The following is a 144,179-nucleotide window of genomic DNA, read 5'->3' on the forward strand; positions in this document are numbered from 1 at the left end:
TGTGAAGAGCATTCAGCAACCTGTTCTGCCACCCTGTGACATCATCACCAGGGGACTCCTCCCTCCATCCTTACCTGCCTCCACTAGACTATAAAAGATCTCAGTTTCCGTGGCAGCATCACTTAGCTACATCACACCCGCCACACACACAGAGAGAGAGAGAGAAGGGAGTGGTCATACACAGGGCCATCAACAGGAAGAAAACAGAACACAAAGAACCTAGGACAAAGTGCTGGACTGAATCCTCTGTTCATTCTTTGTGCTGAATTCTGGAATCTCAGGAGGTTCTAGAATTTCTTAATTTAGTCATATCCTCATTTCTCCAGGTAGATCAGGTGTATAAGAGAGACGCCCCCAGGAAGCCAGGATGTCGATGGGCATGGAGATTGTGGGCATCGCCCTGGGAGTCATAGGATTCATCCTGGGCATCGTGGTCTGTGCTTTGCCCTTGTGGAAGGTTACAGCCTTCATCGGAGCCAACATCATTACAGCCCAGACCATCTGGGAAGGGTTATGGATGAACTGTGTGACCCAGAGCACGGGACAGATGCAGTGTAAGATCTATGACTCCATGCTGGCCTTACCTCAGGACCTTCAGGCTGCCAGAGCCATGACTGTCATCGCCATTGTCCTGGGGATTCTAGGGGTGATGGTCTCCATCGTCGGAGCCAAGTGCACCAACTGCATCGATGACGAATCCTCCAAAGCTAAAGTCATGATCATCTCCGGAATCTTCTTCATCCTGGCCGGTATCCTCGTCCTCATCCCTGTCTCCTGGTCGGCCAACACCATCATCCGAGACTTCTACAACCCCCTTTTGGTCGAGGCCCAGAGGAGGGAGCTGGGAGCCTCACTCTATATCGGCTGGGGGTCGGCGGCCCTGCTCCTTATTGGAGGAGCCATGCTGTGCTGCTCCTGCCCCCCCAGGGAGGAGAAGAGGTACAAGCCCCCCCGCATGGCCTACTCCGCCCCTCGCAGCGTGAGTGGGGGCGCAGCGGGATACGACAAGAAAGACTACGTCTGAGAGGGTCTATTTCACCTGCATGATTGAACGGAGGGGAGAAAAGATAGAGGGCGAGAAGAAGAGTGATAGAGGAGTAGACAGACAGACAGATAGATAGATAGATAGATAGATAGATAGATAGATAGACAGACAGACAGACAGACAGACAGACAGACAGACAGACAGACAGACAGACAGACAGACAGACAGACAGACAGACAGACAGACAGACAGACAGACAGACAGACAGACAGACAGACAGACAGACAGACAGACAGACAGACAGACAGACAGACAGACAGACAGACAGACAGACAGACAGACAGACAGACAGACAGACAGACAGACAGACAGACAGACAGACAGACAGACAGACAGACAGACAGACAGACAGACAGACAGACAGACAGACAGACAGACAGATAGATAGATAGATAGATAGATAGATAGATAGATAGATAGATAGATAGATAGATAGATAGATAGATAGACAGATAGATAGATAGATAGATAGATAGATAGATAGATAGATAGATAGATAGATAGATAGATAGATAGATAGATAGTTTGCTATCTGACAGGAAAAACTAGGAGACAACTCCTACTGAAAAGACTCCGATATGAAGGGATGTGTGTTTTAATGTTACTGCTTAGCTTTTCCGCCGCTTGGGTGTCTCTGTTCAGCGTCATTGTTCAGCTTCATATAGGCTTGTGTGAAGTTTGGTCGAGGCCGTCAGACCCAGATGCTGTACATACAATCCCAAAGGGGTAGGTTGACTACTGGTAATGACTGGTTTTATGAAATAGTTTCAATTCTAGATTTTATTCACTCATTTCAAACTTCAGACGATAAACCAAAGCCCTTTTGTTTCAGCAAACTGTACAGTTGAAGGGTCTTGGTTTTCAAGTACTTGGGAGAACTGCTTCAGTTACACAGCATGCGGGCTCATATTTCTACTGCAGTATGGAGGTCCCTATTGCGTGTGTAGTTTACTGTTGGCGAGGTGGGATTTTCTTTCACTGAAACGTTCAGTTAAAAGTTTCACTGTGTCTCATTAACACAGACCAGGAAGGACCAGCACTGTTTTTACGTAGATTAGGCAATGAGTTTCAGTATGTGTGTGTGTGTGTGTGTGTGTGTGTGTGTGTGTGTGTGTGTGTGTGTGTGTGTGTGTGTGTGTGTGTGTGTGTGTGTGTGTGTGTGTGTGTGTGTGTGTGTGTGCATCTTTTGCATGTATTTGGTTGTGAGAGATTCTGCCTCAGGTCATGATATCATAGATTCCTTCCTTTTCACAGTTCCACTCTATTTAGGCATTTCTCTGTGTGCGTTTGTGTGTGGTGAAATAATATTTGTTTAGTAAAAAAATAAATACAAATAATTAATAGCTTTTAAATGCTGAAAATGCTTTTTGTCAGATTTTTGTCTTGTAAATAGTAAGTCATGTGTAGTGTCATTTGTAAAAGAATGAGACTATGTATAGACTAATTATAGTTAGGAGAGTGATGGTAAAGCAGGACCATTGTCTGAGGTGACGTATGGAGTCAGTCAGTCTCCTGTTTAACAAAGCAACTGTAAGAACTGTTTGGTGAGCAGGGAGTAGTACTGTGTGTGTGTGTGTGTGTGTGTGTGTGTGTGTGTGTGTGTGTGTGTGTGTGTGTGTGTGTGTGTGTGTGTGTGTGTGTGTGTGTGTGTGTGTGTGTGTGTGTGTGTGTGTGTGTGTGTGTGGATTTGTACATAAAGGGTGAGAGACTACCTAATAAAAGGCATGTGTGTCTAAGGTCTTCATTTTCAACTGCAGGCAAGCAGTCAGGTTTACCTAGAAACGCCCATATAACCACAATGGACAGCTTCAGTTGTTTATTTGAAAGAAGTCAGCCATTTTAGTTTTTTATGTAAAATACAATGACTAGTTGCAATACTTATTGTTTGATGGAATGTGTATCTTGTAAATTGTCTTTATATACGTATATGTTAAGACAACAATGCTTGAATGATGTCGTGTTTTACAATGGTCTGCTTGTCTCTGCATGTTCAGCTGTCCTTTACTATGCTTCAATAAATGTGAAAATGTATTCCCTGTTGTCCCTTTGCAGTTTTTTTCCTTCATGGTAAATACCTCCAACCTCTAGCTCTTCCTGGTAGAGGTAACTATCTATACTTAGTCTATACATAGTCTTATTCCTTCACAGGCAGGTAGCCTTGTGGGTAGGAGCGTTGGGCTAGTAATGGATCGAATCCCTGAGCTGACAAGGTAAAAATCTGTCGTTCTGCCCCTGAACAAGGCAGTTAACCCACTATTCCTAAGCCCTCATTGTAAATAAAAATGTGTTCTTAACTGACTTGCCTAGTTAAATAAAGGTTAAATAAAAAAATATATATATATAATGTGGAAGACACATTACAGTTGTACAACTGAAATGTGTCTTCTGCATGTTTCTCTCTCTACTAACACTATGGGGAAGTGATACTGCTTGTTCAGAGTCTCTGTATTGTGTTTCTATGATTATTTGTCAGTAGAACTTCCCCTGGTACTGCTGATGGCACAACACCTGAATAAACAGTTCCCAAATTAACATATTAACACAACTGAAAACACTGATCTGATAATGTTACGGTGAGAGGAAAAATGAGTTGGGTTGCATCTGAAATGACACCCTATCCCTTGCATACAGGTTAACTGCCAAAATAAAGGAAAGGCCAACATAAAGTGTCTTCGTAGGGCGTTGGGCACTATTAAGCCGTCAGAAAAGCTGCAATGTGCCTTGGCATTGATTCTACAAGTGTCTGGATTTCTATTGCAGGAATGCAATACCACTCTTCCACTACCAGAGTGCAAAGAAACTTGGCGTGATCATGTCATTCTCTACAAACATCAAAGCAGTGACTCCCTCGTGCAGGTTCAAACTCCGTAAAGTACGACTTTTCCTCACACAGGGAGCGGCAAGGTCCTAATCCAGGCACTTGACATCTCCCGTCTGGACTACTGTTGGCTGGGCTCCCCGCTTGTGCCATCGAACCCCTGTAACTCACTCAGAACGCCGCAGCCCGTCTGGTGTTCAACCTTCCCAAGTTCTCCCATGTCACCCCGCTCCTCCGCACACTCCACTGGCTTCTAGTCATAGCTCACATCCACTACAAGACCATAGTGCTTACCTAATGGAGCAGTAAGACGAACTGCCCCTCCCCACCTTCAGGCTATGCTCAAATCCTACATCCCAACCCAAGCACTCAGTTCTGCCAGCTCCGGTCTCCTGGCCGTCCCGCCCCTACGGGAAGTCAGCTCCCGCTCTTTTCCAACTAGCACTTTGGCTGATAACTTCTTTATTGAGGAGAAATGTACTTACTATGACTTTGATATGTTGTTATCCCACCTAGCTATCTGAAGATGAATGCACTGTAAGTAGCTCTGGATGAGAGCTAAATGACCCCACTTGGAAGCTAGCATTAGCTAGCATTGGCATTCTCAGACATTGACTGGGAGGGTTAGCTAGTTAGCTTTGTAGCACCACAGATAGCAAATATCCTAATGTTTCCATAAAGATGTTGCCACCGTATCTGTCTTTTGTCATTGATCTTTGTCATTGATCTACGTTGACATTTTTTAAAATAATTTCCTTCAACATAGAATAAAAAAAAAAATTGCATTAACGCTGGCAAAGACTTAATACAAATGCTTTAGCAATGTCATTGTATTTCCAGGCACTACAGTGTCATTTAGACTAAACAGTCGTAAGTGTCTGTCCAAAATGAATGGGTTTATCACGACTTTTGGGCACCACTATTGTGTCGATGGTAGAGAGCGGCTCGAGAACGTTCATAAGAATGGCATGACACGACCGAGTGATGGATGTACGAGTGCAACCTATGAGTACAACACATTTCTGAGAATGTCATTTCTGGGAATTCTTCAAAGCTGCTGGGGTGTTCTTATCAATGTCCATTATTTGGGCCATACAATTCATTAAACTATAACCTCCTCTGTCACATTTCCTAAAGGCCCTAGACTGGTCAATAAGGACACCATAAAGCCTTGGTTATAACGATGTCAATTCAAACAAGGCAGAGCAGAGAGCTCACTTCATCATTGAACATGACATTTCTAATCTCCTAAAAAAGATGGGCTTACTCTATCTCACCTCGACCCACCCTAGCACCCAGTGTGTCAGAAATAATCAATATTCTAAGTAAGCATTATCAGTCCTAACACCCACCCAAGCATATTGTGATTTTGTGAGTCTTTCTCACTAAAACACCTACATGTACAACCACACACAGCCCCGAGCGCTGCCCTACCAGTACAGCTTTTGGATTTTCAAATCCAAACAATGTCAAGTCTTAACCCCCCAGGAAAGAAAATATATATTTGAGAGAGCCAATCAAAGCTCAGCCCCTTTCTGCACAAATACTGCATCGGACTCCTGTCCAGACCAGTGTGTCACAGTTCTCCCTCACTGTACACCACCTGTCACGACAGCTTGCATGCACACACACGCACACACACACACACACACACAAACATACACACAAACACACACACACAAACATACACACACACACAAACATACACACATACACACATACACACTTAGTGAGGTCTACTTCTTGCCCTCCACTCTAACTTCTTGCCCTCCACTCTAATCATCAAATTGTAACAGCTTGAGTTTCCTTGGTCCTAGTTACCTGATGTCTGCAGCCGTCCTCACTACTGTTACCATGGGAACATTGCTCCAGGGAAGCAACACACCCATGTCTCACCTAAAGAGACAGGAAGGGAGATTCTGCTCTCTCAACTGGTGTTAGAGAACACAAGGATTCACACTAGTTGTAATTAATGTCAACCGATGCATTTCAAATTCAAACTCCATACAGATGCTCTGTACCTTCACATTGCATTCATTACCTTTAATTTTACTGTAACCTCAAACTGGCTTGTGTACATTTAAAAAATAATAATAATAATAGGATTATACAAATGCTCTCGTCATCACAATCCTCAAGCAGCTGACTTTAAACAGTTGGAATATGAGGCTGACATTCAGACAGGCGGACAGACGGACAGACAGACCATGTCAGCCCGATCCTGATTTTCTGGTCTGTCCAACCCAAACATTTTGTTTTTCTATTGTTATATTTACAGGGAACTAACAGTGAGGTATGACAGGAGGACAGCAGGAGGAGGAAGAAGAGATGGAGTGTTTGTAAATGATGGGAAACTGAATTATGGCTGGCCGGCAACATTGCCATGTGGCTGATTTTCACACAATCTGAAGAACAGAGAGCAAAGTCCAACAGGCATCTGAGAGGGACGCCTATTTAATCATCCTCAAGGATCCCCATCCACAGCAGGTTATTAAAGATGCTTTAACCCCTATAGAGGAAATATTGGTTGTTTGCGTGAGAGAGATAATAACTCCCATTGGATTATCTGATCCTGACAACTCAACTGACTCCGCTAGCAGGCTGTAAATATCTGGACTATATGAGATGATCATCAGGTGTGGTTGAAGGGCATAGCAGTGTTACAAACTCTACGTCCCAAATAGCACCCTATTCCCTTCACAGTGGCGATAGGGGGCAGACACACACACACACACAACCCTGGATGTACCATTGGACAAGATAACAGATGTTTGAAAGAAAACTCAGGGACTCCCTCTCTCACGGACGGTTTTATGGACAAGGGATTTCGAGATGACTGTTAATCTACTCCTGGTTTTACTTAATCTTCGTAAAACCGATCCACAGTTTCAAGCAAAATGTCAACCCTGGTCAGGGTTTTTTGGCCTTTTGGTGTTAAACGGTGGGCCATGTTGTTTCTGCATCACTTTAGGGAAGACTCTACAATGTTACATTATGACGTCCTCTAGAATAGATGAAGGGCCTTGGCATCACACACAATTTGGACTACATTTCAGGGTTGGGGTCATTTCAGGGTTGGGGTCATTTCAGGGTTGGAGTCATTTCATAGTAATTTGTTGTTTGAAAAGTCTCATTTAATAATTGAAAAAATAACATCTACTTTCAGTGACTTAAACTGAAACATATAAACTATTTATTCAAAAAACTATTTATTGAATTGACCCCAACACTGCTGTAAATGTGCTGTAATGTGCTCCAAACTTATCTAGCTAGGATGGACGCTATGCTTCCCCTGTCCTTCAGAACGCGTGGCCTGGTGTGACCCTATGTAAATACTATGGCCTCAAAGTGAGCAGAGCCTCATCCCACCCCCACAGTTACACTGACGCATTGCCTCGTCCCATCTCCGCAGTGCCCCATCCCACCTCCACAGTCAGACTGACACAGTGCCCCATCCCACCTCCACAGTCAGACTGACGCAGTGCCCCATCCCACCTCCACAGTCAGACTGACGCAGTGCCCCATCCCACCTCCACAGTAACAGTGCCCCATCCCACCTCCACAGTAACAGTGCCCCATCCCACCTCCACAGTAACAGTAACAGTGCCCCATCCCACCTCCACAGTAACAGTGATGCAGTGCCCCATCCCACCTCCACAGTGACACTATGCCCCCTCTCACCTCCACAGTAACAGTGACACAGTGCCCCATCCCACCTCCACAGTAACAGTGACACAGTGCCACATCTCCACATGTTTCATGCTGACTACCATCATTCCTGTTCCCAAAAACACTAAGACATCCTGCCACAATGACTACCGCCCTGTAGCACTCACATCAGTAATAATGAAGTGCTTTAAAAGGCTAGTCATGGCACACATCATCTCCATCATCCAAATTACATACTGCCCCAACAGATCCACTGCTAACGCAAACTCAATAACATTCCACTCTGCCCTCACCCACCTAGAAAAGAGGAATACCTATGTGAAATGCTGTTCATCGAAAACAGCTCAGCGTTTAACACCATAGTGCTCTCCAAGCTCGTCACCAACTCAGGACCCTGGGACTGAACACCCCCCTCTGCAACTGGATCCTAGACTCCCTGCCAGGGCAACCGCAGGTGGTAAGAGTAGGCAACAACACCTCCGCCACGCTGACCCGCAACACGGGGGGCCCATGGGGCTTAGCCCCATCCTGTACTCCCTGTTTCCCCACGACTCTGTGGCCACGCACGACTCCAATTCCGTCATCAAATTGGCTGACGAAACGACGGTGGTCGGTCTGATCACCAACAATGATGAGAGAGCCTACAGGGAGGAGGTCAGAGACCTGGTAGTGTGGTGCTAGAACAACAACCTCTCCCACAACGTCAGCAAAACCAAGGAGTTGATCGTGGACTTCAGGAAACGGGGCGGGTGCACATCGACAGTGGAGAGTGACCCTCTCTTAGCTTAACATGGTCCCCCCACACCAGCACAGTCGTGAAGAAGGCCTCTTCTTCCTCAGAAATGATTTGTCATGGCACCTAAGATCCCTAGAAACTTTTACATCTGCGCCATGGAGAGCATGGCGCAGATGGTTGCATCACCGTCTGATATGGCAAATGCACCGCCCTCGACCACAGGGCCCTTTATCCTGCTATGGGTCACTATTATTCCTGTTCAAATGTATTCTCAGTTTATTAGGTACCCCACCTCGTTCACAATAATGGCTCGCTCCTACAGAGAGTGAGTCATGTGGCCGTGGCTTGCTATATAAAGCAGGCAGACAGGCATCGAGGCATTCAGTTACTGTTTGATTGAACGTTAGAATGGGCAAAACAGGTGTCCTAAGTGACTTTGAGCGTGGTATGATCGTCGGCGCCAGGCGCACTGGTTCCAGTGTCTCCGAAACGGACGGCATCCTGGGCTTTTCACACACGACAGTGTCTAGGGTTTACAGAGAACGGTGTGACAAACAAAAAAACATCCAGTCAGCGGCAGCCTTCTGGGTGAAAACAGCTCCTTGATGAGAGGTGGAAGGACAATGGCAAGAATCGTGCAAGCTAAAAGGCGGGCCACAAACAGGAAAATAATGGCGCAGTACAACAGTGGTGTGCAGAACAGCATCACGGAACACACAACTCATCGGTCCTGGTCAAGGATGGGCTATTGCAGCAGACGACCACACCGGGTTCCTCTCCTATCAGCTAAAAACAAGAAGAAGCGGCTATTGAGAAATGGAAAATCTGTTCCTGTTGCATCATGCTGATGCCAGAGTCAGGATTTGGCGTTTATGTGACAAAATAAGCTAGTATAGTGTAGGGAATCATTGTATCGTCTAAACCGCTGTGAAATATATTTTCCATAACCAAACATATTGTTGTTTCAGCTGTTTGAAGCTGGTGTTCAATACCGAAAGTAAAAGACACACAAACAAAATGTGAAGCATAGAAATAGAGCACATAGAACAGATCTTGGCTGGGACTGAATGTGTTCTGTCAGTGTGTGAAGATACATAGCACACTCTGCAAACACAGAGCGAGAGAGATAAGGAGAGGAAGCGAATGAGAGAGAGGCGGGGGGAGAGAGAGTTGAACAAGAGTTTCGGTTGGATCGCTTCCCCTCCTCCTCCCGTTGGGCCTCTGTGTCATGTCATCACCATGGTGACGGCATGCATCGCCTGCTCTATCTTGGTAAACATGCCTCTCATAGCAATGGACCAGTAAAAGAGAGACTTAGCTCAGACTTCTCTAAACTGATGGTGTTTTTCTCTTTGTTGGTTTCAGCTCGTCGTAGATCAGACAATGGCAGCAGAGGTCACAGAGAGAACACACGGCACACAAAACCTGATCCTAAATCAACTTTAATGATCCTCAGATGAGGGGCAGGGAGGAAGAAGGGACATGCATGCATCATCTCACTACTAGAGCATGTTGTTTTAGCCTCATCCCCAGCTCAACTGTTAACGCATGTAGAAAGAGTGCCCGCTGGTGGACGAGATTAGTCTTGTTTAGGGCCTAGGCTATACTACAACTGATGATGGTAGATAGGCCTACTACATACTGTAGTTCTGCCTGGCCTGCCTCTCACAAACTGTAGCTTCAATTGTTTAAATTGTTTTTATTTTTTATTTAACCTTTATCTAACCAGGCAAGTCAGTTAAGAACAAATTCTTATTTACAACGACTGCTAACCCTGGCCAAACTAGGAGGACGCTGGGACAATCGTGCGCCGCCCTATGGGACTCCCAATCACGACCGGTTGTGATACAGCCTGGATTGGAACCAGGTTGCCTGTAGTGACGCCTCAAGCACTGAGATGCAGTGCCTAAGACTGCCGCGCCACTCTGGAGCCCAATGATCTATTCAATGATCTCAGCCACTGTTGGCTGAGATCATTGAATAGATCAGTGCGTTCAGAAAGTATTCATACCCCTTGACTTTTTCCATATTTTGTTGTGTTACAGCCTGAATTCTAAACGGATTAAATATATGTTTTTTCCTCACCCATCTACACACAATACCCCAATAATGGCAAAGTCAAAACATGTTTTTAGAAATGTTTGCAAATGTATTGAAAATGAAATACAGAAATAACTCATTTAAATTCAGTACCAGCCAACTACTCATTCCAGGATTTGTCTTTATTTTTACTATTTTCTACATTGTAGAATAATAGTGAAGACATCAAAACTATCAAATAACACATATGGAATCATGTACAATAGAAAATAGTACAAATAAAGAAAAACCCTTGAATGAGTAGGTGTCCAAACTTTTGACTGGTACTGTAAGTATTCACATCCCTGAGTCAGTACTTTGTAGAAACGCCTTTGCAGGTGATTACAGCTTTGAGACGTCTTGGGTATGTCTGTATCAGCTTTGAACATTTGGATTTGGGGATTTTCTCCCATTCTTCCTTGCAGATTTTCTCATGCTCTGTTAAATTAGATGGGGAGCAGTGGTGAACAGCAATCTTCAAGTCTTTCCACAAATGTTCAATGAGATTAACGTCTGGGCTTTGGTTGGGCCACTCAAGGACTTTCACATTCTTGTTCTGAAGCCATTCCAGCATTGCTTTGGCTGTATGTTTGGGGTCATTGTCCTGTTGAAATGTAAATCTTCAACCCAGTCTAAGGTAGTTTACACCTTGAACTAGGTTCTAATGTAGGATTTGCTTGTATTTGTCTCCATTCATTGTTTTGTCTATCCTTACCAGTCTCCCAGTCCCTGCACTGAAAAGCATCCATTTAGCATGATGCTGCCACCCCCATGCTTCACGGTGTTAGATGGGTGATGAGCTGTGTCTGTTTTTTTTCCAGACTTAAGTGCTTTGCCTTCAGGTCAAATAGTTAAATTTGTCTCATCAGACCACAGAACCTTGGCCTTATTATCTCAGAGTCTTTCACATGCCTTTTTGCAAACTCCAGGCGTGCCGTCATGTGCCTTTTTCTCAGGAGTAGCTGGCCTGGCCACTCTCCCATAAAGCCCAAATTGGTGAAGAGCTGTAGAGACTGGCAGGGTCTCCAATCTCAGCCAAAGACCCCTGTAGTTCTACCAGAGAGGTCGTTGAGTTCTTGGGCACCTCCCTGACCAAGATCCTTCTTGCCCGGTTGCTCAGTTTGGTCTGACGGCCAGCTGTAGGCAGTTCCATATTTTTTCAATTTCCCAATTATGGAGACCACTATGCTCTTGGACACAGTCAACACAACAACAAACAATTATACCCTTCCCCAGATATATGCCTCATCAAAATTCTATCTTGCCATTATATGGACAGTTCCTTGGACTTCATGGTATAGCTTCTGCTTTGACATGCAGTTCTTCTATGATATAATGGTGGTCCGCAAATGAACGTTAAAGGTGCATGACTCCACCTACTGTGCTGGACTGTATGGTAAATCATGGGTTACAACATTAGCTCCACATTTCTAAATCCTCCCACCTAACTCAGTACTTCTGAGGAAATAAAAAAGAGCCCTACTAACATCTAATAGACCCTCCCCCAACCCCAAAATCTTTTCCAAACACCCCCAACCCCAAGTACCTAACATTTCAATCTTTCCTCTCAACATACTTAAAACAATATAAAATATGTTCCACCATTTCCTTGAACATACACTCTAGACAAAAACCTTTCACATGGTAGCCAACCAGATGTAATGAAAAGTTCAATGTACAATTTCCTAGGAGCAATCGATCAAACACCACCTCTTCCTTCCTCATCTGACCTTTGAATCTTGGTCCACTAACCTTTCTTTGGACGGCATATAAATGCTCAGATTCCCATCTCTTCTGCCACACATCTGTCAAAATGGCTCTGATCTTACATTTGGCCTCACCTCTACCCAGTGGAACATTAATATCAAATAAATCTTAGCTCTTTTGGCTAACTGGTCCACATTTTCATTCCCTTCCACACATTAATGGGCTGGGACCCAGCAGAATCTCACTACTACACTCAGTCTCTCAATTCTCCATAATAACTTGAATAGCTCCAATAGCAGGTGACTCATATTAGATTTACCAGATGATAAACTATTCAATACAGACAGAGAATCTGAGCATACTATAATTCTAACAGGTTGTACGTCCTCTACCCACTGAAGGGCAACTATTATCACCAACAGTTCAACTGAGTATACTGACAGTTCATCTGTTAGTGTTCTACATATCTGCACATCAAATTCAGGAACATAAACAAACGCCTGCTCCTGTGCGCCCACTATCTTGGTAAAAAATGCATAAAACCTTCTACCAATGTAATTGCCAACCAGTTTCCCTATATCACGGACTACTGACCAATGTTTCCTTTTCTCTACCAAGGTTAGATCAACAACAGGATCTGGGAGTAACCATGCAGAAACATCCCCTACCACCACAGTAGGGCTAACCTCCAATTCTCCCATACCACGCTCATCAGCAAGCTTTCCAACCAAAACCACTACCTTGTCTACTAGTATATTCCCAACAGTCATCTAGAACAGTTGCAGCAGGAAGGTCAACCTCAAAGACTTTCATCCTACCCCAATAAGCTAATGACAATTTGTATATATCCAAGGCATCTTACCTGCCTCCACTAGTACATTTTTTATTTATTTAATTAGGCAAGTCAGTTAAGAACAAATTCTTATTTACAATGACGGCCAAAGCTGGGCCAATTGTGCTCCGCTCTATGGGTCGCCCAATCACGGCCGGATAGTGATACAGCTTGGATTCGAACCAATATCCTTTTTGAATTCAGGCTGTAATGTGACAAAATGTGGAATAAATCAAGGGGTATGAATGTTTTTTTGTTTTTTTTGTCAATCGTTTTCATTAGCTGCTTTTGCAGAGGAAATGTGTGCATTGCAATGACTGTGATATATGGTTGTTTTAACTTGTATCTACTTCAGTTTAATGTAAGTCGCACGACGCTAGTAGATGAGATTGACAAAAATGAAAATGTAATTTATGTGTTGTTTGATTGATTGATTCGTTGTTATGATCTGGCGCCATCTGCTCGTCAACATGTGTTACGTGCTGACAACTGAACGTTCACGTCAGCCCAGACCTGCGTTTTGCGTCATGACGAAAGCGTCAGTTTAGGCCAATTCAGCTCCTCCCACACTTAGTTTCCACTAGATAACACAGACACAAAGTCAACCTGGGCTGTGTCGTAAAAGTGTATGACATTTTTTTGTTGTTCTTAACTGACTTGCCTAGTTAAATAAATAAAAAATGTAAATCAATGTGCCTTACTAGTGGAGGCAGGTAAGATGCCTTGGATATATAACTAATGTTATTAGCTTATTGGGGTAGTAGGAAAGTCTTTGAGGTTGACCATCTCGCTGCTAATTTAAGGGTAGTATTAAGATGTGGTTAATGTTAGGGTTACATTTTAAGAAGTGAAAATTGTAATTTAAAAAAATGGGCGGGGTTTATGACTTTGTGGCTGTGGTAACTAGTGACGACTCATTCTCTTCTAATGTCAGTCAGAGAATGATTTGCAGATCTGCAGAATAGAAAGCGTATGTTGTCGGTCAGCCTGGAAGAAAATTCAACGAGCCTACCTTGTCATGAGTGTTTTCTGTCGCTTACTCTCGAGAGGACTTCTCTGCGGACGGGCAACATGTCGGTTTGTAACCGGACAGCAGGATTTCAGCGGTGGCGTGCTGCGGATGACTCGGGCGGTTGGCTCGACCAGGTAACGTTAAATGCCCTCTACTTGCTACAGTCCAGGCAATAAATTGACAGCGAGTTCACATTCTAGCTAGCTATCTTCTTTAGCTACGTAATTTTCATGTAAATGCACCGAATAACAACATTATAGGATAAATTGGTTATCATCGATCTTTATTTGTGTATGTTTGTGTTATTTAGGGGTAGCTAGGGTATTTTATTTAGATGGATAGCTAATGGTAGTTAGCTAACTAACGTTAGCAGTACACTTGGTTGTGGACTAAATTAATATATTTCTACATTTTCTGTTGTATGACAAGCAATGTGTGCCCATCCGATGTTGCTTGCATTTATTGTATTGTGTGTTGTCAAATCTAAAGCCCAATATTTTACTAGCATTTTATCTAGCTAGCTAACCAGCTAGGCCAGCATTCCAACAATGACCCCGGCCCTACTCAGTGTTTGTTTAACTGTCCTAGGTTAGCAATGTAACGTTATGGTAAATCAGTTACATCGTTGAATGAGAATATCATGTTGACACAGTCAGTTACTTGTTTTGTTTACTACATTTCTAAGCCGAATTCATTACCAAGGATACGTTAACAATTCATTAACGTCATTGTCTCTTTCCTCTGTTGCACCCCTGTGAAGATAGTTATTTTGTTATCAAATACACGACATGACCGAAAGTATGTGGACATCTGCTCGTCGAACATCTCATTCCAAAATCATGGGCATTAATATGAAGTTGGTCCCTCCCTTTGCTGCTATAATAGCCTCCACTCTTCTGGGAAGGCTTTCTACTAGATGTTTGGGACTTTCTTCCATTCAGCCACAAAAGTATTAGAGGTAGGACACCGACGTTGCTCGCAGTCAGCATTCCAATTCATCCCTAAGTTGTTCGATGGGGTTGAGGTCAGAGCTCTGTGCAGGCCAATCAAGTTCTTCCACACTGATCTTGACAAACCATTTCTGTATGGACCTCGCTTTGTGCGCAGGAGCATTGTCATGCTAAAACAGGAAAGGGCCATCCCCAAACTGTTGCCACAAAGTTGAAGCACACAATCGTCTAGAATATCATTGTGTGCTGTAGCGTTAAGATTTCCCTTCACTGGAACTAAGGGGCTTAGTCCGAATCATGAAATACAGCCCAAGTCCATTATTCCTCCTCCGCCAAACTTTACAGTTGGCTCTATGTATTGGGGCAGGTAGCGTTCTCCTGACAACCGCCAAACTCAGATTCATACATCGGCCTGCCAGATAATGAAGTGTGATTTGTCACATGAAATGCTTACTTACAAGCCAACAGTGCAGTTCAAGAAGAGTTAAGAAAATATTTACCAAATAAACTAAAGTAAAAATAATAAAGAGTAACACAATAAAATAACAACAATGAGGCTTTATACAGGGGGTAACGAGTCAATGTGCAGGGGTACAGGTTAGTCGAGGTAATTTGTACATTAAGCCAGAGAACGCGTTTCCACTGCTCCAGAGTCCAATGGCGGCGAGCTTTACACCACTCCAACCGACGCTTGGCATTGTGTATGGTTATCTTAGGCTTCTGTGCAGCTGCTCGGTCATGGAAACCCATTTGATGAAGCTCCCGAAGAACAGTTATTGTGCTGCATTGCTTCCAGAGGCAGTTTGGAACTTGGTAGTGAGTGTTGCAGCCGAGGACAGACGAGCTATGCGCTTCAGGACTAGACAGTCCTGTTCTGTGAGCTTGTGTGGCCTACCACTTCGCAGCTGAGTCATTGTTGCTCCTAGACAGTTCCACTTCACAATAACAGCGCTTAGTTGACCAGGGCAGAAATTTGACGAACTGACTTGTTGGAAAGGTGGCATCCTATGACAGTGCCACATTGATAGTCTTTGAGCTCTTCAGTAAATTAATTATACTGCAAATATTTCTCTATGTAGATTGCATGGCTGTGTGCTCGATTTTATACACCTGTCAGCAACTGGTATTGCTGAAATAGCCGAATCCACACATTTTGAAAGCATTTACATACACAAAAAAAGTATGTTAACTCTAACAATGTGTTATTCTATTGTCTGTTGCAGCCCTGTGAACCTAACCTATGACGTGTTTGACGGCACAGGGGACGGCACCCCCCTGGTGTTCCTCCATGGGCTGTTTGGCAGCAAGTCCAACTTCCACTCTATAGCCAAGTCCCTGGTGCAGAGGACAGGCCGAAAGGTAACGCATAGTCTCACAAGGCAGACAACAGTTTCAAAAATATTACATGGGCGGCAGGTAGCCTGGTGGTTAAGAGCGTTGTGCAGGTAACTGAAAGGATGCTAGTTCGAATCCCAGAGACTAGGTGTAAAATTTGGACAATGTGCTGTTGAGCAAGGCACTTAACTCTTATTGCTCCTCTATGTAAATGTACAATTATTTACCACAAAGAGCAACGCATGTTAATATTAAAGACTGTAAATCCGGGATGGCTAACACGTGAGGTGGGGGAATACACTAGGCTGTGTATGCCTTGGTCTCAACATATCTTTCTCTCTAAACAACCGGGTAAATAATCAATTCTATATACAAAATTCTGATTTATCTGAAGCCATGCTGATAAGGCTCAGTTATTCTCTCACATACAGCCAGTTATGCACAACTCGGGTCTTCGAGGGTGGCTGTTTTATTCATGCTTTCTATTTGTTGAGGGTTGTGAAACCAGATATGTGTTACAATCAGTGACCGTAATGCAGTTAAGTGCCAGTGAGAAATGAATACCAGCAGGATTATGGCCTGTACCCTCCTCCCACCCTACTCTCCCTCTCCTCCCACCCTACTCTCCCTCTCCTCTCATCCTACTCTCCCTCTCCTCTCACCCTACTCTCCCTCTCCTCTCACCCTACTCTCCCTCTCCTCTCACCCTAATCTCCCCCTACGCCCACCCTACTCTCCCTCTCCTCTCACCCCAATGAATCCCTACTGTTCTTCCTTTCAATGAGTGATCACGAAGGACTGAACTGTAGTCTTCTATCTAGCCTATAGCCCTGTGCCTTCCCTCCTCTCCACCCCTCCATCTCCCTCCTCTCCACCCCTCCCTAGTGTCCTAACTGTCCTTTGTCCAGTCAGGTGCTGACGGTCGACGCCCGTAACCACGGTACCAGCACACACAGCACCGATCTGACCTATGAGGCGATGACCAATGACTTGACGCACTTGCTCGCCCAGCTGCACATCGGGAAGTGCGTCCTGATTGGCCACAGCATGGGGGGCAAGGTCGCCATGACTACAGCCCTGTCGCAGGTGAACAAACGAACGACCCCGGAACATCAATATGAATCCTTACTACACTGTGGTCTCTGTGCCGCTTGAAGCTGCACTAATTACATTAGAAACCTGCAATGATTACTGCTACACTGTACCATGGGAAAGTGACTGACCATCTCGCCTTCCTTACAGTCCCAATACTTCTTTTGAATGCACTTTTAGATTATATCATCAAATTCACGAAAACGCAGTCATTTCGGATATGCAGTGCATTCGGAAAGTATTCAGACCCCTTTTTTTACGTTACAGCCTTATTCCTCATCAATCTACACACGGTACCTCATACTGACAAAGCTAAACTACATTTGCAAACATTTCTAAAAATATATTTTTTCTATGCAAAAAAAAATGAAATACACATTTACATAAATATTCAGGAGCTTTACTCAGTTCGCTGAAGCAACTTTGGCAGCGATTTAAAGTCTTGAGTCTTCTTGGGCATGACACTACAAGCTTGGCGCACCTGTATTTGGAGAGTTTCTCCCGTTCTTCTCTGCACATCCTCTCAAGCTCTGTCAGGTTGGATGGGGAGAGTCGCTACACAACTATTTTCAGGGCTCTCCAGAGATGTTCGATCGGGTTCAAATCCGGGCTCTGGCTGGGCCACACAAGGACATTCAGAGACTTGTTCCGAAGCCACTCCTGCATTCTCTTAGAAGATGACCTTTCTGAGGTCCTGAGCACTTTGGAGCAGGTTTCATCAAGGATCTCTTTGTACTTTGCTCCGTTCATCTTTCCCTCGATCCTGACTAGTCTCCCAGTCCCTGCCGCTGAAAAACAACTTCACAGCATGATGCTGCCACCACCGTGCTTCACCATGGGGATGGTGCCACGTTTCCTCCAGACGTGATGCTTGGCATTCAGGCTAAAGAGTTACATTTTGGTTTCATCAGACCAGAGAATCTTGTTTCTCGTGGTCAGAGTCCTTTAGGTGCCTTTTGGCAAACTCCAAGCAGCCTGTCATGTGCCTTTTACTGAAGAGTGGCTTCCGTCTGGCCACTCTACCATAAAGGCTTGATTGGTTGAGTGCTGCAGAGATGTTTGTCCTTCTGGAAGTTTCTCCCATCTCCACGGAGGAATTCTGGAGCTCTGTCAGTGATCATCAGGTTTTTGGTCACCTCCCTGACGAAGGCCCTTCTCCCCTGATTGCTCAGTTTGGCCGGGCAGCCAGCACTAGGAAGAGTCTTGGTGATTCAAAACTTCTTCCATTTAAGAATTATGGAGGCCACTGTTTTCTTGGGAACCTTCAATGCTGCAGAAATGTTTTGGTACCCTTCCCCAGATCTGTCTCGGAGCTCTATGGACAATTCCTTCAACCTCATGGCTTGGTTTTTGCACTGTCAACAGTGGGACTTTTATATAGACAGGTGTGTACCTTTCTAAATCATATCCAATCAATTGAATCAAGTTGTAGATGTATATCTCAAGGATGATCAATGGAAACAGGATGCACCTGAAATCAATTTTGAGTCTCATAGCAATGGGTCTAAATACTTATGTAAATAAGGTATTTCTGTTTGATTTAAGTTTGCAAAAATGTCTAAACCTGTTTTCGTTTTGTCATTATGGGGTGTTGATTGTGGAAACACGATCAATTTTAGAGTAAGGCTGTAACGTAACAATGTTGGGAAAAAGTCTGTATGAATACTCTCAATTCACTGTATACGGTATATAATGATATTCACATTTGTGGGTTAATTTACTTCTACACTACGCCTCTTAAGAAGATTTTAGAAACTGAAGTGGTCACACTTTTTTTCAGTTCTCATTTCCTCTGCTCTTCTACCTCTGTTCTCTCCCTCCTTCTACCTGTCTCTTCATCGCTCTACCCCTCCCGTCAATCACCCCCTTCTCCTTCCTTTCCTCATATCTCACCGGTAGCCTGGCCTGGTGGAGAGGTTGGTGGTGGTGGACATCAGTCCAGCCCAGACCACCACCCGTACCAACTTCCACTCCTACATCCAGGCCATGAAGGATGTGAAGATCTCTAGCGACATCCCTCGCTCGACAGCCCGCCGCATGGCCGAGGACCAGCTACGCAAACTGGTCAAGGTTAGGGCAAGCTCCTCACTGGCTATCACTACTGTTATTACCACCAGGGTTCACACTACTGTTATTAACATCAGAGCTGTGTTCGAATATCCATACTGTATACTACATACTTAATGACTATATACGATTAGTTCATTTTAGTATACTGTAAACTTATCCTTTCAGTTGAGCGTACTAGCGCTACGCCTATCTACCTGATGTTGATTGTTGCTATGAAACCTCTTGCTAGCTTGTCTAGCTAGTAATATATTACTCTAACATCTTATGACTTTGGGTGTGTTTGAATTAACAATCTGGAGTGCCAGCGTGCGCTCTGGGCGTTTGTAATTTCAGAGAGTTTTGTTCTCTGAGCGTTCAGAGCGCACACTGGACACTCTGGCCGAGGAGTAGGGTTGATCCCAGCTTTCTGGCACAATCAGACTCGAGTGCTCTGAAATCGGAGTAGATAGTCGGAGTGAATTTACGAATGCACTGAATTAACAATGTCCATTGAACGCACAACAGCTATCCCGCTTAGCGAAGAATGACGTGAATAATTAAGTCAATAAATGTTGGATAGTTAGCATGTTGTTAATATACTTGCAAGTTCGACGTTTTAGTAGCCAACTAACATTAGGTAGCAAGCTAACATATGGTACATACTGCTGTAATATGTTATGCGGTCTGTAAAGGACAGTGTAGCTAACAAATTGTCAGTCAACATAACTTTTCAAATACATTCCAAGTTATTACTTTTCTAAATTGCTCAACATTTTCTTAACATTTGTTGTAATTGGTTAAAGCAATGAATTTGTATCCGCTCTCATTAAACTTGGGCCGCATATTTTCCGCCATTTTCTTCAAATCTGAAAAGGTTTGTGAAGCCACGGCCATTTTCGGAAGAATTGCATTATGCGCCCTAAAAGCACGGAAATAGTGTCCACTGCTTGTATACTTAGTATTTTGGCGAATGTAGTACGACATCCGGGAACTTTTGGCATAGTTACTACATCCATACTATGACCAATAAGCATAGTACATACAGTTGAAGTCGGAAGTTTACATACACTTAGGTTGGAGTCATTAAAACAAATTTTCAACCACTCCACAATTTGTCTTGTTAACAAACTATAGTTTTGGCAAGTCAGTTAGGACATCTACTTTGTGCACGACAGTCATTTTTCCAATAATTGTTTACAAACAGATTATTTCACTTATAATTCACTATATCACAATTCCAGTGGGTCAGAAGTTTACATACGCTAAGTTGACTGTGCCTTTAAACAGCTGGGAAAATTCCAGAAAATGATGTCATGGCTTTAGAAGCTTCTGATAGGCTATTTGAGTCATTTGGAGGTGTACCTGTGGATGTATATCAAGGCTTACCTTCAAACTCAGTGCCTCTTTGCTTGACATCGTGGGAAAATCAAGTCAGACCTCAGAAGAAAAATTGTAGACCTCCACATGTCTGGTTCATCCTTGGGAGCAATTTCCAAACGGCTGAAGGTACCACGTTCATCTGTACAAACAACAGTATGCAAGTATAAACACCATGGGACCACAGCCGCCATACCGCTCAGGAAGGAGACACGTTCTGTATCCTAGAGATGAATGTATTTTGGTGCGAAAAGTGCAAATCAATCACAGAACAACAGCAAAGGACCTTGTGAAGATGCTGGAGGAAACGGGTACAAAAGTATCTATATCAACATTAAAACGAGTCCTATATCGACATCACCTGAAAGGCAGCTCATCAAGGAAGAAGCCATTGCTCCAAAACCACCATTAAAAAAGCCAGACCACTGTTTGCAACTGCACATGGGGACAAAGACTGTACTTTTGGAGAAATGTCCTCTGGTCTGATGAAACAAAAGTGGAACTGTTTGGCCATAATGACCATCGTTATGTTTGGAGAAGAAAGGGGGAGGCTTGCAAGCTGAAGAACACCATCCCAACGCTGAAGTACGGGGGTGGCAGCATCATGTTGTGGAGGTGCTTTGCTGCAGGAGGGACTGGTGCACTTCACAAAATAGATGCCTTCATGAGGAAGGAGAATTATGTGGATATATTGAAGCAGCATCTCAAGACATCAGTCAGGAAGTTAAAGCTTGGTCGCAAATGGGTCTTCCAAATGGACAATGACCTCAAGCCTACTTCCCAAATTGTAGCAAAATGGCTTAAGGACAACAAAGTCAAGGTACTGGAGTGGCCATCACAAATCCCTAAACTCAATCCCATAGAAAATTTGTGGGCAGAACTGAAAAAGTGTGCGAGCAAGGTCTACAAACCTGACTCGGTTAGACCAGCTCTGTCAGGAGGAATGGAAGGCTACCCGACACGCTTGACCCAATTTAAACAATTTAAAGGCAATGCTACCAAATACAAATTGAGTGTATGTAAACTTCTGACCCACTGGGAATCTAATGAAAGAAATAAAAGCTGAAATAAATCACACTCTCTGCTATTATTCTGACATTTCACATTCTTAAAATAAAGTGATGATCCTAACTGACCTAAAATATGGAATTTTTTACTAGGATTAAATGTCAGGAATTGTGAAACTGAGTTTAAATGTATTTGGCTAAGGTGTATGTAAACTTCTGACTTCAACTGTGTGACAGTAGAGGGAACACCATGTGTTATGAAATGTAGTGTCTGGTAATATTTTAAGTTGTGTGTGTGTATATAACTACCTTTATGTTAATGGGACCCATAAGGCAGCAGCTAATAGGGATCCTTAATAAATACAAGTACTACTGTTAATACCACCCAGGGTTCACACTACCTGTCACTATCATCTCACTACAACTGTAGCAACCCAATTGTCTGACAGCTGAAAGGCTATGTAATTGAACATACAACTACTGTAATGAAGTAGTGAATGTAAAACATACCATTTTATTGCCCAAATGCAATTCCAGTAAATTATGCAAATTAACCTATAGACCGATCAGCATGACCAGTTAAATCGGTTAGCTGCCAAAAATAAATGAATGCATTGTGAAACCAAATGGATATAAAGCGGTCTTCAATTGGTTGTTGACTAATCCCCATCTAAAGGGCTTTGGAATTGAGTAAAAAGCATTATTATATACTGTAATTGCAGCCCATTGAAATGCCTTTTCTTTTGAAACCAAAGAGAAGGCATTTGGAGGACATACCCGGTGATAGTTTGTTTTAGTAATGGTGTTGTTCCTTCCTGTGTTCAGGAGCGCTCAGTGCGCCAGTTCCTGCTGACCAACCTGGTGGAGCAGAACGGACACTATGCCTGGAGAGTCAATCTGGACGCCATTGCCGCACACCTTGATGACATCATGAGCTTCCCTACCTTCGAAACCACATACGAGGGCCCCACCCTCTTCCTGGGCGGAGCCAGTTCTGCCTACATCAGGTATAAGATGTCATACAGTTTAATAGCTGTCATTGGTGTAAGACTGCTTTGTAATATTTCTATGATTTGGTTTGGTGTCTTCTGTTTCCCTACTTTGACTCTTCTCTCTTCCATCTTGTCTCTCTCTCACTTTCTCCCTCTTCTCTCTCGCTCTGCTCTCTCCCTCCTCGCTCTGCTCTCTCCCTCCTCGCTCTGCTCTCTCCCTCCTCGCTCTGCTCTCTCCCTCCTCGCTCTGCTCTCGCCCTCCTCGCTCTGCTCTCGCCCTCCTCGCTCTGCTCTCGCCCTCCTCGCTCTGCTCTCGCCCTCCTCGCTCTGCTCTCGCCCTCCTTTCTCGCCCTATTCTCTCTCGCTCTGCTCTCTCCCTCCTTTCTCGCCCTCCTCTCTCTCGCTCTGCTCGCTCCCTCCTTTCTCGCCCTCCTCTCTCTCGCTCTGCTCGCTCCCTCCTTGCTCTGCTCGCTTGCTCTGCTCGCTCCCTCCTCGCTCTGCTCTGCTCTCTCTCTCCCCCTCTCAGTTCTGAGGACTATCCAGAGATCCAGCGGTTGTTCCCATGTGCAGACATCCAGTACATCCCAGACGCCAGCCACTGGATCCACGCAGACAAACCCCTGGACTTCATCAGCTCCATCAGCTCCTTCCTGCAGCCCTAACCTACCCTGCTCCAACCCTCTCCACCACCTAATTACTAATCCTACCCTGCTCCAACCCTCTCCACCACCTAATTACTAATCCTACCCTGCTCCAACCCTCTCCACCACCTAATTACTAATCCTATCCTGCTCCAACCCTCTCCACCCACCACCACCTAATTACTAATCCTACCCTGCTCCAACCCTCTCCACCACCTAATTACTGATCCTACCCTGCTCCAACCCTCTCCACCACCTAATTACTAATCCTACCCTGCTCCAACCCTCTCCACCACCTAATTACTAATCCTACCCTGCTCCAACCCTCTCCACCACCTAATTACTAATCCTATCCTGCTCCAACCCTCTCCACCCACCACCACCTAATTACTAATCCTACCCTGCTCCAACCCTCTCCACCACCTAATTACTAATCCTACCCTGCTCCAACCCTCTCCACCACCTAATTACTAATCCTACCCTGCTCCAACCCTCTCCACCACCTAATTACTAATCCTACCCTGCTCCAACACTCTCCACCACCTAATTACTAATCCTATCCTGCTCCAACCCTCTCCACCCACCACCACCTAATTACTAATCCTACACTAATCCAACCCTCTCCACCCACCACCACCTAATTACTAATCCTACCCTGTTCCAGCCCTCTCCACCCTCCACCACCTAATTACTAATCCTACCCTGCTCCAACCCTCTCCACCCACCACCACCTAATTACTAATCCTACCCTGCTCCAGCCCTCTCCACCCTCCACCACCTAATTACTAATCCTACCCTGTTCCAGCCCTCTCCACCCTCCACCACCTAATTACAGGACAACCGCTGGCCTTTAACATTATTCACACTAATACGGCACAGCACAAAGCCACTGTTATCCAATGGCGGAAAAGAACACGCTCCAAAGGGCTCTGAGGGTGTCGGTCACTGCTGTTGCCTGCACTCGTCAAAGTTCAAATAATTGTTTGACCTTTCCAACGTATGTGCGTGGTGTTCTCGCTCTGAGCAAAACGCCTTGTGCGAATAATGTGAAAGGCCTGTTAGGCTCCGCCCACTCACACTGGGGTCCACCTCTTAAAACAGCCAATAGGTAGAGCTTCAAACCAGAGGAGGCACAGCCATCTTAGTAGACAATGCTAATATTGCTAACCCTGGACCAAACTCACTCTTTCTTTCCATGCTGTTTATCTTGCGCTTAAAGGAGCTGTATGGAAAATGCCCTTAATTTATCTATAGTAATAGTGGACTGACAGTGTTTCATCATATTTTGTTCCCCAAAAAAGGTTATTGGGCTCACAAAAAATGTGCATTCTAATGGTGCAGCCTTCTTATTGGTCAATAAAAGACGGACCATCTCATGTGAAATTGACAACGAGTTACATATAGCTCCTTTAACCGCCATGTTGTAATCAAGGATTTGTGTAAATCCTGTATTACCGTACTTACTAGATATGTAAATATTAAGAAAAGTAGGTAGTTGGGTAGTAAGAGGTTGAGATTATATTTAAAGTAGATAGATTGACAGTTTGTTTTTAAATGAGGGAGTGTTTTTAGGTATGAGTTACTAATCCAAAGATCCTCTCGTCATTGTTGCACAGTACCATTCTACTCTAATCAGGTTGATGTAAATCAGCATTGAAGAAAGGCTTTGAGCCAGGTCTTATATAGTCTAGTCTGGACATGTTCTGTATGCATGTGGCTACGTCTCAAATGGCACCCTGTATCCCATATAGTGCACTAGTTCGGAAACTGCTGTGCCATTTCCTGGTTGCAAAAATTCTAATAGCTTGCCTAATTTCAGTTTGTGACAAACAGGAAAGTATAGTGTGGAGAATCATTGTACCATCTAAACTACTGTGAAATAATCCATAACCTAAAATATTGTATTTCTTAGCTGTTTGAAACTGGTGTTCAAATCTGAAAGTAAAAGATGCAAAAATGTAACTTAATCACGGGAAGCATAGAAATAGCGCACACAGAACAGATCTAACACTTCTTAGACTTGCTTTCAATAAGAATGACAGATCTATAACTTAAATGTTTAAGTGAATTTGGTCAGATTGCCCAAAAATGTACATATTGCAGCTTTAAAAGCAGTGCACTATGTATTGAATAGGGTGTCATAACAGCCTTAATATAGTGCACTATGTAGTCCAGGGATGTCAAACTCATTCCACTGAGTGCCTAGTGTCTGCAGGTTAAGACCTAGACAACCAGGTGAGTTCCTTACTAATTTATGACCTTAATTCATCAATCAAGTACAAGGGAGGAGTGGCCCTCCGTGGAACGAGTTTGACACGTGACGTAGTGCAACAAGGAAATAGGGTGTCTAATTTGAGACAATGCCTGAGATGCATCGCAGTTCTAACCCTACAGTATGGGGAATATGGTGTGATCTCTAAAGCAGCCAGACTGTGTCTCTGGGATGGGTAGTCTAGAGGGGTGATTCAGCAGGGAGCTTGGCAGAACAGAAATATAATCTCGTTCTAGTTCTGTGGTTGGAACCCTGGTTCATAATACTGGCCGAGAAGTGAAGCCTGGCCTAAAGACGAGCCAAGCGGAGAGAATGTAAAGCACAGCTAAAGCATTATTTACAAAGCATCTCGGAGTAGGAGTACTGATCTAGGATCAGTGTGCCCCTGTTTTTGCCTGATGACTCAAATTGAATTATTCCGCTGCTCTTATCGTTCGCTACATACTTCAGTCTGACTGACATCATTAACCAGGCATGTTTCCATCCAACCTTTTTTTGAATGCGATTTATAGTAAGCGTCGGATAAAAAAAAATGCCACGATAGCCTTGATGGAAAAAGCTAATTTGTCAGTGAACTTTCCAAATGTAGACTAAACAAAATACGCTAGACACGGTGGGATCTTTTTGTCGTAAAATGTATGATGCGAGAACTGGGGGTCCTTCCATTGCGACTCGGGAAAGCATGCAGTTTATTAGGCTTCATATGAAATAAGTTATGAGGAACTTCACATGGTGGTGAAAGTGCAAGGGGATGAGCTTGATGCTGCTTTCCAATAAATATTGAGGGTCTTATTCTAGTGACATGATGATCGATGTTTGGCTGCCATTTGAAAAATAAAAATGATCTTTCTCTTTAGTCCATAATAATTGAATCATTCAGAACCGGTCGATTTTCAAAGCATTCCTAGTCGATCACCAAACATTTCTGTAGAAAATCCAACGTTAAAGGCTGTGATAAAGGCTTGCTCTCCTTTTAAATCCATGTAGCGCTGTTGGCGAGAGGTGCACTTGATTTGAGAAGCCCTGCGCACCGGGTAAGCAAAGTTTCCATTTTGAACCATTTCAGTTGTCTGAAAAGTTAAACTGGGAGATCTGTGGCTAAATCGAGTGCGCCTACTTGGGTGGCCAATCTGATATATCAAATCACAGTGCCTAAGGAGCTTCCACGACCCCAGGCCATAGCAAAGTTTGATACCAGCCCAACTTAGATGTAATAACTTGTAAAACCATGGCCACAGAGAGACTGTCAAAGAAAACAGCAAAGAGCTGCTCTTTTTAGGAGCGAGTATATGTTAAAAATATGTATTCAACACTATGCTCCGCTCCGTGCTACACCAACTGATCTATTTTGTAATCAAATCTCAAGTTTTTAAAAATTATAAATTATAAATATATTAGGCCTACTGCACAAACCTCAGTCTTACAGGACTGCTTTTATTGGGTTAATGTTACATTTATAATAATAATAATCCAGAGCGGTATCTCGTGTTGCATTTTGACTGCGAAAGTGATCTTGACTCCAAGGTTGGTGACCACTGATCTGAGCTGTTGACTAAAGCACACAAGCCAATACCAGAGTGGCCACATTCGCTATATAACGCAAAAAAAAATTTTGTGACAAAACCATCAGTAGGCCTGGAGTTGAAAGTGCCATAGAAACCCATTTAACTTTTTTATTGGGTACATGTGAATCCGCAAAAGGTATTTTTATGTGGACTACGTCATCACGCACAGCCTTTTATCCACAAGTCCATTTGATGGAAACTCATCTCTGCAGATTTTTTAAATATTCATGTGAAAATCTGTCGCCAATTGGATGGAAACCTAGCTATTGAAGTCGTTTGCGGTGATGTCAAAGACGGGTGTTGTAATCAGCGATTGGCTTATCTCTAACTAATCAAACCTCTGCTTTAACCGTGTGTGTTCTGGCTTTGGCCCAACCCATCTGTTTCTGGGACCAATCAGAACGGTTAGAATGTTTTTTCTGTTCTAGAATTTTAAATTTAGACTCATTGCGATGAAGCAATTTACACCCGTGGGTGTGGTGTAACGTTTGGCTGGAGCAAGGTGCTTGGGTAGCCAGGCAACCCCTGGGGGGGGGGGGGAGTGTATGTATGTGTGTATATACATATCCTACATCAGCACTCCTAATCCTACAATGCTTTATGAATACGGGCCCTAATTATTTTATATTAGAAGTCTGGACTAAAGACAGGACCTCTCAAGCAGAGGGAATGTAAAGTACAACTGCAGCACTGAACCATAGATTAGGGTGCTGATCTAGGATCAGTTTTTCCTTTTTAGATCATAGTGAATAACGTATGAACAAAGGGTGAACCTGATCCTAGATGAGCACTCATGAATAAGTGCTCTGGTTCTGTCTGAACTGACGTGGATTTAGCACCTGATGTCAGTGAAGGAACATCTACGGCTCCCCAGAGAGATCGGGGCTGTTGTGTTGCTGTGTGCAATCGCTTTTATACATGGTGTGTTTTGTGTGCGGTATGTTACTAAGCCTGTGGGAATTAGCCAGAAAGGAGAACAAAGTGGTAAAATGATTGTTACCGAATGGAATAAAACATTAAGTGAAAGCACACAGTGTAGCCTAGTGTTAAAGCTGTGTTTTTGTTTGTTGGTATCTTACCCTCAGCTGGGGGAAAAAGGTGTTTCAATTGATGCAAACGCTTTAGTAAATCTGACCCTTAGTCTTTGGAATTAATTTCAGTATTTTTTTTGTCGTACTACTAGATTACATGTAGTGTAACACGTTTGACCTTTTTTATAGTGTGATGTCATTCAGATGGCTAAATAGCTATCTTTCTATGCCATTTTAAGCGCTAATAAAGCTATATCTTTCCAGGTACTGTATTATCTCCTGTATCTCCCAGGTTAGACTCTACAGCAGAGGGGGTCCTACTCTGGTCCTGGGGAATCTACTGGACCTGCAGGGTTTTGTTCCAGCCCTACACTAACACACTCTGGAGATCCCTAGGACGGTGGGTCCTGACTCCCCACACTAACACCCTTATTCAACTAATCAAGTTCCAGACAGAAGACCATGAATAGTTGATTACTTGAAACTGGTGTGTTTAGTGCAGGGTTAGAACAAAAGCCTTCACTCTCTCGGACTGGAGTTGGAAAACCCAATGCTCTACACTACACTCTGGGTAATATTCTCTACTCTTCTGTGTTGTGAGTGGCCATTTTGTAAAAAATTAACTGTGTACTCTGTTTGTGATAATCTACTAGCGTCTGTTTCAATGGTCATTTATTCAAGTATATGAATCACTTTGACTCTGTAGACAAAGGCTGCATTTACACAGGCAGCCCAATTCTGATATGTCGTTTGACCAATCAGATGTTTCGCAAATAATTGGGCAAAAGATCAGAATTGGTCTGCCATGTTTTAGTGTTCATGGGTATGTCAGATATGCTGCAAAAATCTAACTCATATTGTCCTTAATCTTATCAGATTTCCTCTACTGTGGTCGGGTTTGTTCTTCAGTGAAATGTTTTGGTGCTTGTGTGTCTGGGGAAAAGTACAATCAGTGATACTGCAGCTCAGTCTGTCTGTGTGTTTGTGCCTCTGAGGCTTTTTTTTGTTTGTTTTCATCTCCTTTTTCATCTCTGTAAAATGTGTAACAAGTTTCCGCAGTTATCCAGCAGCTCTGAGACTGGTCTCCGTGTTGCCAGTTATATTTTATCACAGTAACTCATAGCCCCAAAAGGGTCCTAGTGTGTTTATAATTTTTGTAGTTGAAAGTATTTTGATCAGTTGAAAGTTAAACAAAAAGTGTACTCCATTGGATGCCAGGTTTGAATAACTAAAGATATCAGAATGGTTCGTGTTGAACTAGCTTAACCATGTTTTAACTAAAATAGATTGTAATTGAGTAGCTAGGCAATCCCGTACCAATCATACTCAGACCCCATGGTTCATATTGGCTTTCTGTTGGTCAAGAATGTGTCTAGGGGAAAGATTTACAGATATTGAACCTGGGTTGATGGGGTTTGCACTTTTGGGACTATTCCATTAACACTGTACAAGCTCAATCAAGCGCACACCTAAAGTATTTGAAATAAAAACCAATACTAATTGAACCAATTTTAACCCAGGTATGAGGTGAAATGTTTAATTTATTTATGTTCATGTTGAAATTGACAAACCGTAATTTAGTCTATTTTACTATGAGCATGCCTTTTCATCCTCTCGTTCAGTTGTCGATAGGCCTATGCATTTTAACTTTGCCACAGTAATGTTCATTCAATGTCAAGAAATGTTATGTAGTTGTGAGATACATTGGGTGAATAATTGAGAAATATTTAATGATGTATTACTGATGTATATTAAAATTGAAGGAAATAAAAACAAATGTCTTGTCTCATACCAGTTAGTCTGCACTTGGTAAATATTATGGGTTAAGGAGAATGGGAAGTTGTGATATCCTTGGGACATTGTGGCTGTTTTATCCCTCATTTTTAGCTGTGTACTTGTCTCCTCGACTAGAATAAGTAGCACGCTCAGCATTTGGAAGGACGTTTCAATTGCTTTAATCAAAGACACGCGTTATAGTTAAATTAATGATTACAGTTGGAGAGACTCTACAACCCAAATGTACTATGAATGTTTTCCTCAAGTAGAGAATTATTCTCATTGTGAATGTGTGTAATCCATGTATCTCTCCCAGTAGGAACCAACAGTTTGAAAAATGTATAAAGTAGCAATGATTTGTCCCTCTCATGTTGTATTATAAGTCTATGGTATGAAACCCCTCGAGTCTGCTGCTGCTACTTGACGACCGCGACACCGGTGACGCCTGCGCTGCATCCTGGTCACCATGACGACCCGTCTTCCCCCTCTTCAGCCTGTCCCTCCAGGTAACAGGGGTGCGTTGTAGGGCCGGCGAGGGGGCAGGGGTGGAGGCTGGCTTCTGGTGTGGGGGTTCTTTAGTTCTCCTCAGCAGCCCCAGACGGGAGGGTTTCCTCTGGGCTTGTTCTGCTGCCTGCTGGCTCTGGAGTTGCTGCTGCAGGATCCTCTGGATGTCGTCCTGACACGGAAATACATTTGACATATTTATTGACTAATGGTAAAAAACAGACTATTGATGGATTATTTCTCATTATGGCAGTTGTATTTATGTTTATCTTTTACCTTTGATAAAACCTACGTCATCAAGATATGTGTGCACCAAAGGTTCAACATTCACACTTTGCTTCCAGTTCTGTCAAACCATCTACGCATACATACATTTGATAAATCCAACGTACCATTGGAAATGAATGCACTTCCGGTGTACGAAAATACAATGAGGCTATCGGTGTGATCGAGGCCTTAGACACCAAACTTGGTACACATTCTGACCAGTGATGTAATGGTAAAAAAATAAATGTGTGTTAACTCACTAATGCTCAGTGACTTTCAACATGGCACCGTCATAGGATGCCACCTTTCAGTTCATCAAATTTCTGCCCTGCTAGAGCTGCCCCGGTCAACTGTAAGTGCTGTTATTGTGAAGTGGAAACTTCTAGGAGCAACAACAGATCGGCCAACCAAGCTCACAGAACGGGACTGCTGAAGTGTGTAAAAATTGTCTGTCCTCACGCGCTTCTTAACACACGCTCACTTAACCCGGAAGCCAGCTGCACCAATGTGTAAAACACCTTTCAAATTACGACAGAAGTCAGCCTGCAGACACCCGGCCCGCCACAAGGAGTCACTAGAGTGCGACGAGTCAAGTAAAGCCCCCAGGCCTAATCGCCCAACATCAAAGCCTGACCTCACTAATGCTCTTGTGGCTGAATGGAAGCAAGTCCCCGCTGCAATGATCCGAAGACTGGAGGCGGTCATACCAGTAGAGGGGGGACCATCTCTATATTAATGCCCATGATTTTGGAATGAGATGTTCGACGAGCAGGTGTCCACATACTTTTGGTCACTTTAGTGTATGTCATGTCATATTGCACCATTAGAGGAAGTTGGTCCCTCACCACCAGATGGCCCCAGGCTCTATTACTCCCTTATCATGCTAGGATACCAGCTGGTGACATGTACCGGCTGGATGCATTATACCGTGTGTGTCAACCCATGGGTAATTTGCCATTGTCCCTCATTAGTGAGAGCTTGTTTTCCACCGTAACCTAACCCCAGCTGAGCCCATACGTTGCTACTGTATGTCTCAGACATATCCATTTTTCCGACTCGCTCTCTCTTTCTCTCCTCCCACCATCTTTTAATACCTTCCAGGCCTCTAGTTCCAGTGAGAGCTCCAGTCGTTTCTGCACAGCCTCCAACAGCTGGTTGTTCAGTAACATCATCTCTGTCTTACTGCGGAGAAGCTCCGCCTCCATGGCCTTCTTCCTGTTCAACAGGAAGGGGAAAAAAAACTAAACAAAACATCAATGTGTCATTTTTCTACAGGAACAATGCAGTTCCCTCTTAGAGGAGACATTGACACTTATCTTTGCTGTGAATGTGTATGTGTGTGTGTGTGTACACGCACTTGTCCATGGCATCGTCTCTGTCCCGTAGTGCCTGTTGTAGAACAGCACTGTCATCCATACCATTCCCTTTTTTAACCCAGAACTGGGAATCCTGGGGAAAACAAAACAAGAGAGAGTGGTTGGGAGAAAAAAAGGCAGGTTTGTTTTATTTATATTCACACAGTTATGGAATACATTGACATAAAAGGGTGTTTCTTACTATTGATGACATCAGTTCTTCTGCTAGTTGGAATAAAATCTTTGCTGATGTATTCTGACCTTCCGTGTATGTGGTGATGCATTACGCCTGGGAGTCATGTGGTGATGCATTACGCCTGGGAGTCATGTGGTGATGCATTACGCCTGGGAGTCATGTGGTGATGCATTACGCCTGGGAGTCATGTGGTGATGCATTACGCCTGGGAGTCACGTGGTGATGCATTACGCCTGGGAGTCATGTGGTGATGCCTGGGAGTCATGTGGTGATGCCTGGGAGTCATGTGGTGATGCCTGGGAGTCATGTGGTGATGCCTGGGAGTCATGTGGTGATGCCTGGGAGTCATGTGGTGATGCAATACGCCTGGGTGTCATGTGGTGATGCAATACGCCTGAGAGTCATGTGGTGATGCAATACGCCTGGGAGTCATGTGATGATGCAATACGCCTGGGAGTCATGTGGTGATGCATTACGCCTGGGAGTCAAATCAAATCAAATGTATTTATATATAGCCCTTCGTACATCAGCTGATATCTCAAAGTGCTGTACAGAAACCCAGCCTAAAACCCCAAACAGCAAGCAATGCAGGTGTAGAAGCACGGTGGCTAGGAAAAACTCCCTAGAAAGGCCAAAACCTAGGAAGAAACGTAGAGAGGAACCAGGCTATGTGGGGTGGCCAGTCCTCTTCTGGCTGTGCCGGGTGGAGATTATAACAGAACATGGCCAAGATGTTCAAATGTTCATAAATGACCAGCATGGTCCAATAATAATAATGTGAGTCATGTGGTGATGCATTATGCCTGGGAGTTATTTAAATGCCACAGAGTAATTAAAATTCCATTGAAACGAGGTTGAGCTAACTGAACCCATCAGGTCACATACCTGAACTGAACTAGTCGGGGCTCACCTGAGGGGCGGTGTCTAAACTCACCTGACATGAACTGTTAGCCTCTGAGCTACTGTTGGATAGGCACAGATTTACTCATCTTTGTATTCTATGGGTTTGCCTGTGGGGGTGGGATCTAAGCTCACCTAAGAGGTGTGAGTGCAAGCCTGGGTCACATTCACTTAAAACTGAGGTACTAAATGCATCCTTGAGGACCCTGGCCTAACTTGTGCTGTGTGGCTGAGAGCTAGTTTAGGTTCACCTGTGCTGTGTGGCTGAGAGCTAGTTTGCGTGCGACGTTCTGCAGCAGGACCAGCGCTGTATCCAGACTGTTCTCCTGAACAGATGGTTCTACTGTGCTGGACTCTGCTTCTGTCAGAGGAAGCAACAACCTCAGAACGGACTGAACCTCCTCTGTAACCTAGAGAGAGAAACAGTCAAGGCATTCATGCAGAAGAACAGCTCCTGACTTTTATAACTTCTTGTTTGTTAAGATCACAATGAAAATGTGCTACAAAATATAAGTAATCAAATTATACAACTGAAGATCGAGGACAAGATTGACAGAGTGAGTCAGATTTTTTTTTAAATCTTAATCGTGCTAGCTAGCTAAATCCAAATTTGTCAGTTAGTTTACTAGGAAGTTAATCCCTGGAATTTGGGGAATTTTTCTTAAATTCACTTATCCTTGGCAATAAATGGAGCATCAGAATTGGCAAGAAATTATTTAACCAGGGGCCTGGCCTTTGCCAGGGTTGCAATCTCAGCCCTGCGCGCTTGGCCACTATTCTAGAAAAATCCTCAGCCCCGTTGTTGGTCTCCACAATACAGAGGTTAAATGCCTGCTCTTCGCAGATGACCTGTGCCTGCTGAAACCCACAGCACATCACCTAGAGCAGTAATGCCAGACCTGGGCCTTGGCAGTAAATCCCCAAAACACTAAAACAATGATTTTCCAGAGAAGATCTCGATTGGTACAAAATATACAGAGTACTGCACACACAACAATTACTTAGGTTTCAAAATAAGCTCAACTGGACACCTAAATGAGTCAGTGAATGAATTGAGAGAGAAAGCACTAAAAAACGAATCCAAATAGAAATACCTCGTCTAGTTTGGCTAAAACTAATTGAAAGTATCATTGAATCAATTGTACTTTATGGCAGCGAGGTGTGGAGTCCACTTGCAAAACAAGATTTCACTCAATGGGGCAAACACCTACAGTACATGTCCAGAGGAAAACTACAACAATGCATGCAGGGCAGAATTAGGCCAATATCCACTAATAATAACTCAAAAAAGAGCAATGAAGTTTTGAAAACATCTAAAATATAGTGACCCCTTCAAATAATTTACCAAGCCCTGCAATTGCCAGAAAATATTTCCCTCATCCAGCTGGTCCTGGGGCTGAGTTCACAAATCGGTTCTACTAATACACTGAAGCCTCAGGACCAGAACATCCAATCAATCAGAATAAACCAAATGACACAGTCAAAACAAAAACTACATTACCTATTGGGAAAAACAAGCACAAAGCAAAATCCTGTGCTATCTGGCTCTAAATTGACAGTACACCATTGAAAACTATTTGACCACGGTTACTGATTAAAACCTTAGAAAAACTTTGAAAAAGTACAGGATCAGTGAGCACAGCCTCCCTATAGAGGAAAGGCTGTGCAACCACTTGTACCACAGCAGAACCCGAGGCAGAGCTTTATTTCCTGAGGGAGGGGGTGAGAGAAGGATGGATGGAGGGAGGGAGGGGAAAGAGTTCAACATAAACACAGACTTCTAAAGGTGACGTGCTTCACAGAAACAGAAACGATTCACTCCTGTTAGTCTACTTCCAGAGCCTCCGTTCAAGCCCTGTGGTCATGTGATTCTTGTTATTCAGCCTTTATACATCAACACTGATCTTGTTTCTGTATGTTTCAACAATTGCATGACCTTTGAAATTACCTGTCAAATTTATGGTTATGCTTGACTGTATTTGAAGTGTGTGTGTGTTACCTTCTCCCTGTGTTGGATCCATCCCGGTTCGTCTCTGTCCTCCTGTAGTTTGTCCACCTGAGCCTTCAGCCTCAGACTGCGTCTCACTGACAGCGCCACCTCCCGACGCACTTCCTTCAACTACACACAAGCACATTTGTAAAGAAGCACGTATAACAAATTCCTACAGGTGTTGCTGAATTTCCTCTTCCTTTCAACTAGACACACACCACCAGTGTTACATGCAAAACACACACACACACACACACACACCACCAGTGTTACATGCATAACACACACACACCACCAGTGTTACATGCATAACACACACACACACCACCTGAGGCACTACCTTTAACCATGCGCACACACACACAACCTTCAGCTAAGAATAAATGGTGTCATGAAAAACTCAGGCACAGTGGTAAACGGTGCTAATCCAGATTCCTGGAAGACGAGACACAGCAGAGACAAATCCTGTTGTACTGGATAGGCATGCGAAAGCTCATATTACACACGCACACAGATACACCAGGCCCCTAACTGATAAGAGCCCAACGAGCGACAACAATGCTCCCTTCAGCCACAAATCAAACCTGTCTCTATGAGCTGATAACATTCTATAGCAGAGTATGACACACTTGTACTGAACGAGGTGAAAGATCTGTTCTGGTCCAAGATCTTTGAAAACCATAACAAGTACTGCGTCAAATTATATTCAATATACTTTCTTGGCCGCACAGCACACACATTTTATTTTTGTCCGTCCTCACTCTCTCACCGTGTCGGACACTGGTCCTAATGTTCTGCGTCTGCCGAGCTGTTGTCCACTCCTGATGAGGTCCGGTAAGGTTCGGTCTACGTAGCTCCGTCTGAAAGGGCTTTTATCCTCACTGACCTCATCAGAACCATCTCCCTCACTGACCATGGTCAAAACACCTGGATCGCCACTCTCTATGGCCAAACTCTCCTTGACCACGGTCAGCTCACCAGAACCATCAGGACCAGCATCTTCTGCGGTCAAAGATTGCATCAAGCAGGTATTGGTCATGGTCAACAGATCATGACAGTTGTCCCCCTCTTCGGTCAGCGAAGTCAACCTTTCTGTGACCACATCCTCCTTCTCTGGGTCATCCTCTGGTTCGGTCGTGGTCGAGCTTGAATCATCCTGTGTTTGTATTTCATCTCTCAGTATTGTAGACCTTGTGGTTGAACTGCCACTGACAATGCCAGCCAGCTGGTGTCCATCTTCCAGGGTGTGCAGGGAGTAGCAGAGTTGTTCCATGGCAGTCAACTGTGGTCTCAGTCTCTCGTTCAGGATGGAGAAAGGCACAGGGTCTCCCATGGCATAATAGAGGGGTCACAAACACCAAACCGACAACAGGAGAGTTCGAGAGAAAGAATTGAAGAGAGGAGCTCACAATCTCACTGGGACAAAAACAATGACTGGCAGTGAGAAGAGTCTATGACAGTGAGAGAAAAAGAGAGAGCGAGAAGGGGAGGGAACAAAACACAGAGAATGTCTACCAACTCGTTTTTCCTGAACTTTGAGTAACCAGAATAGGACCAACATAACTTGTGTGATGTCATTGAGTGATGTCAGAGGAGGCTGCACCCTCACCTTTTTTTCCCTTGAACTTCTATTGCTACGGTGATGGTAGCCTGGATACGGACACGTCAACATGTCAGGGATTCAGAGAAATGGACCTTTGATGTCCTTACACAATCAGAGACAGATTACAGACATGACGTACGATACCTATCTGTTTATACTGCCCTGTCATCATATAACAACGCCAAGCTACACAGGCACCTTTTCAGAAGGGATGAGGAGCAAGTGTGTAAGAGAGATAAGAGGCAAGACATGGAAGGGAAAGTACAAAAGAGAGAGGTCGTTCCACCAATTCGGTGCCTTTTGAGAAGTGTTACTTGGTAAAAAAATATATATACAGTACCAGTAAAATGTTTGGACAAACCTACTCATTCAAGGGTTTTTCTTTATTTTTACTATTTTCTACATTGTAGAATAATGAACTCAAGGAGTCATGTAGTAACTACAAAAAAAGTGTTAAACAAATCAAATCAAAATATTTTAGATTCTTCAAAGTAGCCACCCTTTGCCTTAATGACAGCTTTTCACTCTCTTGGCATTCTCTCAACCAGCTTCACCTGGAATGCTTTTCCAACAGTCTTGAAGGAGTTCCCACATATGCTGAGCACTTGGCTGCTTTTACATCACCCTGCGGTCCAACTCATCCCAAACCACCTCAATTGGGTTGAGGTCGGGTGATTGTACAGGCCAGGTCCTCTGATGCAGCACTCGGTCACTCTTCTTCTTGGTCAAATAGCCCTTACACAGCCTGGATGTGTGTTGGGTCATTTTCCTGTTGAAAAACAAATGATAGTGGGACTAAGATCAAACCAGATGGGACGGCGTAGCGCTGCAGAATGATGTGGGAGCCATGCTGGTTAAGCATGCCTTGAATTCTAAATAAATCCCTGACAGTGTCACCAGCAAAGCACCCCCACACCTCCTCCTCCATGATTCACAGTGGGGACCACACATGCAGAGATCATCCGTTCACCTACTCTGCATCTCACAAAGACACAGAGGTTGGAACTAAAAATCTAAAATGTTGACTTATCAGACCAAAGGACAGATTTCCACCATTCTTATGTCCAATTGCTTGTGTTTCTTGACCCAAGCAAGTCTTCTTATTGGTGTCCCTTAGTAATGGTTTCTTTGTAGCAATCTTACCATGAAGGCCTGATTCCCACAGTCTCCTCTTGAACAATTGATGCTGAGATGTCAGAATTTATTTGAGCTGCAATTTCTGAGGCTGGTAACTATAATGAACTTATCCTGTGCAGGAGAGGTAAATCTGGGGCTTCCTTTCCTGTGGCGGTCCTCATGAGAGCCAGTTTCATCATAGCGCTCTATGGTTTTTCCGACTGCACTTGAAGAAACTGTCAAAGTTCTTGAAATTTTGCAGATTGACTGACCTTTGTGTCTTAAAATAATGGACTGTCATTTCCCTTTGCTTATTTGAGCTGTTCTTGCCATAATATGGACTTTTACCAAATAGGGCTATCTTCTGTATACCCCCAACCCATACCTTGTCACAACACAACTGATTGGCTAAAACGCATTAAGAAGGAAAGAAATTCCAGAAATGAACTTAACAAGGCACACCTGTTAATTGAAATGCATTCCAGCTGACTACCTCATGAAGCTGGTTTAGAGAATGCCAAGCATGTGCAAAGCTGTCAAGGCAAATGGTGGCTATTTGAAGAATCTCAAATCTAAAATATTTTGATTTGTTTTAACACTTTTTTGGTTACTACATGATTCCATATGTGTTATTTCATAGTTTTGATGTCTTCACGATTATACAATGTAGAACATTGTAGAAAAAATAAAAAAAACCTTGAATTAAATTTTGTCCAAACTATTGTATGTACTGGATATATAACTTGATTTCACATCATTTTAATTTTAACATTTGTCATAAAGAGCACTTGTTCAGCTTCATAAAAAAACATGTTTTCCCATCTCATGAGGTTAAAGAGCGACTGCCCCTAAAAAACAACTTCTCGTTTTGAAAACAGCCTGTGACATATGAGTCAGAAACATTTATTATAGTGTTCAAATTTACTACAAAGTGTAAATAGGATAATTTGGGTCATAAAGTCTCGTCCAAAATGAAGATTTGTGAGATAAGAAAAAAAAATGTACGTCACGGAATTTAGGGTACCTTTAACAGTGTTCCTCTGTTTGGGTTTATTTCAATCCTGCCCACATGCACACAGCGCTCAAGTAATGGTCAATTTGGTTTGAAAAAAGGAACATTGGCTATCTAACTGGGAGTCGCGTGAGTGAAAACATCCGAAGCTCATCAAAGGTAAACAATTTAATTTGATTGCTTTTCTTGTTTCCGTGACCAAGTTACCTGCTGCTAGCTGGACAAAATGCTATGCTAGGCTATCGATAAACTTACACAAATGCTTGTCTAGCTTTGGCTGTAAAGCATATTTTGAAAATCTGGGTGATTAACAAAAGGCTAAGCTGTGTCTCAATATATTTCACTTGTGATTTTCATGAATAGGAATATTTTCTAGGAATATTTATGTCCGTTGCGTTATGCTAATTAGTGTCAGTCGGTGATTACGCTCCCTCATGCGGGATGGGGAGTCACTAGAGGTTTAATGACCAAGACTAAAAGCTAGGCCAAATCAGGAAATTCAAATCAGCCCCCTTAACCCTCGAGTCAGTTTTCGCGGCCCTACGGAAATCAAATTAACATAATTAAAATTCCCCGTATAAAGCTAAAGGTATATGTTTTCTTGCATTGGCGGAGTCTAAATTCAACGCAATGGTGGCGGAGCTAAAGTGGTGATTGTCAGAACATGATACATCCAGAAAATGTGTCTTCCCACGAAAATGTCTAATGTCCGAACAGTTTGACATAGAACATATTAAAAGATGACTCATGTACATGTCGGTGATTTTGCTCTACAACCCCCACAACAGTCACTTATTAAGTGCCAAAGAAAGTAACGATTTAATCTTAAAATAAACCACATTCACAAAAAGCATTTCTAGCCTGTCTATCTATAAATAGGTAACAGGTTGGCGTGTTATGCTTGACCCTCTAAGTTTACCACAAAACACCAGAATATTGCCAAAAAGAGTAGAACCAGCTCACCTGCTTTTACCCACTGGCCTCTATTTTTGGCTGGCGTTAAACCAGTGCAATTGTCAATCGCACGCTCGTTTGCTTATTCAATCTGTTAAAGCAAGTTCTCTATTTTAGCGCCATGATTGGTAATTTACCTGTCTTACATGTGACCCACCATCTCTTTTCGGGTTTATATCCCAAAATTAGATTTTTATTTATTTATTTTATGGATAAAAGTACAGACTTCTAAATGGTTTATCATACCTTGTAATTGGAGAAACATGGGAAGGTAATGCTGCTTTTAAAATTGATACAAGTATAATGCCATTTAGGAGAAACGGGCATTTAAACATTTTGCTGCGATTTTCACACTTGCTCTACATTAATCATTGGGAAACATATTTAGAAAAGTAATATTTTTACCAAACTGCCTAAATGGATTCTCTGAACGTTATCTCACCAAGTTCCCCCATTTGGCAAACCATTAACAGTATTAAATTGCCTATTGTTGTGTAATAAAGATAACCTTTCACATTGACCAGCTAGGCGTTTTATGCCCATTTAGCCTCGTTCACACGCTCTTAAGCAACGGATCTCTTAAATAATTCCCATGAGAACACGTGACTCTGGCCATGCGCTAAAGCAGTGGGGTAGTGCTTAAAAAAAACATCAAATATTCCAAGAGTAAAAGACCACTAAAGGTGGCAGCCTACAATTAGGAAAAACTTCAAACCCACAAACACACAGGCTTAGGTCTATCAAATTAGATCTGTTGTGACTTTGGTTCAGGTCAGGATCAAATCCGATTTTATGTCATTTTATGACTTTACCGTAAAATGCTTACTCAAGAGCACTTTCCCTACAATGAGTAAAAAATAATAATAATAACAATAGCCAGACAACATACAAGGAGTCCCGGTACAGAGCCAATGTGCAGGGGTACGAGGTAGGTATGAACAAATTAATCTAGCCTGAGAGCCTATTTCTGTCCTGCACTTTGAAGCAGGACATGTAATGTCCATGTCCAATGTCCATATACTGAACAAAAATATAAACCCAACATGCAGCAATTTCACAGATTTTACTGAGTTACAGTTCATATGAGGAAATCAGTCAATTTAAATAAATACATTACTGTGTGGAAACACCGTACAGTTGGCGACCGAAGTCAGCGTGCATGTGCCGGGCCTGTCACATGGAGTCACTAGAGAGAGATGGGACAAGGACATCCCGGCCGGCCAAATCAAATTTATTTATATAGCCCTTCGTACATCAGCTGATATCTCAAAGTGCTATACAGAAACCCAGCCTAAAACCCCAAACAGCAAGTAATGCAGGTGTAGAAGCACGGTGGCTAGGAAAAACTCCCTACAAAGGCCAAAACCTAGGAAGAAACCTAGAGAGGAACCAGGCTATTAGGGGTGGCCAGTCCTCTTCTGGCTGTGCCGGGTGGAGATTATAACAGAACATGGCCAAGATGTTCAAATGTTCATAAATGACTAGCATGGTCAAATAATAATAATCACAGGCAGAACAGTTGAAACTGGAGCAGCAGCACGGCCAGGTGGACTGGGGACAGCAAGGAGTCATCATGCCAGTTAGTCCTGAGGCATGGTCCTAGGGCTCAGGTCCTCCGAGAGAGAGAAAGAAAGAGAGAAAGAGAGAATTAGAGAGAGCATACTTAAATTCACACAGGACACCGGATAAGACAGGAGAAGTACACCAGATATAACAAACTGACCCTAGCCCCCCAACACATTAACTACTGCAGCATAAATACTGGAGGCTGAGACAGGAGGGGTCAGGAGACACTGTGGCCCCATCCGATGATACCCCCGGACAGGGCCAAACAGGAAGGATATAACTCTCTCCTAACCTGGACAACGCTGGGCAAATTGTGCGCCGCCGGCTGCAACAAAGCCTGGGAATGAACCCTGGAGATGCAGTGCCTCAGACCGCTGCACCGTCACTGTATTTTTGTGCATTCAAATTGGCATCGATTGTGTTCATTGTCCGTAGCTTATGCCTGCCTATAACATAACCCCACCGTCACCATGGGGCACTCTGTTCACAACATTGACATCACCAAACCGCTCGCCCACACAACGCCATACAGCGTGTTGTGCGGTTGTGAGGCCGGTTGGAGGTACTGTCAAGTTCTCTAAAACAACATTGAAGGTGGCTTATGATAGAGAAATTAACTTTCAATTCTCTGGCAACAGCGCTGGGGGCATTCCCGCAGTCTGCATGCCAATTGCAAACTCCCTCAAAACTTGAGACATCGGTGGCATTGTGTTGTGTAACAAAACATGGGATCAACACTTTACATGTTGCGTTTATATTTCTGTGCAGTGTATCTCTGCACCAGCTGTCAGAATCCGTACTCACGAGACATGTCACCTATCGAGCCTGTTTGAGATGCTCTGGATCGAGATGTACGACAGCGTGCTCCAGTTCCCGGCAATATCCACCAACTTTGCACAGCCATTAAAAAGTGGGACAACATTCCACAATCAACAGAGTGATGTGAAAGAGATGTGTCTCGCTGCACCAGGGAAATAGTGGTCACACCAGATACTGACTGGTTTTCTGATCCACGACCCTACATTTCCTTTAAAGGTATCTGTGACCAACAAATGCATATCTGTACTCACAGTCATACGAAAGCCATAGATTAGGGCCTAAAGCATTTATTTTAATTGACTGATTTCCTTATATAAACTGTAACTCAGTAAAATCGCTGAAATTGTTTGCATGTTGCGTTTATATTTTTGTTCAATGTAGATCGCTATAGTGAGGGAAAATAGTATTTGGTCCCCTGCTGATTTTGTACGTTTGCCCACTGACAAAGAAATGATCCGTCTATAATTTGAATGGTAGGTTTATTTGAACAGAATAACAACAACAATCCAGAAAAACGCATGTCAAAAATGTTATAAATTGATTTGCATTTTAATGAGGGAAATTAGTATTTGAGCCCTGGCAAAACCCTTGTTGGTAATCACAGAGGTTAGACGTTTCTTGTAGTTGGCCACCAGGTTCGCACACATCTCAGGAGGGATTTTGTCCCACTCCTCTTTGCAGATCTTCTCCAAGTCATTAAGGTTTCGAGGCTGACGTTTGGCAACTCGAACCTTCAGCTCACTCTACAGATGTTCTATGGGATTAAGCTCTGGAGACTGGGTAGGCCCCTCCAGGAACTTAATGTGCTTCATCTTGAGCCACTCCTTTGTTGCCTTGGCCATGTGTTTTGGGTCATTGTCATGCTGGAATACCCATCCACGACCCATTTTCAATGCCCTGGCTGAGGGAAGGAGGTTCTCACCCAAGATTTGACGGTACATGGCCCCGTCCATCGTACCATCAAATGTATTATTATTATCGTACCGTCAAATGTATTATGCCATAATGTATTATTCCAGCCCGGGCGCAATTTAGATTTTGGCCGCTAGATGGCAGCGGTGTATGTGTAAAGTTTTAGACTGATCCAAATAACCATTGCATTTCTGTTCAAAATGTTGTATCAAGACTGCCCAAATGTGCCTATTTGGTTTATTAATAACTTTTCAAGTTCATAATTGTGCACTCTCCTCAAACAATAGCATGGTATTATTTCACTGTAATAGCTACTGTAAATTGGACAGTGCAGTTTGATTAACAAGAATTTAAGCTTTCTGTCCATATCAGATATGTCTATGTTCTGGGAAATGTTCTTGTTACTTAAAATCTCATGCTAATCGCATTAGCACACAATAGCTCAACCGTCCCATGGGTGGGACACCGATATGTAAAGATCCTTAAGAGGATTTATTAAAGAATACTAACAGTCATTCAGTAGAACATGTGGCTGAAACTTATCAAAGTAACATGAAGTTGCCGTGTAAATTCACCTCTAAGGACTCAAACTCAATGTAAATTAATCAATCTTTATTATCACGGCCGGAGATGTTCACAAAATCAATTCAAACTTGAATAAAACTCTGTAAAGGGCTTTCCCTCTCAGTCCTTATATACTTATTAATGTTGGTTCCTGCCTGTTACTGACAAGGCTTCTCTCAAAGCTGAGATCTTGAAACTGAGATACTCCTCTAGACTCCCTCCACCTACCCAGGGACGTTGGAGTACAAAAATCTGTTAACCACCTAACCGAGGATCTAAATTTCACTGTTCACTGTTTAAACAAGTTTTGTTTAGCTAATAAAATGAAAACTTTTGTATATTATCTATTTTTCTTGCTTTGGCAATGTTTCCAGAGAGAGAGAGAGAGAGAGAGAGAGATTGCTACATACTGTAACTAGGAGACAGTGCTTTCTAATAGATGTGTCACACCCACGGTATTTTGCACAGGCTAAGCATGTCTACACCATACTATCGTGTAAGCCTGTGATTGGACTATCCATTTCCTTTGTCACATATATAAGATTGCCTAACTTTTTCAGCAGACTATCTTCAGTGAAGCTGCTTATGCCTCTCCTCTCCCTTCATGTGTGTGTAAATCCCTCTGTAAGTGCATTTTTACTTTTATGTTCTGTTTGTTTCAAGAGCTTTTTGTAACATTGTTTGCATTGATAATCATTGAAATACTTGTAAGAGATCTGTTTGTGGGTTAGCTGCTTCACTACCAAAAGGCACTGTTGACTCCAGTGTTAAGTTATGTAATGTCTGTAATATCTACTGCAGAGTTTACCGGTGTGTGAATGCCATAAATCATATAATGTTTCTTATTTTCATCACATTATACAGACCTACCAGCTAAAGAGTTCAGCAACTGAGAACCTGGAGCAATCTAGAAGTGGCTTTCACTGACAAAGCCGACTGGGACTTACCAGATCATTTATACACAGAAGAGACCGTGTTTAAGGTATGTAGTAAGGTTTAGGGTTGGATCCAAATATATTACTCAGATGTACAGAAATGTTATGAGAGTTAAACAGATCTTCAAAATATTTGCTGTCAAATTCGAAGGGAAAATTGATCTCTATCCGTTTGTGGGATAGCTGCTTCACTACTGAGAACAAATTCTTATTTTCAATGACAGCCTAGGAAGAGTGGGTTAACTGCCTTGTTCAGGGGCAGAACAACAGATTTTTACCTTGTCAGCTCTGTGATTCAATCTTGCAACCTTTTGATTTTTAGTCCAACACTCTAACCACTAGGCTACCACTCTAACCACTAGGCTACCACTCTAACCACTAGGCTAACACTCTAACTACTAGGCTAACTGCCTCCCACTTTAACTATTTGCACATCATTACAACACTGTGTATATATACATAACATGACATTTGAAATGTCTTTATACTTTTGCAACTTTTTAATTGTTAATTTAACTTTTGTTTATTATCTATGTATGTGAGAGAGAGAGAGAGAGAGAGAGAGAGAGAGAGAGAGAGAGAGAGAGAGAGAGAGAGATTGCTACATACTGTAACTAGGAGACAGTGCTTTCTAATAGATGTGTCACACCCACGGTATTTTGCACAGGCTAAGCATGTCTACACCATACTATCGTGTAAGCCTGTGATTGGACTATCCATTTCCTTTGTCACATATATAAGATTGCCTAACTTTTTCAGCAGACTATCTTCAGTGAAGCTGCTTATGCCTCTCCTCTCCCTTCATGTGTGTGTAAATCCCTCTGTAAGTGCATTTTTACTTTTATGTTCTGTTTGTTTCAAGAGCTTTTTGTAACATTGTTTGCATTGATAATCATTGAAATACTTGTAAGAGATCTGTTCGTGGGTTAGCTGCTTCACTACCAAAAGGCACTGTTGACTCCAGTGTTAAGTTATGTAATGTCTGTAATATCTACTGCAGAGTTTACCGGTGTGTGAATGCCATAAATCATGTATCATGTATTTCATCACATTATACAGACCTACCAGCTAAAGAGTTCAGCATCTGAGAACCTGGGGCAATCTAGAAGTGGCTTTCACTGACAAAGCCGACTGGGACTTACCAGATCATTTATACACAGAAGAGACCGTGTTTAAGGTATGTAGTAAGGTGTTTTAGGGTTGGATCCAAATGTATTATTCAGATGTACACAAAATGTATGAGAGTTAAACAGATCTTCAAAATATTTGCTGTCAAATTCGAAGGGAAAATTGATCTCTATCTGCCGGTAATTTCCTGATGTCACCAGCTACGGCAGCAACCCCCTGGTCTACCTCACCTTTGACCTTTAGATATGGAATAGTATTATTAGCTTATTGAAGTCTTCACACTGATGGTCGGACTATAACATGTAGCCTGATATAACATTCATTTGTGAATGATTAAGTATTTATTGCATAAAATTAAACACCAAATGTACATTTTGCCAAAGAAATAGGAGTGGAAAAATATAATTTTTCCTCATCTCTCTAGCGCATTTACGAACGGGCGGGTACTGACCGCGGGCTATCTTCCAATATTTATTTTTGCAATTGACCCATTTGCCTTTAATTTCCTTAGAAACAGTTAAACTGATGTCATTAGAAAAATCCCTGGAAGGCTATAAACCTCGCTCCACGAGAAGAGCAGAATTGACAGTAAAATCACAACAGATGCCAACTACATTATTTATGCCTTCATTCTATCGATTAATACCATGTATTCTTGTGAGTAGTGCTTTATAGTCTTCTAATTGTGATTGACAAATAGCCAGACAAGTATCCTGAATTACAAGCAGACAAATATCTAAATAAGGCCGAAAGGTTGCTGGATCGAATCCTGAGCTGACAAGGTAAAAATCTGTCATTCTTCCCATGAGCAAGGCAGTTCAGTTCACTGGTAGGCTGTCATTGTAAATAAGAATTTGTTCTTAACTGAATTGCCTAGTTAAATATAAATAAATACAATTATTGAATAGTGTTTGTGCATAAAGATGGAGCCCCCAATATACTTATCACAAATGCCTTGCTTGAAGTATTAAATATGGCTCTCCATTACTCAATTTTGGATCATCATTAGCACTGTATACATGATCCCAATTCTAGCTCCAAGACACCAGCCATCTGAAAAAGGTTGTGCTGATTCGTTTGGCACATTGAACCATGTCGTGTATGTACTGTATTTAAACATTTAAGTGGATAATGGTAAAAACAATGACGTCATATGTGGATTCCGGCATCTTTATGCATCTTTGCCATTTGGGTATGGCATTTTGAGGAAAATAAATATTACATTTTTCTAGATTTCTTTAAAAATATATTTGGGTACATCTTCCCATTCCAAATCAACTAATATGCCATTTTAAACCCTGTTTCCGTTGAATTAGGGCCAAACTCGAGCTGGTTCGAATGGAATTCTGAAATTCAAGCTAGTTCGGGGGAGATCTGGTGCTAGCCCGATTAGAATCCATGCAGGTGATGCCGTTACTATGCAACCACCAGCTGATCACTGCTGGATGCTGACATGTTTAGTTAGTCTGGGTGTTATTGCTGTTAGCTAGCACATGGACAAGCAGTAGTCAGACATGACACGAATTACCACCATAGCTGGATACATTTTTGAGAACAGTCAGCCCTCGGATGCTAGCCAGCTAACATTAGCTTTCAAATCAGAGTTGAAATGAGCTAGCTAGCACATGTGAGCTAGCAGGGATTTTAGCTAGCTAGATTTCTTGAAAGCTAGCTAGATACATCTATCAAACCTTTCGTCTGGTTCTATTTGCAAGCTAGCTAGTAGCCAATGCCCTGGCAAACATGGTAGGAACAACGCTAACCATTTAACTAGCTAGCAAGCCAAAAATGTGTCTAGCTGGCACTGGCAGCAGTATGAGGTAATGTTAGTTAGTGTGATAAGGGTGCTAGCTAGGTATCTAGCTAGTTGTAGACATGACTTTCTACAAATTCTAGATAGCTAGCCAGCCTACATTAGTGAAGCTAGCTGCACAGTCACATTGGCTAGCTAGCAACACGACTAGCATAATTTCTAAATTCTGGAGGCAGTGGAAATGCAATTCAAGCTAGCCCACCAATGCCAGTCTAGTAAGGCCAGATAGCCCACCAATGCCAGTCTAGTAAGGCCAGATAGCCCACCCGGGCCGGCATTATGATAACATTGTGCCACCAGTAGGAGTAGTAACGCCAATGACGATAACCACTGAATTTTAGGTCAATTAAGATTTTTTTTTTTATGGAGGCCACAGATTCTCAGATCATTAACTAAAGTGATATGATGAATCATTTTGCTCACAATATACTTTCCCTTCATTTACACTGAACAAAAATATAAACGCAACATGCAAAATTGTTTACTGTGTTACAGTTACCGAAATCAGTCAATATAAATTAATTAATTAGGCCCTAATCTATGGATTTCACATGACTGGGCAGGGGTGCAACTATGGGTGGGAAATGGACACCCTTTCAGTATGTCATACATTTGAGGATTCCGTTAATAATTTGATGTCTAAATTCAGTGTAACTTGGTGTTTACACTGAACATGTTTACACTGAAGAAAAAATATAAACACAACATGTAAAGTGTTTGTTCCATGTTTCATGAGCTGGAATAACAGACCCCAGAAAGAGTTTTGTGTGTATGGAAAGTTATTTCTCAAATTTTTTTGCACAAATTTGTTTACATCCCTCTTAGTGAGCATTTCTCTTTTGCCAAGATCATCAATCCACATGAAAGGTGTGGCATACAGTATCAAGAAGCTGTGCTGAGGACAATAAAAGGCCACTCTAAAATGTGCAGTTTTGTCACACAACACAATGCCGCAGTGCCTTCAGAAAGTATTCAGATCCCTTGACTTTTTTTTCACATTTGTTACGTTACCGGCTTATTATAAAATTGATTAAATAAATAACAATCCTCAGCAATCTACACACAATACCCCATAATGACAAAGCAAAAAAAATAGAAATAGCTTATTTACATAAGTATTCAGACCCTTTGCTATGAGACTCAAAATTGAGCTCAGATGCATCCTGTTTCCATTGATCATCCTTGAGCTGTTTCTATAGCTTGATTGGAGTCCACCTGTGTTAAATTCAATTGATTGGACACGATTTGGAAAGAAACACACCTGTCTATATAAGGTCCAACAGTTGACAGTGCATGTCAGAGCAAATACCAAGCAATGAGGTCGAAGGAATTGTTCATAGAGCTCTGAAACAAGGTTGAGTCGAGGTACGGACCTGGGGAAGGGTACAAAAAATGTCTGCAGCATTGAAGGTCCCCAAGAACACAGTGGCCTCCATCACTCTTAAATGAAAGAAGTTTGGAACCACCAAGACTCTTCCTTGAGCTGGTCACCCGGCCAAACTAAGCAATCGGGGGAGAAGGGCCTTGGTCAGGGAGGTAACCATTGGGTTCTTGGTTATCTGCAGACCCTCACTGAAACCAATACTATCACCGTCTACTGGCCAATGTCAACTGCCTTTGCATAATCCTAAATCCTGTTCCCCCTCCTTTCCAAACTCCTTTCCTGTCCTCCTTTCCTAGCTCCCTTTGCTTCTTTCCTAGCTTCCTTTCCACTGTGAACCTTGTCCCATTACCAAAAACAGGAGAGGTTAGAATTTTGCCAGAGGCATGGTCTTTGTGACTGTAACTTTCACACCTGTAACGATCGTCGTAGGTGGAAGAAGGAGAGGACCAAGGTGCAGCGTGGTACATGTTCATGATCTTTTAATTACACTGAACACTAGAACAAAAATAGCAACACAGCACAAACGAAACCGTCCTGTCTGGTACAGAGACAGAAAACAACTACCCACAACTCAAGGGCAAAAACAGGCTGCCTAAGTATGGTTCTCAATCAGAGACAACGATTGACCATACTTAGGCAGCCTGTTTTTGCCCTTGAGTTGTGGGTAGTTGTTTTCTGTCTCTGTTGTGGGTAGCTGCCTCTGATTGGGAACCATACCAGGCCAAACACATAGAAATACAAACATAGAACAAAACAGAATGCTCACCCCAACTCACGCCCTGACCAACCTAAAAATAGAGACATAAAAAAAGGAACTAAGGTCATCATTAGGAACCAAGGTAATCATTATTCATGATTAATGAATGATTATTTCTAAAAATGGCAGCATCCAAAATTATTACACCCTTGATAAAGATAAAATAAATCATTCAAATACTAAGCTATATTCTATGCTCCAAAAAAATTTGAAAATATATTATTTTATCCTAATACAATTGCTCAGAGAAAGAGATTATGTTTTGGTTGTGTTTCTGATTATTTTGTGCCCAATTGAAATTAATGGTGAATAATGTATTATGTTATTTTGGAGTCACGATTATTGTAAATGATTAAGGAGAATGCTGAATGAATTGCGAATAATGATGAATGAGAAAGTTAGTGTCAAACTTCATGTCTTAAAGTATTGATGGACTGTCGTTTCTCTTGCCATAATATGGACTTGGTCTATCTATCTATATAGGGCTATCTTCTGTATGCCACCCCTACCTTGTCACAACACAACTGATTGGCTCAAACGCATTAAGAAGGATAGAAATTCCACAAAATCACTTTTAACAAGGCACACCCGTTAATTGAAATGCATTCCAGGTGACTACCCCATGAAGCTGGTTGAGAGAATGCCAAGAGTGTACAAAGCTGTCATCAAGGCAGGGGGGCTACCTTAAAGAATCTCAAATAATAAAATATATTTTGATTTGTTGAACACTTTTTTTTAGTTACTACATGATTCCATATGTTTTATTTCATAGTTTTGATGTCTTCACTATTATTTTACAATGTAGAAAATAGAACAAAAATGAAGAAATCCTGGAATGACTCGGTGTGTCCAAACTTTTGACTAATTTTGTAGTCACTTTTATTGTAAATAATAATAGGATACATTATAGGCTATCCTATTACTATTTACAATAAAAGTGACTACAAAATTACACCGTACATTATTTACCATTCATTTCTATTGGGCACAAAATAATCAGAAACAAAACCAAAACAAACTGCAAATGCATCCGACAAGTTTCAGTAGTCACTAGCTTGATGTCATCATTGCGTGCTAGGACCAAATACTAAACTTTTGACTACTTTATTTCTAAGAATCTTTAGAGGTGTCAATCATTTTTTACCCTTTTTGAGAGAAAAAAGTATTACTTGTTGAACAAAATCTCTTTCTCTAAGCATTTGAAATAATATAAAATATATAATTTTCATTTGTTTTTATAATATAATAAATTAAAACTTTAGCTTCACTGTCCAAATACACATGGACAATAAAGCTGCATTCTATTCTATGCTCTTGGGGCCCGATCCAGACTTGTACGCCTTTCATTGAACTTTTTCAGTACATTTATCAAAAGCCATCCACTTAAATTTGGTGTACCTTTTTAACTTGAATTATCTCGTCAGACTCATTTGAATATATGGAGAGACCGGTTCAGAATATTAGGGATCATTGAAAGAAAGCCAAGTAAATACGTACATATTCGTCTCATTTTCAGCACCAATTGGTAGATTTAAAAATATATATATATTATTTAGGGTTAGGAAAGTATTTATGAATAATAAAAACAAAACAGGTTTGGAGAGGTTTTACGAACAAAATATATTGGTGAACCAAAAATCCAGTGGTCTGATTAATAAATTGTTCAATCCATGAACAATTGGAAGGTGAGAAAAGAGTACAATAGGGGATGAACAGTAGTCCTACAAATCTACCCGAACAATCCTCACTAATCGTAGACTGTGAAAACAACAGTGCAGTCGTTGTGAACCGTGCACTGTGTATGGTCTGCGTTCCATAATGATTCAAATAGGCTACATGTCCTAAATTATTGGGACAACTTGTAATACGTTAGCCTGATATGATCCACTATTGCTTGCGATCCTGAGGAACAACCACATGAACGTGATAGAGGAAATAAAGGTAAACTAACAATGGAATGGAATGATGCAAAATGTAAGAAAACTAACCGTAAAGAGAAAGTTATAAATGTATGTGGGTAAAACTAACGGTGGCTATTGTTACTGGCTAATATTTAACACGATACAAATTGTATTAAAAAAAATACAGTGAAAAGTCTGGGTATAACAATTAAAACATTCTAGGAATCATAAGTCAACTTGGTATGTTTGGCGCTGTACTGTCATTTGCACTTGGCATCTTTAAAAAAAAAAGTAGATGTCGTTCCACTTGGAACTAACAGGTTGCTCAACCTTATTGATCGTTTCGTCGCCTGTAAAGGTGGTGGAATTATGAGGGAATTATATCAAGGTCAGAATATGGCGTATCTGTAGACACATCTCCGCCACACCTTCAGTTCTATGATCTTCACCCCAAACGAATAGCAGTTGAACAGCATGCTATTCTCATTCTTAAATTCAAGGTCGGAATACACGTAGAGTGAACAGCACATAAAAATTGACTTCCTTTCCATTTACGTGCGTTTATCTCGGGTCGGGAATCCCCCCCTTGGTGCTCGGGATGGAGTTGTAGATTAGAAATGAATGGCATACTGCTGTAGGTGTTTTCACAAATTCCAGGTGTAAAATTAGTTTGAATGTTGTTGGGTAACTTCTGTTTTAAATGTATTGTTCTAAATAACAATCTCTTACCCTGTCATAGGAATTGTAGGATTCCCATCACTACGGAAGAATTAGGAGAAGAGCTTGTCCTTTCATATAACTTTTCATTGCAAGATTACTGTACTAAAATGACAATGTTATGTTCTAAAATCAAGTTGCATAATAAAACTCATCACAAGTTTGTATTTTATATTCTAGATATCATAGCTGAGACCAGATCCTTATAAGAAACATCAAGAGGGAGAACCTACAAGAAGCCAGAAGATGTGCAGCACTGCAGAAGTTGGCTCAAATTCATCTTGGATATGTACTCTATACATGTTTTAAATTGGCTAAGACAATAATACAAGAGCCTTGAGCAGTTGCTAATATCACCTGTATGAAAAGACAAATTATCCATTGGACTAATTAGTATGTTAAACATGCATCATTTAATTTACAAAGTTGTGAACTGATTGTTTAGTTTATATATTCTCGGCAACACAGAAACAAGATTCCTCCTTGATTAGGTTCTGGAGATAGAGGTATGAGATTTGATACTAAAGCTAGTGGGGGAACCAGGGTGGAGTCTCTTTTCTAGCTCCACCCCCATCTCTCCGCAAGTCTCAGCCAAGTCTATTGGTCAAATGTCTCATCCCCTTCCGTAATTTGAAAGATGCCAGGTGCACCCCTGTGAAAGTGTATTTCAGCCAAAAAAAGAGTGACACGAAAACAACACACTGGAACAATTTCCCCTGGTTATTCATTACATCTCAAAGACATTAGTTACATTTATCTTAAACTGAAATGGCTCAGAAAAGACAGAGTGATGAGCCATTGGACAGAGCCCCCAAAAGGTCACCAGTTTCTAATTCAATGGACTCAAACCCTGCCAATATAGCTCATGAACTGAATGCCAGATCCCCTGGTTTTGTTCCCCCAGACCTCCCCCAAATTGACAACACAGATAATGGGCAGTCTCAGAACCTGCCTTCACTGCCTTTTACAGCAGGTGAAAATGATGCCCATTCATCCACTAATGATACTCAGCAAACGGATCCTCTTGGTGCGTTGAATGCGTATTTAGAGAGACTTCAGCAAGGTGACGATGGCATAGACAGATCCATAAGAGTGATTCATCGATCAAAGTTCAACACAACTGAAATTAGACAGCGGCTGGACATGAGTCGGGATGATGTGAACGACTATGCCGTCTTCTATGCTATGATTTTAGAGGCAATAGATGGACTTTCAAAGAAAATGACAGAACTGGCCAGTGCTAATGATGTAAGACTGTTACAGTTGGAGGGTGACTTTGTGTTCCCAGTCTCAGCCCGTTTGCCAAATGGAGAAGTGGAACCTGACACATTTCTTTCGTTAATCGAGCAGGTGGTCCAGAGTAACCAAGAAATATTGACTGATGACACCCTAGAGCTTGTTGTTCAAATCGTGCACAATCTCGAGGGTGGTGGTGGTCCACGTAGAAAGGTGACAGCTATCTTGGATAGTGAGCTAATTAAGAAGAAGCGTATGCACCTCATTGTACTCACTAACAAAGACAACAACCTTTGCTTTGCCACTTGTGTAGTTATGCTTTTAGACCCAGGATTGACTACGAGTGACGCTGAGCAGAAAGGCAGAGATCTGCAGACTTCAGTTGGGTTATCTGAGCTCACTAAGGTTTCTTTATCAGACATCAACAAATTTGAGAAGGAACTGGGTGTTAAAATAGTGGTATTTTATCGTGAACGGTCAGATATAAAACACTTTAAAACACATTTTAAGAAAACTCATGCCAAAACAGTGTTTCTTTACCTGCACGATGACCATTACTATGGTATCAAAAACCCTAAGGGGTTTCTGGGAGTTAGCTATTTTTGCAACTTTTGCTATTCTGGCTATAGCAAAAAGAATGACCACAAGTGTGAGAATTGCTGCAATGTCTGTCATCATGCTAAGTGCCCAGATCAGCCAAAGCAGACCATCCGGTGTACAGAATGTTTGCGTTTCTGTCGATCTAAATTCTGCCATACACAGCACAAAGTCCGTCATTTGAATGAAGCCTCTGGTAAAATGTTTTCCACGTGTGATGTAACCAAATACTGTTCCCAGTGTAACAGATGTTACACTATTAATGTGGCCAATCCGAAGGAGCACAAATGTGGAGCTAATCGATGCCACTGCTGTAAAGCTGCAAAAATGGAAGCAGAAGGCCATCAGTGTTTCATTCAAAAACTTGAACCCGAGGAGCCTAGTGAGAAGTACATCTTCTATGACTTTGAGACAAGACAAGACACAGATGAGCACGTTCCCAACTTTGTGTGCTGTATGGATTTCCATGGAGAAACCTGGACTGCAGAGGGAGAGCACTGTGTTAAAGCCTTTTACAAAAAATACAGAACAAACAAGTACAAGGACTATACATTCATAGCCCACAACTCAAAGGGATATGATGGGTATTTTTTGATGAACTATCTAGTTGACAACATGATTACACCAAAAATCACAGCACAAGGCAGCAAGCTTTTATGCATTATTGACAAAGACTTTGGACAAAGATACATTGATAGTCTCAGTTTTTTATCAATGAAGCTGAGTGACATGCCAGAGGCAATGGGCTTTGAAAATGACAAGAAGGGATATTTTCCACATTGGTTTAACACACAGCAAAACCAGAATTACATTGGCAAGTACCCCTCCCCTGAATTATATGGTGACAGAACCATGATGAAGAAAGAGAGGGAAAACTTTCTGCAGTGGCACAAATCAAAATCTGAATCAAACTCTGAGTTTGACTTCAAGAAGGAGATGGCAGAATATTGTAAGAATGATGTGATCATTCTGCGGAAAGCATGCTTACGGTTTAGGGAAGAGGTCCTTAGCACTACAAAGGTTGACCCACTGCAATGTGTGACTCTTGCATCCCTGTGCATGAAAATCTACCGCACAAAATTCTTACCCGAAAAAACCATTGCCATTCCTCCATTAGACAATTACATCCAAAGTCAGAAGAGTTTTTCTACTCCATCTATTCAATGGTTGGAATATTTGTCTCACAAGGAAAAACGATCCATAAAGCATGCTCTGAACGATGGAGAAAAACGGATGGGCAAGTACTCATTGGATGGTTTCTCAGAGGATGATGATGGTACCATAGCCTATGAGTACGCTGGCTGCTATTTTCATGGTTGCCCAGACTGTTATGACTATGATGCTTTTTGTAAGCAGACCAAAATGACCTTTGGTGTCATGCATCAGCATTTCCAGGACAAAATCAGCTCGTTGCAAAAGGACCACAATTTGAATGTGAAGGTTATGTGGGAGCATGAGTGGAATGTTCTCAAAAAGACAGATCCAGAGGTCCAGACATACTTGAAAACATTTGAAATGCCTGAGCCCATGGAACCCAGAGATGCCTTTTTTGGGGGTAGGACGAACGCACTTCACCTGCATTACAAAGTACAACCAGGGGAGACAATCCAATACTATGATTTCACGTCACTTTATCCCTTTGTAAATAAGGCAAAGGCTTACCCCATCGGACACCCTAACATAATTGCACGTGACTTTGAGCCACTAGACAAATACTTTGGTTTTGTCAAAGCCAAAGTATACCCCCCAAAGGGTCTGTATCTCCCTGTGCTACCATATCGTGCTGCTGGCAAGCTCATGTTTCCACTCTGCAGAATCTGCTCTGAGTCAGAGAATCAAGAGACTGAGTGTACTCACTCAGATGAGGAAAGGGCTCTAACTGGAGTATGGTGTACTGTTGAAATGGCTAAAGCCATTGAAAAGGGGTACAAAGTTGCCAAACTGATTGAAGTGTGGCATTTCCCCAAAAAGTCTGAATCTCTCTTCGCTGAGTATGTCAAGACCTTTCTAAAAGACAAACAAGAGGCCAGTGGGTGGCCTCATAGTGCAGCTGATGAAGTTAGCAAAGAAGTGTACCTTCAGAGATATGAGGAAACGGAAGGTATTAAGCTGAACCGTGAAAAAATTGTCGTCAACAAGGCCATGAGAAAAATTGCTAAGCTTTTTCTGAACAGTCTTTGGGGAAAGTTTGGCCAAAGAGCAAATCAAATGAACACAACTTTGATGAAAGATTTGCAAGAACTTCTGAACTGTGTGTTCTCTCCTGAGATAGATGTTTCTAATATCTCTTTCTTGAATGATGATGTTGTCATGGTGAATTGGAAGTACACTGAGAAGCGCCACAGTTCTCCTGGTCCTGTTAATGTTTTCATTGCCGCTTTCACAACTGCCTATGCTAGACTGGAGCTCTACGACCTCATGGAAAAACTGCAGAAACGAACACTGTACCATGACACAGACAGTGTCATATTTGTGAGTAGGCCTGGAGATTGGATGCCAGAGCTAAATGAGTTCTTGGGGGGCTTGACGAGCGAGTTAGATCCAGGTGATCACATTGTGGAGTTTGTATCGGGTGGACCAAAGACATATGGATACGAAACACACAATGGAAAGAAATGCATGAAAGTTAAGGGAATCACGTTACATCATTCCAATGCAGCTTTAGTACATCTGGAGTCTCTCATAGGATTGGTTAATGACTTTCTTAAAGACAGGGACAATTCAGATGAGATATTGACACAGAATACCCAGATTGTCAGGGACAAGAGGAGATTCACTTTAAAAAACCGCTCTGCCCCAAAACGATTTAGAATCGTGTATAACAAGCGGAGGCTTTTCCCAGACTACAGTACACTGCCTTATGGGTACTAGGTTCTCTGTCTGTACTATGCCATTCTTGACAAGTGTATTTAATCAATCTAATGGAATAAAATCACTATTCTGTGAAGAATGCTTTTGTTGACTATGAATATTGTTTTAATCATGATAGCACTACTGGGATTGTCAAGACCCTCGATTATGATTTCTGGGCAAAATTACAGAACATTGTATTTGTTTATGCTATCCTTATCTCATAGCTTGTGGTAAAGTATATAGAGATTTTTACGCAAATTTACAATATTCCATAATATAGTGAACATTATCTTTATTTGTTGTATCTGACTGTTATTTTATTTTTGTATTTTTATACGATATGTGATTATTCTTTACAAACACAAGTGTTTTTGTGGACCTTTTCAGGCCATATTTATACTGTGTGTATATATATTTTCAATATTGTACTATTTGTACTATTTTTTTACTTATTTAAAATCTGCAAATAAGTGCAAAAGTAATTAGATACATTTTAGTGTGGAAGGTATTTCATATGTTATTGTGGCATAAGAAATTCTTATTTACCCAATAAATTACTGGGAGTTAATATAGAGTGTGTGACTCTCTTTATTTATTTATATAGCTTATAAGAAATTCCATAGACCCAATACATTACTAATAAATGCCTCATGAGCTTAGTTCAATTGTTGTACCCCATCAGAACCCACCATAACTTTGTTTTACTCCAATTTTTGTAAACAAAGTAATTGTTAACAAATACTGTATTCAACCCATTTTTTATGGGTCAACAACCAACTTGACAGATTTGGAAGAATTATTAAAAGAATAAGGGGCAAATATTGTACAATCCAGGTGTGCAAAGCTCTTAGAGACTTACCCAGAAAGTCTGATAGTTGTAATCGCTGCCAAATGTGATTCTAAAATCTATTGACTCAGGGGTGTGAATATTTACATGAATGTATTATTTCAGTATTTAATTTTAAATAAAAAAAAGTTTTAAAAAATGCCCCAAAAAACATGTTTTACATTTTTACTTGTTCTTGTAGGGTATTGTGTGTGTGTGTATAGGAGTGAGAAAACAAATCAATTTAACACATTTTAAATTCTGTGTGTAGCACAAAAAAATGTGGGATATGAATACCAAGGGGTATGCAATGTTTCTGAAGGCAAAACTTGGTTGAAACTCACAGTTTGATCTCATGGATCATCAGTCATTGCATCCATAGCTTTGTATATGAATTTGAGAGTGGTTACATTACTCCAGCCCCATCCCTCAACTATTTACTACATCTGTGAATGAATGACTGCTTTGTTATTGCTTGAACTGCAGATTTCCCCTTTAAATATAGCATAAGAATTTCAACATTTCAAATGAAAGTACATTTTGTGTCGTATAGTGACAATTTGTTAAATGTTTTTCAACCTGAACAATATTCACAATTGTCCACAATAATGTGGTAACACATGGAAAATCCTTGATATCTTGTCTACTAATGTCACGATTGTCGTATGGTGGGGACCAAAGCGTGTGATGTGAATACATTCTTCTTTATTGAATGAAGAACAAGAAGAACACTTAAACAAAAAACAACAAAACGATTAAGACGAACGAGACCGCTGTATAAACAATGTGCAAACGTGCAACATAACATAGACAATAACCCACGAAATACCCAAAGAAGATGGCTGCCTAAATATGGTTCACCTGCCTCTAATTGAGAACCAATCTAGGCAACCATAGACCAACATAAACACCTAGATGAAAACAACTCCATAAATCTACAAAAACCCCTAGATAGTGCAAACACCCTAGAATGAGACAAAAATACACATATCACCCATGTCACACCCTGACCTAACCAAAATAATAAAGAAAACAAAGAATACTAAGGTCAGGGCGTGACAACTAAAATATGCCCCTTATTAAATATATGTAAATAATAATTTCATTGATTTTCAAATTAAGAAAAAGTGGTGTATTTGGACGTTGTGCTAATTTTCACAATACAATTATTTAATTCAATAAAGCACAACAGAAAACATATTAATCCAGTTTTAAACTGATGGACAGTAAACTGTTGGACAGTATTTTATATCTTGTTTATTTGGAATTTGGTCAAATCCTAATTTCTCCATGTTATGAAAAAGTGTTAATTTAACATGTTTTCCATCTAAGTGGTTAACAGTGTCAAGGTGAGATATTGACGGAAGACAACTCAATACATTAAATGTATCATTGTGTTCTAGTTTTGGTTTCCGTCCCACCATTATATAATTTCATAACAGGGCTCAAGACCGTAAAAATGGCAGTGTGAGAGAGAGAGAAGTATCCTGTGGCTTCTGTCAACGTCCGTATGATTGATGACCCTGTCATTAGTCCCGCCCCACTATGAGTCATTCTGTCATTCTGCCAAAACAAAAGGATGAATGACTTTAGTTTTGGCAGAATGACAGAATCATTCGTCTTGTGGTGAGTAGGCCTACATTTTGAAAGCCAGATATAGATATAGGCTTGTTATTGATGAGCTTTTTGACAATATACAAGAAGAAGAGATGTCACATCTATGTATATCATTCTATTTATCTAGGTTTCTTCTTATCTTGGAAATGTCTTTTTCAAAAAGTATAAAAAATAGGAAAACATGAGTGCACACTTTCCAGTATGCCAGCTTATAGTCAGTTTTCGACAGGCCCAAAGAAAAACATTGTTTTTCCCAGGTGAATGTTGTAACGGTTTTCTTGAGTCGAAGGAGAGGCGGACCAAAACGCAGCGTGGTGATTATTCATGGTTCTTTAATAAAGAAACTATTCATGAATAGGCTAACAAAACAAGAAATGTGCAAAACCAAAACAGCCCTATCTGCTGCAAACACAGAGACAGGAACAATCACCCACAAAACCCAACACCAAACAGGCTACCTAAATATGGTTCCCAATCAGAGACAATGACTAACACCTGCCTCTGATTGAGAACCATATCAGGCCAAAAACAGAAACAGACAAACTAGACACACAACATAGAATGCCCACTCAGATCACACCCTGACCAAACAAAACATAGAAACATACAAAGCAAACTATGGTCAGGGTGTGACAAATGTATACATCAACAAATGAATTGACAAAAACAGACTAAATTACAGCACGTGTATGTGTGGTTAGGGCCTGAGACAAAAAAAAATACACAGTGTAGAGTGAAATATACATTTGACGGTGACTTCATGCTATGGCCGTACCAACTTCACTATAGACATTGTCACCTTGTCCTGCTTCACCTTTACTCTCACTCCTGACTGCTGTAGCTATTCTGTCCTAACTGACCTTTTGCTATCCACTGCTTCCTCTGCTACTGGCCTCCCCTCTCCTGGTGACACTATGTGTAACTTTGACCTCCCATCACATAACTAGAGTATAACAAAAGCTGTATAAAAAAGAGACAAACAAGAGCTTTTTGATAAATCATTATTTTATTGATGAATGAAAATTTGACAAACAACAATTACATCTCGGCAAGCAAGATGTGGTCTCCCTTGAAGGCTTCCCAGGCTGCAGCCCATGTACTCCAGTGAGTTTATCAAGCACTTTCAGTTCCAAGAGTCAAGTGTAGCAGATGGCAGCTTGTGACAGCTAGCTTCAGAGTGCAGATTTATGTTGGCGAAATGGTATTGAATCCAACATGCTGATGGCAGATGCTTCACAATCAAAATATCTTCAGCGTCTTTGTCAATGGGAAATCCACATCCTGAGACATCCACATCGTATGGCTTCAACACTCTGCCTGCAAGAGGTTCTCTTGGTCCCCAAACACCTGTTGATTATGGAACATTGAAAAACCTAGCAAGCTTACGGACAATGTTAAATGTGATTTAGCGAAGCACCTGAGTGAGTTGGGTGGGAAATTACACAGATACTTTCCCGGAGTGGACACAAGCAACTGGATTTGTTATCCCTGTCATGCCCTGCCTCCAGTCCTCTTACCTATATCTGAACAAGAGATTCTCATTGAAATTGCAACAAGCGGTTCTGTGAAAACTGAATTTCATCAGAAGCCACTGCCAGATATCTGGATTGGGCTGCGCTCAGAATATGGATCGCACTTTTAAGACACTGATTCCCTTTGCAACCACGTACCTATGTGAGATTGTATTTTCGACCAAATACAGGCACAGACAGTGTGTGGAAAATGATTTAAGACTGAGACTCTCCAATACAACCCAACATTGCAGAGTTATGTGCATCCTTTCAAGCACACTTTTTTAATTAACCTGTGGTGAGTTATTCACAATTTTCCATGAACAAATAAGGTTTTTGTTTTTTAAATAAAGAGCAAAATGATTGATGATTATTATATTATTATTTGTGCCCAAGTGCTATAAGAGCTCTTTGCCACTTCCCACGAGCCGGGTTGTGACAAAAACTCCCACTCATTCTTATGTTTAATAAATGTATCGTATGGTATCAAAAATCCAAGATGGCGTAGCGGTGCAGACGTGGTTTGTTTTCCTCTCGTTTACTTTTGTATTATTTGTCTTCTTTGTATATATTCCAAATTATTATCTATTTTTCCATTTTTAAATTAAAAAAACCTTCCGGTCACACGCCTCACTCAAAGTCAATCAAATTCAATCAAATTTATTTTATATAGCCCTTCGTACATCAGCTGATATCTCAAAGTGCTGTACAGAAACCCAGCCTAAAACCCCAAACAGCAAGCAATGCAGGTGAAGAAGCACGGTGGCTAGGAAAAACTCCCTAGAAAGGCCAAAACCTAGGAAGAAACCTAGAGAGGAACCAGGCTATGTGGGGTGGCCAGTCCTCTTCTGGCTGTGCCGGGTGGAGATTATAACAAAACATGGTCAAGATGTTCAAATGTTCATAAATGACCAGCATGGTCAAATAATAATAAGGCAGAATAGTTGAAACTGGAGCAGCAGCACAGTCAGGTGGACTGGGGACAGCAAGGAGTCATCATGTCAGGTATTCCTGGGGCATGGTCCTAGGGCTCAGGTCCTCCGAGAGAGAGAAAGAAAGAGAGAATTAGAGAGAGCATATGTGGGATGGCCAGTCCTCTTCTGGCTGTGCCGGGTGGAGATTATAACAGAACATGGCCAAGATGTTCAAATGTTCATAAATGATCAGCATGGTCGAATAATAATAAGGCAGAACAGTTGAAACTGGATGTGACACGGATCCGCAATTTTTTTAGACCCTATAGCCAAAACTTTCGTCAGAAGGTAGCCAGCTAATTAGCTAAGTTACTAGCAATTTAATCATTGTTAGCCACTGCTAGCGGCCTTTACCCTCTGCTCAGGTCAAGCACCAGCCGTTTTTTTAGCCTGGATAATACCTGCCAGCATCGGACTGTTTTTCGCCACTATAACGGCAGATTATTGCCGACCATTGATTATCACAGCTAGCTATGTTCAACTGAGTGACCCAGCCCCGAAGCTAGCCCTGAGCCAGGCGCATCTCCCGGCTAACAAACAAAATTCCCACAAGTACAATACCTCTTTCGCCATCTGGCCCGGTCCCTTCGTCGACAACGCGCCCCGCCGTACCACCACGACTGGTCCGCAGACATAATTCCATCAGCTGTGCCTTCAACCGGCCTTTAAATGCTGTGTCTCCTGCATGCTAGCGTAGTAACAACTACCTAGCTGCTTCCCTGTTTCATCGATTGCTGTACACTGGACCCTATGATCACTTGGCTACATACAGTGGGGCAAAAAAGTATTTAGTCAGCCACCAATTGTGCAAGTTCTCCCAATTAAAAAGATGAGAGAGGCCTGTAATTTTCATCATAGGTACACTTCAACTATGACAGACAAAATGAGAAGAAAAAAATATTTTTATGAATTTATTTGCAAATTATGGTGGAAAATAAGTATTTGGTCAATAACAAAAGTTTATCTCAATAATTTGTTATATACCCTTTGTTGGCAATGACAGAGGTCAAACATTTTCTGTAAGTCTTCACAAGGTTTTCACACACTGTTGCTGGTATTTTGGCCCATTCCTCCATGCAGATCTCCTCTAGAGCAATGATGTTTTGGGGCTGTTGCTGGGCAACACAGACTTTCAACTCCCTCCAAACATTTTCTGGGGTTGGGATCTGGAGACTGGCTAGGCCACTCCAGGACCTTGAAATGCTTCTTACGAAGCCACTCCTTCGTTGCCCGGGCGGTGTGTTCAATCCACAGGGTTCAATTCTCAGGCCGACTCTTTTCTCTGTATATATCAACGATGACGCTCTTGCTGCGGTTGATTCCCTGATCCACCTCTACGCAGACAACACCATTCTGTACATCTGGCCCTTCTTTGGACACTGTGTTAACTAACCTCCAAACGAGCTTCAATGCCATACAACACTCCTTCCGTGGCCTCCAACTGCTCTTAAACGCTAGCAAAACCAAATGCATGCTTTTCAATCGTTCGCTGCCCGCACCCGCCCGCCCGACTAGCATCATTACTCTGGACGGTTCTGACCTAGAATACGTGGACAACTACAAATACCTAGGTGTCTGGCTAGACTGTAAACTATCCTTCCAGACTCATATCAAACATCTCCAATCCAAAATCAAATCTAGAATCAGCTTTCTATGTCGCAACAAAGCCTCCTTCACTCTCGCCGCCAAACTTACCCTAGTAAAACTGACTATCCTACCGATCCTCGACTTCGGCGATGTCATCTACAAAATAGCTTCCAATACTCTACTCAGCATATTGGATGCAGTCTATCACAGTGCCATCCGTTTTGTACCAAAGCGCCTTATACTACCCACCACAACGACCTGTATGCTCTAGTCGGCTGGCCCTGGCTACATATTCGTCGCTAGACCCACTGGCTCCAGGTCATCTACAAGTCTATGCTAGCTAAGGCTCTGCCTTATCTCAGCTCACTGGTCACGATAACAACACCCACCCGTAGCACGCGCTCCAGTAGATATATCTCACTGGTCATCCCCAAAGCCAACACCTCCTTTGGCCACCCTTCCTTCCAGTCCTCTGCCAGTGACTGGAACGAATTGCAAAAATCGCTGAAGCTGGAGACTTACATTTCCCTCACTAACTTTAAACATCAGCTATCTGAGCAGCTAACCGATCGCTGCAGCTGTTCTTAGTCCATCTGTAAACAGCCCACCCAATCTACCTACCTCATCCCCATATTGTTTTTATTTACTTTTCTGCTCTTTTGCACAACAGTATCACTACTTAAACACCATCGCTCATCATCTGCTCATATATCACTCGTGTTAATCTGCTAAATTGTAATTACTTTGGCCTATTTATTGCCATACCTCCTCATGCCATTTGCACACACTGTATATAGACTTTCTTTTTTTTCCTGTTGAGTTATTGACTGCACACTTGTTTATTCCATGTAACTCTGTGTTGTTGTTTCTGTCGCACTGCTTTGCTTTATCTTGGCCAGGTAGCAGTTGTAAATGAGAATTTGACCTCAACTAGCCCACCTAAAGGTGAAATAAAAAAATATAAAAAAATTACAAAAAATAGTGTGTGTGGCAGACTTACAATGATGGCAAAAAAAAATACATTTGAGAGTGTGCTGACCCTGGTGCCAGAGGGGGTACGCAGCTAGAGGTTGAATGTTTGAAGGGGTACGGGACAATAAAAAGTTTGGGAACCACTGATGTAGACTAACCTACCCGCACAGCCTACCCACACTGTGTCTGTGAGCTGTTGGCTAGTGTGCATGTGCCAAGACTGGAGGAGGCACAATTTCTATTTAACAAAACAGTTTGTGACAAAACTATCGGTAGAGTTGAAAATGCGATGGAAACACATTGAAAATGACATTTTTATCTCAATACATGAAAACATAAGTGAAGAAGTACATTTTGTGTGCACTAAGTCGGTTTGGTGGAAACACACCACTGGTGGGAAAATGTGCATATTTTCTTCATGCGGATTTTAGAATATTCACATGAAAATCTGTTGCCAATCGGATTGGAAACCTAGCTACTGCGCAGTGTAGCTAAGTAGTGTAGGTAAGTAAGGGATGAAGTGAAAACCTATAGGATAGCTCTCCACGAGGTTGGATGGGCATGAAATGACAGCAAGCTTTACAATACTGAGCCATGCTAACAGACAAGTGGGGCGGCAGGTAGCCTAGTGGTTAGAGCGTTGGGCCAGTAACCGTAAAGGTTGCTAGATTGAATCCCCGAGCTGACAAGGCAAAAATCTGTCGTTCTGCCCCTGAACAAGGCAGTTAACCTACTTGTTCCTTGGCCGTCATTGTAAATAAGAATTTGTTCTTAACTGACTTGCCTACTTATCACACAGTTATATTTCAACTATATCTTTATTCACTTATTAATAAGGAAAGCATGTCACACCACATACATAAGTGGATGATGTGAGTGCTCTGCAATAACGATGGCTGGTCGACGAACCACCCTTAGATGATTCGTTGAGAGCCCCGACACAAAGGATACAAAGATCTTTTATAGCAAAGATACACCCCTTAGGCTACATGACAAACAACAGATGTGTGGATTGGGTCAAAAGGTTAGGATTTGTATGAAAGAAATGAAAAATTCACAGAAGACAGTATCTGCTGTAAAGACTGTTCACATTGTGTGGAAACCAGGGTCTGGCCCCCAAAACAAGGTTCCTCTCATCATTATCCATTCCCGAGCCATCTCCACCCTGGTACCTCCCGGCACACAAACACCAACTCATGCTATGGAATGCGTTTTTTTAGGTTATCACCAAAGGCATCGTAAATCTACTGTCAGCATTAAATCTCCCAGAGGCCCAACTCAGAAGACCACGCACAGATAAGTGCTCTAAGAACCCTTTGATCGCAAATGGTTAAAAGTAGTCCTTGTGCATAGAGTTGTATGGTATGTTTCAAATGTTTTAAAATGAATAATCTTAGTGTCTGCATCACTCCGTTACCATGGAATTGCCCTACAGCTCGGTTCAGTCCTACATTCTGTGTTATCACTTACAGTGAGCACCAAAAGTATTGGGACAGTGATACATTTTTGTTGTTGTTTTGGCTCTGTACTCCAGCACCTTAGATTTGAAATGATACATTTGACTATGGAGGTTAAAGTGCAGACTGTCAGCTTTAACTTGAGGGTATTTTCATCCATATCGGGTGAACCGTTTAGAAACTACAGCACTTTTTGTACACAGTACCCCCATTTTAGGGGAACAAAAGTATTGGAATAAAATTAACTTACTTGTATTTAAGTTGTCAAAAGTTTAGTATTTGGTCGCATATTCTTAGTGCACAATGACAAAGTGTGAAAAATGGTTGTAAGTAAGTACATTTTACAACATCTTGATGTAAAATCTTGTTTATTGCTTGTATTACAGTAGTTTGTAGAAAAAGACACATAGGTTAAGCAGATTGATTTGAGCCCAGGTCTCCACAGGAGAAAAATGTTCCTGCACATTATCAACATCATCACCACTGTCTGAGTCTTGACTTTACTAAATGCTATGGTCACTGCATAGCACCTATAATTGGTTGCTATCTTGCTCTCCCTTGTGGCATCATTTTTATCGTCTTCGTTCATTGGTCCCTACAGCTCCGTTTTGTCATTCCTGGCAGCACACCTGAAGCCCAGGTTATCAGAAGCCGAGTCTGGAGTGTTCCCCATCCTGTAGAAACACAGAAACAAAACACAGTCCCATTTCAACACCCACACTTTCCAAGTAAAGTAACAGCAACTGATCCTCAAACCCTCATTCTATACATTGAAAACCGAAAGGTTACTGGATCGAAACCCAAGCCGACAAGGTAAAAATCTGTCGTTCTGCCCCTGAGCAAGGCAGTTAACCCCCCCAACAACTGCTCCCCGGGCGCCGATGATGTGGAGATTGATTAAGGCAGCCCCATGCACCTCTCTGATTCAGAGGGGTTGGGTTAAATGTGGAAGACACACCTCTCTGATTCAGAGGGGTTGGGTTAAATGCGGAAGACACATTTAAGTTGAATACATTCAGTTGGACAACTGACTAGGCATCAACCTTTCCCTTTCCATGACTTGGGGGTGAAATATATAAAATTTCTTAATTTTTTAAAACAGGTATTTTAACACCTGCCCAAATAGAAACATCAAATGGCCCTACTCCTGAAAAAGTTAATTGGGCTGGGTAAACTGAAGTGGACTCGACCCAGGTACCATTAGCTGGAGCTCGGGGTAATATGACTGACGGACTCGGGAAGAGCTCGGCCTGCATGAACCCCCTTGAGTCCGAGTCCATGCCGAGTCCACCGAGTCTCGGATTAGGCCCGAGCCCAGCGTGTTGACTGGATACAGTATGCCACAAGACCCTAACCCGCTTTGGTGCACTCTGCCAGCTGTTGTTTGACAAGCTGAATCATGCAAACCCTGCTGGAACAGATAATTGCTCACATTTTTTTATAATTGGAATGTTTCTAGTATATTACATGTAATGGGGGCATAAGACGTCCCGACCAGATTTCAACAAGTAAAATACGTCTTTATCACGTCGTATGCCTACTGGGTAAGCTTTGCATCCTAAACGTTCACTTGCCTGGTCGTGATTCGAGCCTTGTGATTGGCTGATCCATCTTCCGTGTCGATCCAGGAACCACCACGCAGCACGAACATTGGTCGTCCTCCAGGGAAGGGTGTAGATGTCCACTCCCATGCATTTCCTATCATGTCATATAGTCCTGAGGGAGGGGACAGAGAGACAAACTGATGACAAATTATAAATGGACCCCTGGCCCATTGTCCAATGTCTGTGGAGTCACTCCTACGTGACTTTTGTTCTTCAACCCGACAGTCCAGGCAGAATCATTGTGCTGTCACTTACCTATACACTACTCCTGGCAACTACTCCTATACACTACCCCTGGCCAATACTCCCTATACACTACCTCTGGCCACTACTTCCTATACACTACCCCTGGCCACTACTCCCTATACACTACTCCTATACACCACTCCCAATACACTACTCCTATACACTACCCCTGGCCACTACTCTCTATACACTACCCCTGGCCACTACTCCTGGCCACTAACCCTGGCCACTACTCCTATACACTACCCCTGGCCACTACTCCTGGCCACTACTCCTATACACTACCCCTGGCCACTACTCTCTATACACTACCCCTGGCCACTACTCCTGGCCACTAACCCTGGCCACTACTCCTATACACTACTCTTATACACTACCCCTGGCCACTACTCCTGGCCACTACTCCTATACACTACCCCTGGCCACTACCCCTGACCACTACTCCTGGCCACTACCCCTGGCCACTACTCTTCTACACTACCCCTGGCCTCTACTCCCTATACACTACTGCTATACACTACTCCTGGCCACTACTCCCTATTCACTACTCCTGGCCACTACTCCCTATACAGTACTCCCTATACACTACCCCTGGCCACTACTCCCTATACACTACTCCTGGCCACTACTCCTGGCCACTACTTCCTATACACTACCCCTGGCCACTACTCCTGGCCACTACTCTTATACACGACCCCTGGCCACTACTCCCTATACACTACCCCTGGCCACTACTCCTGGCCACTAACCCTGGCCACTACTCCTATACACTACTCCTGGCCACTACTCTTATACACTACCCCTGGCCACTACTCCTGGCCACTACCCCTGGCCACTACTCCTATACACTACCCCTGGCCACTACTCCTATACACTACTCCTGGCCACTACTCTTATACACTACCCCTGGCCACTACTCCTGGCCACTACCCCTGGCCACTACTCCTATACACTACCCCTGGCCACTACTCCTATACACTACCCCTGGCCACTACTCCTATACACTACCCCTATACACTACTCCTGGCCACTACTCCTATACACTACCCCTGGCCACTACTCCCTATACACTACTCCTGGCCAGTACTCCCTATACACTACCCATGGCCACTACTCCCTATACACTACTCCTATACACTACCCCTGGCCACTACTCCTATACACTACCCCTGGCCACTACTCTCATACACAACCCCTGGCCACTACCCCTGACCACTACTCCATATACACTACCCCTGGCCACTACCCCCTATACACTACTCCTGTTCACTACCCCTGGCCACTACTCCCTATACACTACTCCTGGCCATTACCCCCCCCCTATACACTACTCCTGGCCACTACCCCCTATAAACTACTCCTGGCCACGACTCCTATACACTACCCCTGACCACTATTCCCTATACACTACTGCTATACACTACTCCTGGCCACTACTCCCTATACACTACTCCTGGCCACTACCCCTGACCACTACTCCCTATACACTACTGGTCACTACCCCTGGCCACTACTCCTGGACACTACCCCTGGCCACTACCCCTGGCCACTACTCTTATACACTAGCCCTGGCCACTACTCCTGGCCACTACCCCTGACCACTACTCCCTATACACTACTCCTGTTCTCTACCCCTGACCACTACCCCCTATACACTACTCCTGGCCACGACTCCTATACACTACTCCCTATACACTACCCCTGGCCTCTACTCCCTATACACTACTCCTGGCCACTACTACTGGCCACGACTCCTATACACTACTCCTGGCCACTACCCATGGCCACTACTCTTATACACTACCCCTGGCCACTACTCCCTATACACTACTCCTATACACCACTCCTGGCCACTACTCCAATCCACTACTCCCAATACACTACTCCTATACACTACCCCTGGCCACTACTCCTATACACTACAACTGGCCACTACTCCTATACACTACTCCTGGCCACTACCCCTGACCACTACTCCCTATACACTACTCCTATACACCACTCCTGGCCACGACTTCTATCCACTACTCCAAATACACTACTCCTATACACTACCCCTGGCCACTACTCCTATACACTACCCCTAGTCACTTCTCCTATACACTACTCCTGGCCACTACTCCTGGCCACTACTCATATACACTACTCCTGGCCACTACCCCTATACACTACTCCTGGCAACTACCCCTATTCACTACTCCTGGCCACTACCTCTATACACCACTCCTGGCCACGACTCCTATCCACTACTCTCAATACACTACTCCTATACACTACCCCTGGCCACTACCCCTGACCACTACTCCCTATTCACTACCCCTGGCCACTACTCCCTATACACTACTCTTGGCCACTACTCCTATACACTACTCCCTATACACTACTCCTGGCCACTACTCCTATACACTACCCCTGGCCACTACCCCTGACCACTACTCCCTATACACCACTCCTGGCCACTACTCCCTATACACTACCCCTGGCCTCTACTCCCTATACACCACTCCTGGCCACTACCCCCAATACACTACTCCTATACACTACCCCTGGCCACTACCCCTGACCACTACCCCCTATACACTACTCCTGTTCACTACCCCTGACCACTACTCCCTACACTACTATACACTACTACTATACACTACTCCTGGCCACTACCCCCTATACACTACCCCTGGCCACTACCCCTGACCACTACCCCCTATACACTACTCCTGTTCACTACCCCTGACCACTACTCCCTACACTACTATACACTACTACTATACACTACTATACACTACTACTATACACTACTCCTGGCCACTACCCCCTATTCACTACTCCTGGACACTACTCCCTATACACTACCCCTGGCCACTACCCCTGACCACTACTCCCTATACACTACTCATATACACCACTCCTGGCCACTACTCCCTATACACTACCCCTGGCCTCTACTCCCTATACACTACTCCTGGACACTAATCCCTATACACTACCCCTGGCCACTACCCCTGACCACTACTCCCTACTATACACTACTACTATACACTACTCCTGGCCACTACCCCCAATACACTACTCCTATACACTACCCCTGACCACTACCCCCTATACACTACTCCTGTTCACTACCCCTGACCACTACTCCCTACTATACACTACTACTATACACTACCCCTGGCCTCTACTCCCTATACACTACTCCTGGACACTAATCCCTATACACTACCCCTGGCCACTACCCCTGACCACTACTCCCTACTATACACTACTACTATACACTACTCCTGGCCACTACCCCCAATACACTACTCCTATACACTACCCCTGACCACTACCCCCTATACACTACTCCTGTTCACTACCCCTGACCACTACTCCCTACTATACACTACTACTATACACTACTCCTGGCCACTACCCCCAATACACTACTCCTATACACTACCCCTGACCACTACCCCCTATACACTACTCCTGTTCACTACCCCTGACCACTACTCCCTACTATACACTACTACTATACACTACTCCTGGCCACTACCCCCAATACACTACCCCCTATAAACTACTCCTGGCCACTACCCCCAATACACTACTCCTATACACTACCCCTGACCACTACCCCCTATACACTACTCCTGTTCACTACCCCTGACCACTACTCCCTACTATACACTACTACTATACACTACTCCTGGCCACTACCCCCAATACACTACTCCATATACACTACTCCTGGCCACTACCCCTGACCACTACTCCCTATACACTACTCCTATACACCAATCCTGGCCACTACTCCTATCCACTACTCCCAAAACACTACTCCTGGCCACTACCCCCGACCACTACCCCTGGCCACTACTCTTATACACTACCCCTGGCCACTACTCCCTATACACTACTCCTGACCACTACTCCTATACACTAATCCCTATACACTACTCCTATACACCACTCCTGACCACTACTCCAATCCACTACTCCCAATACACCACTCCTATACACCACTCCTGGCCACTACTCCCTATACACTACTCCCTATACACTACTCCTGGCCACTACTCCTATACACTAATCCCTATACACTACTCCTGGCCAATACTCCTATACACTACCCCTGGCCACTACTCCTATACACTACCCCTGGCCACTACTCCTATACACTACCCCTGGCCACTACTCTTATACACTACCCCTGGCCACTACTCCTGGCCACTACCCCTGACCACTACTCCATATACACTACTCCTGGCCACTACCCCTGACCACTACTCCCTATACACCAATCCTGGCCACTACTCCTATCCACTACTCCCAAAACACTACTCCTGGCCACTACCCCTGACCACTACCCCTGGCCACTACTCTTATACACTACCCCTGGCCACTACTCCCTATACACTACCCCTGGCCACTACTCCCTATACACTACTCCTGGCCACTACTTCCTATACACTACTCCTGGCCACTACCCCTGACCACTACTCCATATACACTACTCCTGGCCACTACCCCTGACCACTACTCCCTATACACCAATCCTGGCCACTACTCCTATCCACTACTCCCAAAACACTACTCCTGGCCACTACCCCTGACCACTACTCCCTATACACTACTCCTATACACCACTCCTGGCCACGACTCCTATCCACTACTCCAAATACACTACTCCTATACACTACCCCTGGCCACTACTCCTATACACTACCCCTAGTCACTTCTCCTATACACCACTCCTGGCCACTACTCCTGGCCACTACTCATATACACTACTCCTGGGCACTACCCCTATACACTACTCCTGGCAACTACCCCTATTCACTACTCCTGGCCACTACCTCTATACACCACTCCTGGCCACGACTCCTATCCACTACTCTCAATACACTACTCCTATACACTACCCCTGGCCACTACCCCTGACCACTACTCCCTATTCACTACCCCTGGCCACTACTCCCTATACACTACTCTTGGCCACTACTCCTATACACTACTCCCTATACACTACTCCTGGCCACTACTCCTATACACTACCCCTGGCCACTACCCCTGACCACTACTCCCTATACACTACTCATATACACCACTCCTGGCCACTACTCCCTATACACTACCCCTGGCCTCTACTCCCTATACACCACTCCTGGCCACTACCCCCAATACACTACTCCTATACACTACCCCTGGCCACTACCCCTGACCACTACCCCCTATACACTACTCCTGTTCACTACCCCTGACCACTACTCCCTACACTACTATACACTACTACTATACACTACTCCTGGCCACTACCCCCTATACACTACCCCTGGCCACTACCCCTGACCACTACCCCCTATACACTACTCCTGTTCACTACCCCTGACCACTACTCCCTACACTACTATACACTACTACTATACACTACTCCTGGCCACGACTCCTATACACTACCCCTGGCCTCTACTCCCTATACACTACTCCTGGACACTACTCCCTATACACTACCCCTGGCCACTACCCCTGACCACTACTCCCTATACACTACTCATATACACCACTCCTGGCCACTACTCCCTATACACTACCCCTGGCCTCTACTCCCTATACACTACTCCTGGACACTACTCCCTATACACTACCCCTGGCCACTACCCCTGACCACTACTCCCTATACACTACTCATATACACCACTCCTGGCCACTACTCCCTATACACTACCCCTGGCCTCTACTCCCTATACACTACTCCTGGACACTAATCCCTATACACTACCCCTGGCCACTACCCCTGACCACTACTCCCTACTATACACTACTACTATACACTACTCCTGGCCACTACCCCCAATACACTACTCCTATACACTACCCCTGACCACTACCCCCTATACACTACTCCTGTTCACTACCCCTGACCACTACTCCCTACTATACACTACTACTATACACTACTCCTGGCCACTACCCCTGACCACTACTCCCTATACACTACTCCTATACACTACCCCTGGCCACTACCCCTGACCACTACTCCCTATACACTACTCATATACACCACTCCTGGCCACTACTCCCTATACACTACCCCTGGCCTCTACTCCCTATACACTACTCCTGGACACTACTCCCTATACACTACCCCTGGCCACTACCCCTGACCACTACTCCCTATACACTACTCATATACACCACTCCTGGCCACTACTCCCTATACACTACCCCTGGCCTCTACTCCCTATACACTACTCCTGGACACTAATCCCTATACACTACCCCTGGCCACTACCCCTGACCACTACTCCCTACTATACACTACTACTATACACTACTCCTGGCCACTACCCCCAATACACTACTCCTATACACTACCCCTGACCACTACCCCCTATACACTACTCCTGTTCACTACCCCTGACCACTACTCCCTACTATACACTACTACTATACACTACTCCTGGCCACTACCCCCAATACACTACCCCCTATAAACTACTCCTGGCCACTACCCCCTATACACTACTCCTGGCCACGACTCCTATACACTACCCCTGGCCACTACTCCCTATACACTACTCCTGGACACTACTCCCTATACACTACTCCTGGCCACTACCCCCAATACACTACTCCTGGCCACTACCCCTGGCCACTACTACTGGCCACGACTCCTATACACTACCCATGGCCACTACTCTTATACACTACCCCTGGCCACTACTCCCTATACACTACCCCTGGCCACTACTCCCTATACACTACTCCTGACCACTACTCCTATACACTAATCCCTATACACTACTCCTATACACCACTCCTGACCACTACTCCAATCCACTACTCCCAATACACTACTCCTATACACCACTCCTGGCCACTACTCCTATACACTAATCCCTATACACTACTCCTGGCCAATACTCCTATACACTACCCCTGGCCACTACTCCTATACACTACCCCTGGCCACTACTCCTATACACTACCCCTGGCCACTACTCTTATACACTACCCCTGGCCACTACTCCTGGCCACTACCCCTGACCACTACTCCATATACACTACTCCTGGCCACTACCCCTGACCACTACTCCCTATACACTACTCCTATACACCAATCCTGGCCACTACTCCTATCCACTACTCCCAAAACACTACTCCTGGCCACTACCCCTGACCACTACTCTTATACACTACCCCTGGCCACTACTCCCTATACACTACCCCTGGCCACTACTCCCTATACACTACTCCTATACACTACTCCTGGCCACTACTTCCTATACACTACTCCTGACCACTACTCCATATACACTACTCCTGGCCACTACCCCTGACCACTACTCCCTATACACCAATCCTGGCCACTACTCCTATCCACTACTCCCAAAACACTACTCCTGGCCACTACCCCTGACCACTACTCCCTATACACTACTCCTGGCCACGACTCCTATACACTACCCCTGGCCACTACTCCTATACACTACCCCTGGCCACTACTCTTATACACTACCCCTGGCCACTACTCCCTATACACTACCCCTGGCCACTACCCCCTATACACTACCCCTGGCCACTACCCCTGACCACTACCCCCTATACACTACTCCTGTTCACTACCCCTGACCACTACTCCCTACACTACTATTATACACTACTATACACTACTACTATACACTACTCCTGGCCACTACCCCCTATACACTACCCCTGGCCACTACCCCTGACCACTACCCCCTATACACTACTCCTGTTCACTACCCCTGACCACTACTCCCTACACTACTATACACTACTACTATACACTACTCCTGGCCACGACTCCTATACACTACCCCTGGCCTCTACTCCCTATTCACTACTCCTGGACACTACTCCCTATACACTACCCCTGGCCACTACCCCTGACCACTACTCCCTATACACTACTCATATACACCACTCCTGGCCACTACTCCCTATACACTACCCCTGGCCTCTACTCCCTATACACTACTCCTGGACACTAATCCCTATACACTACCCCTGGCCACTACCCCTGACCACTACTCCCTACTATACACTACTACTATACACTACTCCTGGCCACTACCCCCAATACACTACTCCTATACACTACCCCTGACCACTACCCCCTATACACTACTCCTGTTCACTACCCCTGACCACTACTCCCTACTATACACTACTACTATACACTACTCCTGGCCACTACCCCCAATACACTACCCCCTATAAACTACTCCTGGCCACTACCCCCAATACACTACTCCTATACACTACCCCTGACCACTACCCCCTATACACTACTCCTGTTCACTACCCCTGACCACTACTCCCTACTATACACTACTACTATACACTACTCCTGGCCACTACCCCCAATACACTACTCCATATACACTACTCCTGGCCACTACCCCTGACCACTACTCCCTATACACTACTCCTATACACCAATCCTGGCCACTACTCCTATCCACTACTCCCAAAACACTACTCCTGGCCACTACCCCCGACCACTACCCCTGGCCACTACTCTTATACACTACCCCTGGCCACTACTCCCTATACACTCCCCCAGGCCACTACTCCCTATACACTACCCCTGGCCACTACTCCCTATACACTACTCCTGACCACTACTCCTATACACTAATCCCTATACACTACTCCTATACACCACTCCTGACCACTACTCCAATCCACTACTCCCAATACACTACTCCTATACACCACTCCTGGCCACTACTCCCTATACACTACTCCCTATACACTACTCCTGGCCACTACTCCTATACACTAATCCCTATACACTACTCCTGGCCAATACTCCTATACACTACCCCTGGCCACTACTCCTATACACTACCCCTGGCCACTACTCCTATACACTACCCCTGGCCACTACTCTTATACACTACCCCTGGCCACTACTCCTGGCCACTACCCCTGACCACTACTCCATATACACTACTCCTGGCCACTACCCCTGACCACTACTCCCTATACACTACACCTATACACCAATCCTGGCCACTACTCCTATCCACTACTCCCAAAACACTACTCCTGGCCACTACCCCTGACCACTACCCCTGGCCACTACTCTTATACACTACCCCTGGCCACTACTCCCTATACACTACCCCTGGCCACTACTCCCTATACACTACTCCTATACACTACTCCTGGCCACTACTTCCTATACACTACTCCTGGCCACTACCCCTGACCACTACTCCATATACACTACTCCTGGCCACTACCCCTGACCACTACTCCCTATACACCAATCCTGGCCACTACTCCTATCCACTACTCCCAAAACACTACTCCTGGCCACTACCCCTGACCACTACTCCCTATACACTACTCCTATACACCACTCCTGGCCACGACTCCTATCCACTACTCCAAATACACTACTCCTATACACTACCCCTGGCCACTACTCCTATACACTACCCCTAGTCACTTCTCCTATACACTACTCCTGGCCACTACTCCTGGCCACTACTCATATACACTACTCCTGGGCACTACCCCTATACACTACTCCTGGCAACTACCCCTATTCACTACTCCTGGCCACTACCTCTATACACCACTCCTGGCCACGACTCCTATCCACTACTCTCAATACACTACTCCTATACACTACCCCTGGCCACTACCCCTGACCACTACTCCCTATTCACTACCCCTGGCCACTACTCCCTATACACTACTCTTGGCCACTACTCCTATACACTACTCCCTATACACTACTCCTGGCCACTACTCCTATACACTACCCCTGGCCACTACCCCTGACCACTACTCCCTATACACTACTCATATACACCACTCCTGGCCACTACTCCCTATACACTACCCCTGGCCTCTACTCCCTATACACCACTCCTGGCCACTACCCCCAATACACTACTCCTATACACTACCCCTGGCCACTACCCCTGACCACTACCCCCTATACACTACTCCTGTTCACTACCCCTGACCACTACTCCCTACACTACTATTATACACTACTCCTGGCCACTACCCCCTATACACTACCCCTGGCCACTACCCCTGACCACTACCCCCTATACACTACTCCTGTTCACTACCCCTGACCACTACTCCCTACACTACTATACACTACTACTATACACTACTCCTGGCCACGACTCCTATACACTACCCCTGGCCTCTACTCCCTATACACTACTCCTGGACACTACTCCCTATACACTACCCCTGGCCACTACCCCTGACCACTACTCCCTATACACTACTCATATACACCACTCCTGGCCACTACTCCCTATACACTACCCCTGGCCTCTACTCCCTATACACTACTCCTGGACACTAATCCCTATACACTACCCCTGGCCACTACCCCTGACCACTACTCCCTACTATACACTACTACTATACACTACCCCTGACCACTACCCCCTATACACTACTCCTGTTCACTACCCCTGACCACTACTCCCTACTATACACTACTACTATACACTACTCCTGGCCACTACCCCCAATACACTACCCCCTAAAAACTACTCCTGGCCACTACCCCCTATACACTACTCCTGGCCACGACTCCTATACACTACTCCTATACACTACTCCTGGACACTACTCCCTATACACTACTCCTGGACACTACTCCCTATACACTACTCCTGGCCACTACCCCTGGCCACTACTACTGGCCACGACTCCTATACACTACCCATGGCCACTACTCTTATACACTACCCCTGGCCACTACTCCCTATACACTACCCCTGGCCACTACTCCCTATACACTACTCCTGACCACTACTCCTATACACTAATCCCTATACACTACTCCTATACACCACTCCTGACCACTACTCCAATCCACTACTCCCAATACACTACTCCTATACACCACTCCTGGCCACTACTCCCTATACACTACTCCCTATACACTACTCCTGGCCACTACTCCTATACACTAATCCCTATACACTACTCCTGGCCAATACTCCTATACACTACCCCTGGCCACTACTCCTATACACTACCCCTGGCCACTACTCCTATACACTACCCCTGGCCACTACTCTTATACACTACCCCTGGCCACTACTCCTGGCCACTACCCCTGACCACTACTCCATATACACTACTCCTGGCCACTACCCCTGACCACTACTCCCTATACACTACTCCTATACACCAATCCTGGCCACTACTCCTATCCACTACTCCCAAAACACTACTCCTGGCCACTACCCCTGACCACTACTCTTATACACTACCCCTGGCCACTACTCCCTATACACTACCCCTGGCCACTACTCCCTATACACTACTCCTATACACTACTCCTGGCCACTACTTCCTATACACTACTCCTGGCCACTACCCCTGACCACTACTCCATATACACTACTCCTGGCCACTACTCCTATACACCAATCCTGGCCACTACTCCTATCCACTACTCCCAAAACACTACTCCTGGCCACTACCCCTGACCACTACTCCCTATACACCAATCCTGGCCACTACTCCTGGCCACTACTTCCTATACACTACTCCTGGCCACTACCCCTGACCACTACTCCCTATACACTACTCCTGGCCACGACTCCTATACACTACCCCTGGCCACTACTCTTATACACTACCCCTGGCCACTACTCCCTATACACTACCCCTGGCCACTACTCCCTATACACTACCCCTGGCCTCTACTCCCTATACACTACCCCTGGCCACTACTGTAACGGTTTTCTATATGAGAAGGAGAGTCGGACCAAAATGCAGCATGTCTATTGCAATCCATGTTTAATGAAGTAACACACTAAACACAAACACTACCAAAACAATAAACTTAACAAAAACCGAAACAGCCTATACTTGTGTAACCTAACACAGAACAATGACACTAAGGACACTAAGGACAATCACCCACGACAAACTCAAAGAATATGGCTGCCTAAATATGGTTCCCAATCAGAGACAACGATAAACACCTGCCTCTGATTGAGAACCACTTCAGACAGCCATAGACTTAGCTAGAACACCCCACTAGCTACAATCCCCATACATACACACCACATACAAAAACCCATGCCACACCCTGGCCTGACCAAATAAATAAAGATAAACACAAAATACTTTGACCAGGGTGTGACAGAACCCCCCCCCCTAAGGTGCGGACTCCCGAACGCACCTCAAAACAATAGGGAGGGTCCGGGTGGGCGTCTGTCCATGGTGGCGGATCCGGCGCGGGACGTGGACCCCACTCAATCAATGTCTTAGTCCCTTCTCCTCGCGTCCCTGGATAGTCCACCCTCGCCGCCAACCATGGCCTAGTAGTCCTCACCCAGAACCCCACTGGACTGAGGAGCAGATCGGGACTGAGGGGCAGCTCGGGACTGAAGCAGCTCGGGACTGAGGGGATGCTCAGGAGTGAGAGGAAGCTCAGGAGTGAAAGGAAGCTCAGGAGTGAGAGGAAGCTCAGGCAGGTTGATGAATCTACCAGATCCTGGCTGGCTGGCAGATCTGGAAGAGTCTGGTCGGCTGGCAGATCTGGAAGAGTCTGGTCGACTGGCAGATCTGGAAGAGTCTGGTCGACTGGCAGATCTGGAAGAGTCTGGTCGGCTGGCAGATCTGGAAGAGTCTGGTCGGCTGGCAGATCTGGAAGAGTCTGGTCGGCTGGCAGATCTGGAAGAGTCTGGTCGGCTGGCAGATCTGGAAGAGTCTGGTCGACTGGCAGATCTGGAAGAGTCTGGTCGACTGGCAGATCTGGGAGAGTCTGGTCGACTGGCAGATCTGGGAGAGTCTGGTCGACTGGCAGCTCTGGCTGCTCCATGCTGACTGGCTGCTCCATGATGACTGGCAGCTCTGGCTGCTCCATGCTGACTGGCTGCTCCATGCTGACTGGCAGCTCTGGCTGCTCCATGCTGACTGGCTGCTCCATGCTGACTGGCGGCTCTGGCTGCTCCATGCTGACTGGCATCTCTGGCTGCTCCATGCTGACTGGCTGCTCCATGCTGACTGGCAGCTCTGGCTGCTCCATGCTGACTGGCTGCTCCATGCTGACTGGCAGCTCTGGCTGCTCCATGCTGACTGGCTGCTCTGGCTGCTCCATGCTGACTGGCTGCTCCATGCTGACTGGCGGCCCTGGCTGCTCCATGCTGACTGGCGGCCCTGGCTGCTCCATGCTGACTGGCGGCCCTGGCTGCTCCATGCTAACTGGCAGCTCTGGCTGCTCCATGCTAACTGGCAGCTCTGGCTGCTCCTTGCAGACTGGCAGCTTTGGCGGCATCCTGCAGACAGGCAGCTCTGGCGGCTCCTTGCAGACTGGCAGCTCCTTGCAGACTGGCAGCTCCTTGCAGACTGGCAGCTCCTTGCAGACTGGCAGCTCTATGCTAACTGGCAGCTCTATGCTAACTGGCAGCTCTATGCTAACTGGCAGTTCTGAACAGGCGGGAGACTCCGACAGCGCTGGAGAGGAGGAGGGCTCCGACAGCGCTGGACAGGCGAGGCGCACTGTAGGCCTGATGCGTGGTGCTGGCACTGGTGGTACTGGGCCGAGGACACGCACAGGAAGCCTGGTGCGGGGAGCTGCTACCGGAGGGCTGGGGTGTGGAGGTGGCACAGGATGGGTTAGACCGTGAAGGCGTACTGGAGATCTTGAGAGCGGTGCTGGCACAGGACGTGCAAGGCTAGGGAGGTGCACAGGAGGCCTGGTACGTGAGACTGGCACCATCTTCACCAGCCGACTAACACGCACCTCAGGACGAGTATGGAGCGCTGACCCAGGTGCCATCAAATCCCCGACACGCTCTGTCGGGCGAATTCCATGTTTAAAACACCAACACAGCAACTCCCTCATTTCTCTCTCCTCCAATTTCCCCATTAACTCCTTCACAGTCTCTGTTTCGCTCACCTCCAACACCGGCTCTGGTCTCCTCCTTGGCTCCTCACGATAAACAGGGAGAGTTGGCTCAGGTCTGGCTCCTGACTCTGCCACACTCTCCCTGAGCCCCCCCCCAAGAAATTTTTGGGGCTGACTATGGGGCCTCCGTCCGCGCCGCCTTGCTTGCTTCGCAAACTCCATTCTCCTATATCCTTCCGCGCACTGCTCCATCGAATCCCAGGCGGGCTCCGGCACTCTCCCTGGGTCGACCGCCCACCTGTCTATCTCCTCCCAAGAAGTATAGTCCATACTGTACTCCACTTTGGGCTGTTCTTGCCTGTTGACACGCTGCTTGGTCCCTTTGTGGTGGGTGATTGTCCTTAGTGTCCTTAGTGTCATTGTTCTGTGTTAGGTTACACAAGTATAGGCTGTTTCGGTTTTCGTTAAGTTTATTGTTTTGGTAGTGTTTGTGTTTAGTGTGTTACTTCATTAAACATGGATTGCAATAGACATGCTGCATTTTGGTCCGACTCTCCTTCTCATATAGAAAACCGTTACAGAATCACCCACCACAACAGGACCAAGCGGTGTGGTAATGGGCAAAGGAGAAAGCAGCAGCAGGAGCAGCGCGAGGAGGTATGGACATGGGAGGACGAATTAGACGGTAAAGGACCTTGGGCTCAGCCAGGAGAATATCGCCGCCCCAAGGAAGAACGGGAGGCGGCGAAAGCGGAGAGGCGCTGGTACGAGGAGGCAGCGCGGCGTCGTGGATGGAAGCCCGGGAGTCAGCCCCAAAAATTTCTTGGGGGGGGGCTAACAGGGAGTATGGCTACGCCAGGTAGGAGACCTGAGCCAACTTCCTGTGGTTACCGGGGGGCTAGAGAGACCGGGCAGGCACCGTGTTATGCTGTGGAGCGCACGGTGTCCCCAGTGCGGGTGCACAGCCCGGTGCGGTACATTCCAGCTCCGCGTATCGGCCGGGCTAGAGTGGGCATCGAGCCAAGTGCCATGAAGCCGGCTCTACGCATCTGGTCTCCAGTGCGTCTCCTTGGGCCGGCTTACATGGCACCAGCCTTGCGCACGGTGTCCCCGGTTCGCCTGCATAGCCCAGTGCGGGCTATTCCACCTCGCCGCACTGGCAGGGCGACCGGGACCATTCAACCGGGTAAGGTTGGGCAGGCTCGGTGCTCAAGAGCTCCAGTGCGCCTGCACGGCCCGGTCTATCCGTCACCACCTCCACACCCCAGCCCTCCGGTGGCAGCTCCCCGTACCAGGCTGTCTCTCCGGCCCATCCGTCCAGAGCCTTCCTCCTCTCCAGCGCTGCCGGAGCCTCCCGCCTGTCCGGCGCCTCTGCCGGAGCCTCCCGCCTGTCCGGCGCCTCTGCCGGAGCCTCCCGCCTGTCCGGCGCCTCTGCCGGAGCCTCCCGCCTGTCCGGCGCCTCTGCCGGAGCCTCCCGCCTGTCCGGCGCCTCTGCCGGAGCCTCCCGCCTGTCCGGCGCCTCTGCCGGAGCCTCCCGCCTGTCCGGCGCCTCTGTCGGAGCTTCGCGTCTGCCCGGCGCCATCGGAGCTTCCCGTCTGCCCAGCGCCGCCCGTCTGCCCAGCGCCGCCAGCGCCGCCCGTCTGCCCAGCGCCGCCAGTGCCGCCCGTCTGCCCAGCGCCGCCAGTGCCGCCCGTCTGCCCAGCGCCGCCAGTGCCGCCCGTCTGCCCAGCGCCGCCCGTCTGCCCAGCGCCGTCAGTGCCGCCCGTCTGCCAGGAGCCGCCAGTGCCGCCAGTCAGCCAGGGGCCGCCAGTCAGCCAGGGGCCGCCAGTGCCGCCAGTCAACCAGGGGCCGCCAGTGCCGCCAGTCAGCCCAGCGCCAGCGCCGCCAGTCAGCCAGGGGCCGCCAGTGCCGCCAGTCAGCCAGGGGCCGCCAGTCAGCCAGGGGCCGCCAGTGCCGCCAGTCAGCCAGGGGCCGCTAGAGCCCCTCCGCCCGGAGCAGCTGTCCCTCTGTCCCGAGCAGCTGTCCGTCTGTCCCGAGCAGCTGTCCCTCTGTCCCGAGCAGCTGTCCCTCTGTCCCGAGCAGCTGTCCCTCTGTCCCGAGCAGCTGTCCCTCTGTCCCGAGAAGCTGCCCCTCTGTCCCAAGCAGCCCCTCTGTCCAGTGGGGTCATTGAGAGGGGTGGGCATGGTGAGTAAGCCACGGAGGCGGACAATAAGGCGGACTGAGACAATGGCGAAGTGGGGTCCGCGTCCCGCGCCAGAGCCGCCACCGCGGACAGACGCCCACCCAGACCCTCCCCTATAGGTCAAGGTTTTGCGGCCGGAGTCCGCACCTTTGGGGGGGGGTACTGTCACGTTCTGACCTCTATTTCCTTTGTTTTTGTATTTATTTAGTATGGTCAGGGCGTGAGTTGGGTGGGCAGTCTATGTTTGTTTTTCTATGTTTTGGTCTAGTTCTATGTTCGGCCTGATATGGTTCTCAATCAGAGGCAGGTGTTCGTCATTGTCTCTGATTGGGAACCATATTTAGGTAGCCTGGGTTTCACTGTGTGTTTGTGGGTGATTGTTCCTGTTTTTGTGTTTGCACCAGACAGGGCTGTTTTGAGTTCTCACGTTTCTTGTTTTTTTTTCCGTTAGTTTGTTCATGTATAGTGTCGTCAATAAATACAATGAACAACCACCACGCTGCGCTTTGGTCCGCCTCTACTTCACAAGAAGAGAATCGTTACAACTACTCCCTATACACTACCCCTGGCCACTACTCCCTATACACTACCCCTGGCCTCTACTCCCTATACACTACTCCGACACTACACTACAATACACTACTCTGAATGAATTGGATATGGATCAAGAAAATGGTGATGCTCTGATTCTCCCATTACTAAGCTGGGTGGAAGGCTGTATAAAGGGATATTTACCAAAACTGTTCTGAGGAGGGAAAGCAGTGACAGGGGCGATACCATGGTAACCGTCCTCTGCTGTGTCTCCATCAGGGAAAAGGCCCTGAAACACACATACAAAACCCAACAGGATAATAATATGTCTCATTTATAACAGGTCGTAATCAATATAACGTCACAATAGTGTTCGATTTGGCTGCTGAGGAGCAAGGAGACCCCCCAGCTCCTCTAAAACCAACTACGTGCCGTTTTCAAGGGATTGTTAAATACATGTTACAGGCTAACTATTTAGGTGGGAATTGTGAAGCAAAAGTCCCAACTTTAAATCTTCATCATACTTCCTCTCATTATTATTCTGCACGCTACTCCTCTTACACCATTCAAACTTAAAAATGTGCAGACTGGAATAGTGTGGTTGCATACCACTTTTTGCTATTATTTATACCTTTTAAACTACATTTTTTCGTCATTCTTTTTGTCCATCATCATTCACTTTAATTTTACTTTTGAAAAAAGCTTGCCATTGTGACATCATCACTTCCAACTTCCATTCACTGTAAATGCAACAAATCAGCAACTTTGACCACTTTGCTAAACACAAGTTAGGGATACTAATTGTAAACACTTTATAAATCATGAATAAAATATTTTTGAGCAAATCCTAACATGGAAACTTGTGTAGGATGTAGGTTATGTAAGTTTTAACTTTGGCTTTAGAACACACAAACCAAATATATATTTTTAAAGAATTACTGAGAGGGTTGAGAACAACGTTAGAATGTTCATTTCAGGATGGTGAATGTGATGTCATTCGTCTGACCTGCCACAGGTTGGAGCGGTTGGCCTGGAATTTGTTTCCCCAGGGATACGTTCTACCTGGAGCGAAGAAGGGGTTCTGTTATCATCATGGAATGGAGGAATACATGAATGGCTATTAATTTGAAGCTTAATAAAAACACATAACAAGATTTAGAATTCTAATTCCATGGGTTCTTATTATATGGTGAGATATGTCTTATTCTTTGTGGAGATCCACCCCAGCCGGCATTGTAATAAAGACAATCCCACTAAAATTTTTTTTTTTTTTAGCGAGCCCCACTCACCCTGCAGACCCCCACGCGCAGCCCACTCCCACTCCTCCTCGCTGGGCAGCCTCCTCCCCCTCCAGCTGCAGAAGGCCTGGGCATCGTTCCAGCTCACCTGGACCACTGGGGAGTCCAGACGCTCCCGGATCCCAGAACCAGGACCTGCAGGCTGGACAAACACATGGAGAGGAGTCAGGTAGTCCAGATATAGGTACAGGGGGGATGGGGATGGGAAAAACAAAAAAATGACTTCATTACCTGCCTCCAAAACACCCGCTCGACTGGCATCCACCAAGGTGCTGACTTCAGGGGTGAAAGGAGAGTTAATCATTATCACAATTCAGAAGGAACCCCCCCCCCCCCCCCTTGAAAAAAACGACTTACCTTTCACCTATCAGTGTGAGAGATGTTTGATATGAAATGCAGAAGTGACTTTCAACACACCTCTATTTTCTCTGTGACTTTGCTCTTCAGCTCTTCAGACACAAAGTCCTGGAACACAAAACTCCAGCCAAAAGTCTCCGCTTCAGTCTTGTATTTCTGTGCCCTGACAAACTCCCTGGGATGAAGACAATAAACCACTTCAATATTCTCAGTTTGCAGTGTCAACTAGTGTACCCACATACAAACCGACCAAGCATAGACTGTCTTTTGGCCATCTTGGTGCGGACATGCCTCAATTTCAACGTCCATGGACATAGATTTCTTTGTCCGGACCAGAACAGATCTGAACCATTCATAGATGTCTGTGTTTGGTTCAGATTTGGCCCGGTCCGGACCGGCCTCGATTTGGCCCAAACATAGACGTACATTATTTCTCCAAGTTTGGACAGCATGGTACTGTAGAACACAGAAGAGTGTAGTACAGTACAGTCAAGAAAAGTAAAGTACAGAACAGTAAAGAAAAGTTTACTCTGTTCTCTACTGAACTAAACCGTACTGTACTTTACTAAATTAAACTGTACCATAGTGTACTCTGTGCCATACTTCACTGTGCTGTTCAAACTTGTGCAACACATCAAATCAAAGTTTATCACATGCGCCGAATACAACAGGTGTAGGTAGACCTTACTGTGAAATACTACTTACAAGCCCTTAACCAACAACGCAGTTCAAGACATATAGTTAAGAAAAGATTTACTAAATAAACTAAAGTAATAAAAAAATAAAAAGTAACACAATAAAATAAATGAGCCTATATACAGGGGGTACATGTATCAAGTCAATGTGCGGCGGGCGGTACAGGTTATGTCATTTGTACATGTAGGTAGGTGTAAAGTGACTGTGCATAGATAATAAACAGCGAGTAGCAGCACTGTAAAAACAAAGAGAGAGGGGGGGGGGGGGGGGGGGGGGGGGTCAATGTAAATAGTCCGGTGGCCAATTGATTAATTCTTCAGCAGTCTTATGGCTTGGGGTAGAAGCTGTTAAGGAGCCTTTTGGTCCTAGACTTAGCTCTCCAGTACCGCTTGCCGTGCGGTAGCAGAGAGAACAGTCTATGACATGGGTGACTGGAGTCTTTGACAATTTTTTGGGCCTTCCTCTGACAAAGCCTAGTATAAAGGTACGTGGAGCGGAACAGGTGAACCCAAGAGCAGACTCAGACGAGAAAACTGGGATGAGGTAACCAAGGTATTTATTGAAACACAGGGGGAAGATTGTGCACAGGCCAGGGGAAGCTCGGGCAGGTTTCCGGAAACCAGGTGCGGAGGCTGAGGCTGGAGGGAGAGCTGTTTGAACAGGGTAATCAGGTCCAAAGGGGAATCCAAGGGAGCGTAGAGTGGGGAATCCAGGACAGAGTAGCAGTACTGACAAGAAGTTGGACTGGAGACAGGGACCATAGTCAGAGCGGGTAGAACTGTAGCGGAGAGGAAAACAGCGTCAGGCAAGGGAAAACAGGCACAACAGGCACAAACGGCTAGTAACATGGACTGACTGAGCAGAGATTACGATCTGGCAGTGTGGAAGTGGCAGGACTGAGTATTTGTCTGGTCTTGATTATGGAACAGGTTGCAGCTGGTGGGGATCACCTGTCTCCGCCCACACAATCACAAACACAGGGAGAGAGCACTGGGGGAGTGGCAGCAGGTCAAGGAGACACAGGATGAGCACTAGAGGGTGTTGCAGGAGCAGATGTGACACTGGATAGTAGGAAGCTTGCCCCCAGTGAAGTACTGGGCCGTACGCACTACCCTCTGTAGCGCCTTACGGTTGGAGGCCGAGCAGTTGCCATAACAGTGCAACCGGTCAGGATGCTCACCCATACCAAATCTTTTTAGTGTCCTGAGGGAGAAAAGGTTTTGTCGTGCCCTCTTCAAGCCTGTCTTAGACCATGGTAGTTTGAGGGTGATGTGGACACCAAGGAACTTGAAACTCTCAAACCACTCAACTACATCCCCGTCGATGTGAATGGGAGCCTGTTCGGCCCTCCTTTTCCTGTAGTCCACGATCAGCTCCTTTGTCTTGCTCACATTGAGAGAGACGTTGTTGTCCTGACACCACACTGACAGGTCTCTGACCTCCTCCCTATAGGCTGTCTCATTGTTGTCGGTGATCAGGCCTACCACTGTTGTGTCGTCAGCAAACTTAATGATGGTGTTGGAATCGTGCTTGGCCACGCAGTGGGTGAACAGAGAGAACAGGGGGGGGACTAAACACGCACCTCTAAGGGGCCCAGGTGTTGAGGATCAGCGTGGCAGATGTGTTGTTGCCTACCCTTACCACCTGGGGGCGGCCCATCAGGAAGTCCAGTGAGATTGCGCCATCTGTGGATGTATGCGAATTGGAGTGGGTCTAGGGTTTCTGGGATTATGGTGTTGATGTGAGCCATGACCAGCCTTTCAAAGTACTTCATGGCTAACGACGTGAGTGCTACGGGGCGGTAATCATTTAGGCAGGTTACTTGGGCACAGGGACAATGGTGGTCTGCTTGAAACAAGTAGGTATTACAGACTCAGTCTGGGAGAGGTTGAAAATGTCAGTGAAGACACTTGCCAGTTGGTCTGCGCATGCTCTTAGTACCCTGGTAATCCGTCAGGCCCCGCAGCCTTGTGAATGTTTACATTTACATTTTGTTCATCCAGCACACTCTTATCCAGAGCATTCAACAGCAATGTACAGTATCACAGTCCTAACAAGAAAATAAAGAACATTACTGAGAATGTTCTTGTAGTTGAAGTAGTCTGTCGGTTTATTCTGTAGGTTGGACTACTTTGAACATCATCACTGCCCGTTTTAAAGCTTAAAAAAAAGCTAATATAAGTCCATGTGACAGATGGGAGCAATAATATATATTCTATGTTGCAATCTTCCATTGGTTCCTCCTTCCTATATTAAATGGATAAAAACATTGTCATTGTGATATAATCCTTACTTCCTTGAGAATGTATGTGCAGTTGAAGTATGGCCATGTATGGCCAATATAAATTACCAAAAAAAAGACAGAACCGAAAATGAACCTGATTTCAACGTCCAGAAAATACACATTTTCATTTTTTTCAATACTTAAAATTAACCCAACTTCAACGTCTGGAAAATAAGTATTTTATACATCCTTTCAACGTAATGTTGCTTACTGGGAAGTATCATCATCGCTGTATCAAAGTAAGTTACCTGAAGTCAGAATTAGTGACGGGATATTTATCGATACTGAATGGATCGACTGTCACTTCTTTCGTGGGTGATTCTCCATCCCTGCCGTCGGCTGAGTTCGTCCCCATCGTCATCTTTCCTCCTGGAATTTTCACCATTCCTTCATCGTCTGCAGAGTCAAAGATTTACAGTTGTGAAGCTGTATCTGTTGTATTATTTAATTGTGCCGAAAAAGTTGATTAGCATCAGTGAATGTTCCTTACCTGCGATGCAAGACAGAGCGGAGAGGCACAAAATAAGTACTATTCTGAGGTTCATGGTTTATAAATTGATAAGGCGATCGTGTTTTCATAAACCAGTGGAATGTGCAGGTCCTGGGTAAGTACGTTAATGTACTTCGAGCACCATAGATCCACGCTCTCTAAGTAGCCATTGTGTTCTGTATATATATACTTCTTCAGCTTTACACTGAACCCTGAAACAATTACAGTCGGACTATTTTCACTGACGGACCGGAAACTGTGGTCCGACTGAAAAAACAGTTTCCCTTGGAAACAACGAAACGTTGACTCGCTTGTGCATCATTTCCATATATAGTTAAAGCGTGTTAGCGTTAAATTAATCAGGAATTTTGTGTAAATCTAACTTGCCTTTCTCGTCACGCTTGGAGAACAAAGTTCCATAACTTTAGTCAACGTTTGGTATGGAATTACGGGTGTATTTGGGACAAATTCAGATAGATCCCTTTGTTCCGTTTGTGTTTTGCAACAGAATTGGCGTAATCTGTTGCAATTTCTGATCTCACGCTAACATCCTCCTGTCCTCGGCTGGATTTCCCAAAAGCATCATAGTACTAAAATAATCTTAATTCCATTGAAATTAAATGAACGAAAGATGATTGTAGTGCAACGATTCTTTTGGGAAAACCAGCTCTGGTCTGGGCATCATTTCTGCCACCTGTAGGAGGAGGTTGAAGGTTCAAGTTAAACTAAGTGACAATAAGCCAAGTCTACACGTTTTTATGATCGAAATGAATACTTGAAGGTTGACAGTTGGACTTTTGTGAGCCTAACTTTTTCTTTATGAATTTCAGGAGTCTTTCTCTCTGTCACCCATGAAGTGCTCTTCTCCTCACCTGCGCCCCACTGTACAACAGCCAACATGCCCCGTTTCCTACTGTCGAAGCCAAGAGGAGAAGACCATCCTGACGACAGAAGAGTAAGTATATCTGAAGTTGGCATCATCATACACGAGATCAGGCCTACATGTTTGTTATTTATTTCCATTAGATGTCTGGCCTTTGCTTATCTATGATTTCATAATACCAAAGACAAGAATGCAATGGAAAGTTATGGAATCATCGCTAGAGAGTGGAATATCCATGGGGTAACGATGGTATCAGTCTGATGTATTAGGCAACGCTAGTCTTTGCCCAGGGGGCTGTTACATTTTCCCAGCCTATATCCTCTCTCCTCCAAACGATGTCTCCGTATCATGTCATTGTTTTTTTCTGTTTTTATCGTAGGGTTCACCTACAGCTACTGCTGTCTGCCGTGGCCTCCCAGGTGTCCCATCCGGAGAACATGGAAGAGAACACCCTGATTATTTTACGAAAGGACGTACTCCGCTCTGCCACCAAGGCATTCAGCTGGGAAACTATTCAACCTCAGAGGTTCAATGTGAGGGGTCAGTCGACCAACATGGTCAAACACAGGAGTTCCTTCAGCTGTTGATGGCAGCCATCCAAGACTGTTGTTTGTTCCAGGGGCCAGACCACTGCAAAAGCCTAGTATTGGACTAGTATTGTAAGATCGCACTGTTTATATGTTCAAATATGACACTTTCTATCTAGTCCTAGAACTCTGTCCTGTTGTATCACTTTCAGTGTACTCCAAGCAGAGTGAACTATAAGGTCCTATATGGTATATTGCTACATAGATAGGTGGCCTCTTATGCACTTTCCATAGTAAAACCCCCCCCCCCTTAATTTAATAAGGTGGTATTAACTTGTACCATGTTTTAGTTTCAGCCTGGGATAATGTACAGGCTGGTGGAGAGCATGATCAGTGTCTGAGTGGTGAGATATGGCCCCACTTCCTGTCCAGGAGAACGTTTGACATGATCTGTGGTCTTCCGTCTGCTCCTGTGGCCCTGGACGAGATCACACATGAGGAAATACGAGCCAGGCTGGAGAAGGCACGTGACATGTTCATGTGTCCTTTGCCGTATATATTGGTTTGTGTTTGTAGCCTGAGCCCTGGGCTTGTATTCACATAGCTTCTCAGACTAGGAGTGCTGATCTTGGACCAGGTCCTTCCTGTACATACAGGTAACTGCAAAAATAAAGGAAATGCCAATAATTAGTGTCTTATTAGGGCGTTAGGCCACCACGAGCCAGAACAGCTTCAGTGTACCTTGGCATAGATTCTACAAGTGTCTGGAACTCTGTTGGAGGGATACAACACCATTCTTCAATGAGAAATTCCATAATTTGGTGTTTTGTTGATTGTGGTGGGAAATGCTGTCTCAGGCTCTGCTCCAGAATCTTCCATGCGTGTTCAATTGGGTTGAGATCTGGTGACTGAGACGGACACATCATATGGCTTACATTGTTTTCATGCTCATCAAACCATTCAGTGACCACACGTGCCCTATGGATGGGGCATTGTCATCCTATGGGGGCAAAGCCATTGTAGAAAACATAATGGCCTGTCCAGTATTGTTATACATGACCCTAAGCATAATGGGATGTTAATTGCTTAATTAACTCTGGAAGAACCTGCTCTCAATCTACTTTTTATCCCTCATTTACTCAAGTGACAGTATTTAGAGTATTTAAACGTTTTGTATTCTTTGTTGGATTGGCAATGCCACTGTCAGCCTGAGAAATATGCTGAGAAGGATTATCACCACAGCAAGCAAGGTACTTGGAGTCAAACAGACAGGCCTGGATGAGATCTTTAAGGTCAGGGCCCTCCACAAGGTACTTGGAGTCAAACAGACAGGTCTGGATGAGATCTTTAAGGTCAGGGCCCTCCACAGGGTACTTGGAGTCAAACAGACAGGTCTGGATGAGATCTTTAAGGTCAGGGCCCTCCACAGGGTACTTGGAGTCAAACAGACAGGTCTGGATGAGATCTTTAAGGTCAGGGCCCTCCACAAGGTACTTGGAGTCAAACAGACAGGTCTGGATGAGATCTTTAAGGTCAGGGCCCTCCACAGGGTACTTGGAGTCAAACAGACAGGTCTGGATGAGATCTTTAAGGTCAGGGCCCTCCACAGGGTACTTGGAGTCAAACAGACAGGCCTGGATGAGATCTTTAAGGTCAGGGCCCTCCACAGGGTACTTGGAGTCAAACAGACAGGTCTGGATGAGATCTTTAAGGTCAGGGCCCTCCACAGGGTACTTGGAGTCAAACAGACAGGTCTGGATGAGATCTTTAAGGTCAGGGCCCTCCACAGGGTACTTGGAGTCAAACAGACAGGTCTGGATGAGATCTTTAAGGTCAGGGCCCTCCACAGGGTACTTGGAGTCAAACAGACAGGTCTGGATGAGATCTTTAAGGTCAGGGCCCTCCACAGGGTACTTGGAGTCAAACAGACAGGTCTGGATGAGATCTTTAAGGTCAGGGCCCTCCACAGGGTACTTGGAGTCAAACAGACAGGTCTGGATGAGATCTTTAAGGTCAGGGCCCTCCACAGGGTACTTGGAGTCAAACAGACAGGCCTGGATGAGATCTTTAAGGTCAGGGCCCTCCACAAGGCTCACAAAATCATTTTAGACCCAAGCCACCCAAGTCCTGTACCCGGACTGTGAACTACTTCCCTCTGGGCGCAGGTATAGAGCAACCCTCAGCAGGAAAAACACAACTAGACAACCATTTGTGCCAGGTGTGATATCCCTCCTAAATAGCTTGGGCTAATGTTCCTATCGACTGACAAAGTCAGTAAGTAAGTGTTTCCTTTATTTTGGCAGTGACCTGTATACTCTTATTCATTATGATCTAAAATGGGAAACTGATCCTAGATCAGCACTCCTACTCTGAGATGCTTTGTGAATACAGGCCTGGGGTTGTGATTTGCATTGTGATATCGTGTCATTCAACCCACAGCTTAAGGCGGCCACAACCTTGGAGGCTGCTAGTGAGGTCATGGAGGAAGAGTCTTCAATTCTGCATCTGCTGGGGGTCCTCAGCCCTGTCCAGACATGGGAGGATAGGGAAGACATTGTGCGGTTTGCTGTGAGGGGCTATTTGGATGTTTGGTTGTCATGTGGACCAGTAAGTATGTTTTGTACAATAACTGCTGAGTTGGGCTTAGTCACTTTTGGCACAGCAGTGAGATAAAACCCTTTACAGTAATTACTTTTATAAGCTCAGTCTCTTGTGCACGTCCCTCACTCTGTGTTGTCCTTTTTGTTGTTTAAACCAAATGAAAGGAGGACTGGCTACTCTGGGCTTGCTAGAGGCATCCTGCTGTATTCAAGCAGATGTTACTAGCCAGACCTCTCTCTGCAGTAGACCTCACGCTCTTCCACGTGAACTTCTCAGCCCCCGGTAGTGATGAGAGAATAGCTGAGAACATATGGCTACTGGAGGGACTGGCTTATTGGGGTGGAGTGTAAGGAAAATGTCATCAATCTTCAATGCAACTGATTCATCATCATGTTTCAGGGATGTTTTTTAGTCCAGGACAAGGCTGAATCTGTGTCCTGGAAACAGGCCTAATAGAGGAGATCAAGGAGAGAATGTTTTTATATATGAATAGTAATGCATTATGTTTAGGAGAAGTACGTCAGCCTCTCAAGATTCATCCTAGGTCATATTGTCTTTGTTTGTGCTTCTGGTGTTTGTGTCTGGCCGGGGGACACACACTGAGCTTCCCCACACAGGCCACTATGGAGTTCCCACACACTCGGGGACACACACACACACACACACACACTCCAGACGTAGAGGAGTCCATGACCTCAGGCATACTCCAGACGTAGAGGAGTCCATGACCTCAGGCATACTCCAGACGTAGAGGAGTCCATGACCTCAGGCATACTCCAGACGTAGAGGAGTCCATGACCTCAGGCATACTCCAGACGTAGAGGAGTCCATGACCTCAGGCATACTCCAGACGTAGAGGAGTCCATGACCTCAGGCATACTCCAGACGTAGAGGAGTCCATGACCTCAGGCATACTCCAGACGTAGAGGAGTCCATGACCTCAGGCATACTCCAGACGTAGAGGAGTCCATGACCTCAGGCATACTCCAGACGTAGAGGAGTCCATGACCTCAGGCATACTCCAGACGTAGAGGAGTCCATGACCTCAGGCATACTCCAGACGTAGAGGAGTCCATGACCTCAGGCATACTCCAGACGTAGAGGAGTCCATGACCTCAGAAAGTACTCCAGACGTAGAGGAGTCCATGACCTCAGAAAGTACTCCAGACGTAGAGGAGTCCATGACCTCAGGCATACTCCAGACGTAGAGGAGTCCATGACCTCAGGCATACTCCAGACGTAGAGGAGTCCATGACCTCAGGCATACTCCAGACGTAGAGGAGTCCATGACCTCAGAAAGTACTCCAGACGTAGAGGAGTCCATGACCTCAGGCATACTCCAGACGTAGAGGAGTCCATGACCTCAGAAAGTACTCCAGACGTAGAGGAGTCCATGACCTCAGAAAGTACTCCAGACGTAGAGGAGTCCATGACCTCAGAAAGTACTCCAGACGTAGAGGAGTCCATGAGCTCAGGCATACTCCAGACGTAGAGGAGTCCATGAGCTCAGGCATACTCCAGACGTAGAGGAGTCCATGAGCTCAGGCATACTCCAGACGTAGAGGAGTCCATGAGCTCAGGCATACTCCAGACGTAGAGGAGTCCATGAGCTCAGGCATACTCCAGACGTAGAGGAGTCCATGAGCTCAGGCATACTCCAGACGTAGAGGAGTCCATGACCTCAGAAAGTACTCCAGACACTCATGCTGGCTTGAGAAGCCTCAGTGGAGAAACCAGGTAGACTAAGACAGTGAGCAGGTCAATGCCTCAGACATCTAAGAACAAGACGGCTGTTTGGTCCTTGCAACGTGTCCCTCCAGTTAAAGATCAGGTGTCAGTCTGACTGTTTCTTTATTATCTCTGCATTATATCTGGGCAGTCCCAGGTTCACTATCTACAGCATGTGAAGTTTATCCAGGGTGGTCCTCCTGAGAAACAAACTACAGACACAAAACGAGATGCTGTCACCTTCACCCTGACTGGGGGTTCCGTTCTGGAACACTTTGTTGTTGACACATCTGGCATGCTAAAGTTCTGTAGATAATAGCCCCTGTGCCAGAGGGCCAAAGAGGGATCCACATGTTTCAGCTTATTGATTACTGTTTTGGTGACTAACTTTTATTCATGGCTGTGATTACTACATTTGTTATAGTCCCTGTATTTTATTCATGTCTGTTTGTGTCTGTCAGAGGTACTCAGTGGCTTTTCCATGTCACTTACGTAATTCTGATTATGTAAATAGTTAAGCAACGATGGTGGAAACATGACCATATCACCCACATTAAACCACAACACAAACCTCCAAATAAATTAACTTGAAGTAATTTGTATTTATTGAATGAATTTGAGCTCTTTATTACATCATGTTAATGCCTACGTGTTCAGGCGCCTGAAGCAGGAGGGAACAACACTCGGTTTGACACAATTGCATACATTTTATATAATCTTCAAATTCACTTCTAATTCTATCTACAATAACTGAAGTCCTATAGTTTAGTGTTTTCATAGAACCAGTCAAATTTCACAACTGTACAAGCTGAGATTGCTACATACATTTGACTTTCCAATGAATGATGCTATTGATTCTTGACAAATCTAACTTATACACTGAGTGTACAAAACATTATACACACCTGCTCTGTCCATGACTGACTGACCAGGTGAATTCAGATGAAAGTGCAACTCAATATAAGGTAGTCGTTCTTAATGTTTTGTACACAGTATAAATGCCTCATGAACTTCAACTGTAGATTCCCATCTGAACTGAAAATATAACCTTTTTATAATCTGTTGTTTGTAAACAATATAATTGTTTTAAAAAACACTTATAGCCTCAAAACATGGTTAAGACTATAATGTTGATCTCAATGATGTTCGGTCCTTGCATCCATAGCTATATCTCTTCTTTTGAGAGTGTTTACATTTCTTTAGCCCCGTCCCGCAGCGTTTTACCAAATCAGAGACGGGGCAAAAACGTTTGTTTGAAATGCGGATTGCTCCTTTAATCCACCATAAAGCTGCAGACAAACATATATTACATGTCCGTGCCCATACCCACAATACCATAATCCAATCATACTGCATTTTAGGTAACACACTTACAAATAGGATCAAAGGAGCATACCAAATTATACAGAAATAGCCAGTGATATCCCAGTGCCATGCACATCAAAATAGTCTGACTACTGTATAGCCTAACTACAATTCAATCAGGTATTATGACCAATGTGCCTCTAGTACAGTGTCTGTCTCCATGATATCTGACTCTAGTCTCATGTTACACCAGAGAATCTGGCTGGTAATATGACTGTGAAGAAAGAGAGAACATGACCCACAATATATAAAGCACTTCAGAGCTGCAGTATACTAGGCTACATGCAGGCCATTCTTTATTCTGAGAATGGCTTTAGCGCTCAAAATGACCAGAGAGCACAGTAGCACTGACCATGGCATGAGGGAGTTCATTGGAGACTACCCCGACGGTCGGTTGAGGTCAAAGTCCCCTTTCACACTGTCGGCGCCACTGAAGCAGTCAAGGAGCGTCGGAAAGCCTGAGCAAACGGATAATGGAATGGTCTGTGTTCATTTTCCCATTATGTTGAAAAGCCCCTAGTATCCTCGTGTGCTGTTATCGTTTTTCCAAGGGTTTTAAGAAAACTACAACCAAGAGAACCTTTCTATGTTTAAAAAGGGCCCTAGCAGAATAATTCTATTCCATACATTTAATGATAGATGTACTGGAATGTAATGTACTGAATTGGATAATCCATTCATGGACCCTCATGTTTGTTTACAACGTCCCCTAAGAAGCATATTTGTATGTTCTCATTATTGAAATACCCTGGCTAATTAGATCAATAAAAGAAACAATATTGTGATAATTATTTAAGTGTGGTAGTAGAGTCAACAGCAAAAAAAAAAAGTCCATCAGATGTAATACAGTTAAGATCGGGTATTCACAGTTTTGCACAGTTCAGTGCATTCCCCTCGCTCCTTAGCTTCTCCCCCTACAGTGGCACATGCTCCTCCATCAAAATTTCCCTCATGGAGGCCACTACCCATAAGCGCTAGAGTAAATAGGCCCGGTGGGTGGAGCTTTCCGGGGGCATGGTGGGGTCACACAGGGGCTTAGCGCTGCCCCCATGTCTCCGGCCCCACCTTTGGGGAGGGGGAGATGGAGAGGTGGAGAGCAAGCTGCCGAGAACATCGGGACAGTCCTCTGGGTCAGGAGACAGGGCGAAAAGTGGCGACGGAGGTGATGTGCTATCGTCATGGTTACCAAGGGGCGCCGCCACCAACGGATTCTGAGACGGGCTATGCTTGTCGTTGTTATTACTGTCCCTGATGTCTTTCTCAGCCTCGTCTCCTTTCTCTGGACGGTTGTTGCTGTTGGCATTAAAGTAGGTCCAGTCGAGGCTCGGGTAGCGTCCTGATTGGGACATGGCTTGGAGCAGCTTGTCCATGGGGCTGGGACCTTCGTTAGGTCCTTGCTGGGTGGCCTCTTGGCCGGTCTGGGCCGCCAAGCAGAGTAGCTGGGCGTGCTGGCGGAGCTGGGCCAGCTCTTTCTCGGTGGCGGCATTCTGGCGCAGCAGCTCCTTGGTGCGCAGCGTGATGGCCAGCAGGCCCGACTGGCTCAGGATCTCTGCCGTGTTGAGGAAGCGCCGCTGACGCACCAACGAGCAGTCAGACAAGCAGTTGGACAGGTCTACTGTGGCCTCTGGGGCCCAGCTGTCGGCGGAGGACGAGGAGGACGAGGTGGAGGAGGATTTTTGGGAGCTGATGACGGATGGGGAGCCAATACCGTTGGAGTGGGAGGGAGAGGGGCTGGGTTTGGCATGTTGGTGGCAGTAGTGAGATCCCTGCTGGGTGGAGGAGGCAGGGCCACCCATGGAATGGTGAGGGAGGTGGGAGGAGGAGCTTCGGCTGCTGTTGACTTTGTAATAGGATTGGGTTCTGCTCTCTCGCTGGTGGTGTTGGTGCTGCTGTGGTCGAAGATGAGTGGTGGTGGACACTGCTTCTCTCTTGTCCTCCGTACACACCCTCTTGCTCCGGCTCTGGCCCTCTATGCTTCTCTCCTTCACATCCCCTGCACCCTCTCTGCTCTGCTCTGAGCCTTCCTTCCTCGGCTGGGGGGCAATGCGGGGGTAGGAGTTGAGGATGGGGAGGTACGAGTTCTTGCTGTTATGGTTCTTGTTGCTTCTACTGCCCCCTTTCTTGGACTGGCCCTGTGGATTGTTGTGGGCAGGGACGGGGGAGGGTACCCCTGGTTTTTGGATGAGTAGGAGCTGGGTGGGGGCCTTGGAACCAGACAGACTGTCCCATCCTCCCCCCCATGCCAGGGTTCTGTGCAGTAGTTGCTCTGGTCCAGACTATACCATCAGGAGGTTATAACCAGGGGTGTATTGTGACAGAGAAGACATGGGGAGGTGGTTACTTTCACAGATCAGATTAAACAAACAGGAGCAGGAAGAGGATGAGGAAAGGATGCTATGAACAAATTATTGTCCCGAGGGTAACCTCAAGACAATGCAACCACTAACCAAACATTATGGTAATCTACAACGCTAACCAAACATTATGGTAATCTACAACGCTAACCAAACATTATGGTAATCTACAACGCTAACCAAACATTATGGTAATCTACAACGCTAACCAAACATTATGGTAATCTACAACGCTAACCAAACATTATGGTAATCTACAACGCTAACCAAACATTATGGTAATCTACAATGCTAACCAAAGTGTCTCACCGGTTTAACCACCAGGTTCTTGATGACGTAGATGGGGTTTTGCTCCTCAAACGGGGGCATGTTGTGGCCCAGGGAGCTGCTACTGCTGTGGGCCCGGTGGTTCAGGGAGCTGCTACTGCTGTGGGCCCGGTGGTTCAGGGAGCTGCTACTGCTGTGGGCCCGGTGGTTCAGGGAGCTGCTACTGCTGTGGGCCCGGTGGTTCAGGGAGCTGCTACTGCTGTGGGCTCGGTGGGCCTCACTTACACTGATACGCTGGTCATCCAGATCATTCTGCACCGAGTCCGAACCAGTCTCTGGGGAAGAGGGTTGGAAGGAGGTGAGAGAGAGAGAAGAAATAAATAGAGAGAGAGAGATGAAACAAATAGAGAGAGAGAGAGAAAATAAATAAATAGAGAGAGATGAAACAAATAGAGAGAGAGAGAGAAAATAAATAAATAGAGAAAGAGTAAGAGATAAAGGGAGAGAAACGAAAGAGGGAGGAGATTCATCCTGTTGAGACAGCCACTATATACATGAGTCATTTAACAGACGCTCCTATCCAGAGCAACTTAGTTGGTGCAATTCATCTTAAAGTAGCTGGGTGAATTTACAGTACCAGTATGACTCCTCTGATTCAGAGCGGTAGGTTAAATGTGGAAGACGTTTCGGTTGAATGCATACAGTTGTGCAACTCACTAGGTATCCTCTTTCCCTTTCCTCCAGTATGTGCTGTACGCAAACCCAGCTGGTCCCAACGTTTTAATGATTCCATTTCCTGGTTGTAAACTGTTTTTTTGTAGGGCTAAGACCATGAACTCATATTGGTACATAAATGAGCCCAATAATGGCAGTTGATCGAAAGGGTGCGCTTATTGCAGGCAAAGTGAGGGCTACCCTCACCAGATATGGGCTGATCACACAAAGTGAAGGCATTAGGGCCAATGTAACGCCGATGAACAAAGTCGCATCGGCCCAATATGGCCATGATACATGGGATCAATATTTGGGCCTGCATTGGACCCACATCGGGATTGGAGATAACTGCTCTTTGATTCCGATTAAATTCTTGAATTTGAATTGGCCACACCCTTTAAACAATTACAGTGGTCTATAAATATGTTAAGATCATGTTGTGGGTTGTCTATAATAAATCCCTTAATGTAAATAAATAAATAACATTCCAATTATGCAATAATCAAACACTGCAGTATGGGAGGGAACGATATAACATCTCATTACAAAGAAAATACTGTTTGACATCTGAGTTATAATCAAACTAATATTTTAAATGGTATGTGTATTCTTTGCATGAATTGGTGGGATATCATTTTAATGAAAGATTTGTCAAATTATTGAGACTTTCATGTTTTACGTCTCAGTTGAATTGGTTTGTTTTGAATTAAATTCTACTTCCTTCAATTCAAATTTAGCTTCCTGTGGGGTGTGGCCAATTAATAGAGATGTGTAGAGAACACAACGTTATATCTGAGCCATTATGTTGTCTGTAAATGGAGATAGCCTCAATGGCACACAACGTTATATTTGAGCCATTATGTTGTCTGTAAATGGAGATAGCCTCAATGGCTATCTCCATTTTAAAGCAGTCAATATTTGTATTCTTTTGACGTTTGAAAAAGTGTAAAACTAATATTGGCGACTTACCGCCACCTGCAGTAAATCTTGTGTCATAACTTTTTTGTGGCCACTAGATGGTGGTCATATAGCTTAAAGCCATTTACAAACCATACGCAACCTAATTTAAAGAAGACAATACTCTGATCATTGGCTAATGGCTGCCATGGAATCCCCACACAAATTACTACTTTAAATGGAGGAAGCCCTCAATGGCAGTGTCCATGCAATATGAGTTATTTCCATGTAATGATCTCTATTCGTCTCTATGGGCCAACTCAAATTGACCCCAACCCTGGGCCACATGGTGCCAATGTTTGCTGGGGGACAAAAAGAGAATATCTCTTGTGGCCAAAAGTAGAGAGTTACTCACCAGAGTATCCAGAGTCTTTCTCTGAGTCCTTCTCCGAGTCAGACCGTGACATCCTCCCGTTCATGCCCATTCTCCTACCTTCCTGGTCTCTGTGAGTGCCACACTGGGATGCCCGCAGAGTGGCACTGTTACTCTTATCCTTGGCATTCTTAGAGGTGCCCTGGGGTACGCGCTCGGGCCACTCCCCAAAATGTGCCTGCTCCTTTGGCATCACGGACCTTCAGGGAGGAGAGCAGTGAGAAACATGTACACCGCAATGGGACCAGGTGTCCTCCTGATCAATATGATGACTAATGCTGGGCTACGTGGCTGGTTCAGCTATAACTCAGTAGAGTAAAGATGCTTTCATATATCCCTACTGGGATTTGGGCATGGATGGCTAGTGTGTACAAAGGAGAAAAGTATATGCTTGTTACCTCATAGTCCAAAATAGGCATATGAACTGAGGAACTAACTGGATGCGCAAGAGATATTCAGACACTCCCAGAGAGAACAAAAGAAATGCTTCTTAATTGCTAAAAAAAAAGCAATGCATTTTGACATTACATCCTTCACCAGCATAAACATGAGACCAGCTCCACTTTATATAACAGACCTGTGAACTAAATGATCCCCAGCTTATCACTATTAAAGCTCAACCTGAGGTTTACAGAATAGATATTTATGCTGGAGTACCAACACGATAGAGTAATGTCCCCAAGAGGTTGATTGATTAAGGACATCAAATATAACTTTTTAATTAGCCTACATCTTACAGTTCCATCAGTTTATGGATCACGAATGTGGGGAGAAACATGGGACACCATTTTCTTACTTCCTAATGGTCTAAGCTATTTGCTGTTGCCACATTTTTTTTAAAGGATATACAAATCTACATCACCACAATGCCCATCCAGCATGACTTGAATAGCGAGTAATTGGAGTAAGCAGCGCTGAGTAAGGGCTCACATGTTTGCTATAAGCCGCTGTAACGTGGCGTAGCCTATGAGTAAACACCCTAGGACCTGCATGCGGATGAGGGAGGAGTAACTTGATAAGATCATCTGTGGCTAGACAGCCTCTGTGCAAAGTACCTCCTCCAACCGTGTTATATAATTGCTGGCTGGCAGTGGCACTATAGCTGCTACATAGAAATAACAACCCCCATTGACACGTGTGCACTATGCACAGAATATTTATAGCATCATCATAATATGAAAGCATTGCCAAGTACACATAACAATTTAGTTTGGTTGTCAGGTCTGAAGACCATGGATCACTCATTGTTTCCTTATCATAATCTAGACGATTAAACTCCCGAGTGGGCGCAGCGGGTCTAAGGCACTGCATCTCAGTGCTAGAGGCGTCACTACAGACCCTGGTTCGACTCCAGGCTGTATCACAACCGGCCCGTGATTGGGAGTCCCATAGGGCGGCACACAATTGGCCCAGCGTCGTCTGGGTTTGGGCAGGGTAGGCTGTCATTGTAAATAAAAATTTGTACTTAATAAACATCTCTACAGATCGGTGTCCCACCCTTGGGATGGTTGCGCTAATGTTATTAGCATAATGTTGTAAGTTACAAGAAAATGTCCCAAGACATAGACATATCTTATATGGGCAGAAAGCTTAAATGATTGTTAATCTGACTGCACTGTCCAATTTACAGTAGCTATTACAGTGAAAACATACCATGCTATTGTTTGAGAGTGCACAGTTATGTACTTGAAAATGTAAATATTGACCAATTAGGCACATTTGGGCAGACTTGATACAACATTTTAAACAGAAATGCAATGGTTCCTTGGATCAGTCCAAAACTTTGCACGTACACTGCTGCCATCTAGTGGCCAACATTTTAATTGCGCCTAGAGTCATTAGTCAGATAATGGCCTTTCTCTTGCATTTCAAAGATGATTATCTTTATTATCTTTAACCAGATCTAATGTGTTATATTATCCTACATTCATTTCACATTTCCACAAACGTCAGTGTTTCTTTTCAAATGGTATCAAGAATATGAATGTCCTTGCTTCGGGTCCTGAACTACAGGCAGTTAGATTAGGGTGTGTCATTTTAGGTCCTGAGCTACAGGCAGTTAGATTAGGGTGAGTCATTTTAGGGGAAAATTGTTTTAACTGACTTGCCGAGTTAAATAACGATGGAGTTGAGCAGCGGCTATTATGGGCGAACTTGACCTCTGACGTCACATAAAAATGAAATTTTTATCAAAAAACAACTGATTTCAGCATCCAAAGAATACACAGAAATCAGGGTGCTGAAATCAGGGTGCTGAAATCAGTCGTTTTTGATAGAAACTTCACTTTGTGTGATGTCGGAGGTCAAGTCCGCCAACAATAGTCGCCGCTCAACTCCATCGTAAATCATGGAGTTGGGTTTAGTCAGCTAGGCATAAGCTTCAGAAAGTAGTATTTGGGTCGTTCCACCAAAAGAGTCCCTTTTGCATCCCTTTGATATTTTAAGTAGAAGTTGTGCACCAATAATGAATTTTAAAAGCCTGTTATATTAAATGAAGTGCCCTATTAATATAGACCACATGGATAAATCAATATATCAGACTTGCTAAAGTCCCAAAATTCAGCATTTTGACATGTCCCTGTGCACCCTCTGTGACCCACTTAACCCCAACATTTCTCCAAGTTTGTACCATCATTGTAAAACCCAAGTTATGCTCCTGCTTTGAAAAAGTCATTTCTGAAGATTATTATTTATTTCATGTAATTGGTGATTAGTTTACATTTGTCCCTTATTTTAAGGTCAACCGTGTTACGTGAACTGAGCTCTCATTAATATGGTGAAACTATTTATTTTTAAAGAAACAATGAACTAATAGTCAAACCATAGTGTGAAAGCAGGTGAGCTGATTCTACTCTTTTTTTTTGGCATTTTCTGGTGTTTTGTGGTGTAAAACTGAGAGGGTTGAGCAGGCACGTGCTCAGATAGAGCTCTACCTGTACAGAGCACATGCCCCTTTTCCCTTCCAGTCTCTAAAGTGCCCTTTTGTTTTGGGTAAAATAAAATGTACAGTTTTTGTCATTGTTGTTCTGAATCCATTGCCCCCAAGTCCTCATTAAATCTACATTAAATATGTTTTATTTAATTAACCATTAAGATGCCATCTATTGTTTTTATGTAACTAAATAATACAAGTCATAATTGCTCAACAAGTCTGTGACCATAGTTGTCAAATATATATATTTTTTTGGTGCCCTTTTTACAGTTTCAGCACCTGCCCCCCAAAAGGTCTGTGCATGGCCCTGGGGTCGGGTATAACACGTCAACCCAGTTACCCATAGATAGACATGCTAGAATGTTTTAACAATAAAATGTTCTGTGAGAAGCTTGCATTCAATTGCCACTCCCTGTTGCACACAACAAGCTTCCAAACCCCTGTCACAGGGGGATTTATGTTAGATTTTTAGATGAAATCAAGACTGTGAGGTCAAACCTATTATTTTAGTTGGTCCTTAACAGGTACTTACTGTAGTAGAAATAAATTTAAAAAACTCATAAAATTGGAAAACGTGTTTTTTTATGAAGTTGAACAAAGTTATTTTTGGGGAACAAGTTACACTTCACAAAAGGCACCAAATTGGTAGCGTGACCTGTTTAAACAGTAGGCTATAGAGTTGGGGATATTGGAACAAACTCCTTAAATTATTAAACTGTTGATATTTGGAGACATGCATGCAAAAGTATGAAGTATAATCATTATGAAGCCAATGTTAGAATTTGTCTTACCATTTATTCTGTCCTTGTCCTTAAACCGTCTGCCTTGTCAACCTCACCGCCCTAGGACCTTACAAGCGTTCAGTCTATAGGCAGATACCAACCAAAGCATCTTTGAATCATGTAGATAACTGAATTCCTCAAGTTTCAAGTCCTAGCTAGGGTACCATCCTGTAGAAAAATGTTTTACCTCCTGCTCGGTAGGGCATCCTCATCCAGAATAACAATGTAAAAGTATTTCAAACACCCGTTAATGTTGTCGCTGAGTTCTCGAGTCGATACATTGTAACTGGCAATGCACCTATACGCCCTGTCTGTTCAATATTCCGTCCGAGCTGTACAAAAAGCGTCTATGATGATGTGCATTACGCATAGACCCTCCTCCTTATCTGAATAGTAATAGCCTAGTGGTGATGCCCCGGTCAGCAGTGACGTACCCATCATAGACAGCAGTGCTGTGGCCAATCCCGTGCGTAAACACGTGTGCGGGCGGCAACATGGTTTAATCCACGTGAGGAGGTATACTGAAAGTAGGCGGGATTTAGGCTAAAATCAGAGCGAAGTGTAGGGGAGCGCATGTGTCTGCCTCAGACGCGCGCGCGCACACACACACAGCGCTATAACACAGTTTAAAAAAAAGACACGTAGTCACACACACACACACACACACACACATGGGCAGTAGGCTATTCATAGATACGTTACCAAATGACAATGAGCAAGGCATATATTTTTTACGTATTCATGTAGCTCACACTAGGCTCAATACCATTCATGTAGGGACGGCACCATGTTGCATTTGAGATTCAACTGAACTAAGAGTTTATGAATGAGACATCGTCATAATCCTGTCGGGTATTTTCTCAGGTGTGCTGTGAAGCAGCTACAGCGAGACCCACGTGGACGAGAGACCACAGATTTGAGTTTTGCTAGGGTGCGAACGGTATGAACGTGTGCGGCAACATGTGAAAGCATTTCAGAGGCGTGGCCACGCTCCTCGAGCGCACATGTTCCACGCGGTGAGTGCGTAAAAGCACCAGGGTGGCTCGTGTGTCTCGGGGATGTGGTCATACACATTCGCTGAAAACCACTCCAGAGACTGAGTACAATTTCATTACTCTGTTACATTATTCGTTAATGAACAACATATGCAAGGACATGGTAGTTATGTTTACACAATAAAGACTACATATATTATGAGCAATCATTGCCAAGTTGATATCATTCATTCTGATAAATTAATTATTGTCATTAATTCTGATTCTTGCTCTGTGTGAATAAATATGTGTGTGTGTGTGTGTGTGTGTGTGTGTGTGTGTGTGTGTGTGTGTTAGGAGATTGAATAATATGTTGACAGTAGTGATACAGTAAATAATTTTGTTGAATTTTGTTCACACAATCCTGGCAGGTCAGGAATGTATCAGTATCCTTGTTGCCGTCTACTACCGTTGTGCTCTATAGCAAGGCACTTAACCGTTTAAACAGCTCCATTGGTGCCATTTGCTTCCCTGCCCCGACGTTTCCTACATTGTGACAGAAGTGGGATGGCGGAAGTGGGGCAATTGGAGTGCAGGGTCCGGACATTTGAGGGGACTGAGTAGTCAAAGCACGCGGACGTGACTTCCTGTTTGGAGGAGGCAGTGTAGCAATCCTCCCCGTGTCCTCATTAAGGACATTTCTCTCTAACAGGACAGATCAGGGGACATTTCTCTCTAACGTGTCCTCTCGCAGTAAAAAACAGAGCAGCAAAATGCTTATGTTCCTAGTTATATATCAACTAATGCAGTAAATGTCAATAAACACACTAATAAAAAAGACAAGAAAAAATAAAACATTTAGGACAGCAGTAGATATAGAAATAGCATGGAAACATTATTAAAGTGACCCGTGTTCAATTACTATGGACACAGAGCTGCAGACCCTATGTTGCAGGGTAGAGTACCCAGTGGTAGCCGGCTGGTGACAGGGGCAGAGTAGGGTACTGGGCAGATGGCAGGGCACTAGGCAGAGGCAGTCTAGTGGTGGCTGTTGAACAGTCTGATGGTCTGGTGATAGAAGCTGTTTATCAGTCCGTCTGTCCCAGCTTTGATGCACCTGTACTGTCTCCGTCTTCTAAATGGTAGTGGGGTGAACAGACCATGGCTCGGGTGGCCAATCCAAATTTCTTCAGCCTCAGAGGTTGAAGAGCTGCTGTTGCCCCTCCTTCACCACACTGTCGGTGTGAAGGGACTCATCTCACATGTACGGTTGAAGTCAGAAGTTTACATACACCTTAGTCAAATACATTTAAACTCAGTTTTTCACAATACCTGACATTTAATCCAATCAGAAATTCCCTGTTTTAGGAATGAGTTATGATCACCACTTTATTTTAAGAATGTGAAATGTCAGAATGATAATATCACTTTTGTATATTATCTACCTGACTTGCTTTGGAAATGTTAACACATGTTTTCCATGCTAATAGAGCCCCTTGATTGGAATTGAAAGTAGAGAGAATGATTTATTTCAGCTTTTATTTCTTTCACCACATTCCCAGTGGGTCAGAAGTTTACATACACTCAATTAGTATTTGGTAGCATGGCCTTTAAATTGTTTAACTTGGGTCAAACGTTTCGGGAAGCTTTCCACAAGCTACCCACAATAAGTTGGGTGAATTTTGGCCCATTCTTCCTGACAGAGCTGGTGTAACCGAGTCAGGTTTGTAGGCACACGCTTTTTAAGTTCTGCCCACAAATTTTCTATGGGATTGAGGTCAGGGCTTTGTGATGGCCACTCCCATACCTTGACTTTGATGTCCTTAAGCCATTTTGCCACAACTTTGTTAGTATGCTTGGGGTCATTGTCCATTTGGAAGACCCATTTGCGACCAAACTTTAACTTCCTGACTGATGTCTTGAGATGCTGCTTCAATATATCCACATCATTTCCCTTCCTCATGATGCCATCTATTTTGTGAAGTGCACCAGTCCCTCCTGCAGCAAAGCACCCCCACAACATGATGCTGCCACCCCCGTGCTTCACAGTTGGGATGGTGTTCTTCAGCTTGCAAGCTTCCCACTTTTTCTTCCAAACATAATGATGGTCATTATGGCCAAACAGTTCTATTTTTGTATCATCAGACCAGAGGACATTTCTCCAGAAAGTATGATCTTTGCCCCCATGTGCAGTTGCAAACCGCAGTCTGGCTTTTTTATGGCGGTTTTGGAGCAATGGCTTCTTCCTTGCTGAGCGGCCTTTCAGGTTATGTCGATATAGGACTCGTTTTACTGTAGATATAGATACTTTTGTACCTGTTTCCTCCAGCATCTTCCAAGGTCCTTTGCTGTTGTTCTGGGATTGATTTGCACTTTTCGCACCAAAGTGTGTTCTTCTCTAGGAGACAGAACGCGTCTCCTTCCTGAGCGGTATGACGGCTGTGTGGGCCCATGGTGTTTATACTTGCGTATAGTTGTTTGTACAGATGAACGTGTTACCTTCAGGCGTTTTGAAATTGCCCCCAAGGATGAACCAGACTTGTGGAGGTCTACAAATTTTCCCATGATGTCAAGCAAAGAGGCACTGAGTTTGAAGGTAGGCCTTGAAATACATCCACAGGAACACCTCCAATTGACTCAAATGATGTCAATTAGCCTATCAGTGCTTCTAAAGCCATGACATCATTTTCTGGAATTTTCAAAGCTGTTTAAAGGCACAGTCAACTTAGTGTATGTAAACTTCTGACCCACTGGCAAATTACAAGTTAAACAATCTGTCTGTAAACAATTGTTTGATAAATGACTTGTGTCATGCACAAAGTAGATGTCCTAACCGACTTGCCAAAACTATAGTTTGTTAACAAGAAATGTGTGGAGTGGTTGAAAAACGAGTTTTAATGACTACAACCTAAGTGTATGTAAACTTCCAACTTCAACTGTATATACTGTAGTCTATACTATTCTACTGTATCTTTGTCACTTAATAATGTTTACATATCTGGCATTACTCATCTCATATGTATATACTGTTTTCTATACTATTCTACGGTATCTCATTCACTTAATGTTTACATATCTGGCATTACTCATCTCATATGTACAGTATATACTGTATTCTATACTATTCTACTGTACCTTAGTCTGTTCTACTCTGACATTGCTCGTCCATATGTATATAGTCTCAATTCATTCCTGCTTAGATTTGTGTGTATTGGGTATATGTTGTGTAATTTGTTAGATATTACTTGTTAGATATTACTACACTGTTGGAGCTAGAAGCACAAGCATTTCGCTACACCCACAGTAACATCTGCTAATCACATGTATGTGACCAATAATTTTTGATTTGAGGTCCTTAGTGATGTGCCCGATGAGGAACTTGAAGCTTTTGACCCTGTCCACTAAGGCCCCGTCGATTTGGTGTGGGTGTGCTCTCTCTGCTGTTTCCTGTAGTCCATGATCAGCTCCTTCGTTTTATTGATGTTGAGGGAGAGGTTATTTTCCTGGCACCACTTTCCCAAAGCACTCACCTCCTCCCTGTAGGCTCGTCATTGTTGGTAATCAGGCCTAACACTGTACTGTCTTCGGTAAACTTGGTGATTGAGTTGGAGACGTGTGAGACCATACAGTCATGGGTGAACAGGGAGTACAGGAAGGGGTTAAGCACGTATCCCTGTTGGGCCCCCATGTTGAGGATCAGTGTGGTAGAGGTGTTGTTGCCTACCTTCAGCACCTGGGGTCGGCCTGCCAGGAAGTCTGGGGGCCTCATTTATCAATATTGTGTAAAAACTATAACTTACGAACGGAATTTAGAATGTTCTTATGCATAGAAAAAGTGTTATTTATCAAACAATCCTACCATCATTACACTGGTAGGAGATCACCATTGATACATACTAATTGTTCTCAGCCTTAGTGCTCGTGCATGACCTTAGCTATTTTAATTTGAAACCATATAGGGTCAAATTCATCCCTTTACAGCCCATGGGGAATATAGAACACTTCAAAAAGGAAGTCCTGCAGACTCTAGTTTGGTCTTATCTTGATTATTGTCCTGTGGTCATGTGGTCCAGTGCTGCAAAGAAAGACCTAGTTAAGCTGCAGCTGTTCCAGATCAGAGCAGCACGTCTTGCTCGTCATTGTAATCAGAAGCCTAATGTAAATTCTATCCATGCCAGTCTCTTTTGGCTAAGAGTTGAGGAGAGACTGACTGCATCACTTCTTCATTTTATAAGAAACATTGTGTTGAAAATTACAAATTGTTTCCATAGTCAACTTACACACAGCTCTGACACACACACTTACCCCAGCAGACATGCCACCAGGAATCTTTTCACAGTCCCCAAATCCAGAACAAATTCAAGAAAGAGTACAGTACTATATAGAACCACTATTGCATGGAATTCCTTTCCCATCTCATATTGCTCAAATGAACAGCAAATCTGGTTTTAAAAAACAGATAAAGCAACAGCTCATGGCGCAACGCCTCTCCCCTATTTGACCTAGATATTTTGGGTGTACAGTATGTGTTGATATGTAGGCTGTGTGGGTCATTTTAAAATGTATGTAATTCTGTCCTTGAGCTGTTCTTGTCTATTACTGTTCTGTATTATGTCATGTTTTCTCCAGGAAGAGAAGCTGCCTCTTTCACAACAGCTAATGGGGTCCTAATAATATACCAAATACCAAAAGTGCTCATTACCAAAAACCCCAGGGTGGATAGCACTTGGATGTGCACCTAAATTACATGTGTTTGCCTTCTTAAAGTAGGTTTTAAGTCCTCGCAAATATTATGAGATTGGTTTTGAGAAACAATATCTGAGGAGCCAATCTGTACTTTCTGCAAAAAAAAGTCCCACCTATAAAAAAAACAAACCTGTCTCTAAAACCGCGCTCTCTGCTAAATGAAGCATGCCAAATCTTCCAATAGACCAAGATCAACCATCTCTCATTCAATTTCCCATCATCTCAGTTTTTTATAATATGTCTACACTTTCCTACAGGTCTCTAATTTAACAGATTACTGTATTTTATGTGGATTATTATTGTAACAAATGCACCAATGTGGTCAAATTATATGATATCGTCTGTCAAGATAGGTTGCTGGAATTCACAATTGAAATACAATGAAATCGAAAAATGATTGAATTATTTATTTCACATTTTGTTATGTTACATCCTTACTCTAAAATGGATTCAATTGTTTTTCCCCTCATCAATCTACACACAATATCCTATAATAACAAAGCAAAAACAGGATTTTAGATTTTTTTTGCAAATGCATTAAATATAAAAACTGAAATATAAGTATTCAGACCCTTTAGTCAGTACTTTGTTGAAGCACCTTTGGCAGTGATTACAGCCTCGAGTCTTCTTGGGTGTGATGCTACAAGCTTGGCACACCTGTATGTGGGGAGTTTCTCTCAATCTTCTCTGCAACTGGAGCTATTTTAGGTCTCTCTAGAGATATTCGATTGGGTTCAAGTCGGGGCTCTGGCTTGGCCACTCAAGGACATTCAGAGACTTGTCCTAAAGTTACATCTGCGTTGTCTTGGCTGTGTGCTTGGGGTCATTGTCGTGTTGGAAGGTGAACCTTCGCCCCAGTCTGAGGTCCTGAGTGCTCTGGAGTAGGTTTTCATCAAGGATCTCGCTGTACTTTTCCATGTTCATCTTCCCCCAATCCTGACTAGTCTCACAGTCCCTGCCACAGAAAAACATGCCCACAGCATGATGCTGCCACCACGCTTAACTGTAGGGATGATGCCAGGTTTCCTTAAGACGTGACGCTTGGCATTCAGTCCAAAGAGTTCAATCTTGATTTCATCAGACCAGAGAATCTTGTTTCTCATGGTCTGAGAGTCTTTAGTTGCCTTTTGGCAAACTCCAAGCAGGTGGTCATCTGCCTTTTACCGAGGAGTGTCTTCTGTCTGGCCACTCTACCATAAAAGCCTGATTGGTGGAGTGCTGCAGAGATAGTTGTCCTTCTGGAAGTTTCTCCCATCTCCACAGAGGAACTCTGGAGCTCTGTCAGAATGACAATCGAGTTGGTGGTCACCTCCCTGACCAAGGCACTTCTTCCCCGATTGCTCAGTATGGCCAGGCGGCCAGCTCTAGGAAGAGTCTTGGTGGTTCCAAACTTCTTTCATTTAACAATGATGGAGGCCACTGTGTTCTTGGGGACCTTCAATGTTGCAGAAATGTTTTGGTACCCTTCCCCAGATCTGTACTTCGGCACAATCCTGTCTTGGCACTCTACATACTGTACCTTGACATCATCGCTTGGTTTTTGCTCTAACATGCACTGTCAACTGTGAGACCTTATATAGACAGGTGTGTGCCTTTCCAAATCATGTCCAATCAATTGAATTTGCCACAGGTGGACTCCAATCAAGTTGTAGAAACATCTCAAGGATGATAAATGGAAATAGGATGCACTTGAATTCAATTTTGAGTCTCATAGCAAAGGGTCTGAATACTTATGTAAATAAGGTATTTTTTTTATTTTTATGTTGAATAAATTAGCAAATATTTCTAAAAACCTGTTTTTGCTTTGTGATTATGGGGTATTATGTGTAGATTAATGAGGGGGGGGGGGGATATTTAATCTATTTTAGAATACGGCTGTAATGTAACAAAATGTGAAAAAAGTCAAGGGGTCTGAATACTTTCCAAATGCACTGTATTTTTCCCATTCACTAGACCTCGCTTGACAAGCAGTTGCCTTATTCCACCACATGGCACACTCTCAAGAAAACATTCATATTGATAAATCTTACACTTTGTGTGGAAATGAAACTACTCATGATTTACGCACAGATTTGTGCCTACGCATGACTGATAAAACGAGGCCCCTGGTCCCAGTTGCACAGGGAGGGATTCAGACCCAGGACCCAGAGCTTAGTGATGAGCTTGGAGGGCACTATGGTGTTGAAGGCTAAGCTGTAGTCGATGAACAACATTCTTACATACAGTACCAGTCAAAAGTTTGGGCACCTACTCATTTAAGGGTTCTACATTGTAGAATAGTAGTGAAGACATCAAAACTATGAAATAACACACATGGAATCATGTAGTAACCAGAAAAGTGCTAAACAAATCAAAATATATTTAATACGAGATTCTTCAAAGTAGCCACCCTTTGCCTTGACTACAGCTTTGCACACACTTGGCATTCTCTCAACCAGCTTCATGAGTTAGTCACCTGGAATACATTTGAAATAACAGGTGTGCCTTGTTAAAAGTTAATTTGTGGAATTTCTTTCCTTGATACATATGAGCCAATCAGTTGTGTTGTGACAAGGTAGGGGGTATACAGAAAATAGCCCTATTTGGTAAAAGACCAAGCTCATATTATGGCAAGAACAGCTTAAATAAGCAAAGAGAAACAACAGCCCATCATTACTTTAAGACACGAAGGTCAGTCAACCCGGAAAATATCAAGAACTTTGAAAGTTTCAAGCGCAGAAACCATCAAGCGCTATGATGAAACTGGCTCTCATGAGGACCGCCACAAGAAAGGAAGACCCAGAGCTACCTCTGCTGCAGAGAATAAGTTCATTAGAGAGTTACCAGCCTCAGAAATTGCGGCACAAATAAATGCTCCACAGAGTTCAAGTAACAGAAATATCTCAACATCAATTGTTCAGAGGAGACTGCGGGAAATCAGACCTTCATGGTCGATTTGCTACAACGAAAACATGACTAAAGGCCACCAATAGGAAGAAAAGACTTGCTTTGGCCAAGAAACACGAGCAATGGACATTAGACGATTATATCTGATGATATAAGATGATGGTCTGATGAGTCCAAATTTTAGATTTTTGGTTCCAACGCCATGTCTTTGTGAGCCACAGAGTAGGTGAACAGATGATCTCTGCATGTGTGGTTCCCACCGTGAAGCATGGAGGAGGTGTGATGTTGTGGGGGTGCTTTGCTGGTGACACTGTCAGTGATTTATTTAGAATTCAAGGCACACTTAACCAGCATGGCTACCACAGCGTTCTGCAGCGATACGCCATCCTATCATTTATTTTTCAACAGGACAATGACCCAACACACCTCCAGGTTGTGTAAGGGCTATTTGACCAAGAAGGAGAGTGATGGAGGGCTGCATCAGATGACCTGGCTTCCACAATCACCCAACCTCAACCCAATTGAGATGGTTTGGGATGAGTTGGACTGCCGAGTGTAGGAAAAGCAGCCAACAAGTGCTCAGCACATGTGGGAACTCCTTCAAGACTGTTGGAAAAGCATTCCAGGTGAAGCTGGTTGAGAGAATGCCAAGCGTGCAAAGCTGTCATCAAGGCAAAGGGTGGCTACTTTGAAGAATCTCAAATATATTTAGGTTGTAACACTTTTTCATTTGTGTTATTTCATAGGTTTTGATGACTTCACAATTTTTCTAAAAGTAGTGAAATAAATAAAAACCCTTGAATGAGTAGGTGTGTCCAAACATTTGACTGGTACTGTAGGTATTTCTCTTGTCCAGGTGGGATAGGGCAACGTGCATCGCAATGGCGATTCTGTCGTCCGTGGATCTGTTGGGGTGGTATGCAAATTGTAGTGGGATTAGGGTGTCAGTTAAGATGGAGGTGATAAAATCTTTGACTAGCCTATTAAAGCACTTCATGATTACATTATAGCATGAATGTGTATATAGGCAATACAGTACAAATGCAAGCATGCACAGACATACAAGCACACAGCTGTCTCACAAAACTGAAATACACACAATTTAAATTGAAATAATATTTCATTGAATTAAACATTTATGAATGTTAAATGAGTAGTAATGTCTTCAAAAGGGGTCAGGGAAACAGTGAGGTGGAAAACAACAGAACTAGACAAAAACAAAAAAACAATAATAGTTAGTCTCAGAAACAATTTCCAAACGGCACACAATGGACACATGACTATCAGGACAGAGAAAAACCTGGATCTCGTTGACCAGTGACTGTCAGCAGTCAGACAGCATACGAAGAGGAGCAGGCGTGATCACTACATTCAACACACACCTGATGTTGTGGCCAGAACGGAGCCCCGTCACTGATCCACTCAACACCACCTGATGTTGTGGCCAGAACGGAGCCCCGTCACTGATCCACTCAACACCACCTGATGTTGTGGCCAGAACGGAGCCCCGTCACTGATCCACTCAACACCACCTGATGTTGTGGCCAGAACGGAGCCCCGTCACTGATCCACTCAACACCACCTGATGTTGTGGCCAGAACGGAGCCCCGTCACTGATCCACTCAACACCACCTGATGTTGTGGCCAGAACGGAGCCCCGTCACTGATCCACTCAACACCACCTGATGTTGTGGCCAGAACGGAGCCCCGTCACTGATCCACTCAACACCACCTGATGTTGTGGCCAGAACGGAGCCCCGTCACTGATCCACTCAACACCACCTGATGTTGTGGCCAGAACAGAGCCCCGTCACTGATCCACTCAACACCACCTGATGTTGTGGCCAGAACGGAGCCCCGTCACTGATCCACTCAACACCACCTGTGCGGACATTTTTGATAGTACAGCAGACGTTTATGACATTTGAAAGAGGAAACGAAGCAACAAAATAACAAAGAATAAAACATACAAATCTCATAATTCGAGTAAAAAGAGGTCTGCTTAAGTAACTAAGTGCTAGTCGACCGTTGTAAATCACATGCCTGGTGCGTCTCGATCAAAGACCAGATGTGTTGAGACAGGTCCTGAATTAAAAACAGGGTTTAAAAATCCGTACCTATACACATTGTACAGTGATTCATTCATACATTTTCTCTGTAGCAACTTTGTGTTCTGTTCACAACGATCCCAGTCAAAAAAAAGCGCAATACTAGTTCATTTCACTGAATTACAGTTAAAGTAGTGCTCCCTCCTGCATCTCTTTTTGGAAATCCAGAGTAGGTTTTTGAGCTCCGAGTCGGAAAAACTCTGTTGTGTGATGTCGCCAATTATTCTACTGATACCAATGCACGTCAAGCTCGCTTACATTTGAGCGCTCACACGACTTCACTGACATACGCACACATACAAACACAAAATGCAGACATTCAGTTTTGGTTGTCCCACCTTTTCTCCAAGCACACAAACACATTGACAGAGAAACAGCTTCATAGTTTACCACGACCGCCTTGCCCCCCTCCAGTAGGACCACTTCAACACTATTGGTAACAGCTAGTTACAGAAAAGAGCACTTGGATAAATCACAGAAATATGACTCCTTATAAACTGTAACAATGAGAGAGAGAGAGAAAACTTTTCTTTCTCATTTGTGAAAACAAGAATCACTTCAGTGTTTTTTTTCTTTTACCCAGCAGTGTGAGTGAGTGGGTTAGCGTGAGAAGGACGAGGGGGTACAGAGAGGGGAAAAGAGGGAGCGACAGACACAGAACGAAAATGAGAGAGCGAGAACAAGAAAGAAAGAAAACTGAGTTTAAGAGATCAGTGTCTCAATTCCATCCAAATCAGAGGAGCAGTAGTGTCCTATAGGATCACCTATAGGTCCTAGTCCTCCCTGTGAGGAGCAGTAGTGTCCTATAGGACAACCTATAGGTACTAGTCCCCCATGTGAGGAGCAGTAGTGTCCTATATGACCACCTATAGGTCCTAGTCCTCCCTGTGAGGAGCAGTAGTGTCCTATAGGACCACCTATAGGTCCTAGTCCTCCCTGTGAGGAGCAGTAGTGTCCTATAGGACCACCTATAGGTCCTAGTCCTCCCTGTGAGGAGCAGTAGTGTCCTATAGGACCACCTATAGGTCCTAGTCCTCCCTGTGAGGAGCAGTAGTGTCCTATAGGACCACCTATAGGTCCTAGTCCTCCCTGTGAGGAGCAGTAGTGTCCTATAGGACCACCTATAGGTCCTAGTCCTCCCTGTGAGGAGCAGTACTGTCCTATAGGTCCTAGTCCTCCCTGTGAGGAGCAGTAGTGTCCTATAGGACCACCTATAGGTCCTAGTCCTCCCTGTGAGGAGCAGTAGTGTCCTATAGGACCACCTATAGGTCCTAGTCCTCCCTGTGAGGAGCAGTAGTGTCCTATAGGACCACCTATAGGTCCTAGTCCTCCCTGTGAGGAGCAGTAGTGTCCTATAGGACCACCTATAGGTCCTAGTCCTCCCTGTGAGGAGCAGTAGTGTCCTATAGGACCACCTATAGGTCCTAGTCCTCCCTGTGAGGAGCAGTAGTGTCCTATAGGACCACCTATAGGTCTTAGTCCTCCCTGTGAGGAGCAGTAGTGTCCTATAGGACCACCTATAGGTCCTAGTCCTCCCTGTGAGGAGCAGTAGTGTCCTATAGGACCACCTATAGGTCCTAGTCCTCCCTGTGAGGAGCAGTAGTGTCCTATAGGACCGCCTATAGGTACTAGTCCCCCATGTGAGGAGCAGTAGTGTCCTATAGGACCGCCTATAGGTCCTAGTCCTCCCTGTGAGGAGCAGTAGTGTCCTATAGGACCACCTATAGGTCCTAGTCCTCCCTGTGAGGAGCAGTAGTGTCCTATAGGACCACCTATAGGTACTAGTCCTCCCTGTGAGGAGCAGTAGTGTCCTATAGGACCACCTATAGGTCCTAGTCCTCCCTGTGAGGAGCAGTAGTGTCCTATAGGACCACCTATAGGTCCTAGTCCTCCCTGTGAGGAGCAGTAGTGTCCTATAGGACCACCTATAGGTCCTAGTCCTCCCTGTGAGGAGCAGTAGTGTCCTATAGGACCACCTATAGGTCCTAGTCCTCCCTGTGAGGAGCAGTAGTGTCCTATAGGACCACCTATAGGTCCTAGTCCTCCCTGTGAGGAGCAGTAGTGTCCTATAGGACCACCTATAGGTCCTAGTCCTCCCTGTGAGGAGCAGTAGTGTCCTATAGGACCACCTATAGGTCCTAGTCCTCCCTGTGAAGAGCAGTAGTGTCCTATAGGACCACCTATAGGTCCTAGTCCTCCCTGTGAGGAGCAGTGGTGTCCTATAGGACCACCTATAGGTCCTAGTCCCCTATGTGAGGAGCAGTAGTGTCCTATAGGACCACCTATAGGTCCTAGTCCTCCCTGTGAGGAGCAGTAGTGTCCTATAGAACCACCTATAGGTCCTAGTCCTCCCTGTGAGGAGCAGTAGTGTCCTATAGGACCACCTATAGGTCCTAGTCCTCCCTGTGAGGAGCAGTAGTGTCCTATAGGACCACCTATAGGTCCTAGTCCTCCCTGTGAGGAGCAGTAGTGTCCTATAGGACCACCTATATGTACTAGTCCTCCCTGTGAGGAGCAGTAGTGTCCTATAGGACCACCTATAGGTACTAGTCCCCCATGTGAGGAGCAGTAGTGTCCTATAGGACCACCTATAGGTCCTAGTCCTCCCTGTGAGGAGCAGTAGTGTCCTATAGGACCACCTATAGGTACTAGTCCCCCATGTGAGGAGCAGTAGTGTCCTATAGGATCACCTATAGGTACTAGTCCTCCCTGTGAGGAGCAGTAGTGTCTGACAGGACCACCTATAGGTACTAGTCCCCCATGTGAGGAGCAGTAGTGTCCTATAGGACCACCTATAGGTCCTAGTCCTCCCTGTGAGGAGCAGTAGTGTCCTATAGGACCACCCTGCCCAACCCTCTTCCTGGAGATCTACTGTCCTGCAGGTTCAGTCCAACCCTAATTTAGCCATTCTGATTCAGCTAGTTAAGGTCTTGTTGAGCAGCTAATTAGTAGAATCAGGTGTGTTAAATTAGGGTTGAACTGAAAACCCACAGGACGGTAGATCTCCAGGAAGAGGGTTGAACTGAAAACCCACAGGACGGTAGATCTCCAGGAAGAGGGTTGAACTGAAAACCCACAGGACGGTAGATCTCCAGGAAGAGGGATGGGCAGCCCTGTACTAGACCTTCCAGTGAGGAGCAGTAGTGTCCTGGATGATATGCTACTGCTGCCGATGTTGACGACGTGAGGTATTGACTGAGGTCCTGTGCAGTTCACAGGCTGCTGTTGTGCGTGACTGTAGTGTAGGCGGGTTTGAGCAGACAAGATGGCTGCAAGACTAGGCACTTAAATCCCCGCTGTGACCAGAGATCCATTGGCCTGTGTGGAGTCTCAAGCTTGCAGTCTTTTTTTTACAAGAAAGTGTGTGTGTGTGTGTGTGTGGATGAGAGTGTGAACTGATGCTCTATGCATATCTTCAGTGTGTATGGTAAAGACGGGGTCACTCTCGTATGCTGGCAGAGTAAGAGAACTGGGGGAAGTGTGCTGGCTGGTTGGGGATGCCACAGTCCAGGTTGGTATCTAGAACACGAAGAAAACACTCAGTCAACATCACCTCTAAAAGCATGCTTGGTGGCATATTGTGTCACACACAGACCAACAGGCACACACATGAACTCACACTTGTCTGGAGGCGTGACGGTGATGGTCTGTGCCGTGAACTCGTCGTCGAAGTAACGTGTATCAGTCTCTGACGTCACCTGAGGCTTGAAGGGCGGAGTCAGCTGAGGAGGGAGAGAGCAAGCAGTGATTGATTGGCAAATGGTCTGCTTGACACTCAGCATCAAGAGGGATTAGGGTGTAAGGCCCTGCGATAGACTAGTGTCCTGTCCAGGGGGCGTACTTGTATTTCAAGCTGCCTCGCGCTACAGAAACAGACTACTTACTTTACTTATTTATGATGCAAGGTCATTCAGGGATCAGTCAGATGGCAGTCGACGTGGAACTAACCCATTGTGATATCTGACTGCAAAAACGGCGGCAGGTAGCCTAGTGGTTAGAGCGTTGGGCCAGTAACCGAAAGGTTGCTGGATCGAATCCCAGAGCTGACAAGGTAAAAGTTCTGCCCCTGAACAAGGCAGTTAACCTCCGGTAGGCCGTCATTGTAAATAAGAATTTGTTCTTAACTGACATGCCTAGTTAAATAATGGTCATACTTATAAAAAAAAAAATCAAAGACCTGGAATGCCACCATTTATTGACTGACTATCAGTAGCGCTAAGCTATCAGCCTCCAGTCACTCACCTTTCTATCTACCACGTCCTGCCAGTTGATGGAGGTGAAGAACTTGTGGGACATCACTTCTTTGGCATCATCCGGTCCTCCCCCTAACCTGTCAATAACACAAATCAGAGGTTGCTTCAAATGGTGCAGTGCTTTTCTGAAGAAGAGCATCTCACGTTTTTTTTTGCCAGAGAGCTCCAAATAGTGATCATTTTGGTCGCATATGCTCCTGAATGTTTTGCTGGAAGACTTGGAATTTTTATTTGGAAACACCAGTGTGCCGAGAAAAAAATTAAAACTGAGCATAAACCTAGGGCTTGTTTCTAGCCTTTAACTAACCTTGTGGGGACACACAATTGATTCCCTAACCCTTTCACTAACCCCAAAACCGAACCCTAACCTTTAACCCCTAACCTTAACTCTAAAAACTTCCTAGAAATAGCCTTTTTCCTTCTGAGGACTTGAGCAAATACCCAGCTAAACACAAATGGGGTCCTCCCTGAGCAGGCCGGTCAAACGGTCACACCTCCCACCCCCCCAAGCACCACGTACCTTTGCTTGGGATCCTTTTTGAGCAGGCCGCTGAGCAGGGCCCTGCCCTCTGGGGCCAGGTTCTTGGGGAATCGGATCTCCTCCATGAGGATGAGCTCAAAAAGCCGCTCGTGGTCTTGGTTGTAGAAGGGCAGCCGACCGCACATCATCTCGTACATGACCACGCCCAGGCCCCACCAGTCCACCGCCCGGCCGTAGTCATTGTCCTCCAGCACCTGGACGGGCGGGGAGGGAGGGAAGGAGCTTTGTTCACAGTGCAGGCCTTAATGCTCAAAATCAGATCGTTTTTTTGTCTGTCTAAACAACAATTTGCAGTTGACCAGATTGGATTTGAGTCACTTTATGGGGTCTTCAAAAGGAATGTTCCAGAGGCAATCGATTGATAAAATTACCATACAGTATGAGGCATCTTTCTACCTAAATACTCACTGCATTAACATAAAACATAAAAACAATGGATTATCAGATTATCAAGCCAACTCATCTTAAAGTAATAAATGGCCCCAATAAAAACAAGTGGTTCTTCCAGCAACACCACATTGAGTCTAAAATGGTCTCTCTCCTTGTCTTACTTCCTGCATTTGTACTGCTACAAAAAGAGAAGACATTTTGCAACTGGAAATTGAAAAAGTTATTCCCTATTAGTTTGTGTTTTCTTACGTATGGTGCTTATTAATGAACACAGCTAAGATTGTATGACAACTGTGTAGCATGTGCTTGTGCCACTAGCCATGCCCAGCAGCGGGCCCTCACCTCCGGCGCCAGGTACTCCGGGGTGCCGCAGAAGGTCTTCATGGTGGCACCGTCCGTGATGCCCTCCTTACACAGCCCAAAGTCTGTGATTTTAACATGTCCATCATTGTCCAGCATTAGATTCTCCAGCTGAGAAGATGCAGCGAGATGGATGTGATATTAGAACAGAGTTTCAAAACATTATTGAGACAGTTCTAACATTATAAAGAGAACGACAGCCAGTTTGAATAGTTGGAGCGGGGAATTTAACCCCAGTCTCCAGTGGGGAGAGGAATGTGTCTAAGTTGGGCGTTTGGCACCATTATTATCACCATTTAGGAAAATCACATGACTGAAGTATGAAGGCAGAATGTGTTTGTCACTCGGTTCAGGAAAACCCAAGTCCTTAGATGAATATGAAAGCAGGATGGGTGACTATGAAAGCAGGACAGAATCTTCACAGTGCCTACCTTCAGGTCCCTGTATACCACGTCACGAGAATGGAGGTACTCCAACGCAGATACGATCTCAGCGCCATAGAAACGGGCCCGGTCTTCCGTGAACACACGATCCCGAGACAGGTGGAAGAAGAGCTAGAGGGAAGAAGAGAGCAAAAGAGAGTGAAAAAAAAAGGGATTGATTTGAGATGTTTTGATATAACACTTACACCATCACAATTTAAAAAAATACCTTTTACAAAATTAGCCAAATCCATTAAAACGGTATAGTATTTAATTGAATGAGAAGGTTCATGTCACCATTTAGATTTTAGTCATTTAGCAGACACTCTTATCCAGAGAGACTTACAGTTAGTGTGTTCATCTTAAAAGGCCAAGTGTAGCAAAAAACATTATTTTACTGTGTTTTATATACATTTCCACACTGAGGTTGAAATAATAATGTAACATTGTCAAAAAGAAGATAATGCCCTTTATGCGTGACATTTCAGCCTGTTTTGGTGGGATGGAATTTTGGCCTTCCATGGTGACGTCACCGGGCAATAAATTAGTTAATAGACCAATTAGAAAGAGCGTTCCAAACTTCTCTGCCAATAACAACTAGTTTTCCCTTCCCCACTCCGACCACTCCCAGACAGTCCCAGCTAAATTTGTGGTTCAGAAATTGCTTCTTTTTGACCATTTTAATTGAAAACACAGTAAGATTCTTAAATTGTTACCCAGAAATGATTTGATATTGAAATAGAAACATCTGCATTGGCCCTTTAAGATAGCTAGATGAGACAACCACATATCACATTCATAGTAACAACCAGCAAAGTCAGTGCTAGTAAGAAAAGACAAGTGCAAAGTAAGATTCACCCTTATCTTAATCCTGGTGACATGAAAGGGTGCACATTTTGGTTTTTGCCATAGCACTGTTTTGCAATAACTGTCTTGTAATAGAGATGTGTCTACTGTTTTGCAAAAAAAGTGTTTATCATTTGCATTTAGTGTGAAAACAATGTGAAATTACAATCTGTTAATTATTGTTTTGGCCATGTGGATCCCAGTGTTCAAGCAATCTAATTGTGTGTGTGCTCATGTGTATCTGTGTGTACATTGGGACACCCACCTCTCCTCCGTTGGCGTATTCCATCACAAAACATAATCGGTCATGAGTCTGGAAAGCGTATTTCAGTGTCTGGAAGGGTGGAAGAAGACAATTGATCAATGTCCTCCTATTAGATCAGATGTTTCTTTATCGTCTGATGTTCACAGGTATTTGCTAAGTACCAGAAAATGTGCTGTGATAAGAAAAGATTAACAACAAAAATATAGAGACATGTCATAGGCTAGGCATGACAAATACAAATTCATGAAAAAGGCAAGACAAAAATGACAGCTTTTACTATCAACAGCCCATCTCCAGTCCTCCGGTCCCCCCAACAGCCCATCTCCAGTCCTCCCAACAGCCCATCTCCAGTCCCCCCAACAGCCCATCTCCAGTCCTCCGGTCCCCCCAACAGCCCATCTCCAGTCCTCCGGTCCCCCCAACAGCCCATCTCCAGTCCCCCCAACAGCCCATCTCCAGTCCCCCCAACAGCCCATCTCCAGTCCCCCCAACAGCCCATCTCCAGTCCCCCCAACAGCCCATCTCCAGTCCCCCCAACAGCCCATCTCCGGTCCCCCCAACAACCCAACTCCAGTCCTCCGGTCCCCCCAACAGCCCATCTCCAGTCCCCCCAACAGCCCATCTCCAGTCCCCCCAACAGCCCATCTCCAGTCCCCCCAACAACCCATCTCCAGTCCCCCCAACAACCCATCTCCAGTCCTCCGGTCCTCCGGTCCCCCCAACAACCCATCTCCAGTCCTCCGGTCCCCCCAATAGTACACATTTCTGTAGTAAACCCGGACAAGCACGCCTGATTTAACTTGTCAACTAATCATCAATGAGATGAATCAGGGGAGTTTGTCCGGGGCTACAACGACAAAGTGTGCCGTTGGGGCTACTGGAGGACTGGAGTTGGGAACCACTGCTCCCCATGACTATACAGTACGTGTGGGGGTTCCGTTCTGGACCAGCACATGTAATGAGGTGAGAGGAACACGGAGCACTCACCGTGAGGAAGGGATGCCGGGTGTTCTGTAACACTCTGCTCTCCGTAACCGTGTGCGCTACCTCGTCCTGGACACACAGATCAGAGGGTCAGCCTTTTACAGCAACACATACATAAGAATCACGGCTCAGTCATTGTCAAATAGATTCCCTCCTTCACAAGTCACCGAAGCCAGGGTATGTTCAGAAGGTATTACTGGAAACACGAGAGAACACAGGACATTCCAAATTTGCGCATTGGCGGCTTCTTGTATGAGATGAAGCCCGGTGATGCAAGTGTTAAGACAACGTTAAGAAACACAACATAATAGAAACAATTTAAATATCCTTTGCTTATAACATAAATATACCACAGCTGTCAGCCAATCAGAATTCAGTGCTCCAACCACCCAGTTTATAAAACAAAATATACCACATACTATGCACAATAAAGAACTATTAAGACTACAGATCAGGCCTAATGGATACGGATCGTCATTCCCCAATAACAAACCGATGGCCAGTAGTCACCACTGTAAAGTGGTATAGGTTAGGCCTATTTCGTTACCTTAGCGATGATGACCTCCTTGCGCAGGATCTTCATGGCGTAATGCATCCCCGTGGCTTTCTCCTTGACCAGGATCACCTTGCCAAACGTGCCCTTCCCAAGCAGCTTCAAGTAGTCAAAGTCACTCATCGTCTGACAACACAGAGACAGAGTTGGACAATCAACTATCTTATCTTGGGTGACCCAGCCCAGCCAAACACATTCACAATGGGAAGGATGGACAGTGGTAGTGATGACGAAGTGTGATACTTTACAAAACAGATCAATCACACACCTGCGCAGGAACAAACCAGGATTCAACCATTGTGGAAGAACAATTAGCATTTATTTGTGTGACTCTTACCTTTACCTTGTAAGCATTTGTATCTGTCATATGCACAGTATATGTTACTGCACACACACTCACTTTAGAGTTGGTCTTGGACATGGCTACACACACACACACACACACACACACACACACACCCCTTTAGAGTTGGTCTTAGACATGGCTACACACACACACTCACTTTAGAGTTGGTCTTGGACAAGGCCACACACACTCACCACTTTAGAGTTGGTCTTGGACATGGCCACCTCCATCTCCTCAATGCTGCTGCTGTCGCTGGGAGAACCAAACAGGTCCATGGGCTCCTCCTCCTCTCGTACCTTCAACCCATTGGCAACCGCCTGGATGGCACGCATCCACCCCTCTCTGACACACACACACACACACAATGTGCAATTACTACATCATAGTGAGCTTGTAGGATTCCTTTGAACCACGAAGAGTTTGTCCGTGACACAGACAGAAACATATCCCTCCCTCCACCTCTGTTGACTACTGTTATTCCTCCTCCCCACTGTCTACCTACCCTTTCTATTGGCCCCTTCTCACACCTCATAATTACCCATATCCCCTCCTCACCTCTCTGCATTGCTTTCTACATGGAAGGTCCTCTCGATGACAGTGGTCCACTGCAGGCAGCGGATAACGAACGTGTTCGGCTTGGGCCGCTCCGTTTTCATCAGCTGGCATTCTGGGACGAAAGAGGAGACAGAGAAGAGGGATCAAGCGTTACAAATGTTTTAATGCCTCAATCCATTGTTTTTACCTCTGTTGTTTCATTTACAAAGTGTGAACTGTGAAGATCCCCAAAGCAACATCCAGGCCTGCAAACACCAAAACACTCCATTTAAGTGTTCTGTACAGAGGTGATGAGAGGACAGCAGGTCCTGCTCTGTAAACCCTGCTACAGAACCAACACTGCACAGAGTCCCCTGTGACATCATCAACAATAGTTTTCACTTTGAGGGACCCTCACCTCCCACTGAGAAATTGTTGAGAGGGGGCAAGCTCTGGTCAGACAGCTCAGGCTTCTCTTTGTAGCCGATGAAGGAGCCGTCACTCTTCAGGATGAAGTAGCGCGGCCTCCAAGTCTTGATGTACTCACCTGCATAGAGAAGCAAGTGGGCTTGAGTACACAGCACCCGAAAACCCTCATAGCCTAGTCTCTGAGGTTAGGCACAATGCACATTATTATGGCAGCTACATAGTTCGGATTAGAATGTGTCGAGACATGTATGGCTTTGTCAGACAATGTTATTGAAATTGTGTTTGAAAGTGATTATATTACATTTGCTGTGAATAATAAGAAACGGAGGGTCCTCACCTCTCTTGTGGAGCCATCCTTCCCTGACTACGCTGGCCTCATTCATAGTGAAGGGTGGAAAGGTTGTGGAAGGGGGTAGAGGTGGGGAATGGGAGGGGTAAAGGGAGGGGGGCCTGGGTAACTGTTGGACTGGTCAGGAGGATGTCAGTGTAAACATTGCCCCACCACCTAGACAAAAAATAAAACAACATGAGAGAATATTAAATGACAGCTAACCTAGATGTGTTTGCAAGACATAGCCTACACAGAGTATGAAGAGATGAGCAGAGATTGACAGTGTTTTGCATCCAAGATGATTTTCCCGGCAAAAAATATTACTGGCACCTAACCTGTCTGGCTAAATGACAAAAAACTAAAACTTTTATGAAACATAGCTTGTATTTGACAATGGGGCAAAACTAGGGGTGTAGTTCTGCCGGGGCGTGGAGGAGTGGCGTGCCTTCACTGTTTTCTATTGGAGAATACACAGAGCTGGTAAAACTATTTCCGGAAAATGTATTCTGATAAATTATACTACCACAAAAATTCCATGAAAAACAATAATGTTGGCATCTTCCCTGTGCTCTCACTGCGGTGGCGACAATGATTAAGAACTATAGGCTACATGTGCGCGATGCGGAGGCCCGTCAGATGCTTGACCACTTTGGCCAATCAAAACTAAGAAAAATAAATCCTAATTCACAGTGGGTCTGCCTTGATGCTCCTAAAACTCCACGGACCACCTCTTGCGCAGTGGAACCCAGAACGATTTGTGACCACTTGGTTATGGTGACACCGTTCTGCTGAGGACATCCAACCAGGTGGCCACCGCAAAGCCCTCTCTGGAAGTTGCTGTAGCCCTGTTTGGGATATCTAGCCTACATTGGATATTGGTTGAGACGCAGGTCCCGTTCTACACTGAACAAGAATAGAAACGCAGAATGTAAAGTGTTGGTCCCATGTTTCATGAGCTGAAATAAAAGATCCCAGTAATGTAACATACGCACAAAAAGCGTATTTATCTCAAATATTTTGCACAAATTTGTTTACATCCATGTTAGTGAGCATTTCTCCTTTCCCAAGATAATCCATCCACCTGACAAGTGTGGCATATCAAGAAGCTGATTAAACGGCATGATCATTACACAGGTGCACCTTGTGCTGGGGACAATAAAAGGCCACTAAAATGTGCAGTTTTGTCACACAACACAATGCCACAGATGTCTCAAGTCGAGGGAGCATGCAATTGGCATGCTGAATTCAGTAATGTCCAGTAGAGCTGTTGCCAGACAATTTAATGTTAATTTCTCTACAATAATTCTCCTCCAACTTCGTTTTAGAGAATTTGGCAGTATGTCCAACCGGCCTCACAACCGCAAACCACGTGTAACCACGCCAGACCAGAACCTCCACATCTGGCTTCTTCACCTGCGGGATCCTCTGAGACGAGCCATCCGGACAGGTGATGAAACTGTGGGTTTGCACAACTGAAGAATTTCTGCACAAACTGTCAGAAACAGTCTCAGGTAAGCTCATCTGCGTGCTCGTCGTCCTCACACGGGTCTTGACCCGACTGCAGTTCAGCGTCGTAACCAACTTCAGTGGGCAAATGCTCACCTTCGATGGCCACTGGCACGCTGGAGAAGTGTGCTCTTCACGGATTAATCCTGGTTTCAACTGTACCGGGCAGATGGCAGACAGCGTGTATGGCATCATGTGAATGAGCTGATGTCAGCGTTGTGAACAGAGTGCCCCACTCTGGGGCGGTGGGGTTATAGTATGGGCAGGCATAAGCTACGGACAACGAACACAATTGCATTTTATCGATAGCAAGTTGAATGCACAGAGATACTGTGACGGATACTGAGGCCCATTGTCGTACCATTCATCCACTGCCATCACCTCATGTTTCAGCATGATAATGCACCATGTCGCAAGGATCTGTACACAATTCCTGGAAGCAGAAAATGTCCCATTTCTTACATGGCCTGCATACTCACCAGACATGTCACCCATTGAGCATGTTTAGGATGCTCTGGATGAACACGTACGAAAGCGTGTTCCAGTTCCCACCAATATCCCATAACTTCCCACAGTCATTGAAGAGGAGTGGGACAACATGCCACAGGCCACAATCAACAGCCTGATCAACTCTACGTGAAGGAGATGTGTTGCGCTGCCTGAGGCAAATGGTGGTCACACCAGATACTGACAGGTTCTGATCCACTCCCCTACATTTTTTTTGATAGTTCACCTCTGTTTTCTTTTATTCTGGAATAGGGTATACTGTAACCATGTGTTTAAGCTAGTCAAATCAAAGTGTTTCCAATACAAAGCTACACAATACAATGAAATGCCTACTTGCAATGAAGCTCTCCTTGCAAACAGTGCAATGATATCAAGCAATATGTATTTATATTAGGATATAGCCTACAAATAGCTATACCACTCAGTCGTAGGCCTATTAGGCTATAAGCCTACTACAAATGATAATTCCTGAACTGGCCGGATGGCAGAGCTGTCCTTCAGCATCACAAGTTGGTTCAACTTCTTTAACATCATTGAACGATCCAGGCACTGTCCTTTCAGCACCATTGCAGGGCGCTCATCTTATCAAGATCAGTTGCCTATGGCTAATAGTCATACTCATCACTTATTATTATTACAAATACAAAATGTACTTGTCAAAATGCTGCTCATTTAGTAAAGTTAGATCAAAGCCGAAGCAATGTCTTGCAAGATCACAATTTTTAATTTGCATTTTACATAACAGAACCAAATATAAAACCATAGCACAGTAGGCCTATAAAGTTACCGTTACACCAAAAACACCTACTGTAATTTATAACGAGCTTTTAGGATGGTTAGTTGAAGCTGAATAGTTAACAAAAAAAAATAGTATGGGCCAAAGCAGAACCCACCACTAGGCAGGATATATGCATTGATTGAAACAAAATACAAGAAAGGCTAATAGTTTGTTAACACCATCTGCTCTAATTCTCTCTCGAAACAGTCATTCAAGAATATCTAAATGCATATTCCCGGTAAAACGTGAATAATTATAATTCAAGATTGACAGTGATGATGGCATATTTGAGGCCTATGCCTAACTTGGTGTTTGAGGATATTAAAAAACTGAAATGTTTTTGAGACAATGTATGTGGGCATAGGCAGACGTTGCAATTGAAGGATGCATTGTTTATAATGATAGGCTATTCAATTGTTTACATCTGTCGGTACAAACTTTGATAGAGGAAAATATTACGTAAATGTTTTAAACGCGCTCCCTCACCTAAAAAAAGCACTAAGCACTATACCACTGGGCAAGACTTGTGCTGCAAGAACACATAATTCTCCTTTAAAAACAACTGGGAACTCGTTAATCTCCGACCTCAGTGCGTTCAAGACAACTGGGAACTCGTTAATCTCCGACTTCAGTGCATTCAAGACAACAGGGAACTCGGAAAAACGAGCCCCGACTGGGAAAAATATTTTTCTAAATGTCTTCCAACTCGGAATTCCAACTCGGGAACTAGGGACTCTTTCTATAGCTCTGACTTTCCGACCTGAAGATCAATGACTTCATGACTTGACCTCGTATTTTTCCGAGTTCCCAGTTGTCTTGAAAGCACCAATGGATCAGAGAAACGTGCCAGTGGGTACCAGCAAGCACACCAGCACAGCGGGATCAAGTGTTGCAATGCAACGGGTGTCCAGGGGCGCAAACGACATCGATTTGGCCAGCTAGGTAGGCGCCTGGCAGACACGCAAATCAGCTGTCAAAACTATAGCTAACTAAAACCTGTTTTGCTTGAGAGCTAGCTAGCTAGCTACTCAGGACAGGCTGAAACTTGATATTATATATATATGTGACGTTATATATACACACATACAGATATCTGGAGCGCAATGACTAATCAATAACTGCTATTTTGTTGACAATCGATGTGTAATGGATCGACGATGGTGCATCTGACTGTAGCAAGCTATAATAAGAATAGCAAATTAAATTCACTTAAATAGATAGGGTTAAATTGAAATGGCACAAACGGTCTGAATGTTGGATAGCCGCTTCTATCTCGACCTAGCTAGATCAGCTAATCACGTTTTTGGTAAACAGCTCACACGACACTAACTTTAGTATCATCATCATAGCAGCTAGCTAACGCTAGCTAGTTGGCAATCTGTTAGCTGGCAAGTCCAGCTTCAACTCTGAACAGGGACCGACAACAACACCTGTCACTTTTCTACCAGCAACTGAAACTTGAACGTACACGTGTAACGTCTTACAACTTCACTTCCCCATTTACTCTTTATCTTTATCAAGTTATCCTATATTGTAAACAAACATAAGAAACCTCTACTATAACATTTGACGTTAGCTAGCTAGCTACGCTAGGTTCCATTTGCTCCCCGCCATGGCCTCTTGAGAATAAGTAGACACCGATGAACCTCGTCTGTTCATCGAGTACGATATGGGAATGGCCCACCGACTAACTATCTCTGTGCAACAAGGACGTCTCAGGATGGTTGTTTTCAGCAAGTTATCGATCCTGCACCTTTTATCCCTGTGTAGCTAACGTTAGCTAGTTACGTTACCTGAGTTTCGCCTGCTTGCTGCAGTGGTGTGTTTGCGAAGTGGGTGCACTAGTATGAGCCGTAAAAAATATATACATGCGTATTTATACGCTGTTTTCTCACTTAGCCCCACGTTGTTCTTGTTTATTTGATAGACTCAACCCAGTACAGATACAATCTTTGTTACAGGCCATCCAAGAAGGAATCCCAAACAGGCAACAACAACAAAACAAAAAAATACGTAGTTGGGACACGTTGTGCGTCAGCCCGAGCAGATGTCCCCCTGTGTCTGGGCCCGTGACGAAACGGCCTTGCTATACGGGATCCTTGGGACGTCCCTACCCCCCCATTTAAATTTAAATTTAAAATGGTTATAAAATCAAATCTTATTTGTCACATACACATGTTTAGCAGATGTTAATGCGAGTGTAGCGAAATGCTTGTGCTTCTAGTTCCGACAATGCAGTAATATCTAACAATTTAACAACTATCTTATACACACAAGTGTAAAGGAATGAATAAGAATATGTACATAAAAAATATATGAATGAGCGATGGTCGAACGGCATAGGCAAGATGCAGTAGATGGTATAGAGTACAGTATATACATATGAGATGAGTAATGTAGGGTATGTAAAAATTATATAAAGTGGCTAGTGATACATTTATTACATTACATATTACATTTTTCATTATTAATGGGGCTACAGTTGAGTCAGTGTGTTGGCAGCAGCCACTCAATGTTAGTGATGGGTGTTTAACAGTCTGATGGCCTTGAGAAAGAAGCTGTTTTTCAGTCTCTCGTTCCCCACTTTGATGCACCTGTACTGACCTCGCCTTCTGGATGATAGCAGGGTGAACAGGAAGTGGCTCGGGTGGTTGTTGTCCTTGATGATCTTTTTGGCCTTCCTGTGACATCGGGTGGTGTAGGTGTCATGGAGGGCAGGTAGTTTGCTCCCGGTGATGCGTTGTGCAGACCTCACTACCCTCTGGAGAGCCTTACGGTTGTGGGCGGAGCAGTTGCCGTACCAGGCGGTGATACTGCCCGACAGGATGCTCTCGATTGTGCATTTGTAAAAGTTTGTGAGTGTTTTTGGTGACAAGCCAAATATCTTCAGCCTCCTGAGGTTGAAGAGGCGCTGCTGCGCCTTCTTCACCACACCATCTGTGTGGGTGGACCATTTCAGTTTGTCCGTGATGTGTACACCGAGGGACTTAAAACTTTCCACCTTCTCCACTACTGTCCCATCTATGTGGATAGGGGGCTGCTCCCTCTACTGTTTCCTGAAGTCCACGATCATCTCCTTTGTTTTGTTGACATTGAGTGTGAGGTTATTTCCCTGACACCACACTCTGAGGGCCCTCACCTCCTTCCTGTAGGTCGTCTCGTCGTTGTTGGTAATCAGGCCTACCACTTTAGTGTCGTCTGCAAACTTGATGATTGAGTTGGAGGCGTGCATGGCCACGCAGTCATGGGTGAACAGGGAGAACAGGAGAGGGCTGAGAACGCACCCTTGTGGGGCCCCAGTGGTGAGGATCAGCGAGGTGGAGATGCTGTTTCCTACCCTCACCACCTGGGGGCGGCCCGCCAGGAAGTCCAGGACCCAGTTGCACAGGGCGGGGTCGAGACCCAGCGTCTCGAGCTTAATTGACGAGTTTGGAGGGTACTATGGTGTTAAATGCTGAGCTGAAGTCGATGAACAGCATTCTTACATAGGTATTCCTCTTGTCCAGATGGGTTAGGGCAGTGTGCAGTGTGATTGCGATTGCGTCGTCTGTGGACTTATTGGGGTGGTAAGCAAATTGGAGTGGGTCTAGGGTGTCAGGTAGGGTGGAGGTGATATGGTCCTTGACTAGTCTCTCAAAGCACTTCATGATGACGGAAGTGAGTGTTACGGGGCGATAGTCATTTAGCTCAGTTACCGTAGCGTTCTTGGGAACAGGAACAATGGTGGGTCATGGTGGGTATTCGGTCATGTTTCCGGTCACCTTGACCTGATTAAAAGCAGTGGTTCGTGCTTTCAGTTTTGTGCGAATGCTGCCATCAATCCACGGTTTCTGGTTGGGGAAGGATTTAATAGACTCTGTGGGTACAACATCACCGATGCACTTGCTAATAAACTCACTAACCAAATCAGCGTATTCATCAATGTTATTGTCCGACGCTATGTGGAACATATCCCAGTCCACGTGATCGAAGCAATCTTGAAGCGTGGAATCCGATTGGTTGGACCAGCTTTGAACAGACCTGAGCATGGGCGCTTCCTGTTTTAGTTTCTATCTATAGGCTGGGAGCTACAAAATGGAGTCGTGGTCAAATGTTCTGAAAGGAGGGCGGGGGAGGGATTTGTATGTGTCGCGGAAGTTAGAATAACAATGATCCAGGGTTTTGCCAGCTCGGGTCGCACATTTGATATGCTGATAAAATTTAGGGAGTCTTGTTTTCAGATTTTAAATTCTCCAGCTACAAATTGAAATTTGAAATGGTTAAGATAAGGGTTAAGGCAGTGTTTCCCAAACTCGGTCCTTGATTATTAGTGTTGATTGTTAGTGCTAGGGGGAAAAACATGCTCCTCTTGGGGTCCTGAGGTTTGAGTTTGGGAAACCCTGGGTTAAGGTTAGGGTTACGTAATGGTTAGGGTTAAGGGTAGAGGTTGAGTTTGGGGTTAGGATAGGGACGTCCCAAGTCTCTCGGATTGCCCGGGACCGTTTCGCCAGGGTCCAGACATATAGGGGGACAACTGCTCAGGCTGACGCAACTCGTTCACACACATCGTTCACACACATCTCCACCCAGGGAGTCATCCCATACTTCTACAATTTCAAGGAAGACATAGCCTGTCTTCTCTTGAGAGCCAAGTCTGCCTTTGGCGGCCTTTCTCAATACGCAATACGCATGCCAGATCTTACAATGCCTGGATAGTTATAATTTATCCAACCCATTTACCTAAAATATACATTAGCTGAATTTATTACAATTGAGGAAAATTACTTGATAGTTGTGTGTGCGTGTGTGTGTGTGTGCGCGTGCGTGTTCATTTGTGGAAGAGTGGTTGAAGTGATCAAATTCATTTTTGTATCCACCGTCACGTTTATCTGTGTCAAATAATGACAAATGAATTATCAAGCTGGAGAATAATTTTAAACAAATATGTAACATCATTTTATTCATAAAGTCACAAAGTCAGTTAAGAACAATTTTTTATTTACAATGACGGCCTAACAGAAGACAAAAGGCCTCCTGCTTGGACGGGGGCTGGGATTATTAATGAAACTGATCTCAGGCAGAGGTCGACCCTCGCTTTTAATTCGCACCTTTTCCGTGTACCCCAGATAATGAAAGGAGTTCTTCAACAAAAAGTCCACAATTTTCGGCAGTGTTGGCCATTCTATCATTCTGGCGGAGAAAACTGCACACTCGCGCTGGTTGCTAGCTAGCTACGGAAGTTAGCAAGGCAAATGTAAATAAATTGCTTTAATTGGACACAAAAATAAAGTTCTAAAACCAAGAAAACCATTCATAATATACCTCCTCCTTCTCCTGTAATTTGAAAAAAATATTTGAATTGAAAAATGTAAAAATCTATCTATCACTCTTCGCTCTTTATCTCTATCCAACAATGTCACCAAGCTTCTCAGCACATAGAACCACCATAATGCTCAATGGCACTATCCTAATACAACACACTAGGTTCATTCTCTGATCCTAATTCTATGATTAGATGTACAACATGTCAGTTTATACGGCAAAAGCTTTGATTTGTTGGAGGACGTCCTCCGGAAGTGTTCATAATTACCATGTGTGTCTATGGAAGGTGGTGAGGCCTATGAGCCTCCTAGGTTTTGTATTGAAGTCAATGTAGACAGAGGAGGATGGAAGCTAGCTGTCCTCCGGCTACACCATGGTGCTACCCCAGACAGTGCTGTTGAAGTTACTGTAGACCTTCATTGCAAACAGTGTATTTTAATCAATTATTTGGTGATATATGCATATATTTAGTATAGTTTTATCTAAAAAAGGATAACTTATTAAATGTTCCGCAAGCCAACTCTGAATGTGCATTTACTTCCAAAGAATGTGCTGCTCAATGAGGTATAAACTCAAACTCATAAACTTACATTCACTTTCTTTGTTAAAATGGATCTGACTTTAGGCACTCGTGTCAGTTGGCTCTCATTTGATAATTTTAGTCATTTAGCAGACACTCTTATCCAGAGGAACTTACAGTAGTGAGACCAGACATTTTCATACTGGTCCCCTGTGGGAATTAAATGAGCCACACGGGACTCTCCTCTGATAATCGGAGGACCTTATTTATAATCAGCTCCTATTCTATTATAGGTAGAAAAGCTCCAGCAGGCGTACAGCTACATTCGGATGCCCTCCAACTGCCTGCTCACCTGTGGGGAAACATACAAACTCTGCTGTGATTCTACTGAGAAAAATAAGATACAACCTTTGGTACAATAAATGTTTCCATAAATGTCTTAGATCATCATGTATTTGTGAACCCCCATTGAATGTGACATTGATCATACCAAGTTGACACGATAAAATGTTTTTTGAAAATGTGAGCTGTGCTGAATGCTAGTTTGAGCAATTTTGATTGACATTTCAAGGCTCTGGATGGAGTGTTGCTGTTGACTCTACATGTGCTGTGTTTCAGACGGAAATGTTTCGCCGTGACTACGGCCCCAACTACCACCCCACCTTCCAGGTGCTCCTTGGATCAGACACAGAGGATGTGGAGCTACGGCTCCTGAGGAGTGGGGGTGAGGAGGTATGGATGCGTGATGTACCACTAATAGGTAAGTTATTCTTTAACCCCATCCAGCCCCTTAAACACTTTTAGTGACGCTGGTGTAATGACACTAACCAGCATTGCTTACAAATAGGTTGTAAAAAAAAAAAAAAGGTAACAGTTTTGAGCAATATTTTTTACACACGACTGTGAATTTCAAGGAGCTCGCCATTCAAGGAGTTTGCAGGGGTTGGTCTGAAGGGTGATCCATTGAGGGGATTCAATCATGATCATGCTGTCCGGGGTGCCCGGGAGGGTGGAGTTTGCACTGGGTGAAAAATGTTCCGCAACCCAAATTCATCACAGAAAATGTAGTATTTCCGCTGTGACAGAACATAGATTTTTTCGTTATTCCACAAAGTTCTATCCAGCGCTGCAGTGTGTGGGGCACTGTATAACCTGGTGACGTAGCTCACATCAGCTCTACCAAAGTGAGAGAGGTGCTCACTTTGACAGACAGACATAGGCTAGTCTGCACACCGGATATTACATTTGTGGACTAGGCCTAAAAAAAAATGTAGGGGAAGAAGAGTCTCCTGAACTGCCACCGCAGGCCTACACAGCACAGCCATTGGTTAGGCAGCACAACAAAACGTTTTGATCAGCAACAGCAGAGCAGGCCGGGGCTCAGGTTGGAATATCCATTGCAGTGTGTAATGCAGCCTAGTTTTATTCACACCATCCCAGCAGCGCAAAAGACTTGAGAAGGAAGTATATTTTCTTAGAAATATAACTTTGCTCTTTGCTTCTCCGAGCATGCACTTCATATAGCCTAGCCTGTAGCCTATAGATCATGTGAGTGAGACCACAATAAGTAGCAATAGGAGCAATAGATGTTGGGACCCAGGAGAGTCAGAGATGAGGGGTGGCATCAGGCAAACATCGATATTTGCCCAATGCAATTTGACCATGAAGGCCTGATTCACACAGTCTCCTCTGAAGGCCTGATTCACACAGTCTCCTCTGAAGGCCTGATTCACACAGTTGTTGTTGAGATGTGTCTGTTACTTGAACTCTGTGAAGCGTTTATTTGGGAAATGTAGAAAATAGTACAGATAAAGAACAAGGTCTGGTACTGCATATACAATGTAGAAATAGTCAAAATAAAGAAAAACCCTTGAAACCCTGTGTCCAAACTTTTGACTGGAACTGTATATTTAGCCAAATAAGCAACTAATACTAAAATGTCATCAATTACAAATTACATGACTCTCCCCTCGACTAGGTAAAAAAAATAACGAAACTTTCCCCTTGACTGAAATTGAAAAAGCATGACCCTCCTCCATTTTCTTCCAGGTCCCCATTCTGTACATTTCGAACCATCCATTAGGAATTTATACACATTTTTGAAATGTGCCGTTATTCCCCTTTAAGCACTTGGAGTAATGAGTAGGATTCTGTTTTTTTCACATGCAAAAGTGATTGCTTTTGATAAAAAAACGCTTTATCTGCCTTCCCAATGAAAAATAGTTTGAAAACTAACATACACTATATATACAAAAGTATGTTGACAAGCCTTCAAATGAATGAATTTGGCCATTTCAGCCACACCTGTTGCTGACAGGTGTACAAATTCAGCACACAGCCATGCAATCTCCAGAGACAAACATTGGCAGTAGAATGGTATTACTGAAGAGCTCACTGACTTTCAACGTGACAGCGTCATAGCATGCCACCTTTCCACCAAGTCAGTTTGTCAAATTTCTACCCTGTTAGTGGAAACATCTAGGAGCAACAATGGCTCAGCCGCGAAGTGGAAGGCCACACAAGCTCACAGAACGCAACTGCCGATTGCTGAAGCACGTAGCGCGTAAAAATTGCCTGTTCTCGGTTTCAACACTCACTACCGAGTTCCAAACGGCCTCTGGAAGCAACATCAGCACAATCACTATTCCTTGGGAGCTTCATGAAATGGGTTTTAATGGCCGAGCAGCCACACACAAGCCTAAGATCAACATGTGTAATGCCAAGTGTCGGGTGGAGGGGTGTAAAGCTCGCCGCCATTGGCCTCTGGAACAGTGGAAACATGTTCTCTGAAGTGATGAATCACGCTTCACCATCTGGCAGTCCGACGAACAAATCTGGGTTTGGCAGATGCCAGGAGAACCCCATCGAACACCTTTGAGATTAATTGAAACGCTGACTGCGAGCCAGGCCTAATCGCCCAACATCAATGCCTGACCTCACTAATGTTTTTGTAGCTGAATGGAAGCAAGTCCCCTCAGCAATGTTCCAACATCTAGTGGAATGACTTCCCAGAGGAGTGGAGGCTGTTATAGCATCAAAGGAGGGACCAACTCCATATTGATGCCCATGATTTTTGAGATGTTCGATGAGCAGGTGTCCACATACTTTTGGTCATGTAGTGTATTTTATGGAAAAGAGAGAGTGTATGTTTCTGAATTATGTATTATGCTGCCTTGTTGACAATATGACGAGTGGTGAAGATTACTGTTTGATATGAGCAGGGCGCGCCTCCCTCACTGGCTTCGCCTGGTGCAACCCGGGGCAGCTTTATCAAATCCCTTCAGCATGTCATTGCCCCCGCTTTTATTGAGAAGACTTTCACCAGCTACTGAAATGCACCTTTTGTTAAGTAAATCAGGTAATAAATAAGGTGCTATGGAGGCTGGAGTGGGTCTTTTTTAAATACAATTCAAATTTTAGCTTACTCTGATTGTCCGGTATAACTATGAATTTTAAACAAACTTTCCAAGGGAATGTATTATTAAAACAGACTTTGCAGACGTGGGTCTGCTGCAGGTGTTTGGCATGTCACCCACTCTCCTCTACACCTCATGGCAAAATAATAGTCCTCCACATGCCAAGCAAGGGATAACTTGTGGGGACCTTTATTTTGAAAGAGAGGAGGAAGAGGGTCTGCAGCAGACCCACATTTGGAAAGTCTATTTAATAATACTTTCCTGTGGATATAACATTTTTTTTTGAGAATCATAAGGACCAAATGTAACTTAATTCAACATTTTGGCTTGTAGAGGTCATGAGAGTAAACTTCCCAAGCAATTTAACTATACTGAACAAAAATATAAATGTAACTTGCAACCATTTCTTAGATTTTACTGAGTTACAGTTCATATAAAGAAATCAGTCAATTGAAATAAATGAATTAGGCCATAATAGAGAAATTAACATTAAATTCTCTGGCAACAGCTCTGGTGGACATTTCTGCAGTCAGCATGCCAATTGCACACTCCCTCAACTTGAGATGTCTGTGGCATTGTGCTGTGTGACAACTACATATTTTAAAGTGGCCTTTTATTGTCCCCAGCACAAGGTGCTCCTGTGTAATGATCATGTTGTTTAATCAGCTTCTTGATATGCCACCCCTGTCAGGATTATCTTGGCAAAGGAGAAATGCTCACTAACAGGGATGTAAAGAAATTTGTGGCCAAAATAGGGAACATTTCTGTGATTTCTTTTGATTTCAGCTCATGAAACATGGGACCAACAATTTATATGTTGCGTTTATATTTTTGTTTAGTATAAATTGTTTCAGACCGTGAAAACAATTGCTATCACAGTCTGATGAATGAAACCACCAGCCCCTGTACAGTGTGATCGTAATATATAGTGAATTATCTACACGTAAATGTAGAAGATATTTTCCATCTCACACGTTTGGCAAATGTATCTCTTACTTTTCCCTGCCCCCCAGTTGATTGGTGGGCTGGAGGTCAGTGCTGTGGAGCGGCTGCGTTTTGTGCGTCCGAAGTTTGTGGAAAATGTGTCAGAACCTACTATTAAACGCCTCCTAGATGGGCTGCTGCAGAAGAAAGTGGTCAATGACTACGAAAAAGACTACGTGAATGTGACAGCTGAGAGGGCAGACAAGGCACGTGCCATCATCGACATGGTGCTGAAGAAAGGAATTAATGCATGTCTGATTTTAAAAACACTTCTGTGTGAATTTGATCCATTTTTATTCTCAGAACTGTGTTTGAGCTAGAACATTGTTGGAGTATGAGACACCCTGTTAAATATGTTTACATACACTTAGGTTGGAGTCAATTAAACTTGTTTTTCAACCACTCCAAAAATGTATTGTTAATTAACAAACTATAGTTTTGGCAAGTCGGTTAGGACATCTACTTTGTGCAGGACACGAGTAATTTTTCCAAAAATTGTTTACAGACAGATTATTTCACTTATAATTCACTGTATCACAATTTTAGTGGGTCAGAAGTTCACATACACTAAGTTGACTGTGCCTTTAAACAGCTTGGAAAATTCAAGAAAATGATGTCATGGCTTTAGAAGCTTCTGATAGGCTAATTGACATAATTTGAGTCAATTGGAGGTGTACCTGTGGATGTATTTCAAGGCCTACCTTCAAACGCAGTGCCTCTTTGCTTGACATCATGGGAAAATCAAAAGAAATCAGCCAAGACCTCAGAAAAAAAATTGTAGATCTCCACACGTCTGGTTCATCCTTGGGAGCAATTTCCAAATGCCTGAAGGTACCACGTTCATCTGTACAAACAATAGTACGCAAGTATAAACACCATGGGACCACACAGCTGTCATTCCGCTCAGGAAGGAGATGCGTTCTGTCTCCTAGAGATGAAAGTACTTTGGTGCGAAAAGTGCGAATCAATCCCAGAACAACAGCAGAGTCTTATATCGAAATAACCTGAAAAGCCACTCAGCAAGGAAGAAGCCACTGCTCCAAAACCGCCATAAAAAGCCAGACTACGGTTTGCAACTGCACATGGGGACAAAGATCATACTTTCTGGAGAAATGTCCACTGGTCTGATGAAACAAAAATAGAACTGTTTGGCCATAATGATCATCGTTATGTTTGGAGGAAAAAGATGGAGGCTGGCAAACCGAAGAACACCATCCCAACCATGAAGCATGGGGGTGGCAGCATCATGTTGTGGGGGTGCTTTGCTGCAGGAGAGACTGGTGCACTTCACAAAATGGTGAGGCAGGAAAATGATGTGGATATAATGAAGCAACATCTCAAGACATCAGTCAGGAAGTTAAAGCTTGGTCGCAAATGGGTCTATCAAATGGACAATGACCTCAAGCACACTTCCAAAGTTGTGGCAAAATGGCTTAAGGACAACAATGTCACGGTATTGGAGTAGCCATCACAAAGCCCTGACCTCATCCTATAGAAAATTGCTGGGCAGACCTGAAAAAGCGTTTGCGAGCATGGAGTCCTACAAACCTGACTCGTTTACACCAGCTCTGTCAGGAGGAATGGGCCAAAATTCACCCAACCTATTGTGGGAAGCTTGTGGAAGGCTACCTGAAACGTTTGACCCAAGTTAAACAATTTTAAGGCAATGCTACCAAATGCTAATTGAGTGTATGTAAACTTGTGACCCACTGGGAATGTGAAATAAAAGCTGAAATAAATAATTCTCTCAACTATTATTCTGACATTTCATTCTTAAAATAAAGTGGTGATCCTAACTGACCTAAGACAGGGAATTGTTACTTGGATTAAATGTCTGGAATTGTGAAAAACTGAGTTTAAATGTATTTAGCTAAGGTGTATGTAAACTTCCGACTTCAACTGTAACTGTTTATCAACAATTTGTGCCAAATAGTTTTTTTTTATTAGAAAGAAAAAGTTAATAATTATGATACTCCTCAAATTGTTCTCTCATAATTTGTATAGCTTTATTGCTGTAGGTGAAACAATCTTATATCACTTTTCCACCCTCTGTACCACGCCCTTTTCCTGTTTCTGGCTCCACTTCACCATCTCTCTGATCCCCACGTCCCCATATCGCCTCCCACCATCATCTCTTTTTATTTTCTCTCTTCCATTGTCCTCCCCCTCTCTCCCTCCCATAGTGGTTGTCCAGGTCCATCTCTCTCTGTGATCTCCAGGGCCAGAAGACTCCTGTTCCTGCACCGTGGACCCCACTATCCTGAAGTACAGGAGCTACAGGCTATAGTTTGCGGTGGCTACAACCTACTAAAGGGGTGATGTCTGAGGTGTGACTCTTTTTTAGTTAACCTTTATTTAACTAGGCAAGTCACGTAGGATGTTCCTGATATGTATTCCGTAGTTATATATCTAAAACAAATTAGTTAGCTTCTTATAACATCAATTGAATTAGGCCATGAACGCCTATGACCTTACCACCAACAGTAGATAATAAAATACAACTCAAACTTCATAATTAAAAAGACAACAATGTCCATTTGAAATAGCATTTAATATGACCGACAACTTAAATACTGCATGTATCTAGAACAAACAATAATTATCCCAATAAGCCCACCTGGTAGGTTTGAAAATATGTATTTTATTTCTACCTTGATGTCAGATGTAAAAAGTCCTGACCCTTTTTTAGGCTTGCTATCATTCATTTGACATGAAAGTCTAAATCTGACTGTTTGAATAGCTCTAACTTTTTCAGGGGCTATGTATGAAATGAAAATGTATGTAACTTGAATATAAGACAGATCCAAGGAATTTCCACAAAACCTACACACAGGAATATCTCATTATATTTATCTACAAAGTTTTACAGTGTTCTGTGTCAATTAACTGGTTAGAGCACTCAGAGGAATGAGAAAGCGTTTGATGCAACAACTTTGAAACCATTATAAACATTCTAAAACATTTTAAACCAATATTGATCTAAACATGAAACACATTTAAGAAAACGACTACAGACAAAGGTTAAATCTAAAAAGCCATCGAAAGATCATGGTATTAAAAAATGTGTTCATTTCAGATCTGATTAGTTTTTGCACACATGACAAAAACACACAACCTCATGTAATGGATGACACACTGCTAAGGGATTTAGAAGTACTTGAAATAAATCCATTCATCTAAGCTAGTGTGTGTCTGTAATTTGTTGTGAGGGATCTGGTGTTTGAATCCAGTCCCTCCAGTACCAGTTAGGATTGCAGCTGAAGAGTGAAAGCCATATTTCCTCCATGCTGGTGTAGCCATCTGTCTCTGTCCAGCGCAGTCAGTCTGTGTGGCTCCTATTCCACTGTGAGGGCCATCCTCTGTGCCTCCCCATACCTCTCTCCTAAAGTTGGGATGGGTACCTGGCATTGGGTCCCTGCCGTGAGGACTGGTCCTTTCAAAGCAAACAGCGATCACAGGAGTGATGGGGTAGATTTGTTTGCAAGGTGCAGGCTGAGTTGTACACTCCAATATGGGAACACTAGTGAGCCTGTTAGTCAGAATCAATGATTTATTTCTCCCCGTATAGATAAAAGCAGCAACATTTGTCCATCCGGTAGGTGTTGTGTGCATTTGCTACTGCTTTCCATTTGTCACCAGTCTCCCCTCTTTGTGTGCATGATATCCTTCTTGTAAGTAATCTCTAAACTAAAAAAAAATAGTTTTCTTTTCATATGCAAAAAGTACAAAATATTGATCGTGATAGACCCACAATCTAAATTCCAATACGAAAAACTCAATATATTAAATTAGAATTGGCAACAACAACAAAAAACAACACTTGAGTTTTATTTGAAAAATATATATCGATATGTACAGATCCCAGGTCCCGGGTCAGTCATCACTGAAAAAGAGCAAAAGCAGAGACACACATTCACTAGCAGGCAAATAATATTGTACAATGACACCGTACACTATGTAAGATGACACCGTACACTATGTAAGATGACACTGTACACTATGTAAGATGAAATATAAGTTCTTAAACACCCCTAAAGGAGTCTGAATGGTTCCCATTTGAAACAGTTTGACATTATGACAACATTTCCTGCATACATTATGACAACATTTTGTGCCGTTTTTGTTCTTTATGGTATTCAGCAAGGGTTTTTTCGGCTGTTTGTGCACACCAATGTTTTCTCGAGGCAAGCCAAAGTCGGTAGCCGAAGTCTACGCCCCTTCGCCGGTCATTGGTCAACAGTAGGGATTCTTCGTTTGTTGTCATTCAACGAGACACGACTCGTTTTCATACACATTTTTTCATATAAAAATACTGCACCAAACATCTTAGTTAGATGTAAAATTGAGCGACTAAGATCTCTTCGGCAAAAACGTCAAAATGAATGACAGATTTCTTGAGTTATCTTAGATGAATTCTGACTATTTTGAGGAAGTGTATACTGACTACGGCTTCTCAAGATGGAAAAACAGTACTATTCCCGTAGTTTTTTAAGAGAAGGCCTTTTAAGGGACTAAGCGAGGCACAGATGTTCACTTCCCTTAGCCGAGTTCTGCTAGGAGCAAACCGAACCTAGTATGCAGATACCTTAATACAGCCAAACACCCAAAAAGGGCTTCATAGAAGTAGTGTTGCTGTACAAACCTTATGCCAACATCCAGGTATGGGTAATCCGTCCCGACCCTGGGGACAGAAAAGAAACACATGCCGTATTGCATCGCCAACAGATAAACACAGATGGTCTGTAACAACACAGGGCTAGGAGGAGGGATATCTAACAGCACACAGCAGTCATGCTGTCAAACCATCCATTAAACTAATACCATGTTACAGTGGTTAAAAACAGTGACATCCCAGCTCATGATTCAGTAGCTGACGTAACATCGTAAAACACTGACAACATTTACTTCACATAGGAGGAGCACAACACCGATGTCACAACATTACTTCACATAGGAGGAGCACAACACCGATGTCACAACATTACTTCACATAGGAGGAGCACAACACCGATGTCACAACATTTACTTCACATAGGAGGAGCACAACACCGATGTCACAACATTACTTCACATAGGAGGAGCACAACACCGATGTCACAACATTTACTTCACATAGGAGGAGCACAACACCGATGTCACAACATTACTTCACATAGGAG

At 44.2% G+C, this 144,179-nt stretch overlaps 8 protein-coding genes and 3 long non-coding RNA genes across 27 annotated transcripts in view; 6 read left to right on the forward strand and 5 right to left on the reverse strand.

Moving 5' to 3' along the window:
• Positions 1 to 99: 99 nt before the first annotated feature.
• Positions 100 to 1,184, forward strand: LOC110509446 (claudin-3-like). Its single transcript, XM_021590336.2, has one exon. It carries the CDS (start codon positions 368 to 370, stop codon positions 1,022 to 1,024), a length of 657 nt encoding a protein of 218 aa, XP_021446011.2. The 5' UTR covers positions 100 to 367; the 3' UTR covers positions 1,025 to 1,184.
• A 12,288-nt stretch (positions 1,185 to 13,472) lies between these two features.
• Positions 13,473 to 25,489, forward strand: abhd11 (abhydrolase domain containing 11). Of its 3 annotated transcripts, XM_036968274.1 has the most exons (8): positions 13,473 to 13,599; positions 13,847 to 14,032; positions 16,072 to 16,207; positions 17,096 to 17,269; positions 19,175 to 19,345; positions 22,534 to 22,715; positions 23,227 to 23,367; positions 23,488 to 25,489. In XM_036968274.1, exons 1-7 carry the CDS (start codon positions 13,577 to 13,579, stop codon positions 23,360 to 23,362), a joined length of 1,008 nt encoding a protein of 335 aa, XP_036824169.1. In that variant the 5' UTR covers positions 13,473 to 13,576; the 3' UTR covers positions 23,363 to 23,367; positions 23,488 to 25,489. The 3 variants fall into 3 exon arrangements, with proteins under 3 accessions (XP_036824169.1, XP_021446008.2, XP_036824170.1); XM_021590333.2 differs by having other exon boundaries at positions 23,227 to 25,489; XM_036968275.1 differs by having other exon boundaries at positions 13,478 to 13,599; positions 13,821 to 14,032; positions 23,227 to 25,489.
• A 1,734-nt stretch (positions 25,490 to 27,223) lies between these two features.
• On the reverse strand, positions 27,224 to 36,726 carry bicdl2l (bicaudal-D-related protein 2-like). The gene is made up of 6 exons (XM_021591597.2): positions 35,967 to 36,726; positions 35,207 to 35,326; positions 33,459 to 33,617; positions 32,114 to 32,205; positions 31,851 to 31,971; positions 27,224 to 30,661 (listed from the first exon to the last, which is right to left on the reverse strand). Exons 1-6 carry the CDS (start codon positions 36,528 to 36,530, stop codon positions 30,362 to 30,364), a joined length of 1,356 nt encoding a protein of 451 aa, XP_021447272.2. The 5' UTR covers positions 36,531 to 36,726; the 3' UTR covers positions 27,224 to 30,361.
• Positions 36,727 to 44,198: 7,472 nt separating this feature from the next.
• Positions 44,199 to 57,632, forward strand: LOC110510214. 4 transcript variants are annotated; one of them, XM_036967498.1, is made up of 5 exons: positions 44,199 to 44,367; positions 44,608 to 44,725; positions 45,438 to 45,501; positions 45,738 to 45,855; positions 52,559 to 57,632. In XM_036967498.1, the coding sequence occupies exon 5, from the start codon at positions 53,147 to 53,149 to the stop codon at positions 57,080 to 57,082; it is 3,936 nt and encodes a 1,311-aa protein (XP_036823393.1). In that variant the 5' UTR covers positions 44,199 to 44,367; positions 44,608 to 44,725; positions 45,438 to 45,501; positions 45,738 to 45,855; positions 52,559 to 53,146; the 3' UTR covers positions 57,083 to 57,632. The 4 variants fall into 4 exon arrangements, with proteins under 4 accessions (XP_036823393.1, XP_021447271.2, XP_036823394.1 ...); XM_021591596.2 differs by having other exon boundaries at positions 45,441 to 45,501; XM_036967499.1 differs by lacking the exon at positions 45,438 to 45,501.
• An 8,733-nt stretch (positions 57,633 to 66,365) lies between these two features.
• Positions 66,366 to 89,825, reverse strand: sumf2 (sulfatase modifying factor 2). The gene is made up of 9 exons (XM_036968195.1): positions 89,558 to 89,825; positions 89,316 to 89,463; positions 86,148 to 86,262; positions 85,962 to 86,006; positions 85,722 to 85,872; positions 85,439 to 85,494; positions 84,637 to 84,721; positions 67,583 to 67,724; positions 66,366 to 66,682 (listed from the first exon to the last, which is right to left on the reverse strand). Exons 1-9 carry the CDS (start codon positions 89,610 to 89,612, stop codon positions 66,604 to 66,606), a joined length of 876 nt encoding a protein of 291 aa, XP_036824090.1. The 5' UTR covers positions 89,613 to 89,825; the 3' UTR covers positions 66,366 to 66,603.
• A 14-nt stretch (positions 89,826 to 89,839) lies between these two features.
• Positions 89,840 to 92,276, forward strand: LOC110510213. 2 transcript variants are annotated; one of them, XR_005040507.1, is made up of 4 exons: positions 89,840 to 89,995; positions 90,388 to 90,512; positions 90,820 to 91,099; positions 91,318 to 92,276. It is a non-coding gene; the product is annotated as an uncharacterized LOC110510213 (long non-coding RNA). The 2 variants fall into 2 exon arrangements; XR_002471539.2 differs by having other exon boundaries at positions 90,820 to 92,276.
• A 701-nt stretch (positions 92,277 to 92,977) lies between these two features.
• On the forward strand, positions 92,978 to 97,490 carry LOC118945345. The gene is made up of 2 exons (XR_005040508.1): positions 92,978 to 93,574; positions 93,733 to 97,490. It is a non-coding gene; the product is annotated as an uncharacterized LOC118945345 (long non-coding RNA).
• Positions 95,884 to 105,404, reverse strand: LOC110510211 (putative uncharacterized protein DDB_G0289263). Of its 2 annotated transcripts, XM_021591594.2 has the most exons (5): positions 105,228 to 105,404; positions 105,050 to 105,123; positions 101,309 to 101,526; positions 99,325 to 99,617; positions 95,884 to 98,937 (listed from the first exon to the last, which is right to left on the reverse strand). In XM_021591594.2, the coding sequence occupies exons 3-5, from the start codon at positions 101,517 to 101,519 to the stop codon at positions 97,636 to 97,638; spliced, it is 1,806 nt and encodes a 601-aa protein (XP_021447269.2). In that variant the 5' UTR covers positions 101,520 to 101,526; positions 105,050 to 105,123; positions 105,228 to 105,404; the 3' UTR covers positions 95,884 to 97,635. The 2 variants fall into 2 exon arrangements, with proteins under 2 accessions (XP_021447269.2, XP_021447268.2); XM_021591593.2 differs by having other exon boundaries at positions 105,050 to 105,404.
• A 9,343-nt stretch (positions 105,405 to 114,747) lies between these two features.
• LOC110510210 (RAC-beta serine/threonine-protein kinase-like) lies at positions 114,748 to 130,880 on the reverse strand. 6 transcript variants are annotated; one of them, XM_036968203.1, is made up of 16 exons: positions 130,593 to 130,880; positions 126,015 to 126,182; positions 125,667 to 125,795; positions 125,270 to 125,381; positions 124,909 to 125,056; positions 124,363 to 124,494; positions 123,819 to 123,884; positions 122,832 to 122,900; positions 121,730 to 121,852; positions 121,281 to 121,409; positions 120,528 to 120,742; positions 119,997 to 120,084; positions 119,374 to 119,476; positions 118,544 to 119,273; positions 115,529 to 116,506; positions 114,748 to 115,428 (listed from the first exon to the last, which is right to left on the reverse strand). In XM_036968203.1, the coding sequence occupies exons 2-14, from the start codon at positions 126,058 to 126,060 to the stop codon at positions 119,194 to 119,196; spliced, it is 1,440 nt and encodes a 479-aa protein (XP_036824098.1). In that variant the 5' UTR covers positions 126,061 to 126,182; positions 130,593 to 130,880; the 3' UTR covers positions 114,748 to 115,428; positions 115,529 to 116,506; positions 118,544 to 119,193. The 6 variants fall into 6 exon arrangements, with proteins under 6 accessions (XP_036824098.1, XP_036824097.1, XP_036824101.1 ...); XM_036968202.1 differs by having other exon boundaries at positions 114,748 to 115,478; XM_036968206.1 differs by having other exon boundaries at positions 114,748 to 115,028; positions 115,129 to 116,506.
• On the forward strand, positions 129,419 to 141,581 carry LOC118945346. The gene is made up of 4 exons (XR_005040509.1): positions 129,419 to 129,741; positions 134,914 to 135,033; positions 135,239 to 135,380; positions 141,204 to 141,581. It is a non-coding gene; the product is annotated as an uncharacterized LOC118945346 (long non-coding RNA).
• Positions 141,553 to 144,179, reverse strand: part of LOC110510209 (collagen alpha-1(XXIII) chain) — a 96,938-nt gene continuing 94,311 nt past the window's right edge. For all 5 annotated transcript variants that reach the window (XM_036968198.1, XM_036968196.1, XM_036968197.1 and 2 more), the window contains 2 exons: positions 143,663 to 143,701; positions 141,553 to 142,903 (listed from right to left, as the gene is read on the reverse strand). In XM_036968198.1, coding sequence (XP_036824093.1) covers positions 142,901 to 142,903; positions 143,663 to 143,701 — 42 coding nt within the window. In that variant the 3' untranslated portion in view covers positions 141,553 to 142,900. The remainder of the gene's footprint in view (positions 142,904 to 143,662; positions 143,702 to 144,179) is intronic.

The sequence above is a fragment of the Oncorhynchus mykiss genome, chromosome Y, assembly GCF_013265735.2.
Source record: "Oncorhynchus mykiss isolate Arlee chromosome Y, USDA_OmykA_1.1, whole genome shotgun sequence".
Classification (NCBI taxonomy): Eukaryota; Metazoa; Chordata; class Actinopteri; order Salmoniformes; family Salmonidae; genus Oncorhynchus; species Oncorhynchus mykiss.

Bases quoted from the DNA above. Each gene is read 5' to 3' on its own strand.
- LOC110509446 (XM_021590336.2), top strand. From the start codon at position 368: ATGTCGATGGGCATGGAGATTGTGGGCATCGCCCTGGGAGTCATAGGA.
- sumf2 (XM_036968195.1), bottom strand. From the start codon at position 89,612: ATGAACCTCAGAATAGTACTTATTTTGTGCCTCTCCGCTCTGTCTTGC. The intron at 85,873-85,961 runs GTAATGAAGTCA...GTGTTTGTCCAG, and splicing joins AGCGGGTGTTTTGGAGGCAG to CCTGCAGGTCCTGGTTCTGG. The intron at 66,683-67,582 runs GCAAGTGAACGT...GTGTTTCTACAG, and splicing joins AAGGCTCGAATCACGACCAG to GATGGGGAACACTCCAGACT.
- LOC110510211 (XM_021591594.2), bottom strand. From the start codon at position 101,519: ATGCCAAAGGAGCAGGCACATTTTGGGGAGTGGCCCGAGCGCGTACCC. The intron at 99,618-101,308 runs GTGAGTAACTCT...CCTCTTCCCCAG, and splicing joins GAAAGACTCTGGATACTCTG to AGACTGGTTCGGACTCGGTG. The intron at 98,938-99,324 runs GTGAGACACTTT...CTGATGGTATAG, and splicing joins AGAACCTGGTGGTTAAACCG to TCTGGACCAGAGCAACTACT.
- abhd11 (XM_021590333.2), top strand. From the start codon at position 13,577: ATGTGCCTTACTAGTGGAGGCAG. The intron at 16,208-17,095 runs GTAACGCATAGT...TTGTCCAGTCAG, and splicing joins TGCAGAGGACAGGCCGAAAG to GTGCTGACGGTCGACGCCCG. The intron at 22,716-23,226 runs GTATAAGATGTC...TCCCCCTCTCAG, and splicing joins GCCAGTTCTGCCTACATCAG to TTCTGAGGACTATCCAGAGA.
- LOC110510210 (XM_036968203.1), bottom strand. From the start codon at position 126,060: ATGAATGAGGCCAGCGTAGTCAGGGAAGGATGGCTCCACAAGAGAG. The intron at 125,382-125,666 runs GTGAGGGTCCCT...CTTTCGTCCCAG, and splicing joins CAACAATTTCTCAGTGGGAG to AATGCCAGCTGATGAAAACG. The intron at 123,885-124,362 runs GTAACGAAATAG...CTGTGTGTCCAG, and splicing joins AGGAGGTCATCATCGCTAAG to GACGAGGTAGCGCACACGGT.
- LOC110510214 (XM_036967498.1), top strand. From the start codon at position 53,147: ATGGCTCAGAAAAGACAGAGTGATGAGCCATTGGACAGAGCCCCCAAA.
- bicdl2l (XM_021591597.2), bottom strand. From the start codon at position 36,530: ATGGGAGACCCTGTGCCTTTCTCCATCCTGAACGAGAGACTGAGACCA. The intron at 31,972-32,113 runs GTGCGTGTACAC...CCTGTTGAACAG, and splicing joins AGAGACGATGCCATGGACAA to GAAGAAGGCCATGGAGGCGG. The intron at 30,662-31,850 runs GTATTAAAAGAT...TTTCCGTGTCAG, and splicing joins TGGAACTAGAGGCCTGGAAG to GACGACATCCAGAGGATCCT.